Below are 121,896 nucleotides of genomic sequence, written 5' to 3'. Positions count from 1 at the left end.
AGTTGTCAAAGCCAGGCCTTTGTTTTCAGGATCACTTTCACCACCATTATCTCCCATCATAAAGAATATGGCTATATTCACACAGGTTCCTTTATCTTTCTACCTGCTGTAGGAAGCAGGTCTTGAAGAACAAAAGATGTAGTGCAAACGTTGTTGGTGTGAAGCCATCACTTCCCACCGCACATTTACAGGCGTTAAAAGACATTTTTAAGTCGGACTTTAAGTCTCATAGTATTAGTATATCACATTATAGCAGTGAGCTAACCAACAGGATACACTTACTATTTACCAAAGAATATTTACATTTTAGTCGGCAATTTTCCCACGAGTCTTGTTTGCCAGCCCAAGCTCTGTGCATTTGTGCAATTTCAAACGGTGAATGAAGATATTCACTGAGATGTGTCCTGTTGAAATGACGGCACATTTGTTGACATGCCTAACAGACAAGATCCTGATGCAGCAGGATCAGCAGCGAGCGCTTTGTTTGCTCTTGCACTGAACTCTTGATTCAATGTGTCTAATTATGCTGGATAGAGAGGTCTGTGTTAGTTCTCCTGTTCTGTGCAAACACTGCCTGAGCCCAGTTCAAACGCAGCTCAAATGAGCAGTGTACTTTAATGCTCGCAGGAAAGGTTAAGTTTACAGTGCTGTTTATAGTTTTTCATGTTTTTTTTTGGTTTTTTGGGCTAAACGTGTGACAGCAAGATAATTATTATGTGCTAACTTGTTTCTTAAAGAAACATAGTACTAAAATGTTAAAAGGGATTTTATTCAGGTCGCCTATGTTTCAAGCACACCACATATCATTTATGTCACAATGATAGCATGTTTTGTATTTTAATGGCCCATTTAAGGATGAGCATTGCACTTTACCTCTGGCTTTGGTGTGTAGCATGGCTAGCTCTCAGAATTTCGACCATGCATAAACTGTGCTGTGTTTGCAATAAAGTGTAAACATTTTAAATAATTATTAAAAAGTATTGTCCTAACATAACTATATTGTTTTTTATAAATAATAAACTAATACATTTTGCAGAGCAGTGGGAAGATTTGTTGCATGAAGGCTGGCCATAGACTGTATATAAAAGACAGACATAGTCACTGTGGCTCATTGATTTGTGGAGTGCCATTTTTTAAGTTCTTTTGTTTGGTTCTTTGATTTAAACCAGACGTCATAATTTAGAAAGGGAACTGAGCATACCAGATGCTCACATAGCAGTGATCTGTCACTTTCAGCCACGCCCTAAGGCAGGTCACATGTACGTCACAGTTCACACTGATTCACGTCAGGCTTCAGTGCTCTCTCTTCGCAATCATTTTGAGTTGGGCAATGGCTGAATTGTGGCTCTATTTCTTTGTTCTCCATGAATAAAAAACAAAACAAAACATACTTTTATATAGTGCTTACACAGTCATTAGCCACGCAATCAAATCAGTTTATTCAAATGCTCCAGCCAATGAAATCATGAAAAATATTCCTGAGAGAGTGAAATGGTTGCTTCTGCAGGTCAGAATCAAATTTAAGAAGGCTGTTACTTGTTAACATGTTACAAAGTAACAATCTTACTGTAATTACATTGCATGTTTCAGTAACACAGTAGTGTAACGTGTTACTGTAGTAATTCAGTAACTATAATACATTTAATATTATGTCGTTATTTGTTTTGCAAGTGTTCTTTAAACAACTGTGTGCTGGGCAGACAGAAAGAACAAAACCATCCTGCACAATCCTGCTATAGGATTATAGCTATAGGTTTATATTGCTGGTGATAATGTGACAGTGCATTTTAGGTCATTTGATGGATTAACGAGAAAGTAATGCAACAAGTAGTGTAACTAATTATTTTCTCCAATTAGTAATTAAGTAATATATTTCATTACTTTTAAGAAAAGTAACAAGTAATATTTAATACATTACTTTTTCTTGAGTAACAACTCAGACACTGGTTATGTATGAAAAAGCTTTGTAACAGCTAGATTGGCTCATGCTAACTGCTAATTAAAGATATGTTAGCTTGGTTTGTGAGTGATTGATGGTTGGTGCTACAAAGATTCCTCTTGAAGACACGTCGATAAGTAACAGGTGTATATGCTACCCATTGCATACCATGTCTTTTCCTCTATTTTAAATTAGACTAAATTTACCATAAACTATAATTTACAAAATGAAACTTGAGTCGGATTAAACACGATGTTTCACTAAGGATTAAGACCATGCACTGAATAAGAAGGTGTCTACTGAGATCATAAATCAGGTGAGAAAGACTTCTATAAAACCTGACATATTTTTTAAAAACAGAAGAGTCGCCTGCAGGGTTTTGGAAAGACAGCAGGGTGCAACATTGGTTTTACTTGCGTCCATCATTTCCGTCATTTATATACAGGCTGTGTGAAGCGGAACTCACTACTCAGTATGTCCAGGACTAGATAGTGTTTTCACTACTTTACAGGTCTGTCCGAAAGCAAAGTATACAGGACTCAGTACTGTCTGTGATTTATTTTTTGTGTTCAAAGCACTTTGTAACTATGTTTTTAAAGTGCTATACAAATGAAGGTTTGCATTATTAATTATTATTATTTCACAAACTATAAAGCTTCAGTGCCCAGTGCCATCATGCATTATTCTGAACATGAAAAAAACGACCACAAAGTTGATTAAGTTGGAAGAAAAGCACTCAGCATAATATTTGCTTTAATTGCGTGACACAAATTAGATATTTAATGGGGGATATGAAACGGCTCCCTATGCGGTCCTTTACACAGAGCTCCCTATTTTACAGCGAGTGGGGAGTAGTGAGTGGCCGAATGATTTCCAACACAGGGTCTTTGTGCCGCCTCGTGATGTAACATACATAAACATAATGTTTACCCACAATAATTTGCATATTTACCTGTCATGGGATAGGCCACCGCTTTGGCACTACTCTGTGTCACTAAATAACAAATCCACAATTACGACGGGAAACAAACGCAGCAATGACAAACACACATGAGGTGTTGTTATTGGATAAATACGCCAAAAGCAGAGCTACCTGGTGTTTTTACAACTCAGGGTTAGCTAATGAAACGAGGCCCTAATATCACCTGCTCACGTCAGGTGACTCTCCTGTCGTTATTAAACGAAAGTCTCAGGTATTCCCATGTCAGCCGTGTGCAGAATTTAGAACAACGCGTTTCTTCAACCACATTTCGCACGACTAACAAAAAGTAAGGAGAGTCACGGTTGCTATGAATACAAACAAACTTCTCTCTCCAATCTTTCGCTCTCCTCGCCTCTCCCTCCAATCCCCTCCCCTCCTTCCTCCTCCCCCCTCCGCTAATGTTTTGTTGCCGGGGCGACAGAGGCGGTTCCCTTCGCTCCAGTGATTTAAGACGAATACCTCTCACGCGCTTCCCTCAGTTCAGACTGCCGGTCCCTGCATGGCAACAGGAGCGAGGGATTCCCCCCCTGCCCCGTCGCCCCAGTCTATCTTCCCGTTTAGCATCGTTTCAGCTTTAAAAATGCAGCAGCCCGGCAGCTTTTAACCCGTTCGCGGCGGCATGTCCTGGAACCAAAGTGTAATGCGCGACGCGGAGCAGAAACTTTAACAAAACCCGGGGGATATTTAAAGCAGTGCAGCCGCATCCTCAGAAGAATCTTTTCAAAAGGGACTCCGCATATATATACATTTATATATGTGTGTGTATATAAACTCTAAGCGATGAGGTGTGGACCTGACAAACTTTTAATGACAACATCTGACTGACTAACATCTGCTTGTTGGACTACAAACAGCCTGCGCTCGCCCCAGGGATCAGCCCGCGAGGATTTACGTTATTTTTCTGTTTAAATTTCAGGCAGCCTCCAAATGACGTCGAGATGGCATTAGGTGGAACCCTTCTGCCCTCCATATCCACCTTTGCCAGCGGCCCCACTATCAAGAGTAAATCTATAGGAAACGCCAATTTAGTGAGTATCCTGTGGTCACTTCTTATTACGCACGCATGCCAAAAAAATAACACTGTGTGGGGTAAAAATAAATAAATAAATAAAAAAGCATCAAGGAATTGGGTGCAGTGTATTTCTAGGGTGTTTGGTTTTCCAGTGTGTCTCTCCCATGTTGTTACACTACAGCCAGGGCTTGACACCACGCTCCAGTGGGGCGTGCACCAGTTTACACAGGCTGCTTTAGCGTGGAGACAGTGAGACATGCACGGAAAGCGCACATGGGTTACTGTACTGCTCCGTGGAGAGCATCCAGCTTGATTAGCTTTCCAATTAAATGCAGTTCAAATTCAAAATATTGAAAGGAAGACTATTCTGACTCTGATCATTAAAAAGAGGCCCACTCTTTATTCACCACATATACCTGTGCCTCTTCTCGTGCTTTCAGCTACAAATCAGTATTCTTGGGAAGTGCTTACAGCCAAGGACACTTTCTACACCACACTCAGCTCTGTAGCTAAGCTGTCATAATAATCAGTCTCCATACTGCAGATCCAGGTTCCCTTCACTCTAAATTAACCTGTTTTAGGGCTGTTTTCAAGCAGGACAGACAGGATAAAACCCTAGTGTGATTTTCTCGACTCTGTGCCTGTAAAAACAGCAACATGACACAAATGAGCAAATTGTGCCAGCACACTCATAATTGCCTCTCTAACTTTCCCGTAGAGATGGAAGGAGGAGTTGTCCCATCTTAAGAGATCCAGCGTGCCAGACGAAAGCAGCTGCCCCGACCCAGACCATCCTACTGCCACCAGCATGTCCAAGAAAGACACAGAGCTGGACCTGGACTTAGACTATGACTTTATTTTGTCCAACTCTATTCTGCAGCAGCAACAGCAACAACAACAGCAGCAGCAGCAACAACAGCAGGAGGATGCCATGGCATGCACCTCTGCCCAGGGACTGTCTCCTTCCCCTGGGTCTTTCACCTCATCTTACCCTCTACCTTCCCCTCAGGGAACTGCCAGCGAGCTGCTCTACACCATCCCAGACATCAACGATGTTTCGCCCTCTGGAGGCTTTGTGGCCGAGCTCATGAGACCCGAGCTGGATCCGGCTTACCTCCAACCCACGAGCCTCCACGGGAAGTTTGTAGTCAAGACAACAATGGACATGGGAGATTACAACCAAGGCATGAACGTTAGTAAGGCTTGTGTTAACGCTGTGTCAGACCCAACTCCCTCACGTGCCTCGACGACCTTCGCGTGCCACAGGATAAAGCAGGAAAACCCCAGTAATTGCACCATCTCACAACCCATGGACCTACACCTGGCTGGAGTAAACTCCCATGGACGAGGAAGCCAGCAGCAGCAGCGCCCCAGCCACTTGGATCTTGGGTTCCATGGCAGAGGGCGCTCCATGACAAACAGCAGGTTATCCTCATCCTCTTCCCTCTCCCCGGACCACCCCCTGAGCCGGGAACACCAGGTGTTGGGCCATTCCCACTCTCAGATCCCTCTTCCTCCACAGGGATACCACCATAGTTCGCCACCGGGGTACACGTCCTACGCCCAGACATCATCCATGCAGTACCAAGGTTAGAGCGCATTTCAGACTCTTAAAACTTTGTTTTCTTAAAATCTGTTTAAGAACACAACTTATACAGAGTCAATGGTTTTAAATGGGCCATTTGTTCAAAGTGTTGCACATAAAAGGATCTTGTCCTCGTAAAACTCTTTAAAAGTCTAGCCCGCATACAGAATTTGAATTTCTATAGAATCTGTGTTGTTTGTTACTTTAAAACATTAAAACTAACCACTTCTCTGTTGTGGTGGAGTTTTTTTTTTTAATTAATTGTGGCACTGTGCAGTGTTTTGCAGAGAAGTATTAAAGCTTTTAGAATAGCAGCTTTATTTTGCACAAACTTTTTATATGATTTAAGAGGGGCTGATGTTTTCTGAGGCCCTTCAAAGTTCGAGACAGAAGATACATTATTTTTAAACAAATATTGAATTTTTATGCCTCTGTTCTATCGGCTATAAGCCTACCCCACTGTTCAGTGATCTCTGATATAGTTATATGTTTTCTCTGTTCATGTGGAGTATGATTAGGGATCACAATAACAGTTATTGTTACATCTGTTTTTTGACTCCACAGAACCCCTCATGATCTCTACTGGTGACTGCATGCCGGAGGAGCCAAAGCCTAAACGTGGTCGACGGTCCTGGCCGAGGAAGAGAGTGGCGACACACACGTGTGACTTTGTCGGCTGCGGGAAGACATACACAAAGAGCTCGCACCTTAAAGCGCACCACCGCACACACACAGGTATGCAGATGGGTGTTTGACGCTTCTGGCGTCCGCTTACACTAGTGTTAGCTTTTAGCCTTAGCAGCTCTCATTAAGCTTATTCTCTTATTTAAGTGATATTTTCCTTGTTGAACATCACTTGCTCATTATGGACAAACATGTTTGAATAAGGGCTGAAAGGGTGGGGGTTGGGAGGGGGACTTGTTTAGCAGGTGCAGTAAAACAGGTTGATACTGATCCCTTTTCAAATACAAACCCCAGGCTGGGTGGTTTGGCCTTTACACACTAGCTGCAGGACAGGATGGACCTCTTTTTCTCCTGAATGTGGGGAAGGCTGGGCCGTTTTTAACCTCAGGGCCAGTGCTAACCGCTCTGTGTGTATTGTGTTTCCATCAAAGGGGAGAAGCCTTACCACTGCGACTGGGAGGGCTGCGGCTGGAAGTTTGCGCGTTCGGATGAGCTCACCCGCCACTACAGGAAACATACAGGCCACCGGCCGTTCCAGTGCCAGAAATGCGACCGGGCGTTTTCAAGGTCAGATCACCTAGCTCTCCACATGAAGAGACACTTATGAGACTTGGATGGTCAGTGGTTGAAGGCTCCAGTGGGTGGGGAAGGGGACATATATGTACGTTAGCAGAACCCTGAACAAACCTGTGACCTACAGTTTTTTTTTCTTTTAAACCGCGATTTGCCTTCAAACTGGCGTCAAGCAACAAGACAAGCTGTGGTGTTCATGGCAAGAAAAAAGAAACAAAAATGAAAGAGCGCTGGATCTTTAAGAGCCAAGAATTTCTCTCAAGACTGATCCCATGCTCGCACGTTGTGCAGGTGACTCGACAAGACCTCTCAGCCAGGGTTGTAAACTTTTTTTATAAAAGGGACCAAACTGGAATTTGTGTTATTTAACTGACAAAACTTGGAGGACCAGGTGCCAACTGTTTTTTGGGGTTTTTTCGAACTGGAAGTGTATTTTTGTCAGGGAAACCAGGAGCAACAGAAAAAACATCTCCAGAGGCCTTCTACCAGCAACATGTCTTCATAGGCCCTGTTAACGACACACTGTACAATTAAATACATATATATTTATATTCACATTTCACCTGCGATGCCATTGATTTCAGGTACAATGTTAATTTATACAGAATGGTGCTCAGTAACTCTGAAGGGTTTTTTTTTGTTTGTTTTTGTAATAAAAGGTACCAAAGATTATGAAAATATACAAAAAGGGTGAAATGAAAAAGTGCCATATGGTTTTTGTGTTTCTTGGAAACCTCTCTTCCACAATCCGACTTAAATCAGGTAAACACTTCATTTTTTTTTAAAAGGTGATGGCAATCTTCAATGCACTGCAGCTGCAAAGTGCAATAATTTATATGAGACGCTTGTATTTTTGTATTGAATGAATAACTCTGAACAAATATTTGTTTGTTTATAGCCAAAATATGTAATATAATCTTGAACTTTGTACATTTGTAAATAATAATTCTTTGTTATTGTTTTGTATTTTACATTATAATAAAATGTATTTGGTATAAGAAGAAAAATCTTTATGACCTTTATGCCATTTCATTGACAACCTTTGATATCTAAAGACATGAACAGTTGGCAGGATGAAAGACATTAGTCCTATAAAAAAAAAGTTTTACAGTAGGTCGAAGATTACCGCACTAACCTCTGTGGTAATGGTGAGATGACTCCAGGCGACCTAACACAATGTTGCTGTTAAAAAGGTTTTCAAAAGAAAATTCACTCCTACAATGTCGCACTTCCCTGGAGTTCTCTTTCCACCTGTCAGGCGGATGAATTGGGAGGACAACTGAGTTGGTGGCTGACATTCAAGGGTGACACCAAATCTGACACCGATGTGCACAATAGTAGTACAAGCCCTTAGATATGCTGCGGTGAGATAGATGACCTGAGACTTGCAGCACTGAAAAGAGCTCAGTTGAAAGGTGATGTTGTTGAGCCATTAAGGCTCTAGACCTATACTGTGCACGCCTCACAGTGGGACCTCATAGAGAGATTTTGACTATAATAACTGTACATATTTTTATGTATGTTAAATAAGTTTAAAATACAGATGGTGATCATTTTTAGATATTTAAATAGCCCTTCATTTTGACAGGGGAACTTAAAAATGTATTAAATCTACCACTGAATCTAATACTGGGTTTGCAACAGTTGTGCTATTTATCACTAAGTATTTTGATTTGCAACAAGATGACATTATAGCACCTTTGCAAAGAATTTTAATAAATTTATCAAGAAAGAAAATAGTAATTTACATCCTGATAAGAAAGAAAAGGGTAAAACCGTACAAGAACCCATGTATGAGTATTACTTGTGTAAGTATTTAGATGTTGACACATTTGCTGTATAGTTGCATGTGTTAAAGTGCCACTTGGCAGGTGGGTGAAACCTGAGATCAGATGTAGTGGTGAGGCAGCGATTAAAAAAAATAGAGACTCACCTTAAATTAAATCCTGAGTGAATTTGTACTGTGGCCTCCATTGGATTTGTTTTCTTTGAGGACTACGTGATCGCCTGAGTGGTGCTGCTGCTGTGGCTCTAAGGTTTACTGCTCTTTGAGAGTGTACAGCCTTTGAATACTACAACATTTTTATTATATTTTCTTACAATATGAATTTATAAGATAATTCAAAACATCACATACTGATTATAGAAAAACATCCTATATTTAGGACATTATGGCATTCTTTAGAGGCTTAAGTACCACAGCACAGGGATGAGAAGGGGAAAAGAATTATGCATCTAAGCCCATGGGGGTAGCATTGCATTGCTCCATTTGTTGTGAGTGGTAACCCCCAGTCACACATCTTCAGGCTTGAAAGTTGGAAATATATTGTGGTCTATGTTGCCCCCTATAGGTTTATTTGGTTAAAGCACAGCACGAGCCCTTCAGCACTGAGGAATCTCCCTTTTAATTAAGAATTACAGTTCATAAAGCAGACAGCTATAATTGCAGGTGTCATTTGTAGTGCTTATTGCCACAGAAAGAATATGCTAATTTTCAATGTCTTTTATTCAGCATTTTAATGACTAAAGTGTCAGACGGATTGTTTTTGTTTTTTTAGTGTAGTGAATGCATGTCTGAACACAAGTGAATATATACATTTTTTTTAACATGAAAATGTATAAAAGTGAGTATACACAATTATTAACAAACAGCAAAAAAAGCATTGTATTACTTCTCAGCAAAGCTTTGACCCTCCTTATACAGTGCTCTGAAAAAAGCACCCCCTCCCAAATGTGGTATAACTTGTTATTAGGCGTTTTCACACACCAGGCCTGGCAAGTTTGGGTAGCTTTAGTTTTTCAAATTAATAAATGAAAAACTGCATTTTGTATTTATTCAAGTTACCTCTAATATTACATTTGTTTGATTATTTGATAATTTAAAAAAAAAAAAAAAAAAAAAAAAAAAAAAACAGGAAGAAGGCTAATACTTCTCCATAGCACCACACACGTTAAAATGCACACATATACATATATGCACACACACATATATACGCGTGCATGTATGTGCAGTGCAGCTTCACCGGTTTGGTGTACCCTGGTGGGAGAGGCTCCAGATCCCCCTCCCACACAGCCCTAACTCAGATAAGCAGTTAATCGTGGCGTTTTTTCATGCTGATAAACAAAGATGAATTTAAAAAAAAACAAAAAAAAAACAAACAAAACTCCATGCTGCTTGTGTTGAACACTTTAATTTTTCAAATCTCCATTTTAAGTCAACTTCAAAAATCAAATAAGAGTGCATGAATACTGTCAGAACCTTTCAGATGAACCCAGAACTCATCTCACATAACAGAAAAAAACTTAACATAAAACATACTGGTCTTAAGTATAACAAATAATAATAAACAGATTATTTCTGATGCAAAATTATTGTACTTTAATTTTTACTTCATTTTTAACCAATAACAAACAAAATCCTCCCCTTGTACAGCAGCCACCAGCTGATAAAGATCCAGTGTTACAAAGAAAGTAGAATGTGGAAGTGGTGAATAAAATAGCTTTTTTTGGAAACTAAAAGGCTTGTTGTGCACATTTATCAAAAAAAATCTGCAATCAAAACATAGAGAAAGTAGTATGAAAATAATCGAAAAGAAGATGGCTTGTTTAATCCTCATCAAAGTTCTGTTGTAAAAGGAAGTTGGCAGCCAAGTTCTCATTCTTCTCACAAGCAAAGTAGGCTTGTATAACAAGTCCCTCTGGAAATCCTAAGGCTTTTAGCTGGAATCAGAGAGTCATAGCTTAAAGTTAGTCAATCAATACATTAATACGTACTCCCCAGTCAGTAATATCCCTCCATTTGACATTTTGTTGAGAGTAAACGTTGCATAAATGTAACATGTAAGGGAAACTAGTTTACATAGATACTCCAGCACATTTGGTAAAGGAGCCTTGAGCTTTGCAATGATGGAAAATGTGTCATGTGTCAGCCATGTGTTCTTCTCCTCACCCTCTCAATGGCCTCCTTCTCCTGTGGTGTGACCTGGATATAGTTCATTTGATTTCCGCCACCTCCTCCTGCTCCGCTGCTGCCACCTCCTGGCACTGGCTCTGGGACGGGTTCATTCAACATCTGAATGAACTGCTCTTGGTGGCTGCTGATCTCCTAGTGTGGTGGATAAAAAGAAAGACTCCATAGCAAAGGAAACTCTCTACTACAGAAATAAATAATACATTAAAAATAAATACTACAAATGATAATTTTATAATTAGAAAAAAAAAAAAATAGGTGATTAGTAGGGGTGCAACGATACACAAAATTAACGGTTCGGTTCGATACTTTGGTGTCACGGTTCGATATTTTTTCGATACAAAAAAATGTTCATGTCTTTTTAATTTGTCATTTATTAAAATTATAAATATATATTTTAACTCAAAAGTACAGTTTTTAAATTTAATGTTGCTGAAACAACAAAATCATTAAAAAAAAAAAAGAGTTTATTACAGAGAAATGGCTCTTTCCAAAATAAAAGCTATACCTATACGCTTCTTCTGGGGTATATTCTCAGCAGCATATTAAACATATCAGGTCCCCATAAGGAGAATCATGTGCTAACGGCTGTCTAAATGACACGGGTAATGTTTGTAGCATGCGTGCTTGTTGTTTTTGTCTGCTTCCACTTGTCTTTGCACTAGGATGATGTCAGCGTAAATGTGCAGTCATATTCGTTGTGTTCCCACTAGTGCTGTCAGCGTTAATCTCGTTAAAATGACATTAAAGCCATAACGCGGCAAATCTCCGTTAACGAGTTACAGCGGATCGCCCCGAGCGTGGGGCTGGACGGCGTCAACACGTTAACAAGCTAACTGCGCTAACGCACTAGTTCCCACCAATTGAACATTGCGGCACATCCGACATACTCTTTTACTTTTGTCCATGACGCGCTTACCATCAGGGTCATGCTTCACATGAAAACCAAGATAGTTCCAAACGCCAGATCTGAATGAGGGTGGGGGAGGTTCAATTTCGGCTAGCGTCGAGGCAGTTGCCATGTTGCAACGAGCTTAGCTTCGGTCTTGCTAGCTTGCGCTGTGCTCAGTGGATCTGCACTCGACAGTGCAGCCTAGGCGGGGTAGTCGAACGCAGATCCACTGAGCGCTAAACACAGACAGCATCGTCAGAAGAAAAGTTGATAAAAGAAATAAAAATTTTTGTATTGTTCGATACATATGCGTACCGAACCGAAAGCACTGTATCGAACGGTTCAATATCGATACGAGTATTGTTGCACCCCTAGTGATTAGGTATAGTAGTTTCCTACAGTCACAAGACTCGCAAACACCAAGGGTCTAAAGGTTTGTTTGCACAAAGCAGCTGGAATCTCATGAATGTGCTGTGCAGTCACACAACTCAACACAACATGAAGCCATAAAGTTTGACTTCTAAAATAAACAAATAAAAAAAAAATCTGACTTAAAGTCAATTTGCCTGAGCTCCCCTTATAAGTAGTCTCCTCATGGCAGCACTCCACTACTTCCAGTGCTATTGCTACTACAGGCCGTGTCACAGTTTAGGTGGTTTGAGTTTAATGTTCTTCCTCAGACACCCCTTTATGCTACAGCAGAGCTGTATGTTTATAGTTTGATTCTAGGAGACAAATTCATGCCGTACGCTCCTTGTTGCATTCTTAACTCGATGAACTGACTCAGACCTTGGTCGTCCATGGTGAAGTGGTGCAAGTAATCAGAGTCGGAGTCCTAGGATGCGTACTAAAAACAGAAACTGCTCTGGAAACGGTCCAGAGGTGCCTAAGGAGACAACCTGGAAGGGGAGACAATCACTCTACAATTTGCTCTGAATGTAGAGAAATATTGATGTATATTTTTTTCTAATCTTATGGTTAAACTTGCTAATATACCAAGTTGGGAATGAACTGACCTGATATATGGACAGGATATCAGCCTATTCCCCACTCGAAAAGCCAGATTAGATATTCTCACAATAGGTTGAAGCACTTCTTTAATTTCTGTGTTCTTTGCCAATTGTGAGTCAGCAGCAGTGTATTGGTTGTTGGCAGTAGTGCTAACAGCATAACAGAAGCTAACAGCAAAGTGTGAGCAGTTAGAGCAGAGGTATTTCACATCTCCCATAACTGAAAATCTCCAGTCATGGTGCTTTTCAAATTCCCATTATGTAAGCTTGAAGACTCATTTTCTTCAACTTATACGATTTCTGTTTCACTGTAAAGACGTGCACTTGTGATAGTGACTCCCAACTAGCTAAAAGAAAGTAATGCAAATACATACATTTGAACTGAGCAACGCAAAAAAATGTTAAAAATACCACTTCACTAAATTAAAATTATTTTCATTGAATTATTTGTTGTAACGCTTAAATTCAGTAATGCTTCCTCCATTATAAAAGAGTGATTCTCTGAGCCCCTCCTTCAGAGTAAGGGATATGGCTTATCAACTTAACACTGATATCAGATCAGTTCTCAGTACTGGCAGACATCCAAAGGGAAGGTGTATTCTATTCAAACTGGAAAAACAGTTAACCTTGTATTGAGTAAGTAGAAATATAAACTGGTCAAGTGACCTGTTAAGTGAAATGTGACTTTTTAACCCCTTAATCATATTAAATAGGAATTATGTTAAAAGCCTTTACTACATCCATGTTTCCAACAACATTTTTATTTTTTGACACATAAGGCTCTGTCCTGTCACCTGCAGCAGCTCTGGGTTTTCCCTGCCGATCTCTTGCAGCAGGGCGGGAAGAAGGGCTGCGTTCTGCTGGATCAGCTGTCGCATCACCTGGAATTGGGGCTGATTTCTTAGGAAGTTCAGTGGATTGCCTACAAGTATGAATCACACAGCGCAAGCAAAATATTTTTAAGACACAAAGAAGAGGGAAAAAGAGAGCCACAGGAAGAAGAAAAACATTTGTTCATTGAAGTTGCAGAACAATATAAGGCCATTTACCTCCCCCAGCACTTGGTGAAGACCTAGTATTGGCAGGAGCACTAGCATTGCCTGCAGGTACAGCTGGAGTTCCACTCGCTGGAGGCGCCACTGCATCACGACCTGATGCATTACCCTGATTTCTGCTTGGGATACCCTGTGGGGAAATTGATGACATACGCCTGTTTGTTTGCTATGACACAGTTACTGAATATACCATACTCTGTTAAAAAAAAAATTCACTGCTCTTACTGTGAGGAGGTATTCCATAGCTCTGTCAGGGTTGTTAAAGCTTGCTCTCAGAGCGGCTACCACCTGCTCCCTCTCGTAGCCCATGAGCATCATCTCGTTCACCATGGCATCATATGAAGAGCCTGTCACTGTACGGATATAAACACAAAGACGGAACATTTCGTTATTACAAACTGAAAGTCAAGTTTTGCTTTGCGATGTTTGTTACTCCATCAGCCACTTCTAGAGGAATTTAGTAAACTTAGGAACTTCTGCTCAATGGTGCAACATTTTAATGAGCCAATATATGCATATAGATGTCACGTTCAGTTTCAATAGGGGACATAAACTCACAAACAAGATCACCAGCAAACATGAATATATTTTTACCCAAGTTATGCGTGCAAGACAAGTTCAAATAAATCTTTGTACCAAAATTACTTTAGCCGTTATAAAATCTTTCCCCTCAAATACAACAACAAAAAAAATAAAATGGAAATCCCACAACAATAGAACGCAATAGAATACTAACCTTCACAAAAACAAGCTTACCTAGATTTGAAACTGCTTCACTGATTAAGTTTGCTGCATCCCCAGAGCGTCTGTAACAGAAGGAGACCTTGGATTAGGTCTAGAAGTCATTTCTCAACGCCACACACTGAACAGTTAAAGAGAAGCATCAGCCCGTCTTTACCCGACAGAAGTGGAAGATGCTTCAGTTGTTGAAGGCTGGCTCTCCTCTGGTTTGTCGTCTGTAGAAGATTGCTCTGCTGGTTTGTCTGAAGTGGATGATGAATCAGACTGTGCTGCTGGAGCTGTAGTGCTGGGAGCTGGCGCTGCTGTTGAAGGCTGTGAGGCAGTGGGGGCTTTTTTAGGCTGCAAAACAAATTTGTAGTTTTTTTTAAAGTTGTAATCAAAATGGTAGATTTGGGCTGTATTTTACTTAAGGCTGCTCTCTGCTGGATCAGCTGTCGCATCACATGGAATTGCGGCTGATTCCTTAGGAAGCTCAGTGGGCTTCGATGAGTCAGACAGTGTGAGCAACAAAAAGACAGTCTCAGGAAAGATCCAGCCAAAGACAAGGATTTGCTCACTGAACGATTGCTTCGATATAAAAAGTTCTAAGGTTGTAGCCGATGATGTGACTATGTGAATCCTAAGAAGGCCCAAAATTTCACTATTGATGTAGGTATTTGGGACAGCCCTAATTTTTTAATACCTTGAACCTATAGATTCTAGATACATAAGCAACATTTGTGCCACTGCAGTCGCTCCTCCCTCATAATCAGCATTTTCCTCATGGATCTTAAACTTGGAACTACACCATTCTCCAAAGCATAAAACTGTAAAAGCACCTGCTCATCTGTCCACACAAGAGTACCAATCAACCTTCCATGTGAACATTTTTTAAAGCTTTAAAACTGACTTGTCTTTTCCAAACTGCAAAATAATTCCCTGTTTCTGGGATTAAAAAAAAAAAAAAAATCTTATCTCACATTAAAACAAGTGCAAATTTACTCATCGGCTACTTTTAAGGCAATAGTTACAGTCATCATTTGCTCTCACATTATATCTGTCCTTGTTGTGTTGTAGTTGTGCCTTTAGCAAAAAAAACAAAAAACAAAAAAACCCCAACATGTTTTAAATACACCAAGACATTGCCTTCATTTTCTGTGGCTTACAATTCAGCCTCAAATATGAATCAGAGCCCAAGTAACTGTGCTACTTTAAAATTACTCATTAGGAGAAACTGATTTTCATTACCTTTGTTAGTTCTACTTTTGCTCTGACTGTGCAATCTATTTCAGCTGTGGCGGCTGTATTCCGGGACTCCAGTGAAGTTTGTGAAGTCATGTAGATGCGGGGTTCTTATATTTTGGCTAATATTTGGCTTCCTATTATCTGTATTTTTCCTAGACTACTCTGCACTGCTGAGCAAATAAGATTAGAGGCCTACAGACACACAGTGTAAACCGCACATAGTCTTCGAAACGGGGAGCACAGGAGTGGAGAGAAACGAGTACAGTAGCTCACATGAAAGTGCAGGTAAAAGAGCCAATTAACAAATTAAATACATGTGTTTTTCTTCACTTTATTTTTTAATCTATTTTAAGTTTGGTTGGGGAATTTGCAAACTTACTGAAGGCTACAATCAGCCTATTTCTTATAGACACATTTTTAACAGGCAGGGCACTATTGTGTAGCACAATAGAGTTAAAAAACAACAACAAACAAACAAACTAAAAAGCCCCCCCCCAAAAAAAAACAAAAAAAAACAAAGCAATTCTTGTATATTTTGAGGGAAATCCTTGCTTGGAACAACTAGTTTTCCATGCAGTAGGGCTGCTCGATTATGGCAAAAATGATAATCACGATTATTTTCACTGAAATTGAGATCTCGATTATTTGACGATATTTATTTAACAATGTATTGAATATGGCTTTAAAGATTGTCAAACAATAATATAAAATAGTGTGCAAATACTGATAACAGTGCAAATGTTTGCAATATAAAAAAATAAATGAAAAGCGTGAATGGAGGTCTGTGAGGATGAAGCAGGTGTTGTCGAGAGTTTTTCTCTATGCTCCTTCATTGTTTGATCGTATGTCACTTTGTGAGCGGTCTTCAAATGATTGAATAAATTTGTAGTGTTGCTCTGTGGTGCAGCTACGACACTGTAGCAAAGTTTACACACTATGTCTACGTGATCCACGTCTGACTCCACGAACCCATAATGTCTCCACACCACTGAAGTCGTTTTATCTCTCTTTTCAACCAGCGGCATTCTTTCTTCAGCAGCCATTATCCTCTCCTCTCCAAATAACTTCTGCTTAGCTTTCCGAGCTTTCCTCGGGTCCTCTTAATTGTTGTGACACGTGTTCGAAACGCAGAGAGGTGCGCTCGATTTGCCACACGGAACAGCGCGAGAGTAAAGCACGAGGGAGGTGCTAATAATCGGCTCAGTCATTTTTAATGATCGTTGAAAGCCCAGATCGTAATTTAGATTAAAATTCGACTAATTGAGCAGCCCTACCATGCAGTGGAATAAACAGCAGCGCTAAACAGTGACCTTCTCTCCATACTGTACTGATCATGCTGTGAGAACTTGCTCCTGTGCAGAAGAGGATATTTAATAGCAGACAAGTAGTTGGAAATGCCTAATCATAGTCGAGTATGAGCTTGTACTCATAATATACAAGAACATGGTGTTCTACAGAAACGTCACAAGATGTGCTTGACAAAGAAAACCTGCAATTTACTAAAACTAATCCTAATTCCCAAACCTTTGTCACCATGACGACCACAAAGTTCTTCTCGTCGATTTTGTATTCTTTGAGGGGTGAGTCATCGCTGAGGATTTTTCCTGTAACACACACAAAAAAAAATAAGTCAAAACTTACGGGCATTACCTCCCTTAACCTCAACAACAGATACTACAAACTGTATCAATAAACAGATGAATCATCTGAATTTATCACCACAACTTGTTCTTCTTGATATGTTTTGCTACACGGCTTTTGTTTTGTACTTTATGTATGTCTGAGAATTTTTTAGCAGGTCAAGCAAAACCCTGAGGTCTAAATGGCAATATTTTTAATGCAGCTTTTCCCTCTATTGCGCTTTCTGAAATACAGACATTAGCAAAAATTATTTAAACAAATGAAAATTAGCATTTGTGGTGACTTCAATTGCAACAGGTTCCCTGAATATACTTGATTAAGGCCTCAGTCACACAGCCCTAGAGCCTAGACAGCCCAACAAAGGGTTGGCCAGTAACCCTGGAAACCCTTTGAACGCTAGGAAAAAAAAAAATGTATCCATTCACTGGTTGGCGAGCGGTTGTTGGAGGTTGCTGACTGTCACTGGACGAAATCCGTTGCAAAGAGCGTGCTGCACCCTCCTTGTTATTCTTTTGTTTGCTAGCCGACTATTATGGTCGCCAAAAGCTTACATGGAAGATACCAAGTAGTCCCCAAACACTCACTTGTGCAACGCAAGTTAGAAACAGAACATTCGCCTTCAAAGTAAAAGCAGTGCCTTATTGCGACTCCAACTTGTTCCAAAAGACACAACCTTTAGTTTGAAGGTGAATGTTTTGTTTACAGTTCGTACAGCTTCTTTAACACATACCTTGTAGATGAAGTGTATTTGCAGACAAGTTGTTGTCTTCCATATTAACTACAAGCAAACGCAGCAGTCTGCTAAGACATGACTGATGTAAAGACCAGGTTACAGATGTGTTCATTCACACTGGAGATTAGTGCTGGGCGATATGATGATATATATCGTCTGGACGATAGAAAAGTGTCTATCGTGCCATTTGTCTTCTATTGTTTCTAACCCTAATTTTATAAATTATTACATAAAATATATCATTAACCCTTTACAACCGGTCGGAGCAGGCACGCTCTGTTTTGCCTAACTATTTTTTAATCCCTATAGAACTGGAACCAAGTAAGGTAGCGCAATAATTTTTTTTTGCATATGAAACCGGAGTTGTACTTACATCTTATTCCATTAGCTTGCCCTAGGTTACGGTTTCATTCCACATATAGCTTTGCAAAAATTGCATAAAAAGCACTTCCAGCAACAAAAACATAATATTCCAGAAACACGTTTTGCCGATCCGATCAGCTGTTCATAACACTTCCTACGTTGGAATATAAGTCAGCGCGAACTATCGCATGTCCGCCATTACCTGTCCGAAACTCGAAGTGACGTCATTTTCGCGGGAAAATTTAGGTTTTTTTTAGCTTCAAAGCCTATGTTGGTGTTTTTAAAAGTCATGTTTGACTTTATGCTTTTCTGTATCGTTTCTGGGATGCTTAGAAGTCAAATTACACTGTTGGAAATAGTTTATTTTGATGCACATGCTGTGTTTTTGCAAATTTGTATTTATTTATTTTCATTTTTCCTGTAGTATATAAAAATTAGTGTATCTCAAAAATAAAACTATGAAGACACTCAAAATAAATTTCTCGTGGTTGGAAACTATTTTGTGCAACTTTTTTGTATTTACAGTTTTGAGGGATAAGCCTCTTAAATTTCTCTAACTAGAAACATGTAAAAAACAAAACAAAAATGATTTTCAATTTTTTTGTAGTTTATTGCACTTTTTTGCAATTTATGTAGTTACTATGGACTTAATGCATACATATTATTAAAATTTGGGCTATAATGGTTGTATTGATGTATAGCAACTTGAAATGCTCCCACAAATGGCACTACAGCATAGGGCTGTGCGATATGACCAAAATCTCATATCCCGATATTAAGACATCTATCGTCCGATAACGATATAAATCACGAAAATGTAACATTTTCTGTAAATTCTGTGAATGTCGGGCAGCTCGACTTGCATGAAGTGTTTCCAGCTGGGCGTCGCGTACCTGGAGTGGAGTGTTTTAACTGATGCATGAAACGATACATTTTTAGACATAGGTTGTAACAGCCGCCGTTTTCTTTGTGAGTATTTATCACACAGCGTGCTGCGGGGAAAAGCCTGTTCTAACGTTTGAGTCTACGGTTTATTTTTTAGCACCTGACGGCTCTTTTTTGCTTCTCATCCGTAAATACTCTGCATCTTTCACGTGATTCAGTTTATTTTGAAAAGTCTGAACAGGATCTTGAGCTTTATTGTGAAAGGTTTATGTGGAAAATAAACAAGCGGACACGAGGTGGTTTTACCGTCGTTGTTGCTAACGACAACGCATACAAACAAGCGCTTGTCCGTCTGTAGTGTGGTTGTATTAAACATAAGAGAAAGAGAGAACTTTAGGAAATTAATATAGCCACTACAGTGACCATCAAAATAATGAAAAAATATTGCCGTAAACAGTTTATTTTGCGACACCACGAAACAAACGATAGCATAAAATGAAACGATAGACGTTTTTCTATCGTCATCCGATATATATCGTTATATCGAACAGCCCTACTACAGCATGTAAAATGTAAAGATAAGCTCTGGCGGACTTGGTTCTATGGTAGGTCTTAAAGGGTTAAATAGCCTGTGGCAAATATATTAGTGTTGTCTTCTCACTATACATGCTTTTAACTTTATGCAAGAGAAAATAAAGTATAAAAAAATTATATTTTTCACAAAGAAACTCCATCTTGTGGTTTTGTGACATGGTGCTGCTTTACGTGCACCCGGATTTGCGACATGCTTTACGGTAACTCAAAACAAAGACTGCACCCTCTCCACTCGCTGTTTACAGAATGCATACGTTCCAGATGACCACAGGTCAGGTGGTATATCGTGATATATATTGTTATCGTGATATAAAATAATTCATATCGTGATAAATATTTTTTCCATATCGCCCAGCACTACTGGAGATGTGTGAGTTAATCCTAGTATAGTATTTACAACCTCATTTGAAGGTTGTCCAGAGGACATGTTTTCACATGAGTAGTTGCCTGGGGGTCTACGTATAGTGGAACTACAGGCCCTCTACGACTCAATTCAAAATGCCAACATCGATGCTAGGGGCAATTTCCCTCCACGAGTTGTTGCACATGTGACCGTCTTTGCATTATTTCAAAGAGGAATTGTACAGATGTGGGTACCATGGATGGATAAATTGGTTCCTTACCAAAATCGATAAATTTAGTGTTCATTCTGCCCTGGTCCCCTTGTGATGACGTGATCGCCCAACTGTTTTTAATGATTTGCTCATCACCAGAAACAGTCAGGCATGTAGACATCCGCACAGACCCTCAACTCTCACTCACAGTGTGACAATAAAACGTCACGAGTACCTGAGCGAACCCTGAGACTATAATCAAGGCTTTAGTGACTAAAGTTCAAAGGTTTTCAGGGCAACACTGAATACCTTTTTGTGACCAATTCCATATAGCCACTGCCAGTAACGTCCTGCAACCACTTGCCAGCTGGTCGGGGAATGCACATTTTCCCTAGCAACAGGTGATAACCAGTGGGTCGCTGACAGCAGGTTGTTAACTGGTCATTACGTCTGTGTAGAGCTGGGCGATATATCGAGTTTTTAAAAATATCGATTTATTTTTATACCAGATATAAGATGTGACAATATCCTTTATATCGATATAGTCTATGTTACGTTATAATTATAGTTGCGGAGCCGCAAGTTTGTCTCTCCTTCGTCCACTTTTGTCTTTACGCAACGTTACTCGACCTCGCCTCTCCTTCACTGAACACAACTCCCCCTCCTCCCCCATTGCTTCACCTGCAGGCAGCGACAAGATGGACACGGCAAATCTCCGTTAATGAGTTACTGCGCGTCGCCCCGTGCGTGGGGCTGGACGGCGTCAACGTGTTAACGAGCTAGTCACGCTAACGCCATGCACGGCCTGAAATCCTTTCATTTTCTCAAAAGTTGACTGCGCGCCTTTTGTATGAATTCTGGTTGTGCTTGATGACCGCAAACCGATTTTATGTGATACACAGCGCTCAGCAATCTGTCAAAAATGTTTTAGTTCGCCTTTGGTAAGCTACGGAGCTGCACCGCTTGATGGATTGTCGGAGAATTACGGCTACCGAGGAGCCTCGCGGAGTAATACGTACTGTGCTTCAACGTAATATTACCGTAGACAGTGTGTGTATAGGACCATAAATGGCACCTATTCAGAGACATGGTTACGAAGCGGATTTCAAACTCCAGGCTGTCAGTCATGCAGTAGAAGTTGGGAACAGAGCAGCTGTGAAATCTGTCTATGTTATTATGCTCAGCGTCTTTTAGTTTACATTTTGACTGCACAATAGTGAGCTCTTTGTTATGCACAAAACAACATAGTTTTCTTTTATTTATAGAGCATCATTATTTAATAAATGCTCATAATTTATTTTTGAGTAGTTTTTTTCATGTACATCTATGCTGTATGTTAATAAAAGTGTCTGTGTGACATCTGGGACACAGCTTTGACTAAGAACTCTCTTTTTGTTCTTACTTTATGGCTTTAAAAAAATATCGAGATATATATCTTATATCGCCATCCAGCTAAAAAATATCGAGATATGAATTTTGGGTCCTATCGCCCAGCTCTACGTCTGTGTGACTAGAGCCTAAAATACCAATAATGGTTTAAAAGCATAGATGCAAAAACCAACAAAAACTGGGACAACTTCAGTCTCAACAGCGGCTCTGCAATGGTCGTCTTTCATTGAACTGTAAATCTAAAAAAAGCCCTAGCCTACAACCTACCTACAACTCAAAAATAAAAAGAAAACATCAGCTCCTGCATATATAGCAACACTACTGAGACCTTATAACAGCAGTCAACCTCTTTGATAATCTGATCAGGGTCTTTTAACAGTTCCCTGCCCTCATGTTAAATCTCAAGGTGATCATACTTTTGTGGCTGTAGCTCTGGACCAGTGTTGTTTAAACGACTGTTAGTGTTACCTTAATCGTTCACTCATGTTTCATTATGCGTGTATTGGAGTTGTGTGTATGTAGGACTGAATGTAAGCCAATGTTTGCATGTTTGATTATGTACACTCATCTTTAATGTGTGATTTTATCCAAACTTTGAAGCACTTTGTAACTGTGTGCTTAAAAAGGGCTATACGAATAAAATTCTTCTTTTTTTTAAATTAATATTTCCTTGAACAAAGAAAGAAAATTAGTTAAGAAGATACAAGAGCATATAACATACCAGCATAAATCAGTTTCTGTCCGGCAACTGAAAAAATTTCCTTCCCCTTTTCCTGCTCAATCCTCTCTTTCAATGTCCTCACCTGTGAAATAAACATATGCACTTTTACTTCATATTTTCATCCCTTACCAACAAAACCATTAACATTTTTTACTGGCACCATTTTGTCCAGCCCTGCAACGCTAACAGGAGTAAAAGTCCAAAGTGTGACCCAACTGCTAGCACAATTATAAAACTACACGCTGAGCGAACATCAGCGGTGTCATCGGTGATTATGCAAAACCATACATTTAAAAGCAGTGCAACGCTAACTATAATCTGGCGACTAATATGCATACAAGAAGTCGAAAGTAAAAGTTAAAAGTGTCTGCACTAAAGAAAGTTGTAATGAGATGTGCTGTAGCCAGCCGGCCTTCAGCAGCCGACGGATAAAGCTAACGCTAGCTCACAGATTTATATATTTGGCCAAAGACAAAAGAGAGTTTATACAAGCTTAATAACAAGTACAAAATGTTTTAATGACTTTAATAAATAACGCTACTTTCTCTAAATGGCACAAACGTTTTCTTGTTTTACCTTAACCCAAATGTTCCAATTATAATAAGTTTTACAAGCTAACAGAAAAAGACCGAGAAACACTAAAATGGTAAGGTTCAAGCTAACCTGTCAACCCCACCCCGCCCCCCCGTAACACTCACATTTGGAGCCTTAAGTGGGCTACGGCTAAATGCTGACAACAAAAACAATTTCCTGATTGGTTTTTAAAAATAACACGCATCTGGATTAAGCCGAACTTCTAATGCAGGTCAGACGCATCCAAAAAGAATCTTACGTTACTACCCAGGCTTGCCTATAAAACGCCCAAACTGGAAATGTTCAAAACAAATCATGTCGATTTCAGGACATACTCAATTCCCATTCCACTCCCCTGTCACAAAATGCATGATTATTAACTCTCACCGTCTCCTCTTCATCGATGTCGATTTTGAAAGTCTGCTGCTGTAAGGTCTTCAAAGTTATTAGCATTTTGTCGGTGGAGTTTTATTATTCCTGGGTCCGGTTTAAACGCTTTAAATCCAACTTGCACGAGTCTTTACTGTTTTCGTTAAATCATCGTAAACTGTCAGCCGCCATGACGTATCGCTTTTCTTCTTCTATGTTAAATACTTGACGCACAGCGCTCCTAGTGGATTGCTTCGGTACTGCAGTAAACTGAGCATTGGCCACAATGCTCAGGTGTGCTCGTTGGTGAGTTTTCCAACACGTTTGATTCCAGTGAAGTATTACAATACAGAAACACTGCGAGCTGATTAACTGAAGGCACATAAGTATAATTGGCAAAATGGCGCAGAAAAACTTAAGTAAGCCCAGAGTCTTGTGGATTACAATTTCAATAACATGCAAAAACATATTTTATGAGCTGATGTTTCATGACTATTTAAAATACCTGCAAACTCAGTATTAATTGCAGATGAATGTGAATTAACAGAAAACAGGGTAAGGTACAGGGTAAGGTACTGCGCAAAAGTCCAGAGTCACCTGTCATTAGTTTATATTTTGCTTCCAAAGAGCCAGACTTTCTTATACTTTTTCAAAGTGGTCTTGAGCAGGTCTTGGCTTTCTGAAGGTCATTTAAAGTTTTTCTTTGGACAATGGCTGCTTTTTCACTCATGTTTAGTCCTTTTACTTGACCATTTTCAGGGGAATGTTTGCTTGTTTGTTTGTTTCTTGAAGCACTTAACTGACCTATGACTCACTAAACACAATAAAACACCTAACTCGAGCAATGAACCAGTGTCTTTCTACACATAACAGACAACTTGGCAAATTGTATTAAATTGTATCTTTAGGCACTTTATTACTAGCAGCCTGTCACAAAAGCACATCATTTGTTCCCATTTCTTTAGTTGAATCTACAAAAAATGCCAAAGATAACACAGTTTGACAGGCATGAAATAATATTTCTGTACCAATGAGATGAGTCCCAAAGATCTATGAGCTGAAAACTTGGCATATCTCAGCATGCTGTGCACTGTGTCCTTAAAGATTTGGATGAAACTAGACAAGTGGAGGAAAAAAAGATGTGCCAAGCCCAAAAACAAAACAAAACAAAGCAAAACAAAAAAAAAAACCCAACATATCAGCAGATGAACAGTATCTGAAAGTCATGTTCTTAAGAAATAGGAAGTAAAAATCATAGGTCTGACACAGGTCTGATAGCTGTTGATCCATCTACTGTTCACCGAAGCCTCGTCAGGAAAGAGGGAGAAAAGACTGGACCGAACTGAAAATCAGCTGCAACAGAATATAGGAAGAAGATCAGGAGAGAGTATCTACAACCATCTGTCAAAATTGATGAATTGAATGTGAACACAGATAAGCACCACCAGATTTTGATCCACTGTGCAATACCATCTGGAAAGCATTCATTCAGCAGGCTTCATTTTTCAGCATGACCATGATCAAAGAAGAGCTTTGAATGTCCTTCAAGAAGTCGGGAGAGCGATTCCTGAAGGCTATTTCAAGAAAGCTTGCCTAAGTTCTGGCTTTGTTGAAGAAAAAGGCAGTCATACCAAATATTGACTTTCAAAGTCATTAGAATTTTACAAACTCAGTTTTCGTCTCATATACTTTACTTCTGGTTATGTCTGCATGTGTTTCAATAAATTGCTGCAGCTATTTCCCATTTCCTTGTAAAATATGAATATAAATGAGGGATAGTTCAATAGACACACAAACAATTTTCAGTGCGATAACAGCTCTTTTTTCATGGTATGCATTTTGCTTTGTCACCACAGGACAAACACATGAAATTAAAATAGTAACTAACTAAGTACCCAAGTAAGCCATTATAACAAGTCAAAAAGGCCTATATCTTCAATTTAATCCTTCAATGGTCATTGTAGCCTGTTGCACACACTCTTATTCTACAGTACTAACCTCTTCAAATTAGATGCAAATTGTTTTCAAAGCAGGGACAACATCATCTAAGCAGACTCGAAGGCTTGCAGTATGTAACCACTGACATGCAATGCATTACTTGAATGTTTTTGCTGCTTGTTCATTACATTTGTCTCAAGACTGACGTTTTGGGAAAAACTTGCTCTCCTTATTAAACATGAGCTGGCAGTTTATTCTGTTATCAACCTTTCAACAATCCCAGGTCCTTCTGGCATGCATTGAGGAATTTCAATATCACCCATCCAGCACTCAGCATTCAGAGGTTTTATTGGTTTCTATCGTCCAGCTGCCCAGCCCTGACTTTAAACAGGACTGTTGAGTGCAAGAGATAATATGCTGGAGGCCGATGGGGTCTCTTCCCCAGGCCATTTTTCCCTCATTCTTATATCGCTCCCTCTTACTTGCAATGACTGTTTGTATGACTCTGTCTGTCCTTATCTACCACTCCTCTCAACTGCCTTTGTCCTTCTGCCTCTCTTGTATCCTGCCTTCCCCTCCTCTATCTCTCCATTCAATCCTCTCCCTCTCGCTCTATCATCCAGTTATTACGACGGGGGCAGTGCCCTCGCCTGCCTTGGCCCGTGCGCTCATCAGGCATTCCTTATGTTGCTCCACTCAGCAGCAGCCGCAAGAGAAGCAATAGTGTCCTCCTTTCCCCTCTCCCACTGTGGCTGTGACTCTTGCTCCTGTCTCCAGGGGTCGTCAGTCTGCCGTCAGCCCCCCTCTGAAGTGGAGAGCCACAGAGATTACAGTCTGATCCCTGGTGACTTCAAGATATTTTTAAGAGATGATGTTAGACATGTGAAATCAAGACGTTGCAGGCAGGAGAGGAAATGCGGCAAAATAAAGGCTTTCTGGAGGAAGACGGCGATAATGGAGCAGTCAGAGTGGTGCCTCTTGGTGATCCAATGTAATGGTGAGAAAATGAGGAGCTCGTGAAACATGAAAGCGTAGCTAAATGTACCTTCAGTGTCGGTGACTTGTGGCATCCAGAGCTGCAGCATTTCATACATGTGCAATAAACAGACACAAGGACTCACACAAGTACACAACAGACACAACTGGTATTTGCAGGGATCTGTGGTTTTGGTCAGCAGAGCTGTTGCAGGGTGTGGAGTGGTGTAAAAGCGCAGAGAGAGTAAGAGAGAGAGAAGGGTGGAAGGGTGGAACACAGACCGAAGGCCACTGAGATGCCTTCTCAGCCCAAAGCTATTTCCTGCGAACAAGGTGCAGGCACTGTTATTGGCTGGTACTGGGGCTGTGTAGATGTGTTACACTGGAAATCCGAAACATTGCTGAGTACACTGCTCTAAAGTTAAGTGCCAACCATTAAAGTTTTACGAAGCACAGAATATAATTCACCAGATGTGTGAACAAAGAATCCAAACAGCAGTAGACATTTCACTTCCATCTGAGAAAGTGAAATGTCTACTGCTGGTGGTTTCCGGATCTGGGTGGTGGCTGGCACCGTCAGATAAAGCCAACATGCAGTGTAAGCTAAAATGCACACAGTGATGATGCTGACATAGCCACTGCATTTTTTAAATAATCTTCACTATTTCAGTGCAGCATGTAGGTGTGCCAAGTTTTGCTAATTATCCCCAAGCACACAGCCGGGGCTGATGGCAGCGTGCAGCCTATTACAATAAATCCTGTGCAAAAAAAAAAAAAAAAAAAGGAAAAGAATGCTCTGACCAGATCAGCAACACCAAAAGGGAAACCACAGAAGATAAGTGAAGTGGATGATCGCAGAATTCTTTCTTTGGTTAACTAAAAAGACTTCATGAAACCAAGATGGACATGCCCTAGAATTGTTGTGCTGATGACCCCCTACCCAAGGATTTTCTTGCCCTAATTGACTCTTTTAACCTTACACAGTGGGTCAGGGAACCAACTCATCTTAAAGGCCATACTTTGGATTTGGTCCTCTCATATGCGTTGGATATTTCTACTATGGACATTGATAATGCTGGTATTTCTGACCATTTTTTGGTCATGTTTGATGTTGAGCTATGTGCAATTGATTTAAATTCTAAAGGCTGTCATCGCCCTGTACGTATCATTAATTCTGAGACTGTGGCTAACTTCATTACAACCTTTCTAAACTTTGCCTTTTTTGATCCTGATTTCACTGATATTAACTGTTACACACCTCCATTGGTTGGTGATTTTGCCAACGCTATGCTATCCACCTGTTGTTCCATCTTAGATACTGTGGCCCCTATAAAGATGAAACGTCCCAGAACTTCTCATCAACCATGGCTAAATGACACTATACGAACCTTACGTCGTGTCTGCCGTCAATCTGAAAGGAGGTGGAAAAAAGACAGGCTTCAAATATCCTATGACATTCTTTGTAGGAGCTGCTTTCTATACCAGAACTCCGTAAAGGCAGCTAAAGCAGCTTTCCTATCAGACATTATTGAGACTAATAGCCACAACCCCCGAATGTTATTCAAAATTTTTAATTCAGTGATAAATCCCTGTCCGGACTCTTCGAGCTCGGTCTCTCAGGCTCTCTGTGAGCAATTTCTTAATCATTTTAGTGGAAAAGTTTTATTACTGAAGGCTTCACACTCTCACTCTCTTGTGCTGAATCCTGTTCCGGTTTTAGGATGAATGTCCACCTTTTCTCACTTTGAGCTGTTATCACTCCCCACTCTTAAGGGAATAATTGGACAACTGAGAAACTCAAATTCTGTGCATGATATCCTTCCATCCCGAATTATCAAGGAGGGTTTTGAGGAAATTGGGCCTTGCATCTTATTCTTAATGAATTTATCATTGTTTGTGGGCTGTGTCCCGACTGCCTTTAAACATGCAGTAGTGCACCCCGTTCTTAAAAAAAGTAATTTCGATCAGAAGGACCCTGCCAATTATAGGCCAATCTCAAAGCTTCCGTTTTTATCAAAAATTTTAGAGAAAGCCATCTTTCTCCAAATACAGGCCTACTTAGTTGCTAATAATATTACTGACAAATACCAGTCTGGCTTTAAGCCACACCATAGCACTGAACTGGCTCTGCTAAGAGTCTATAATGATCTTCTTGTATTTACTGACTCTGGTCGTCCTGCCGTTTTAGTTTTATTGGATCTGTCTTCAGCCTTTGACATGGTTGATCATGATATACTCTTGAGGAGGCTAGAGCATGTTGTAGGCATCAAGGGTTCTGCCCTAAACTGGTTTAATTCTTACCTCACAGATGTACCTACGCTGTTGTGAGGATACTCTTCCTCTGTTGCCCCTCTCTGCTGTGGTGTGCCCCAGGAGTCTGTATTGGGCCCTTTATTATTCTCTTTGTATATGCTACCCTTGGGCTCCATATTTGAAAAATACAATATTTCCTATCACTTTTACGCTGATGACATTCAAATCTATTGTCAACTGACTGATGATTTGTCAGCATCACTGAACTCCCTGTACGATTGCCTGAGAGAGGTTAAAGATTGGCTGTCAGAAAATTCTCTCGTTTTAAATGAGAAAAAAAACTGAAGTTATGGTTTTCGACAGCCATATTCCTCGAGACCAGCTTGTTGCCCTGCTGGGGCCCCTAGCTAACTCTCTCTCTGATTCTATGCGTAACCTGGGTGTTTATTTGGACAGCTCCTTTAAGCTCGATAAGCAAGTATCATCTGTAGTTAAATCTGTTTTTTTTTTCCAACTGCGCCAGATTTCTAAAGCTAAGCATTATATACCACACAGGGACCTGGAAAAATGTATCCACGCTTTTGTGACCTCCAGGTTAGATTATTGTAATTCTCTCTACTGTGGTCTCCAAGCCTTCTCTCTTCGAAGGCTGCAACTCGTTCAGAATGCTGCGGCTCGCCTTCTTACTGGAACTAGAAAATTTGACCCTATTACTCCGGCTCTTGTTGATCTACACTGGTTACCAATCAAATATCGTATTGAGTTTAAAATCTTGCTACTCACTTTTAAAATCCTGAATAACATTGCGCCCAGCTACCTCACTGACCTCCTCAATTTGTACACTCCTTGTCGTGCATTAAGATCATCAGGTCAATTACTCCTGGCCCAACCTAAGTTTAGACTGAAGACCAGAGGCGATCATGCCTTTGCTTCAGCTGCACCCAACCTTTGGAATAACCTCCCCGCTTCTATTCGAGCCTTGGACTCTATCCAGTCCTTTAAATCAAGATTAAAAGCATATCTATTTGACTTGGCTTTCCTGACCAGTTAATACCCTTTTAAATCTTTTAAATTTTAAACTTTTAAATCTTGTATTAAATTTATTATTTTTTATTCATTTTACTGCTGCTTTTGTCTTAGCAGATTTTGTATTTATCTAACTCTCCTGGTCTGTTAGTGCTAGTGCTAGTGCCCGATTTGTACCCTGTTATTGACTTATGTTGACTCTCCATATTATTGTGAAGCACTTTGGTGTGTCTTCGGGTTTTTAAATGTGCTATATAAATAAAATTGTATTGTATTGTATTGTAGAATGATAGGAAGAAGAAAAGTATGGAGGAAGAGTGAAATGGCTTATGATCCAAAGCATATTACATTATCTGTCAAACATGTTGAAGGCAATGTTGTGGCATGGGCACGCTGGCAGCGAACGAAAGTGGGTCACTCGTGTTTAGTAATGATGTGAAAGCTGATAGAAACAGCAGGATGAACTCTGAAGTGTACAGGGCTATACTCTGCTAGATTCAAGTGAATGCTGCAAAACTGATCAGACAACACTTCACAGTGTAAATGAAGGATGACCCAAGGCAAGCTGCAAAAGCAACCCGAGAGTTTCCCAAGGCAAGGAAATGGGATATTCTTCAATGGCTGAGTCAGTCACCTGATCTCAACCCAACAGAGCAGCTTTTTAGTTTCTGGAGACAAAACCGATTGCAGGATGTCCCACATACAAGCAGCAACTTCAGGGATTTTGGTGTCCATAGGTTCTAGAATTCAGGCAGTCACTGACTGCAAAGGATTCTCAACCAAGTAATAAATATTCAGATTGTTTTTAGAGCTTTTAGTTTTTCCAATTACTTTTGAGCATCTGAAAATGGGGGACTGTATAAATGACAATAACAGTTAATGCAAAACCTTTGTAAAACTTTCCCATGAATTAAAGCTGAAGGTCTGCACTTCAGTCACTTTAACACCTTTAAATCAAAATAGTTGAAGGAGATTGAATTAGGGAAACAACATTTTCTATCTAGTTTCTTTGGATTCACTTAACCCTTATTGTCTATTTGCATACTTAAAACTTTAATAAAGAAAGCACAATTCTCTGATTTAAATGGCTCCAAAAGATATTATCAAACATATTAAGTCAAATGTTCAAAACTAACAAAGTTGTTTTTGGTTCTTCAAGTTCCACAACTCTGTATTTTAACTAAACCTTTGTGCTAAGTAAGGAAACATTGGAAAAAAGAGAAAAAATCCCAACAATTAACTGTTATCTGATAACTTTATTATCAAGTTAAAAAAAGACAATGAATTACAATATTTACAGAATATCCAGAGATAAATGGAATAAAATTGTAAACAATCATTCTAGGCAACATCACAACCCACCATCAGGTAATCAGATTTATATGGGGAAAGGCAAGAAGGAGAGATTCTAGTGTCAAACTATGGAGACAACAGTCTGAAAGGAGAAATGCATTGGAAACAAACTAAACATATATACAAGTATCCAGTGTGTTGTCAGCAGGGGCGTAACTTTGGGTAAACTGGGAACATTACAGTCTAGAGACTGCACACAGTGAGGGATTCATAGTCCTTCTCTATTAAAATGATCACAGAACAACAAACAATTTTGGGTCGACAGCTTCATCACCCACATTGTCCCAGATTATCATCTGGTTTAACCCTGGGATTTCAAGCTGGGTAACAAGCTGCCTTACAAAGCTTATTTCTACAACAACTATTTTCAAAGAGTTTTGCTTTCAAGGAAAAAAAAAGATACAAGCTGGTTCAGTAAAACAGGAAAACAAAGGGCTTTGAGATTCAGCACCAACTCAACTGGTTTAAGGGGAATTAGAGGAACCGATGAGTCCGACTCTCAGAGTGCCACCTACTGTTGAGTGGGTAGACGATGGACAGGTACACTTGCGGAACATGAGCTGATGCCCCTACTTGCCATGGACAGAAGATAACGGTGTGTCAGATTTGGGCTTGGACAAGAATAAGCTAAATCTTAGAGCAGGTCAAGAGGCTCACTAGGAACTGGAATCCAGATGTTGATGATGGTCAAGCCCAGAAATAGACAGAACAGTTTAGTTAAATGCTCCCAAAATAAACTATTCTTTACTTGTCTCTTCTTCAACCATGGTTTTTTTTCTTCCTCAACAATAAAAGCCCTGGCCATTAATCAGTAGAGACCTGCATGAATTTCCTTTCTGTTTAATATTGTACAACCACACTGTGCTTCCTATCTGCTCATTCCCATTACGATACAAAACAGGGATGCATTTCCATTGGAACCAGACATTGCACAACAGCATAATAATGTTGGATTGGGGACTCAAAGCCCCCCGAGGGTTAGCTATGATCTTTAGATTTATTTTTTTCCCTTTTAAAAAAAAAAGTCAACACTTAAAGAAAAAAAGGGTTAAGTTATCCTTTCTGAAACACCACAGTTCAAAACACTTAACGAGTAGTTTTGTTGTCTATACATGGCTGCAAACATGTACTTCGTCCAAGTTCAACCCATAGAACAAGTCTATGGTCCAAACCCAGATTTGCCATTTCCATCAACAGTTCAATGCTTATGAAAGACGATTCCAGCAGCAAACACATCAGGCGTGGTAAATATTTTGGTACCAAGAACACAATTGCTTTATTATGTGTTCCTCTTAATATTGGAGTTATTAGCCATTCTTTTTTTTCCTCTCCAGACTGTTTAATTGTTCTTGCTGGTCTTATTGGAGTTGGATGCGAATTTGACTTCATTGCTATTCACTTCTCATAAGGCTTAAGGGCATTCAAGCAGCAGCTTCCAACAAATACAATCTCTGCCTTTTGTCAATATTAACAATAATATAACAACTTTGTCTAACAAGAAGCACACAAATGCAGACTATGACAGGTGCGTCAAAACAGAAAAAAAAAATCCAGAGGTCTTTAAGATCAGGGAATTTGAGACCTTTAAAAACAGTCGATCTTTAACATTGTCTCATATCTTTCCTATAGATTTTTCCTATACACGTGGAAACAAATGTTTTTAGAGCTTCCTGCTCAGGTTACACTTGTCTTTTCATTGTATTTTTTAAAAACTGGGCCAGAGACTATAGCGAAACAGGGCCATTCCCTTAGCCTCAGCCATGTGTTTCTGAAGAGACATTTCAAAGCCTATGTTTGAATGCTCAACGCAAGCACATACAAATACAGACACTGTAGAGCAACCTTTCCATAATGTAATCAACAGAAGTGACAGTGAAAGGTCCAGACATTTTTCAAAGAAAGAAAGAAGGCTACAAACATACTCAGTTTAGCCTGGGATATCATTTGTGGTGCGAGAACATGAAACAAACACTCAAAAATAATCAAAAGCAGCTTTTCCTTCTATATACACACCATCCTCCTTATCAAACTCTCAATAATGTGAGCATAACTAATTAAATCCCATGTGCTTACAGTGGATCGGGGGGTCAAAAGAAATAAACTACACTATATAGTTGAGTGACTAAAACTATATCCGGCGGATTCGATTAGAATAGTTTTTTTTTTTTGGTAATCTGGTTACGCTAAAAGTCTCAATATCTTTGCACTAGATGATAAATCACATTTTACTTTTCTGGTACTTGCTCTGTGCAATTACAATAAAGATAAATTTAACTCGATCTGATCTGATCTTAATTATTGCCAATAAGGCACACATTGGAATAGATTCATATAGAGCAAATTCTTGCGGAAAAACACACAACTTTAACTTGAATTTTTAGAGGGACGTTTGGTGTATTCCTTATTACTGTTAAAGCAATTAAAGCCATATAGCGGCCGTAAGGGGAGCTGCATTTTAAGGCACTTGTGCACTGGTTTTGAAACACAGCTGTGGTGGGTTGACACTTGGCGTGAACGTAGCGTGGTCCGATCCCCCGTGCACAGTGTAATCCAGTGAACCAGACCACTCCAATACGGTTAGAACCTCCTGATCTCGGCGGAGGCGCGGACTCTTACACCTCCGCAGAGGACGAGGACAGAGCGGGATTTCAGGCACACCTGATTACACATTTTGCATTGAAAAGACAAGTGTAATCTTTGTCTCTCAGAAAAGTTGCCATTGGTCGTAAAACTGGTAGTTGCAATCCAGGCTAATCCTTAACGGACACAGGTAAGGTCATGACACATTAAACAAATCACTAGGTCAATCCATGACAAATTTAAAGTCACTTCCACCTCACAATCAGCCTTTTTTGGTTTAATAACTTTAGTATATTCAGCGAAGCAATGCAAAAACGTGGTAAATGACAAATTGAGTGGTACTTGTACACTGCTTTTCTTTTTTTACCTTCATGCTATGGAAATCAATTTAAGTAATAATGATAACTTTGTTCTTCTATAAAGATCCCCATAACCAGGCTAGAATATGAAATAGAAAGTGGCAACAGGAACCATCATGTACTTGGAGAGGCTTTAACTCAGAAGAATTTCATAGTATGAAGGTAAAATGTTGCATGGTTTCATTTAATATTCTAAAATTATTGGACCAAAAAACAATAAACCAGCTGGCTGTGAAGAGGCGATCTGCTGAGGGCAAAGGAAAACCCAGAGTACACTCAACATAATTTTCTTACGGGAGATTTAAGCCGATCCCATTATTTCTACGATTTTCACAGTGAAATTCTGGACAATAAAAAAAAAAAAAAAAACACACACAAAAAAGAGTAGAAGTAAAACGCAAAGGGTGCCAGAGGCCAAAGATTTATACATAGTATAATACTAAAGGGACCAAAAATTATAGCAATTCCGATCAAACGTTGGGGCAATTTGCAGAGAGAGAGAACAAGATTTGTGATTTTACTCAAATACATAAGGTGCCACTCTTTCTCCAAAAATACTTCCACACACTTAACTAAGATGAAAAAAAACCTCTCAAATTTTGATAAAATATAAGAAAAGCTTGGTCTACAGTGGGTCACGGCTGTAATTGTTTTCATGCCTTGTTTTTTTGTTTTAGGTAAAATTTCAGTACCACTGTGTTGAATGAGCAGGGGAGGAGTGTGAAAGGTGCTTCAAATAATAAAATGCTAAAATTTAGTTTCTCGTTTTGGGCAACATTCTTTATAAATAGTGGAGTTTATCTAGGTGGGAACTTTTACTGTGGATTTGACCAGAATGTCAGCAATAAAGAGTTCTGTTCACTATTGGTTACCAATATATTAAAATCTGTCCTAGGGGACTGCCCATTTAAAGAGCTTAGCCGTTTTATGCAGCACAACCTAATACTTATATATGTAACATCTAAAATCTAATAATGCACCAACTCATAAAAACTCTTTTTTTTTTTTTTTAATGTTTCGACCTTTTGTTTCCTTTGACATCTTATTTTCTGATCCCACTACTCGGCGCTGATCCTACCCAATCTTATCACTTTCTAGCACAGCATCCCAAGAGGCCACAATCGCTTCAGCCGAACTGTTGATCCTTTTTGGTGTCAAGCTTTTCTTTGTCTTCCACATACTGGCTTTGACTTGCCAAAGATAGATCAGTGGGGTTCCCGTCCTCTTTTCTGTTGCTGGACAGGTCCAGTCTTGTGTCTGCAAACACAGAGGAGCCGGTGGAAGATGAAGCTGAGGCCTCTATTGCTGAAGTGGTGCTGGTGTCCAGTCGACTGTTGTTAACCATCCTAAACAATGCACAGAGGAGCAATGCACAGAAAGACATCAATGAGTGTGTGAGTTTGCAAAAAATAAAGCAATTAAACAAAGTGGCATGCACCGACAATGAGACTAGCAGCAAAAGTGGTAACATATCTCAGTTACACTACAGTCATATTATGGAAAACAGTAGTTTGTGACTGTGGCACAACCAAAATTATTGAAATTGTTGTGTTTCCAAGGAACTTTAAAATGACTAATTCAAAAGACAAGGACCACGTTTGTGACCACTTGCAATCAGTTGTTGTCTTTATAACAATTTTAGTGCATCTAGGTGGTGGCAAACATTCAGACTCCAGCCAGAACATCGTAGATTTGACAGATTTGATAATAGAAAATTCAGAAATTCCTCTGCAAATGAGTCTTGATTCCAGTAAGGAAATCTTAGGAAGTTGATTTTGTTCATCTGGAGCCAGAGATTGGTTTTTGATCGGTTATTATGCAAATTGTCATGACCATTGAACAATGACCATGTGTCTGATTCACAGAGAGTTGGGGAAGGATCATGAAACTGATCTTGTGGCTCAGTGTTTAGCAGTGGTGCTAGTTTCAGTCGTTATGCAAAAGCACTGTTTGTAAGGTTGGAGAAACTTGCAGTCAACTGAGACTGAAGATGTCACTTGGATAAGTAATGAAAATTTTCTCCCACTGAAAACACTCCATATGAACTCCATATGAAATGACTTCTTGCATTTAGTTACATTCAGACTTTAGCCAGATCCTCAGATTTAATTCAGAAATTGCTTCACAAATAGTGACATAGTTGCTGCAAGAAAGCAATTTAACTGCAAAATAGGTACTAAGCAACTTTTGTCATACAGTATATGAATATTGGCAAACAGTTCATAATCCCATATTCCAAAAAAAGTACTGTACATGAGTTGGATTGTGTGCAGACGAACTCAGATTGATTGCAATTTGTAGGCAATATTTCTGCATTTATAAGTTAGATGGCAATTATTTGCAAACAAGACAGTTTGCCTCCCATCCCATCAGTGCAACTGCCTTGAAATCGAAAGTCAGTCTCCACAAACGCATGCAACTGCTCTCCAAGAACAAAAACAATTCAATGCAATTGCTGGGCAGCAACAGATGTAAGATGAAGACCTCCAGCAGAACATAGGGAGGGGCAGCCATTTGCTCCGGCAGGTTTGGGTTGACCTTAAGTAACATTAACGCTTGAATGCAAACACCTTTGAAAAGGATGCACCTGGTGCTTTACCAAAGTCATGTTTCTCCACAGCTGCACACCAAAGAGAAAATCTGGAAAAACCTCATTTTCATCAATTCATGTCAACCATGTCAACAAACATCTGATTTGTCAACTTTTTCCTTAGGTTTTTTATCAGCACAACCTTTCATCAGAATTTTTTTTGTACCTAAATGACAGCAGAGAAATGGCTAAAAAGGGCCACAGAGGGCATTTAAGAGTAGGCTGGAAGAGCTGACTGGGTAGGGAAAGTATGCAGGCTCACACACAAAGAGACAGTTACGAAGAAGAGAGAGAGGAGAAAAAAAAAATAGACTTACATGCCATGTCGAAGGACATGTCGTTCCCATTCGAGGCTGTTTGTGAAGCAGCGGCCGCAGAACTCGCAGGGAATACGCTTCTCTGCACTGCTTGGCCCAGAGCTGTTGCTGCTGCTGTTGCTAATGGGAGATGCAAGGACTTCTGGGAAATAGAGTTTCAGAATAGTTGTTTCAGCAAATTCACACATGTTGAAAAACAAGCCTCCACCTCCGCACAACTACAAGATCAGATTGGATTATTTTCCATATTTGATGTACTTTTTGCAGACATACCAATATAGTTAGGTGCAGTGAAAGAGAAGCTAAAATTATAGAAAATCAGCTCAGAATGACAATCTGGTTTCTGAAAGCTGGACTACAAATAAAGAACATAAACATGAATAATTAACAAAGAGATAAATGTTATGGAATTGAGATAAATCTTACTTCCAGAATATTGTTGCATGTCCTACTTATGGGCATATTTACTGAGATCAAAGAGAGACACAGGGGATAATGTATAGCAGAAACATAGGTCAGCTTTACTTCACATAATCCTTTGCACTGTGGTCCCCAGTAATCTTTGTCAAAGAGTCTATTCTGCTTTTATAGTGCAGTTTAAAAAAAAAGAAGTAATAATATAGTTTTGGATTTGAGTCGTAGTCGTAAAGTAACAGTTTTTTGGATATGATGTTACCTTGAGGGGCAGGCTTCCCTTCCCCCACTTCCTGGACTTCCTCTTCGTCCTCCTCGTCCTCCACTTCTTCTACTTCTTCCACCTCATCGTCTTCGTCTTTGACGTTTTCCTCCATCTCTTCATCGTCCATCTCTGTCTGGCCCCCCACCATGTTCTCAATGATTTCCATTCCCACATCATTATCGTCATCCTCCTCCTCCGCTTCCTCCTCTTCCTCCTCCAGAGCCACTTTTCCATCTGACACCATCTCCATAGTTTCTCTCTCCTCCTCCTCCTCCTCCTCCTCAGCACTGCTGCCTTGATCCTTTATCATGTCCAGCTGGTCCAGGTTGACCCGGCCCATCAGTTCAAAGTTGCGGATTACCTAATCGGAGACAGGAGATGTGTGTTTTCAGGTTAGTATGGTGTTCGTCAACCAGGGTTTATTTCAAGGAGCTCCTCGCTTGCTCCTCGAAATCAGAGTTGAAACTTTCCAGGCTTTAACAACATCAGAATGTGCATGTTTGGCCTTTTTTGTTTGAGTTTAAGCAGGAAAATAAAAACACAATGAAAACCTGTTAGAAATTCCAGATCTGGGTTGAGACCACAAAGCTAACTGTTTTTGCTTGGATTTGGTTTTTGATGTAACTTTTCCTCCAGCAGCTATGTTTCTCTGACCTATATTCATTCACTGTAACACAAGTCCACATCCTGCCTGTATGGGATACAACAGTCATGGTGAAAGCGGTATATTTTTAGCACAAGCACAGAAATTCCTGGTATCAGTCAAAGTGAGTTTTGGTGGTTATTTATAGACCAAAGTGCTCAAACAACTGAAATGTCTGGTTTTTGTAAGGCCTTAGCAGGTGAACGCCTGTCTTTTTTTAAACAGTCGCAGCTTTTGCTGAACGCTCTACTTCTCAGTCAAAGTTCCGTCTGATTTGCAAGAATTATGCAAGGAGATATTTGTATCCCTAGTTGATGAACTCAGATAATCTAAAATAGAACATTTAACAAAGGAAGGAAACTTGTTCCAATATCTCATGCATCTTGTCACCTATTATCTCACTCTTTCTGAGTAATTTCCTCCTCCCATACTCCCTGAAGACACGGAACTGCAACCCTCCAAACCTCAGCTCACATCATCCTTTAGCATGAATAAGCTTTAGCCTGCTGCCTCACCCAGGAAGAAACCTGATCTGTCATGCTTCCTGACTGCCATGAAAGTTTTTCAGAACTACCATTAATCTGAAACAGGAAAAAACAAAACAAAGATGATCTGAAATAGCTCTGAATTCATATAAATTCATATAAAAACTAAAAACTGACTTTTTATATATAGGTTAAATACACAACAACCAGTGAAGAAACAGGAAAAAAAAGGCTGTACTGACCTCTTCCATTGTAAAAAAGTATTTATAGACGTCTCATAAAAAGAGGACTGCACGGCTGAATCAAACAGATATGATTGTGAAAATGTGTGAAAATTATGGCTCTGAAGCAAGCAAATCTTTTTCCAACTAAAAGCTGGGTTTGACTTTATCCCAACAAGCATTGGGTGAAATCTCAGGTAAAGGTTGAAAAAGAACTTAAGAGGGTGCCCTTTTTAAGTTCTTTCCACCTACCATCGCACATCATCTCATCCTCTTATCCCTATTAAGAGAGAGTAATAGATAAACTCTTTTTCCTCTCCTGGATTGATTTGTAAGAATATACTGAAACTGTAACAATATGACACCGACTCATCTCACCCCAATGTATCAATGCACTGATCTCCCCCTTCTTTATCTATCAAGGTGTAACAAAACTAAAGGGAGACTTTGAACTGGAGCCTATTGATAATATGAGAGCATCTGCATATTTTTATTCTAATTGCAGACACTCCAACCCTCTAGTTTATGACTGACTAAGGTTTCATGTAAAAATAAATGAATAAAATCGCAGGCGTAACAAATGTCAGCAGAATCACTGATGCAGTTTTTTCTATCTTAAAATGAGCAGATTTTAATGTCAAACCCAGAGCAGCCTCTTTACAAATTTTACCCCATGCTGAGCTACTATTTGGAAAAACGTGGCTCTTTTTTTTGGTCATTTGATTAGTTATGTAAAAAAATGCTTAGCAGTGAGTTGCCTGCTCTTAATAAGGTTAACTTACAACACCCAAGTAAACAGTAAAGACTTTCCCATTTATTCCTGGTGCAACTTTTCAAATACCACAAATATATGCTAATGGGGACTGATTACTGTTGTTTCAATTTTAATGTGACTTATCATTACATAGTCAGAGGGGAAAAAAAAAAAAAGAGGTATACATCTAGTCTGACTGCCGCGCTCACTGACAGCCTTGAGGTTGTTACTTCTTACCTCGACAAGGAGGTTATATTTTGTTATTCGTTTGCATGCCTTCCTGACATTCTGCCTGTAAACATGATACAGTAGCTCCAACAGTTTTGAATGAATTCTGGTAAAACTGAATGTTAAATATCCATTAAAATCTGGGTTACGTACACCAAGGTCAACCTCATTATTTATTGGTTGAAAACTCAGAAAAAGCTTTACGACTCAAAAACTCTGATTCTTACAAATGTGCTGAGCTTTGTCAACATATAGAAAGTACTGTATAAAGATTTAAAACATTGTGTTACATTTGACCTCTGACCTCTCCTTCACGGTCAAAGGCTTGATCTGAAGGTCAACTTGCTAACAACGTGTCAACAATGCTATATAGAGCTATTTAAACCTGTGTGCAAATATTGGCATAAAGGTGAAGATCTATGGGGATTCTAAATATGACGTAACCCTGGACCTCTGACCTCTTCTCGAGGTCAAATAAGGTCAAACTTTCATAAAATGCGTTTTTTGTATTGGCAATGATACTGGCATTTCATTTTACATTTCCGCCTTTCTTTCAATGTGACCCTAAAATATGGTACATCTTTAAATACCAGTTTAGAAAGAGAAAGATCTGCCTAGTTGGTTAGAAATATACTGTAGCATAATATTATATAATAAGCTCAATTTATTCATGCCCAGTTATTTACAAATCAATACTTATTACCATTACCTACTCCTACACGTGTGTGTGTAATCGAAGCAAACGTCTGTCAAGCTACCCTTTTCTGATTTTTACTGCACTACAAATGTCTTAACGTACATCACAACAGAAAGAGTATATAAAAAATACAACAGTACTACCTTAAAAGTAAATACTGCCTTGAGCAAGCTGCCTTGGTGGTAGTTTGTGCTCTCGAGAGTGCTTCTTGTTACTTAAAAGGAATGTTTTACAAATTACTTGTGCTTTGAAAAAAGAAAAAAAGACAAAGCAATGCATTATTTTGCTTATTTCCTCCCTTTAGGAGGTACAGTACTTTTGTGCAACACTGCCTGGGGTCCAGAACAGTGCCAACTGTACAGTGTTCCCCTGATCTGTTGCTTTATTGTACTGTAAGTATCATTTCCACTGGACTTTGGTGACTTGCCAAACCTGTTTTTTAAATGCTTAATGTGTTTTTTAAATGCTTAAATTTTTAAAAACTTAATGCTAATATTTTAAAAAATGAATGTGTGTTTGTGTGTAATGTTTTTAAAATACTAGATTTTCTGTCTTTACACATTGAATAGTCTTACTCACTCCCAGAATTTAAGCAATGAACATCTCACGTTACACCAAGTGAGAAGACCAATAATTAAATACTGTCCAAAAATGTTTATTAAGACACTCTTACAGTGAAAAGCAAGACTCTCTCGTCTGCCAAACGACACCACGATTCAGAACTACTAGTCTGAATTTACTTGAACACCACACCATTATACGTGAACTCCAACCGACCTTGTGCTCAAGGCGTAGATGGTCCTCTAGCTGGATCCGTCTATTGGTGTCATAATAGCAGAGCTGGCACTGGTAGGGCTTGATCTCAGCGTGCTTTTGCAGGTGCAGCTGCAGGGCCTGGTCACTGGAGCATGTGAAGGTGCATTTGTGACAACGGAAAACCAGGCCCTGAAGGTGACGCGACAGCTTGGAGCGGCTGACCTCCAATGGAGCCACGCGCTCCTCTGGTGGAGTGAGAGGAGAGAGTGAAGGGGAGAAAGTAAGGCGATTTTGCCATTTTCTTTAGTTTCCCTACAGACACAGAAAGTGATGCTTTAACTATTGAAAAACAACAAAAAGCTCCACACAACATGTAAAGACTGTTGGTATTGCTTGTGTTACCGTTACTTTTACTGGTGTGTTTTTATTCCTCGTGATAAAAATACATGAAAAACATTCTTGTCAGGAGAAATTTAAACATTTAACATATCCATCACTCAGAAACATCGAGCACAGCAGACCAGGCAAGGCGAGAAGCCGAGCTCAGCTGCGGTTCCGGCAGATCAGCTGATCACAGTGCTAGCCCACATCAGCTGACGGCTCAGATGAGAAACCTCTATGTATCAGATTGGCAAATCTCACATGGGGCGTGTTTATTTAAGCCGCTTTAGCCTGCCTACAATTCACTGTGGCTGCAACCCACCTCCACACCAGCTCCTTTCATGTTGGGTCTCTCATCAGTGTCATATCTACTGACGCTGACGCCTGCTCTCCCCTGCACGGGGGATCTGTGCTGTCCTACTCCACAGCCGAGGCATACCGCCAAGTATAAATTACAGCAGATGGAAATAACAATCTTCCTTTGACTGTAGTAGTCCTGACTCAAATATCATTTAACCGTCTCCTTCATGTTGAACACTGCAAATGCCAGCACAGGCAGTATGACGCCGACTTTGAATCTAATGGCGTTTGCTGTAAAAGGAATGTTTTGACATTTTAGAAAATGCACTGTTTTTCGGTCTTGCTGGCAGTTATATAAGATGATTGATATCACTGATGGCTCATGTCTGTTTACTACACAAAAAGAACAAGAGTTAAAGAACAACTCAAGAGCTGGCAAACATTCGCCAAACTGGCCGCAGCGCTGACACCAAAGGTCTTCAGATCTCACCACAACATACGCCCTTCCTTTTGTAGCTGGTTTCACTCCTAAATTGTAAGTGCTAGAAAAAAAAAAAAAACAATATTCACGCGGACCGACCCTTTGACCCTGAGATCCCACAGCATGACCCATCGATAACGTTGACTTGTAAAAAAAACCAGAAAAGCATACTATGTGGCCGGTTCCATTTTGAAGGCAGCGTACCTCTGTGCAGAACAATGTGGTCGATCATGTTGCTCTTGCGTTTGGTGTGGTAGAGGCAGAGAGGGCAGCGCAGGTCTTTAGCGAGGTCCTCTGGCATGTTGTTGTAGTGACCCGCCTCTACGTGCATGGTGAAGGTATTCCTGAGGCAGATTAAAAGACAGAAAGCCTCATCACCCTGTAAGTGTTTCATGTTTGATCCAAGAGTTTTTGTGAGTTTTAAAGATGTAAGTGAGATTTTTCTCTTACTGAAAAAGCTGAGTACATTGTAGAATATGTTTTTAAGCAATAAACTGCACAAAAATGCCAACTGTGGCAAAAATGATGGAAATTAAAACTCATATATGCAAATATTTAATTTCCTTTTTTTTTTTTAAAAATTCCAGAAACTTCAGTAAACACTCCAGTTTCAAAAAAATGTAAATCTTCTGGCCATTATTTCACGGTCCAGACTTTATGAGGTTAAATGAGTGCCTGCAAATGTGCAATGTGTGGACATCTTTCTACATTTTTCTGTAAATTTTGTTTTTCACTTACTTGTAGCAGGTGAAAAAGGAACAATCTTTGCATTTGAAGAGCTTCTTGCCACCGTGACGGTCCCTGTAGTGACGCCGTAGACTCTGCATGTATCCGGAGCTGAACTCACAGAACTCGCACGTGAGGATATTCTCGGGGCGATTGTCAGCCAGCGTTGAGCCACCAGGTGTCGAGCTGGAAGACATTTGACTGCGGGAGGCCAGCTGGTAATGACTGAGCTGCTGACGAACATCCACTGGCTCCAGGTATGACGGATCTGAGAGAGAGGCGGAGGCATTTAGACAACCTCGGGGTTTAATAAAAGGTGACACAGTGTATGCGGACATGGGGAAAATGTAATGTCTGGCAAGTAAGATCAGTTTTTACATTGATGCTTTATCTTTAGATGTTCTATGTTTTACCATAGGACAGGATTTGTATACAAGGTGGCAGGACTTGATTATTTTCTTCCCTCACCAAGTAACCACTCCAACCACAACTCATCGTCATCATCATCAGTTACCGACTGACTCCAGCGCACGGTGAAGTTGTCGAGCTGATGAATTTTTTTTGCACAGCAGGGTGGAGTTTAACCTACTTTATCCACTTGGATCAATTGATCTCCCCGTTTTGTTCAGTTTATGTAAGAGGTCTGATTACATTTCATTAGCATGTAATTTTTTTAAAGGAGTAAACATTTCACCAGGGAATTTATTATGAGCGCCATAACTAACACTGGGAAAAGCTTCGATTTGCTCTCAACAGACCCTCAGTTATTTGCAGCACAGATTCCACAAATGCTGGAAACTTTCCTTTGAGGTTCTCCTCCACGCCGACATGATTGTGTCGCATAATTTCCACAGATTTGTCAGCTGCATGCTATGAACCACACTTTACGCCACATCCCAAAGGTGTTAGACTCGGATCTGGTGACTGGGAGGGTGTCACTGAGGAGCACGGTTGTGTCATTTTAATGAAACCAGTCTGCAATATTTTTTACTTACTATGCTTAAATGTAGCTATTAGAGGGTTAACTGTATCATAAAGGGATGTGTGAGGTCAGCAACAGTCCTAAGATAGGCTGTAGCATTCAAACAATATCCGACTGCCATCGAGGTGCTCAGTAGTGAACTCTAGAGACTGTGTGAAAATCTCATGAGATCAGCAGCTTCGAAAACACTCAAACCACCAAATCAGCCCGTCTGGAACCGACAATTATGCCACTGAGGAACACTAACACAAGCTCCTAACATGTATCAGCAAGATTGTGCTATTACAATCCTGGCAAATAAGTGGCTGTTTAGATACACATACGAAAAGGCACGTGGTGCTAATAAAGTCTTCAGTAAGTCGATAGAAAGAATACATAACGTTAAATAAAAGGGCCATATATGATTCATGCCTCTGTAAAGAAGAGGTGTTCAGATGTGCTTACACCAAATGTCCCTCACACCCCCGCCGAAGTGTAACTGTGACTGTTGTCATTTTGTACCCTGCCTCTTTCCCTCCTCATTCCCTTTCTCGAGAGTCTATAATATCATCGAGCCGGCTCATATTCTCGTCCTAGTTTGAGCCTCCAACACATCAATAAATAAAGTACAGTGACACTAACAGAGTATCTCTCTGTGCGAAAAATACCTCATTCAGCACTAAGAGTAGGCGAAAGCAAGCAGGGAATGGGGAAAAAAACCCAACAACTTTTCTTTGAAACTTTGCTGTTACAAAATTCTTGAGCTCCATTTTTTGACTTGGACATAGGTGCTCTATTAAATTAAACAGCGCCACGCTTGATTAATTCCCGTAATATCTTCTCCGCGATGTGGAGGAGGTATGGAGATGAGACAGAAGATGAAGAGCAGATTTTGTAGTTAGGTGGGGATGTGGCTTCTTAAATTGTTCATTAAGGGCTAAAACTATTTATTGTACTGCATTAGAGATGGAATACCTGTGTGGGAAAGTTAAAGGAAAGGAGGAGAACGCCTTACGACAGCGGCTGCCTACACTAACTGCCAAGCTGTCGCCCTCAAATTGGAAAAGCTAACACGGAAGTCATAAAGGAGTTACCTGCAAGCTAACACACATTGTAAGTACAGCTGAAACCTTTAGAAACTCACTCGCTTTGCAGGTATTTGGTCATAAACTAAAGCACTGGAAAAAAAATTAACCTAATCCTTTGCTTTATAGAGTTCCTAAAGCTATTAATTATTCATCCTGCAGGGATGATGAGCGTGTATAGCAGTCTAGTAGTCATCGAGATATGGTGTGGATCAAACTAATACGCCTGCACTGCCATTTTGCTAAAAGCGATGATGAGGCTGGATTTCAAAGACCTTTCGGTTTTATTTTCTTAATTCTGCCAGGTACAACTGTTAGGAGGAATTTTCCAAGAAATTCAAGTAAACATTGCTGCTAATAACGGGCAATCAAATGGAAATCTTTTTCAAGACACCGTGCCAACAAGACAAACTCCCTCTGTTTGAATTTCAGACATTCAGCTGAAGGTAGCTAGTTTGGCTCAGTAAAGAGACATTCAATATGTCAGCCCCGCTCTTTCTCAATGCTTCATTTGTCTTGGTGGGGCACAGCTGACAGTGGTGGATGGTGCATTGAGGAATGCTGCCCCGCTTCAGCTCCAGGGAAGATTCCACAGCTCCAGCAGCAAGGTGACAGCTGCTGCCAAGAACAGTCTGCAAGCTAAAGCAGCCGCTGCAAAGCAACTATAACACCTCAAACATGGCATTACATCAAGGGGTTTACTTCTACACCAGCCTAGAGTCACGGCGCGTCCCCGTCTGAACATATTCTGTGGAAAAACAGTGTCTTACGTAGTCAAATCTAAACAGCCACAGTACTACATTAAAGCATTTCTCCAACATGAACGCATGACTCACGAATACCAGACTCACTTCTACAGATGGCTATGCTTGTTAGGCATCCCCGCTTAATTTTATTAACGCTCTCCACCCTCAAAGTGACGGCACTTTCCTGCCTGCATATCCAAGCGTACATTGAGAATGTCTCATGTTTCGGGGAGGGGAAGATCCTGACATTCAAGTGACTGAAATGTGTGTTTCGACAGAAGTGATTGGTCATGAGAGGTTGTTTCCCAGTGATACCCCATATAGACACCTGAGATTACCCTGGCAACCAATTATACAGTTAAATGCATACACCCTCAGTGACAGCTACTTCATGCTGGCTCCTATTTCATTATAATAAACATTACACATGAGCTCCTGCAGTTTTCTATATAGCTTATATGCAGTAAATTTCATCAGATGTAAGATTCAAAGCTGGAAAATGCTATAGTCGACTGTGGTGAGCCAGGAGCCTGCTGCTTATCAGCACCTATAAAGCTCACTAGATAAAATATTATAATTTGTTCCTTTCACCCAGATACAAAGCGAAGAAAACAATACTTAATGAAGATTACGCATGATCTCATACCATCAGGTGCTATGGGAGTCTGTTCTGGATTACTGGCCGGTCGGGGGGGCCTGAGGGTGGCATGCGCAGCCTGGTTGGCTGCTCGGAGTTTGGGAAGGGTCAAGACTTCACCGTGGTCTCTCAGAGAGTGCTCCTTCAGCTGGCTGATGGTCATAGAAGTGAAGGGGCAGGACAAGCACTTGTATGTGTGCTGCTCACCTGGAAGAATATTGAGGATCATGAGGCGTTGGACTCGATTTTTACATCAACACAGAAGTATTATACATACCAGGCTTGCAAAGACCTGCACATGGTTCTAGATAGCTAATTAGGGAGCATTTGTTAAGGAAAGCAGTGATGATAAACACATCCCGACCACAAACAAAGCCCTTTGAGGAAATCTGGAGCAAATGTAATACCCTATTGGCAACAGGGCTCCCCCTGAGTTACAGCGTGTATTAAAGCTCCTTAAACTTCAAGCAGAAATGCTGAAGCTGGTCCCATATTTTAGACTTAGAAGAAATTTGATTTGATTGAAAGTTTGAATTTGCACCTGAAGGAAGAGCTCATAAAAAAAGTAATCCTTGGTTCATTAAAAAGCTTTCAGTGCAGGTTAGCGAGCCAGACAAAAAGAAGAGTACTACATAAAATACAAAAGGTTACAATGAGGTTATCACAGCTTATCTCTCATTTACAAATTGAAGCCCAATACAGTGACCCATTTTATTACTTTATGCTCTATTATAGCATATAACTGCACACTGGTGCAAGCTTTACTTTATAATTTTTGGTTTTGATGTTCTGAATGTTCCCATGGGGATTTCCAGCCTTGTACTTCCTGCTTCTGTTAAATGTATTTGCTTAACATCTTAAAAGGAAGCAGCATCCTGATCCAAATCTAACTCTTAGATTGGCTTGCCACACACAGCACTGAACTATTTCTAGTAAGAATATCTTCAATATAAATTCCTGGCAGTGGTAACAGCTTCAATACAAAAGCACTGTGAAAGGAAAGATTCAATGCTGATTGTTTTCACAATTCCAATTATTGAATGTAACTAAACACTAGTTTGCCTCAAAGATCTAGAGCGGGGAAGTCAAACTTACATTGTGGGCCACATACATCCAACTTTGACCTTAACCAGTGAAACTGCTCTTTCTGTCAGTGTAAAGAGGCTTAACTACACTTGCAGCCATAACAAATTAAAGGAATCTTTATTTCTTACAGTTTAAGCCCAAATTGTAAACTATGGACCCACTGTACAATTTCTGACCTTTACAGATTGACTTCTTACAAACTGAAAAAATGTTGAAAGTTAAATCAGTATACATTTTTTGATTATTTTGGTGTGAATGGACGTGGTGGAGGTCTTTATTATTAGGAAAACCTATAAAAGTCATGAAAATACATTTCACATTTCCCAGAGCCTTACAGTGGGCCGGATTGGAGTCTTTGCTGGATTGATTCTGGCCCCCAAGCCTTATATTTGACATCCCGGATCTAGCGCGTCTTACCGATCTTTCTTCATAGTATTATTCAAATCCTCCTTAGGACTAGCTTATCTGCCTCACCAGTTCCAAGGTTGCTTCATTTTGCTTGTGTTTTGATAGCTCAGGTGGAGATTTTCCGCATTTGCATTAACATGAATTCAAATCGCTGTCTGCTGTCTGGCTCCTTCGACAACAGAAACAATCTCATTATGCCACAACGGCCAGTAAACCTTCACTTTTGTAGCATGCTAGGTTCCCAAATAAAGAAAATGTTAATAATAGAATTAAATTAATACATAATATTAAAAATACAAACGCTCACTTGGGCTTTAAGTGTTAAAATAGGAATTCAAACTAAATCCCTGGATTTAGTGAATGGTTAAAATGCTTCTAAGGCTAACCCACTAGTTGAGCTGTGCTCGATAATCACACAGAACATCTTTTTGCAGAAGATAAACAGGAAGTTGGTAGGTATATGGGTCTAGGAATAGCTTGTTAGTCAGAGATACAGCTGTATGTGACGATGTTCTGTGTCTGCTTGTGTTTTTTTATTTACCTGTGTGTGCCTTATGCAGGTGGCTCTTCAAGCGGCTCACGTAGGCAGATTTAAAGGGGCAGAGCTTACACCTGAAGGGCTTGTGGTGCCCGTGGTGAGACTGCACATGTCGGTCCAGACTGGCAATGAAACAAAATAAAAAAGAAGTTAAAAACAACAACAACAACAACGGCAAAACACAGAAGGGAGGATATGAGATAAGAGGATAAAATGAGAAAAATGGATGAAATGAGGACAAAAGAGAGACAGTGACAAGACGGGAGTACGAGAAAGAAAGAGAGAGCGCTCTGCTCTACAGCATCCACTTTGATGATTTCAACAGCGGGGTTTTTTTTCCCCTTCTTCTTTTCAGCGGCGTCTAAAGCGCTCGATTCTGTTTACCTCGCAAACAACAGCCGCACATTTCCAATGACTACAGAACAAGGAGCCGTGGGGTGAACTCATCTACCCACAATCCCCTGGTGGGAATGAGTGTGTGAGTGCCTGTGGGGACGGTAGCTGTGTTTTTAATGCCAGCCTCCTAGGTGGCATGGGAATGCGGCTTCTTTCTGGGTCAGGGCACATACAGTACAGAGGGATTACACCTGGGAGCTCAGAGGAGATGAGGACTCTCTCTTTCCCCTCTCGCTCTGTGTCTCTGTGATGGATAAAACAAATCACGCTACCAAAATAAAAAAAAATATCTGCCTCGCTTGTAATGCTTGTCTTTCTCTCCTAGGAGGCAGGAAATCTTGGAGAAGATTGAAGATTCAAAGGGATTGTGATAGGGTAAACAGAATAAGGTGTAAAACTGTGCTCTGTACAAAATGACTTTAACATCTAGTTGATCTAAAGAGCAGCTGGTGTAAAGGCTGGTGAGGCGTTTAGCTTAAATATACCGCTTACTGGGGCTGCAAAGGGTTCAAACCACTCATCCGTTTTTAACTGTAATTTTTAATAGATTAATGTCTGACTCACTGCCTCCTGCCAAGTGACTGCTAACGCAAACTAAACATTTCCAAGTAATGCTGCTTCACAGTCGGAGCATTCAAATACCACAGGGTGCACAATGTGTATCGCTGAGGTTAACACTGATCGCACTTCCTCAAGGCTGCATCTGCTAATCCAGCCACTTAGCCAAACAGCACTAGCAATAGCCAAATAACAGGAAGAAGCTTCTCAGCAAGAAGTGCTGCATGTAAGAGCTCCCCATAAAGCAGGACTGACATCTTAAAGAAGATGGTCTTTGCATTCATCCTGCTTGCATGGCGATCGCTATGAAACTTCCCCGGCTTAAGGGCTAACATTAAGACAATTTTTCTAACGACAAGTGGCCATTATCTGTCTAAATATGTGACAATTTGCTTTTCCAGAACCTAATTCTGAACATTGGACGAATACAACACAGCCTTCATTTTGGTGGCATGCAAGAGACTGTATTTCTTCTTTTACAGAGGGATTGTGGCATGTTTTTAAAATCGCTTCACAAATGTGAAAAACTGATCAAAAGCCAGAAAATTTAAATTTTACACATATTTTGAGATTTAAAATGTTTGATAGTCACAAACCCCTCTACGAAAAAAAAGAAAACACTAAAATTGGAAAGTTTGGTGTATCTAAGTCATACTGAAGTACTGATTCCTGGAGGGGGAAAAAAAGCCTTTAAATACATGTATTGTAAGATACATATATTAGGCTTTATGGACACATATGCAATTTTAAGTATTTTACTGTATATAGAAGCCTTTTGTACACAGTAGTGTATTTTGACTCATTATTTTTATTTATCTAATATCACTCTAATTCACTTTTTCTTCCTGTCCCTTGTGTTGCTGTAACAAGTAAATTTCCCCTCTTAAATAAAGTCTATGTCTTAAAAAATCTACACCTATGTGTATATAAATGTGCATTTGGATTATTTTCTTTGCACTATTCTAAAAGGAGACGGAAGCAAAACGGCCACTAAATCTTAAAACTTCATCTTAATGAAAAGCAAAAAATCAAAAGAACTGGACAGTGAGGAAAGATAAAATGTTCAAAGGAGAGTCAACAGATAACACAGTAATATGGTGAATATGTGCTTGCCTCGGCCAAAGTGTCTCAATTTACTGTGCTCTACTCTTTAAAAACAGTACCACAGTACACATGAGGGACAGCACTGTGGAAGCGGTGTTAAAGGTGTCAGTCATAAACCCCGACCCTCCCCACTTACTTGTGTCTGAAGGGCGAGACAAACTGGCAGTACTGGCAGCTGTATTTGTCTTCTTTGCTGAACAGTGCCATGGCTGAGTGGCTCCTCTCGTGGGACCTCAGGCCCTGCATGGACATGAAGACTCGGTCGCACTGGGCACACGGGTGACCCCCTGCTGCCAGCCGCTGCTTCAGCTGGCCCTCTGACACTGCGGCCCTGGCTGCGGCCACCAAGGCCGCCGCCCTTCCTTCACCAGCGTCCGTCTCAGGATCCAGGTTCTCCACGGTAACAGCGACATCATCAGAATCTTTGGGCGTGGCTCCGGGTCTCTCCAGGCCGTCGACTTCGGCGCCTTCATCCCCCTCCATGTTGCCATTAGTTAGGCTCTCTGAAGGCAGGATCAGGGGGACCTCGCTGACTTCCTGCTGCAAAGAAAAAAGAGGAAAGGTCTCAGATGTTCAGCAACCTCTCAGATCATGCTGATTTTTATCTGCCAACACCTTTTTTCATGTGGTTGCAGAATGCTGAAATGAAGAGATCACTTTAATATAAATATCGCTTCAAGTCTAGCACCTACAGTTATTTTTTACTACATTAGCTGCATACAGGCGACAGTTAAGAAGCTGCCTAACACTTCTGCTTCCATCCATGCAGTCATTGTCAGTTAGGCCTCAGTTACAGTTTCTCACACTCTGCCTTTGACCCCCCCTGTTTTTCTTTCCATCTCTCTGTGTTATCTGAAGATCAGCACTTTGGTTAACTTTAACTCTGACCTAAAACTCTTCAGTGTGTTGGTTGAGAGGAACCACACTTGGCTTATATTTAGCAGAATATGACAGAAAAATTCCAGCCTATCCCCTCGTCTCATGTGTCAAGTGTGATAATTGTAACCAACCATAAGCATTTATTCGGGGTGACTAATCGAGACGATTTTTTCTAAAAACAGAAGATCTTGCAACCGTGCAGTTCTACCAACAATTACTGAAAGGAACTGGAAAAACATCTCCATCTCTTCCCCCCCCCTCCCTTCATCTGCCAGAGTGCAGGCTGCTTGCAGCAGTCATCGCGAGCAGAGAGACGATCACCATGACTTTTTTATTGCCTCAAGGAAACTCATTCTTTCTGTGGAAGGACCTGACCCTGCACTTTGTGAATCCATAAATAAGATGTGGCATCCACAGCCCCAGCCTTACCATCCAGTCCCTGAATGCACCGTCAGTCTGCTCTTCACGCTCCCCTCTGAGAAACCAGCGCTGTTCTTGAATTTAATTCCCATCTTTGAACACTATGACCTCGTTACCAAAGTGAATACAGTGCTTTTTCACATGATCACTCTCGTTGGTGGAAAACATGGCGTCTTAGACACATAAAGAGAGACTGAGTGTCTGATGGAAGATCCAGGCCTCCATTTGGGTGAGGCATTGGGTCCTTAGGCCTGTTCCCCTCACTGGCAGCCTCACTGGAATACTAATGTTCGAATGGTTACCCGCCACTGCCCTAAAAGTTATGGCTCACCACTCCAACCCCCCTGCTCCTCTACAGCAATGGGACAGCACTGCTTGTTTTCTCTCGGGGTAGCTGACAGACTGTCTACCCAGAAGCCTCTGTCAGTAATAAACAAAATGGGAAACAGAACCCCAGTCCAGTAAAACAGATCACTGCAGTGCTAGGAGGATGAGAGATGGAAAATAATCCAGAAGCACAGGGGACAGGAAAAAAAATGTGCCTTTGAAATATAGTTAGGAGGGTATTACACTGATATCACATTAGCACAGTGGAATAAATAACATGTACTATATATGTGGTCACGATTTATAAAAGGAAAGGTTTAAAAGAGTCATAACACCACAATAAATATGATGCTACAGATATTTGATGTTTGGCTCATCATCTCTAACCCCTAAAGCACACTAATGCCCCGCTGCATAAACTAAGCCTAAGGCCAATATGAGAACAATAAGAAGGATGCAAGATAAATGTATATTCTTAATAGTAAAATAACTCGTTTAAGACATTTGACAAACGACTTACTTCTATTGTTGCCACACATTTTTAATAATGACTTATTTTATATAGGATATGGATAGTGAATATACACTATATTATTTATTTGACACAAGAAATATAACTATATATTATAAGCACTTTAAGAAGCTTTAAAAGCAGCTTCTCTTACCTTGACATGCCCCTCTTTGACCTCACCATACTGGACATGCTTCCTAAGGTGGTTGCAGATGGCTCGGAGGGTTGGGTGTATCTCTACACAGAAGTTACACCTGAATCCGATGGGAGTTTTATTTACAGGACTCTCCTGTGCACAGAAAAGGAAAGATTTTCTTTTTTAAATGTCCTATTTTAAAATATATGACAAAAAACACACACCATTAAAGCACCATAGCTACCTAATTTAACATGAGTGAATGGTGTGCACAAGCCAACATATCTGCCACAGTCAGAAGACGGCATTATTTTAGTCTTGGTTTACAGTTTTCACAAGAAAAACTACAGAATATTACCGTTCTATAATTTAACATGAAGTTAATATGAAACTAATTCGCAGATCATGAAACCACCCCATCATGCTCAGTTAGCGGTTTGCAAATTGGCTCAATGAGCAAAAGATCTCTGGTTCAATCCTGGAGGGAGACACAAAATAGCATCTTCTAAAGGTAGCTTCTTCTACCATTACTTTTACCGTTTACTGCCAATGAAGTGCAGGGGCAAAGCCACCCTTTAGCTTTAGCACAATGCCACAAATGGTTGTTTTAAAAAAAAAAAAAGAAGGAAGCTTCCATCTTACAGGAAGATGAAGAACACATGTAGAGCATTGGTATGTGACTCTCAGGTAAATCACAGTATGCCATCACACACATTAATGGTAGGTAGAGAATTCTATTATGCCTTAATTCTTTCTTTAATGAGATTTCGGGACGACTATGTTTGCTCACCTTCTCCTGTTTGCTCTCAGGCAGCTCTGTGGCTTTCTGCTTGCTGAGGAGCTGCCTCCTTCTCTCGTGCCTCATCGCCTTTTTCTGAAACTCCTCATTGTGCTTCAGGAGATGTTTAGCAAGAGCGGGGAGATCTAGGAACTTCAGCTCACAGTGAGAACACAGATATAAATCGGGATCCTCGTCCCAGAGACCAGGAGATACCACAAAGTCCCGCTTCAAGTCGTTGCAGTGGTGGTTGTTGTAGTGCATAGAGAGCAGCTCGCCGGTGCTAAAAGACAACCTGAAGCACTTCAGACACTTGAATGGCAGCCAGTCCACATCTCCATCCTGCTCAGGTTCGAGCGGGACCTCTATCACTTCCTTATCGTCCTCTGCTGATGCACTCGCGGCAGTCTTTTCGGGTTCTTTGGCATAAATGACAGTGAAGTAGCGGCCGAGTTTGCTCGAATGCTGCTTCTTGGGGAAGACACCCGGGTGGCGTTTAATGTAGTGTGAGACAATGCTCTTCCTGCTGAAGGCCTGGAAGGGGCAAAGAGAGCACCTCCGTCTCTCCACAGCTAATCGCAAATCTTCGCTCATTTCTGAATTGTCCCCTTCTGTCGGCGGGGGTGCCATCACTTTGTTCACCTTTTCGTTCATAGTCTTCGAAGCAGCCAGACAGTGGGTGTAATAGGCATCGATATCATGCCGCTTCTGGTAGTGTGCTGCCAGGCCTTTGCGTATGGGGTTTGTGTATGAGCACAGAGCACATTTGAAGACGTTATTTTTACCCTCTGGCTGAGCACGGACGTTGTTGTGCTTGATACGGTAGTGGCGAGCGATGCCCTTCCTGGTCGAGCAGAAGTATTTGCAGAGCTGACACTTGAACACAGCGTGTTTTTCCGTCTTATTGATGGGTAACTGAGAGAGGGCAAGGTCCAACTCACTGACCTCCTGGACTTTTGCTGCACTTGATATATGACTAGCGCTGCACTCACCTGCTGGCTCGGTTTCTTTGCCAGAAGAAAAATTAGTCAGAGAAGGAGAGAACATGTCGGAAGCAGACTGATTGTGATATTTCTCATAATGGATTTTGAGTTTCTCCAGAGTCCCATGCGTGTACGGGCACATTTTGCATCTGTACGCGCCGTAGCCCTGCCTTTGAGTTTTGAACTTGTCGTCCCCTTCGTGCAACTCTGTGATTTGCTCTATGTCGTCTGCAAAGTCTTCCGCTGTGACCTTGACCAACGGGTGTCTCTTCTGATAGTGGGTGAGGACTCCGTGGATCCGGGAGTTCACATACGGACAGTGGCGACATTTATACACAGAACTGGGGTTGAGGTCTGCCTCCTGTGCAAAATCTGCAGCTTTCACTTTCATGCCTGGGTGCTTCTTTCCATAGTGGGTGAGGAGGCCGTGGAGACTGTTGTACTCTGACAGACATACAGTACACTGATAAGGATTGTTAGAGATGGAAAGGCGTGGGTGGTGAGGCTGGGGATTGCTTTCTTGAGGTGGGGTGGCAATAACCAACGGGCCGTCATCTTCAACAGTCTGGCAATTCAGAGGCGTCTGCTCTTTGGAAACCTGCTGCTGGGCTTTTTCAGTTGAGCCGTTTCCTTTGATTATATCCAAAAGCACGGATTCATCCCCTTTGATAGCCCAGGGGTGGACTGCCTGATAGTGATTGGTGATGTCCCATATTGTGCAAGCCTCAAAGGCACAGTCCCTACACTTGTAATGTTTCGTCTCTGCATTGCCCCCCTGTTGGGTTGTTTCAGGCCCAGCCCACAGCTTGCTGGCCATGTATGTGTAATCAACATTATGCTCAGGGTGGCGTCTTTGGTAATGGAGCAACAGACCCTGGGGTTCAGCATGGGAGTAAATACACCACTCACAGTGGTAGCCAGCCTCCAAGATACCATCTTGATACGCCCAGTGTAAAATTGTCATGGCTGTGGCTTTCACAGCGGGGTGCTCTTTCTTTAGGTGCTTCTTCAGAGCATAGACGTAGGGAGACGTGTAGGAACAGTGCCTGCACTTCAGGGAACGCAGAGGAGTAGTGTTTTCAGGGTCTGGAGGAGCTGGGACAGCAGCAGACGAGGCGCCGCTGGACTGAACCATCTGCGCTCGCTCACGTTGACTCCGAACGACTGCAGTGTGGCGGCGCACAAGGTCAGCGTTGGCCTTGGTCTCCCTGTGCTTTTTCTGATAGTGAATAAGCACGCCTTTTACAGTGCGGTTGCCGTAATCACAGTGCTGGCAAAAGAACAGCTCATCCTCGCCTTTGTCACCACTTCCTGGTTTGGGGCTCGAGTTATTAGATCCGTCGTGACCGTTATTTTGAAACTGCTTCATGAACTGCTTGGGTGCTGCAATCTGCAGCTCATCCATGAGCTTCATCAATCCAGGGGTAGGAGCGCCATGTTTGATGTATTTCGCTGTCACTTTCACCTCCGGGTGTCTTTTCTGATAATGGACCAAAACACCAACAACAGATCTGTTGCTGTACACGCAGTGCTTGCAGTAGTACATTTCTTCATCTGATCCATAAACTGCTGCACTTGATTGTTTTGGAGTCGAAGACATGCTGGTGTTAAACGAAGAGTTGGCTACAGGCTGTGACTGATCCACTGAGATGACCTTCATGGTTTTCTGTATACGGAAATAAGACGCCTTTTGCTCTGGGTGTTTTTTCTGGTAGTGGACAAGAACAGAGTGCATATTGGGGCTTGCAAAGGAGCACACGTCACAATCGTAGACGACAACATTGCTGCCTTCTTTGAGAGGTTCTGGGTCAGCGCTAGCTTCAGGGGATTTGGAAACCGCTTTCTGCACCGGGCTTGAGGTGGACCTGGGCATCGAAGTGGGAGAGTTGAAATTTTTCGGTCCTGAATTGAGTATTTCCCTCAGAGTCTGTGATTCGCTGCTTTTGTGGGACTGCTCTACAATGTAGCTGGAAAAGATCATGGCGTTGTTGATTTTCACGGTGGGGTGCATTCTTTGGTAATGGGGCATTAGGCTCCTCACGTTAGGGCTTGTGTACGAACAAAACCGGCACATGTATAAGAGATGCGGCTGGTTGAAGTTGAGCACATTGCTTGCTTCAGGGTGGTGGTCCATGTAGTGTTGGTGCAGATCGTTGTAATTTGTGTATTCGATGTAGCACTCTAAGCAGCGGAAGACTGCACTCTGGTCTTCGGGGTCCAGGATGTACTTAAAGCTGAACTTGATGTAAGGGTGCATCCTCTGGTAATGGGTGCTGACACTACGAGCCGACTTATTGTGGTAATCACAGTGTTTGCAGTAGAAGCGTGTAATTCCAGGATCCTCTGAATATTCCATGTTCTCTTGGACAGCACTGTCACTGGCATCAGCGGAGATATTTTCACTATCGTCCGAGAGAGTCAGCGATATGGGGATGTTTCTAGGCTTGGACCTAGGGTTGCTTTTTCTTTTCCCTATTCTGCTGCCCTCATTAGAGCTGGCAGAGTCTCTTGCATAAAGCTGCTGTGTGTTGTAAGCAAAGACAGGGTTGTTGTTTTCATTGTTTCTCCCCTCATCAGCGCTGGCATGATTTTCTCCCGCGTCTTCATCATCCATGTCATCCAGATTAATGACGGTGTCCTGCTGGCTTTGGCTTATCTTGCTTTGAAGGTTACTGGCAATTTCATCAATTCTGGTTCTCTTTTTGACTGAGGACAAATCCAAAGGCAAGTCATTAATGGACTTCCTGGCTCTTTTCCCTGTTACTAAGGGCTTTTTGGTGGCAAGCCCTAAAATGGGGGTCTGGGTTTTTTGTAGGAAGATTGGAGAAGCATCCACTTCAGAGTCTGGCTGGTCAGACAGCTGGGCTTCAAAGACAGTGGAATCGAGGTCATCACAGTAGGAATGCTTATGCTGCTGGTGGACCCTCAGACCTTTCAGAGTGGTGGTGGAGAAGCTGCAGAGGGTGCAGCGGTGAGGGTTCTGCTGGTCGTTTGGTGTGCTGGTTGTCTTTTTCCCATTGACTTTAGAACTCACGTTACCCTCATTAACTGGCTCTGCTGCGCTGTCATTCTGAGGTTCTGGGCTATCACCTGTCAGGTCCAAGGTTTCTAAATCTGAAAAATTGTGGCTCTGTTTGTGCGTGCCTAGTTTCAGAGGGCTGGTGCAAATAAATGGGCACTCATCGCATTTGTACACCGTGGCTTTGCCAGAGAGGTGAATATTTTCAATGTGGCGGGAGATGCTCCGCCTGTGCATGGTGAGGAAGGAGCAGAAGGGGCACTGAAATCGGTTCATGTACTTTCTGAAGGGAATTCCTTTAGTTTCCAATAATTTATTATCCTCATCTGTTAATAGCTGCTTTGCATCTGCGGACAGGGTTCCAGTGTAGCTGGGATCGTCCATATCACCCAGCTCTTCGTCATCGTCCTCTAAGCTGCTCCTCGAGTCTTCCTCATTGAGTAGGTTGGTGTCCATATCTATCGCACTGTTGGGAACATCGGATGATGCAAACCTCTTGGATAGAATAGAAGAACCTGTGCTGTTGGGTGTAACTGCACTTATCTGTGCATATTGAAAGGATGAGATCTCTGCGATGGACTTCTCCAAGGTGTTTTCTGGTGTTTTTGCTACAGACTCCTCCTTTCCGCTAACATTAGCGTGGGAAGAGGAGGGAGAATCTGGTTTGGGGGAGCTTGCACTTGCCTGCTCTTCCACCTCCGTAGTGCAGGAAACTATCTTGACCTTGTCACTGTGCTCCTTCACCACATGATTGGTCCAGCTGTCCTTCTGGTTGGTCTGATAGTCACACCACTCGCAGGCAAACGTTCCCTTCATGAGCCCACTAGCCGAGTCCGACTTCTCACCGCTTTCATTGCACTCCGGGGGATCTCCAGCACTATCCGAAGGAACTTTGTTGTGATACATTAGTTGGTGTTTCATTATCCGTGCTTTCCGTGGGGACTTATATGTGCAATACTGACAGGAATACACTTTAGAATGGTCACTGTGCATTATGACAGTGTAGCTGGGCTGCTTTGCAGTCTTTGAGGAGACACTTGCATCCGAATCGGGCTCTATGACATTATGCACCTTTTTGGTGTGGTTTCTTAAGAACGACTTTGATCTGAAGTAACGGACACAGAACTTGCACTGATAAAACTGCAGATGAGTTTCAGCTGTTGGCTTTTGCGATGTTTGGTTGGGACTGTCAGTAGAGTTGGGGCCTAAAAAGAAAGAAAAAGAAAGAAAGAGAAGAGAAAGATTATTAGACACATGCTGGAAGATAGTAAATTATTTTGCTGTAATTTCTTTCCCTTTCTGTCGTTTCTGCTGATAAAGTCCATCCACAATGCTTTACATTACCCAACTTTGTAAGATGTATGATCACCTTACTCTGTAGACTTTTTTATAACAGACACAGACATGATCCTAATCCTCAACAAAACAACAGCAACATCTGAATGAATGTGGTAGGCATACTCATTCCAGATTTAGGAGGCGTATAATCCTTGTCATCTTTATCATCATAGTCCTCTTCTTCCTCCTCGTCTTCATCTTCATCTTTCAGGGAATCAGACTCATCTGCATCTGCAGGCTGCAGGAAAACAGTGTGCACTTCCTGTATGTGAGTCTTCAAGTCGTCGTATGACTCGGCACGAAAGTCACAGCCGTCACATTGCAACACCTCCATTATTAAAACTGGGGAAAACTCCCTGGAAAATCAGGGAAACCTGCAAAACACAAAGAGAGAAAATCATGAGGACACAGAACCTTTTTCAAGAAAAGCCAAAGTAATATAAAACAATTGAGCTGACACTTTCACACGTGAGGTCAGGGCCCGAATTTTGTCAGACTCAGAGAAAGTATATACAGAGATAGTCCAGTCCTAGACTTCAGGGCTGTCATCACCCTGTTCAGTGTATTAAACATGCTGTTCCATAAAAATGAGCTCAGTGATGATCTGACATGATTATCAGTGATGATTACTGCTCTGTGAGCAAAGAATAATCAGGTGCAGGATTGTACACACACCTTCACCAAATAACAACACTATGAAAGAAAAAAAAAAGAGAACAGATGCTTATGTGTATCAGCTCAAAAGATATGCTCCAAATGCAAACCCTAATTTCATAGCTTATAGAACCTCCTAACTTTACATTTTCAGCTGTTGTACTGTGAGGAGAAATTTATTGCATAAAGTGCCGCCCTTTGAATACACCTTTCAGGACGGCTTTGAATAGACACAATTAAAGCACCAAAATCAAATGTGCCACCGAATTATTATTTTTAAAAAACAAAATTAAAAAATTGATAGAAAACAAGTAGAGATAACAAAAAACAAACTGCAAAAAAACAAAACAAAACAAAACAGAACAAAAAGCCCAAAACAAAACCCCCCAAAGAAACAAAGAAATAAAAAAGAATTCATCTGTTCTCCTTTTGATAAAAAACCCGCACGGATCAAGCGCCATAAATTCACATACAAATATTATCTATCTCTAAAATGACAGGAGTTGACACGAAGCCAACAAAACATGACACAGAGACAAATCAGCAGTTGCCGATTTTATTCTGAATACTAAGAAGGTTCCTTTTTTTTTTTTTTTTTTGCATAGCATCATTCCAAGAACAATGGAGGGACTGAGGAGGGATTATGGGCTGATTTGTCCCATTTTTATTACCTTGGGATAAGCAACAGCTGGAGAGCAGCTCCACAGCTCAGTATTTAGAGCAGACTATTCCATCAGATTGTATCAACTGCTCTGAAATAAGATTGAATGAATCAACTAAGAAATGATGGCTTTATGTCTTTGGGCTTCTCTGTAGTTCGGACATAGCCAGTCAAATGAGAGCTGACAGCGTGGCCGTTATTTCAAATCTCTGTCATTGTGGCTCTCTGATCACCAGCAGTGATTTTTTTTCCCCTCAAAACTACATAAAACATGTAGCCGGCATTGGTTATTGAAAAGATGGTTAGAAGGGCAAAGTTTACAGCCTTGACTCTAAAATTAAAATACATTCAATCTGATTTTCTTCTTCCAAAAGCGGCAAATTGAATGACAGCAAAGTTTTTCTTTAACATGTTACATTTTTTAGGATGAACTTCATAGTGGGTTCATCTTTTCAGTAAATGTAACTCTAATATGTGAGCTATAGGGTGTTATGGTCCACATAGCCCCAGAAAATCTGAGATTCTTTTTTAACATACAAGTATGGTTCATTCCATAAATGCCTGTCCGAGTACTGTGGGCAGATAAGGTTAAAACTGAGGTTTACTACCAGAATAAGTATGCTTGATGTTTAAAAAGGCAGCAATTGATTTAACAGAAAAAGGGCTGTGTGTCAACACACGTAGAAGGGAAAAACGGAAGAATTCGTCCATGAACTACTTCTGCTTTCATAAAACCCAAGCTGAAGCTTTTGTCCTTTAACATGATTGCAAAATCTGTGGAGCAGATCTTAACATGAAACATCTCAGAACCTGAAATAAAAGAGAAAGGATTTCTAAAATCAAAAGACAGAAAGCTTGTGACAAAACTGAGAAAAAATAAGCAGAGACCTAACTTTTACGCAGCTATTTTATTTCATTAATAAGTAAAAGTGCATTCACCTGTAAAGAAATGCTTGTTTTTTAAATGCCTCTTTGGAGTCATCCACAGCGCCTGATTAGAACCCACTGAGATAAACCTGCAGGTGCATCAAAACGGTCTGTTTGACTCAATGAGCAAATAAAAGCAAACCATGCCACAAATCGACGGTTAAGAGATTACATTACTTTGGTACTAAATCAGCACCTCTGTGGCCCGATTTCAACAGGAACTGTATAATTTGAATTTACCTAAGCTGACATCTTTGGCAAGTTTCCCAACCAAACTGCTTGTGTCCAAGGACAGGGCACAAAAAACACACAACTATCAAATGTCTAACAAGTAAGGATGAGTAAGGCTGTGGTGTGGGAGTCTTTAGGTTTGTTCAACACAACCGGCATGCAGCCGTTTCACAGAACAAGACACACCCTGCTGTGCAAACAGCAGCTCCTCATGCTGTTTCTGTATTTCAGGATGATTACACCTTCAAACCAGAAAGAGTTTCATGAAAACTACCTGGAACATTTCAGGATGGATTAAAGCACCTCTGAAAGCACAGGTGGCCCTTCCTCACTGCCTGCTTGATGAAGTGCGATGAGTTTCCTTTGTTTTTCTACAGCACTGCATGGCAATGTCCGCAGGAGGGATAAAAAAAAAACAACAAAAAAAAGAGTAAAACAACAATGAAAAAAAAGCAAAAACAAAAAAACCACACACACTTTGTGTACACAAGTGGTATGTACACAAATGAACACCAAACACACAGCACTTTACGTACAATGCATGCCACTACTCCTCGAATCTGTTAAAAGTGGAAGAGGTAAGAAGCCCCAGACTGTAACAACAGTGCTCTTTTGCACAATTTAGCTTTTTTTTCCCTGTGTCTTTATTGTACAACTCTGCAGTTTAATAATGAGGAATGACAAGTGACATTCCCCACACTACTCCCTGGCTCGATTCACGAATGGACGTCCGGGTTACAATGGACTGTAAGTCCGTGTCTGACATCCCAGGAAGATGACTTTGGTATGCATTAAACACATTTTCAAGCTGAAAATCAAGCCTCTTTTCCAAGACCCACTTCTTTGCAATGACTATTCATTTGTTTTCTATTAGGCGACGGCCAAAATGTTTTGAATATATTCAAAGAAGATTAATGATTCACACTTCCAGTGTGACCCTTGTTGATCCCTTGTTGTTTTAATAAAAAAAATAAAAGAAAAAAGTCTACACTGCACTGTTCTTGGATGGCTGGAATATGACTAAATCCTATCTTACTGCTGTACTTTTTGTCATTGAAAGAATTAAAAATATATGACTGGCACAAAATAAATAGTATCCCATAAACCCAAAGCCTTGAATCTAAAAAAATTTTTAAAGCAAAAAAACAATATAAAAACAAATAGACAAATAATCTGCTTAGGCCTGTTCATTTGAATGCTGCAGTGCATTAAATGTCTACAACACGACTAAATTAGACCAAGAACATCACAGTTGAAATTTGTGGGCGTGGGTCTGGAAAAGATGACTAAACACCGAAATCAGGTCATGTCAACTAGCGATGTACTTTGGGGGAAAAAAAACAAGACAAGAAAAGCGCTGTTAACCAAGTATTTAGAACCATGTGAAGCATTAGCTTTTAGCATGTTAGCCAAAAGCTAAACCATGGTTTGGTTTCCTCCTATCAAAGTTAACATTTAAAAAATAAAGCACAGTCGAATCATGCCTTCATGGCCAGTTCATCTGAAAGTAGATATCGGCAGCCAGAGACGAGACATCTGCAGCAACACTTGTACAGCAAATGTACAACAAGCATTTTATCACTAAAAGCTCCACAATGTGAAACCAAAGAAAATCAAAAAACAGACCTGTCTTTCAGGTCTTAAATGTCATGGCAAAGCAGAAAAGCCTTAAACCTGCTTTTGTAATGGCCACTAGGGGGCGATACACATGGTTACAAAAAGACATCCAGTTCTATGTCTGACTGTAAACCTGCTCCTACAGACTTTATAGATTCAGTCTCTCATTTCAAGTCATATTGATTTTTTTTTTTTCTTACAAAAAGTTCATATTATATTAAGATTTATCAAAGCCTTCATTGCACAGGCATCATTGCATGCAACTACCTGACAACTACCAGTTGCAAGAAAAAGTAGCACTCACCCAGGCCTACAGACTGGTCAGTGACCCCCTGGTAACCTGTGGTTACTAGGGACCAGTGGGCACAATTAGTGGTCAGTGGTTGCTGGCAGTGGTAATATTAAGTTGGTTCACAAAGAGGTATACGAAGCCACACCACAAACCTCTACACAATTGCTTTGGTAGCAGGTTGCACCAGTTGCCTCTGTGGAAGATGCGGATTTTCTCGCCAGCAGTTGTAAAGGTCGCGCCAAGCGGAAATGTGAAGTGCACAACGCAAATCAGAAATGGAAGCTGTACGCCATCAAAGTAAAAGTTGCGCCTTTTGAAATGTTTTAGCAGTAAGGTACAGCTTTTACCTTGAAGGCAAATTTTCTGTGAAACTTATAAGCAAGTGTTTGCAGACACGTCTGCATCTTCCATACAAACTACGAGCAATCACAGCACTGGTTACCATCACTGTGGTTATAAGACGTTAGCCAACAAGCGAGCAGTTTTACATTCAGGCCTGCCCGCTACATCCATCTTGTATACAGTGTGTGTCTGGAACTGAGAGAGAAATAAAAAGCTATACACAATCACCCTTTATCAACGTGTGTTAAGTGGAGAATTACACTTATTTTAGGAAAGTTCCCAAAAACCATTTGTTGCTATTGGTTTTTTCACCCCCCATTCAATTTGTTCAATTCTGAATCAACAACAATTGAAAAAAAAAAACTAATTCAAAGTATTTTAAGTGAAGAAAAAAATACTTTGTGTAACTGAACTACTAGAAGAAAAAATTAATTATACTTATTCTACTTATATTTATTATGTCAGGTTCAACTTGGATAGCTATCTGTGAAATGTAGTTTCAGTAACACTATCATTTTCAGTCCCCCCACTCTCACTCCCACTGCAATTCAAATGAGATCCAGCCAGAGACAGTTGGGAATCCTACCGTGCTTCCCACACCCAACTGACCAGCCAGTGGAGCGCTCCACAAGAGCCAGCCAAACTGCCAGTATGTCCCTGAGCAACCAGGGGAGCCATTGTTGTTCGGGGTCAGGTTACAACTTCACCACGTGGCCCCACCCTGCTCTCTTGGCAGTTCACTGCTGTTTTGAACAAAGTTGTCTCCTAATGAAGGGTTCCTTGACATGGATATCAAGAGAATCCCGTTGGAGAAGGAGGGGAGAGAGATGGCCAGGGAGGAGAGGGGGAGAGAAATAAAAACAACCCTTGTACACAACCAGCATTTGCCTCAGAGTTCGCTGTGTCTTTTCAGGCAGTCAGTCCCTGCACCACACCAAGTTAATGGGTGAGATTGTGTAACTGCTTTCATCTAGTCAGCTGGGGCTCTAACAGACAGCGACTGAGCTGCTCAGATCCTCCTCTGAGCCGAGCTTCAAGGGCAGCCATTTTAGGAGCTGACTATGTGCGCTTAGGTGTTCAGCCAGCACACAACATGGACCCACAGATCTGATCCTCTTCCTCAAAGGCAGGCAGCCTGTCGCTGGAGAGCTGCTGACAGAAATCTATCTGCCAGATGTACAGTACTGTACCCGAGCTCTCTGCCCACACAGCTCAGCAGAAAACATCTCACGCTCTTGCCAGCCTGACTTTGCGCAGTCTTTTCATTTCTCGGCGACATTATCTCTCACATCAAGAGATTCTCGGAGAAATGCTGGATGTCCCTCTAAAGGGAAGAAAGAGTAGGTCAGAGCAAGCGGCATCCACCGGCAGTTTGCGGAGCGAAATACAGCAAAAGCATTTTGCGGAAGCCGCCAGCAACGTTCCACAAGGGGGTCTAAAAATGTGAGGCGTGTCTGAACTTCTTTATCTCAGAGCGCTCTGCAACCCTGAGCCCTGAGGAGACAGGGGCACACAGAAGCAAAAAGGGAAGAGCAGATCTGAGAGGGAAAGGACGGGAAGGGAAGGGAAGGGTGGGAGGCGGTGAAAGTGCATGACGGAGCCACCTGGAAGACCTTCGGTGCAAGCAAAAGAGGACAAAGCCATCAGACTGGGCTCCCCAGATTCCAAAGTCTACTGACATTTGTTAATCACCAACCGGTCTCACTGCATTGGCAAGCTCTGCCAGCAGTCACACCCTCTACTCAAACTGGCTGACAGCAGCTGCTCTGTCTGAAAGAGGGCCTTTGAATAAGCCAGCATTAAGCTGATTAGGAGTACAGAGGTTTTTGTCCTTAACTGTTGGTTAGCGCAACCATCTCCTGCTGTCTGGGAGAGAAAAGTCCACAGATGTGTTAAATTATTATATGGCATGCATCCTGGCGACAGATAAGTCATCTGGCAAACAAGGCAGGATGTGCATCTCGTCAACCTGCACAGCCTCAATAATTAATGACCCAGTGAATGAAAATGACAGCCTGATTTTTTTAAAGGGGGAAAAAATGATAGTGGCAATAACAGCAGGTAGCCAGAATCATGGAAATGTATTTATTCCTGTTTTCTGTAGAGTTTAGATGACCACAACAGAGAAGAAATCACTATGTTTAGTTTCTAGAAAGTTTTAAAGCAGAGAGACAGAAATGTGTAGGTAGGTAACCACACAATACTCCAAATCCTGATCTCTTTAGCCCACAGTGCTTCACCAGGGTTTACCCAGAAGAAAAAGGAAAAGCCAGGGAAAGATCTCATTGTGTCTTGCAGAGGAGAAAACGTTGCGTCACGATACCAGTGAGAATTTGGCCTCTTGCACAAACAAGAGAAAGAGAGATCTGGAGATCAAGATGTCTACTCCCATCCTCTGATGTCAGCGGACCCGGAGAACTCAAGACACCGGATCAGAGTGTGTGCTTTAAGAGTTTCTCAAACACAAATAGCACGCAACATCTAACGCAGCTATGAGTAACTCATAAAATAAACAAGTTACTCCCTGTCACAGGTTTGAGCGAAAACAAAGCAAGACGCTGAAATATAAACAATAAAATAAACATGGATTCAACTGTCGAACTTCTCTATACAGATGTTTGTTGTGCTACATGGGGCAAAGATTACAGAGATTATCGAGGCGTATTATGTCATGTAAATCTAATTTACCATTAAAATAAAGTCGGATTTTTCAAAGCATTAGAGCGAATGTAAACTGAGTTTTTCCTGGTATTTATTATGAGAAACAGTAAATGTAAAGTTAGATTTTCCCATTTGCACTCCAGTTGTGGAGGTAATGGACCATGATGCTGCTTACAAACCACCAGAAAAATCAAGAAGAAGAGCAAAATGTTAGCAAAGGTAATATTCACCAGAGCACACTCAGCAAATGAGTGAAAAACAATGAACTTATCAAACTCAAGCAAGTTAATAGTAGTTAAGTAATGGCCAAACACAGCAGCAGCAGCAGGAGGAGACCATTCACAGCCATGTCTTAGTTTTCAGGATTACAATAGTTGCTTTGAATGTTTGGAACTAGCTTAAGCACCTGCCATAAATCTTCTTCACAGCAGTGATACTTCAGTTCGTCTCATTATTGCCACCTTAGTGACTCTGTCACAACACCCAGCCAGTTTTAACAGCCTTTAGTAACTTTTTCTAAAAAAAAAAAAAAGCACCTAGTGTCAAATGTAATGTTTCCATCGTGTAATGGTTAGCACATTTGCCTCCTTGCCAGGAACCACACGCAGCCTAAGGGTTCACAAGGTACACCTAGCCACAAGTCTAGTCCAGATAAATGGGACGGTAGAGGAAAAGGAAAAAAAATTCAATAAAATCTGTGTCTTTCCATCCCTGCTTCACGAGCAGTGGTCTTTCTACCCTGCAAGAAGTCACCTATGAGAAGTAGATCTTTTTCTTACTCATTCAGCGAACTTCAGCACCCAACATCAGGACAACATCATCACCAGTGGAGCTTTAAATATTCACAGTTCGCCACCACTTTAGCAAGCAGTAGTATATAGAAAATAATGGAAGATGGTGTACAAAATGTACCTGCAGTTGCAAGATTATATGCAGTGAGCAGAAAACCATGCTGAGCTGTCACTGCTTAACAGCAACTTGCCAAGACTGTAAACCGTCTAAGTTTACACCTAAAACATCACAAACCTGGCATCAACTTGGACATATCGGACGTACATCAGACTTCAGTGACTCTCACTGGAAGAAGATTAGTGCACCCAACTGAAAATTTTATTTTATGTTGTTTTTTTTTTTTACAAGGAGTCAAATTTTGCAGCTCTTTGCTATGATTGTTTTATCATAAAGCCACAGAGCCACAAGAGAAAAGACATCTGCTGCACACCACTACAAAACAAGCAGGTTCATAACCAGCAGCGTCTGCATGCTGGCACGCTGGCTCTGTGAAAATAACTCATATTTATATCCAATGATAGGTTTTCACAAGGATGACAAAAACAGTGCCTTTACAAAAAAAAAAAGAAAAAAAAAATCAGTAATCTCCTCTTCAACATTTTCCTCTCAGTAGTCTATATGCACCTGTCTTTTGAACATTATTCATGAAATATGGCAGGTTGCAGCAGAGTGCTGCTGCAATAGAAAGATTTAATCAAGAGTATTAAACAATACGATATTCAGCCAAAAAGAATGAATCTGACAATGAGAACTTAAATTCCAACGTTTATCTCAAAAGTTGGCCGACAATCTTAATACACTCTTGCTTTTTTTTTTTCCAACACCTATCTCAGTTTGGGGCAACCAGAGGTGTTCAGGATGACCACTGGTCAAAATTGGTGGAATTATGAACTGAGGAAAATACTGACAGATTTTGATTCACCATGCAATACAATCTGGAAAGCATCTGATTGGCAACGGCTTCATTTTTCAGCACGACAATGACTCCAAACACACTGCCAATGCAGTAAAAGCATACCTGGTTAGAAAAACAACACAGTGGAACACCATCAGTCATGGATTGGTAAACCTCAACATTATAGAGGCAGCTTGCGATCGTCTTGACAGAAGACGGAACAAAAGGTAGCAAACATTCAAAGAAGAGCTTTGAATGTCCTTCAAGAAGTCTAGAGAACCATTCCTGAAAACACTTAAATGATGAGAAAGCTTGCCTAAGAGAGTTCAGGCTGTGTTAGAAGAATAACTTTGGTCATACCAAACTTTGACTTTTAAGTTTGTTAGAATTACACAACTTGTTTTTTGTTTTTTTCGAAATACTTACTTCGGAAATTTTCATTTATATGTGCACATTTCAATAAGTCACTGGCAGAAGATAAAGAAATGAGGGGAGGCTCGAGGGTTCTGCACAGTACTATATAAATCACTGTAAATAGAAACTGAGTTGAATTGAAACAAAGTGAAGCTGCAAGCACATCATGCACACCGACATACAGCTGAAACAAACCTTTTTATTAATTTATCTGTTTACTGATTGTTTGAACTGTGAAATCCAAGGAGAGCGTGACCATCAAAATCTCTCTATGAATTTTAACCCACTTTTCCCTGCATATCATGTCAGGTTCTGTGATATTTTTATGCCTTCTTGCACACACAGCATGTTTAAGATGTCTACCCAGAGACTTTGAATGTTCTTCAAGTCAGGGGACTATGAGGGCCACTCCAAAGCTTCAGCCTGAGTTTCTTTAAGTAGGTCATACTAGATTTTAAAGGTATGCTTTGGAAACTCGTCTTGATGTGGGAACCTGTCTCTTTTCAGTTTCACATTTATTTATTTTTTGAATGACTGCATGACTGACGAATCCAGACTGTTCTATATTTAAGTGCAATCCAATCGTCCTCATATCTGTGCAGTGTTGTCTGTTGCAATGGGTTACACACAATGCTAAAGCAGAATATTTCTTCTCCCAAGCTAAACAATTGGCAAGCTATACGCAATATAACCTCCATGCGTCCACCGTTTTCCAAAATAACGTGCTTTTGCAGATGTTTTGCATGCTTCCTATGTTGATTTTTGTGAGGTTTCCTGATGACTCTTCCATGTAGACCCTGTTTTCGCAAGCAGCTCTATACAGAGGAATGGAGCGCCAGAACTCATATGTGGTAAGGTTTAGCTGACACATTCAATACAAATTTTGCTTTTTGCAGTTTTCCAAGTCCCGACTTCCTCTGTTAAGAGAAACTGTGGAACAGTGAAAATTGAAAGCTAGAAATGCCATGACATTTTTTTATAGCCTTCCACTACTCACCGGGCTTCATTTTCAGATCCTCAATTAGACTTACAGGTTATTCAGTGGTACCAAAATTTTAATTTATTATTAGCTGACAATTTCAAATGACGATTCTTGAGCCATCTTACAAGTCTTAACAAGTCAATGACGGTCTATTTAATCCCTAAAGCCTTTGGTAGTTGTGTTTGGGTTTTTTCCACATGAAGAAAGTTTAGAAATTTAGTCAAATTTAGTCAACCACAACTGCAGCACCGTGAAGCCAAATGAACAAATGGATCAGACACTTGGGAGAATTACAGAATTGTCTCCCAAGTGTAATTTGGCATGTAATATATAAGCAAATTTTAGCTGCAGCTGTAACTTTTCAACTTGGTTTTAACTCAGGCAATATTTTTTAAATGATACCACCATTGTGTCCTCAGGCTTTCAAGCTTGTCTGATGAATTTAACTGTTAATCCTATCACATCTAAAAGATGTTGCTGACAGGCACCGTTTAAATAACAATAATGGGCTACAAATAACAGGATTTGATATTTAACAGAATTCTAAGTAGTGGATGAATATGGGTCAGTTCATCATTTATTATCGAATTATGCCTTAAGCATTTTTTTCACTTGATCCTTTGCATGCCTTCCCACTCATCTTTAATGGAACATATTTTAAGTTTAGTAAACATTGAACTACAACATGTGTTTCTGAATGGGGCACTTCTGCTTACATGTCTAAATCTACACTGATAAAATATAAAAATCAAGCATGTATGTATACAGACTGCTTCTACAAACAAACAATGGGTCGCTCTCAGGAGTGAATTCCAGCTTGGCACCGTGATAGGATGCCACCTGTGTAACAAGCCCAGTCGTGAAAGTGAAAGCGACTGGGAAATGACAGGAAGTCAGACATGAAGTGATAGGCCGTGTGAAAGCACAGAGAGGGATCAACGGATGTTGAGTGCGCAGAGGTTGCTGACTTCCTGCAGAGTCGGTTGCCACAGACCTCCAAACTTCATGTGACCTTGAGATCAGCTCCATGTGTAGAGAGCTTCATGGAATGAATTTCCATGGCGGAGCAGCTGCATCCAAGCCTTACGTCACCAAGTACAATGCAAAGCGTTGGATGCAGTGGTGTAAAGCAGCGGTCCCCAACCTTTTCTGCGCCACGGACCGGTTTATGCCCGACAATATTTTCACGGACCGGCAATAAGGTGTCGCGGATAAATACAACAAAATAAAACTAGTGCCGGTACCGAAAAAAAGAAGATTTATTCATAACACACGTGAAAAGACCCAGGAAAACTGAGTTAACGATAAAAACAATAACAAAATAACGCTGAAAACCGATAAAAACCCTGAAAACCATACATTTCACACCTGAGCCTCAACTCTCGCGGCCCGGTACCAAACGACTCACGGACCGGTACCGGTCCGAGGCCCGGGGGTTGGGGACCGCTGGTGTAAAGCACACTGCCACTGGACTCTAGAGCAGCGGAGATGTGCTCTCTGGAGTGACGAATCACTCTTCTCCATCTGGCAACCAAATGGAAGAGTCTGGGTTTGGCAGTTGCCATGAGAACACGACTTGTCTGACTGCACTTTGCCAAGTGTAGAGTTTGGTGGAGGGGAGCAGGGGCGTTAACGGTGTGGGGTTGTTTTTCAGAAGTTGGGCTCGGCCCTTTAGTTCCAGTGAAAGGAACTCTTCATGCTTCAGCATACCAAGACATTTTAGACAATGTCATCCCTCCAACATTCTAGGAAGAGTTTGGGAAGAGCCCCCTTCCTGTTCCAAAATGACTGCACACCAGTGCACAAAGCAGCGTCCATAAAATCATGGATGAGTTTGGTGTAGAAGAACTTGACTGGCCTGCACAGAGTCCTGATCTCAACCCAATGGAACACCTCTAGGATGACTCAAGTTCATACAGGAATGAGGGCATTATGAATGAATGTATGGTTCATGATTTTACTTGGAAAAAGAAAAAGGATTTTGTCTCCATTTTCAATCTCAGTGCATACACGTTAAACAATTTAGAAGACCTCTTTCCTGCCTAGCAGTTCCTTAACATTGCAAGTCACTCTTTATAGGTGAAGGCTCAAATTATCTTCTTGAAATCAACGGATGCAAGTATGGGCCAAGTCAAGCAGCAGCAGGAAATATTTATTTTGGCACCAAACTGTTAAACTTTTTCTTTACCTGATACTGTGAGACTTTGAAACCAGCAAACTAACAATGTAAGGCCTCAGATTCATTTTTGTGTGTGGTCATATTACACCTGTTCACGCACTGTAATCATTAGACGGAGTATTAGATCCCGTTGGTCTTTTATTGTTAAATTATTTACCAGCTGTTTTGACACAAACAGGAAAACCAGCTCGGCTGATGTAAAGGAGTAGTGACTTAATGAAGCTTGGCAGTTTGATGATGATGAACCATATTTAAATGGACAAACTTGATTTGGTGCCTAATGTGGTGGAGAAAAGTTAAATTTAAAAAAAAAAAAAAAAATCTGAAGCTCTTATTTAAATTAGACTGAAACTTCCTGAAAGAAAATATTTGATGCTTAATTAAAATAATTCAAGCAAAAATGCCAGTGTATATACTGTGACAATTTGCTGACTTGCTCCATCATATTTGGGATTATATTGCCTGAAAACAATGCAACCAATCTACAAAATGTCACAGTTTGCTTTTAAGAAACTGAAAAAGGTCCTCCTCACTTTTTTCTAATAACCTTGTAGACTAGAGATTGTCTAAAATTGAAACAAATAATGGTTATTATCGTTCAGCAATGTGCAAGGTACAGGATATATTAATATGTTAAGAGCTCATATTACCTGGCATATGTATGTTGAAAAGAGCAAAACTTAAATGGACAGCTTTAATGACCCGAACATCCGAGAACATTTTTTATCTCTACAGACTTGTCAGGAGCACCTTTAAACAAACAGGCTCGTTGCTTACCAATCGGACATGATACATACAGATGGACAATGGGATAAATCATGAATCAGTACCATGGTGTTGGGAGACTTGTTACAGCAAGTCTGATTTGCTTCAGCTGCTCCTTACAACTTAAAGGATTTAAAGGATCTCCTGCTAATTTCTCACTGTCAGACACAACAGGGCACCTTCAATGCCTTATAGAGTCCATGTTTTGGTGGGTTTGATTATATTGTGGCAGCACTTAATAGACCAACATCATACTAGGCAGAGGTGATTAGAATGGGAAGCACTTTACAGACAGCATTTGAGCTTTTTAAATCATGACAGTTCCACTTAAACATGCATGCTTTTGAATGTAAAGGCAAAATAACACAGAGCCAACTACAATTCAGTTTTTGGAAAAACACAAAGCTCCCACTAGCACTGAGACTGCTCTGAGTTGCATATAGAGCCACCACAGACACTGACTAGATGGTCAGGACAACTGACTCACTCCTTCCACATCTGTGGGAAATCTTAACATACTATTTTTGTATTTTTGTTAGGGCTTTAGCAAATCCCATTAAAACGTATCCGTTAAAAAGGTCTGTTCTGTGATGACTACCTTTTCCGCCTTAACACAGCTCCCTACTCAACTATTAACAACCACTGCTGCTTTTACCATGTGTGCCCTCATGGCGTCAGAGTGAAAAATGGTCCTTGAGCTACCTATTGTAGCAAGAGCCAACACAAGAGCTACACATCATTTTTGAAGCCCTCACTGATATTTATAAATTGCTCTTGCTTTTAGCAGCAGCATGTAGCAGTTTTCAATGAAAAACAAAAACAGCGTTGTGTAACATTTATCAGTGAAGAGACCAAAAACAGAGCTAAAAGAGAGCGATCATTGGACTTCAGAATTTCCAGGTGGCTCAAAGTAAATTGATTTGCTGTGTAACGGATGAAGTTAGAAAAAAATAACTCTTTAAGATAAGATACTTTATTGTGGAGCCCAATCAATATGGAGCTGACATATCGTATCATATTAGTTTTTAGATGATATATTGATCTTGGCTTTTATAACGGGAGATAAATGAACATTTTAGAAGTACATAAAAGACGAGAGAAACACCCTTCAACCATGCTATAAGTGTTGATATTACATACTTTGTCCCCAAGAAGGCACTCTGCAATTTCCCTGTTAGCAAAGTGTTTGGAACACCACAAACATCAACCAGCTGATCCAGTCCTGCAGCGTGTAAATAAGTTCTCTAATACTTGTGACAATAAAACAAGATTTTTTTAAAAATTTTATTCTCATTAATTTAGCAAGCACTCATAAATAACTACACATAACAAATGTTAGGGAAATCTGTTTATGTTTCGGCTAGCATACTGGATTTTCTTAATACTCAAATATTGTTATCAGTTTTAAAAATCCTACATTTTGGGGGGTTTAGTTTATTTTTTCCAAATTTTGGAAATTAATGCATTACCGTAGTGAAAACTGATTTGCTAAACTTTCATCAACTTAAAAGGTGATATGTCAGTGATCTGTTTACAGCGTGTCATCATAGCAGGTAAAAATGTTATTTTAAAGGAAGGTTAACAGTGTTAACAGTGTGATAAAGCCGCACATTTATCAGTTAATTTAATTTGTTAGGGTCAGCAAACACAGGATGCTACAGGCCCTGAGACAGCAGCCAAAGGGCAGCCAGGAAGCATAATTAACATTTGTACTGTCAGCTTACATGCACCCATATGCGTCTAAATTTACTGCACTGCACTACACACACACACAACAATCAGAAAGATTACACAGCATCACATCCTAAAATACAATGTACAGAGTTCCAGCAGCAACTTGTCTCAGACTTTTCGTGGTGTAACTTCACCTGAAGGTCTCAGCAAACAATAAAACCATGGGGTGTGAATATGTCACAGCGCGTTATTCCCCTGAAAAGGATCAAGAATTACTTTGTATGAGCGTTGAAAGTTGCCTTGGTAAATTTTGGAAGGATGCCCTCAAATGCAACCTAGAAATGTAAGAGTCGGGTTTGAAGAACAAAAAAAATTTGCATGCAGCTTAGAGTTTTGTTGCCGCACAGTTGAAGTTTTATCTGTTGGCAGTGTAGCAGATAACAACACTGGCTCAAAACAGAAAGGCTGGTCCAACCTGACTGACCTTCACAGTCCAATCACAGAAGACTTAACATACTGAAAGACAGAAAAACACTGTATAGTAGTTTCTTTTTGCATAGTAAAAGTCTAATGTAGAGATCCTGCATGTAGGGGCTGTGCATTGCTAATGTGGGATTGATTATCAATTGCTTGCACCTAAAGTTGTGATGTGCCTGTTGGTTCAACACTTAATCTAATGTATTTCAACAACCACATGATTGTTTCTATTAAATCTGTTGCCAACATTGATGGTGCACATTGGAGGACTCTTGGCAACTTATCATGCAGAGCGATTGCATTTGTTTTTAGTCAAATGTCTCACCTACTGGTTTGGTATTTGATGCAATTTCTATTTCTCACTTCAGTAATCACTTCAAACCTGGCACGATTGTTAACATGAAACAGGCCTTATTTTAGCACGGGGCACTGTCATTGAAAGCAACAACTTTATTTCTATTATTAGTATTTAGCTAAACGTAACTGTGTTAAAGTGCAGCCTCAGAGCTACCTCTTTTCCACCAATGCAGTCAGTGTTCAAACAATGTGATTTCCACTAAAAAACAAACTGGTGCACAAAATCTGTCACCAGTATGGCACCACAAAAAAGTGTTTGGTCCAAAGGTGGAATAATTGCATCATTAGCTATGGAAAGGTTTTTTCCTACATTCAGTACCAGCTAAATGACTGGATATACCCAATAAGTGGGTGTGTTCAAATGCTTTACAGGTACCAACAAGCATGTAACTGGTTTTAAAAACTGATAAAATGAAGGTTGGTTCTGAAAGACACCAAACTTGCACAGCTACACCAATTCAATGTTGGAAGAGATGTGATAGATGAAGTAATGAAGTAACATATTTGTTACAAAAATGCACTAATAAGTAACATAAAAGTGATTCCAAATAATATTACCACCAAATCATTATGGTGGGTGACCACTGTTTGCCTTTGAAACAGCACCAGTGCTTAAGCATACTTTCTTTGGTTTGTAGATTGCTCTGAGCAACTTGGAGAACTTCAGCAGTCCTCCTGTGAATTTAGACTGCTTCAACTGCTTCTGCCTCTTTACGTAATCCCAGGCTTACTCAACGTTGTTGAGGTCTGGACTCTGGAGTGAGGTGGGGGTGGGGTGGAATGAGGTAAGCGTGCACTACCATCTGTTGCAGAACTCCTTGTTCTTCTTGTTGCAGAAGATAGCTCGTTTTGTCTCTGGCTGTATATTTGGGGAGCTTCAGGATATATTTGGGACTTGCTCAGATGTTTTGTGAAGGTATTAATGATGGATGCGAACTGAAAAAAAAAAAACAAGCCAGCTGAAGTACTTCCACAGTCTAGAGTTCTTGAATAGAAATACCAAATCAGAAAGTAGCAACCCCATATATTATACTCAAATTGGTGTTCCTTCTACTTTGGCAGTGTTGATAATTAAAACAAAGAAATTGATAGGTTTAATTTAGCAACCTGAATCTGACAGATATTTATCTTGCTACTATATTACTGATGAGCATATCTGTCTCGTTACAACAGCTTGTGTGATAAGAGCAGTTAGTTGGACACTGACCTCATTCTTCTGTGCCTGTGATCAGAGCACAGAGCTTCCTTAAATGACGTGATCACATGATCCTGCTCATTTGAGGAAGTCTGAATGTGCCGAGATGAAACATCGATCCCACCTGGCCGATCAATGAACCAGGCCTTTTCAGGGAAGATGTGAGGAATCAATAATGTTCAGTATGAACATTTTGTCATAACATTCATCAGACATCTGCTGGAATTGAATGAAAGGGATGGGGAATGGCATGAAAGGCAACAGAAAAAGGGCTGAAAATACATCAGCAATGCCACCACGCAATGCTCTCCCTGTCGAGCATTAGCATATATTTGAACTTAAATATTCTCTTTTCACATTTCTGTTCAGTTTTTAGTTTTCGAGAGGACAGTGTGTTTTAAATAACAGTGCAGTTTGACCAGCATTATTACTCAGTTTAGGAAAAACCAAAAAAAGAAAAAAAAAACACCAGAATAGTCATGTTTCTATCATGTTTCAAATGAATCAGCCAACTCTGGAGAGTCTAAAAGTCACAAACATCTTCCAGAACACCAGAAATCCTCCACATTGTCATAAGATATAATCAGCTATCTGACTAATAACTAAAGGAGAAGTCACAAAGTCAATGTGTTTTCAGACCACACCCATCTTTAAACACGGCCATAATACTGACCTCAGCTACCCACCTGTACACGGTGCCATCATGCTGACAAAATCTGTCGTCAGGCACACAGACCTATAAACACACGCCAAAGTACCTAGGAGTGGCTTTTCTACTAGTTCTGGCTCTTTTGGGCTACATTTTGCAACAGAGTCCTAAAAACCAAAGCCTGAAAACAATACCATAGTCACCAATGTGGCTGATAAAAATGCTGGGCGTAAAATCTGAGAAGAGATCTGTTTCAGGAGGCATATGGCATTCAAAAAAAGTAGGTCAACCATAACCAGCTAAACAGCATCTCTCTGACCAAAGACATTCTTCAGCCTTACTTGGTTTGATTTGACCGGCAGCTGATAATGACTAATGTCAAGTAATGTCCACCAACATAAGACTGAGATTCTCCTGCCTTCCTAAAGTCAGTTTTTTCCAAAGATCCCGGGAATATTTTCAGTCAGAGTCATGATAAATATTTCTATTTACATTTTCTCTCAAAACCTTCTGAATTTATTATCTCTTCCATCTACACAACAGCTGTATAAAGGTTTTGACCTGCACTCTGAAACGTACCACTCCTCCATATTTGGCAAGTAAGATCAAAACATTCAACCTTGATTTCATCGGACCACAAGTTCCATTTCCTGTCATGGGAATTAACCACATGCTTGCAACATTAAAATGTGCCTTTTGGAGAAGAGAAATCTTCATGCCGCTGCCCCGCAGAGAGTTCAGAAGTGTGCAGAACACATGAATCTCTTGCTAACTGCATGTTGTGGACAGACTCTGCTATATAGTCCTTCAGATATTTTTAGCTTGCTGCTGGCCTCTTGGTAGTTTTTCCTTTTGAGCTTCCTCTTTATAAGAGTGTCCATCACAGGAAGATGACCTGATCTACATGTGGTCCTCATGGTTCTATAATTCCTTCCATAACATCTATCTACGCTGTGTTTGAGAGAAACCTTTCAAGAGCCGTGAATCTAATTTTATACCCTTTTTTCCCATCTGAAACTTTACTTTTTTAGCATGCAGGCTCTTTATGATTATTAATTGCACTATTTTGACGTTGGAAAATCAGCTTTTGCTTTTTTCTAATCAGAATGAACATAAGCAACACTGGACCATACATAAGCACAGGTCTCAAAAACTGAGCAGTGGACACTTACAAAGCAGAAGTAGCCCATTTTTGCATAGACAAACAGCAGTCATTTGTGTCTAACCTTTAACTGCAATCGAGCAGAATGAATGAAAAGCAGTGAAGATTTTTGTGAACATCCAGCTCAGTAATCCTGGTTTGTCTCAGAGAGACTGCTAAATGCAGGTGCAGAGCCTTTCAGACGCTGCAATCCAGCAAGCTTTGCTGATCTGCCGCAGCCTGACCTTCACGAGTGTCACATTCAAAGGGCGTAAAAGAGAAACAACTCATCGCAGCAGGATCAGGCAACCCTTAAGGATTCTGGGTAACTGAGAAGATCATGTAGGCTAACTGCCAGTCCGTTAAGATGACTAAAGGGAAACCAAATGAAGCACAAAGATATGTTTTTATAGTGTCAGTTGATAAAGGTTCACAAAATCATTACTGCTCTTCAAACTGATTTAAATGGCAACATCATGCTTGGGATCGCAGGCGTGGAGCAACTCACAATGCAATGCTATTGCAATACACTGCATGCAGTTACAATAATATCACAATACAGCACGATATCTGTGTAACTAGAGAAGAGCAAACAACGTTAAAAAACTGCAAAAGCCCGATTTGTGATGTTATTCAGTGGCTTCTTCACATTTTTCCTCTGTGAGTTTTACTTCTAAACTGCAACTTTTTTACAAGCAGCACCACAGGAGTTACAATACACCAACTCTTTGCCAACAAGTTTTTTTAATACAATTATTAATACTGGCCTACACATTTATATTGAAATCGTGTTGAAAGAGGAAACTCAAGAATACATTGCTGTGACAATATCTGGTCCCAACTCGCCACACGGTCAAGACATTCAACAACCGCCCCCCCCCCCGGCCCAGAGATTTTGATCTCTGGACCTCAAAGTATTTGAGTGACTGAAGCCTTCAAGCAAATCCTCACATCAAAAAGAGGAAAGTTGGAATTCTTTTAACACAGCACCTAGTTGGAATGCTATGATGAGCCCAGAAAAATGTGACAACTTTCTCTTTCAAAAAAACTAGAAGGAAAAAAAAAAAAAAAAAGACATGCACATCTATAGCAAAAAGCTTGACCAAGAACAAGTAAACATAAACTGAACCACAAAAACGTTTCAAATGCAGACCTCAATAATAAGAATAAAAAAATATATCAAGCTTTTTCTTCTTCCTGTTTTTTACTTTCCAGTTTATGTCACAGTCATGTATGGTACAAGGTCAGACAGCGCCTGGATCAGCCTGTCTCTCTGACACGTTACCTGACATCACCCATCACCAGTCACTTGGCCTTTTCTATTTAACATCAGTGTACTTGCTGACCTCTATATAGACTTACTTTGCAAAGCAAGACATTCCCTTTGTCAATCAAAAGACATCCAACTTGCCAAATCCATGTCTCTCTAAAGCAGCATTGGAACAAAAAAAAGGAAAAAAAGAAGAAGAAGCTGGCCATCATGGTACAAGTAACCTTGCTCCAAGGGTAGCCTTTGTGCTTAGCAAAGGGCTCAGATTGTTCCTTCTGAAAAGGAGGACGACTGCGGAGCACTCAGTAGTAACATTTGGCCCTTTTTTTGCACAGATGATAATGACCAAGCAGATTAGGAAGGGACAAGCATTAATGGTTATCTGCTGTGTGGCTGCCGTCTTCAGGTTGTCATGGTGAAAACTCACCAATAAGAAAAAAAAATACAAGTCCACTTAATATGCAGCGCTGACACTCTTTTAAATCTTGTGAATTTGCGTTTTAATCACGAGCCTGAGAGATATTTATGTGACCTTCAAGACTGAGAGCAGCAAAACAAGGGTCTGGTAAATCCCTCAGCTTGAGCCTGCTGGGTGTGAAGGTTAGATACCGAGATACCGAACACTCTCACACAGCCACTTTCTTCATTCCTACAAACAAAGCCAAAACATAAATCCCAACTGATTCCTTCCTAACCTGTTACAGGTCTGTTTAAAGCTAAAAAGCACCAAAATATATATATTTTTAAATAGCTATTAATAGAAATCAGAACCCAGGAGATCAAGTAGGACAGCAGATTAGAAGATAAGAAACAGAAGCAAGCAGACACAAACATGGCTCGAGTCCTCTGCCTTCTTTTAGTATAGTCACCTCACTTGGCTGCTCTCTCGTCTCTCTCTCTCGAGGCTGACAGAATTATCTTCTGCATCAGAGCTGAGGCTGGGCCAACGCTCAGCACAGAGGACTCCATTTCACACAGCCAGCCCCACAGTGGCCAAGGAGACACGCAGCCAATCACGCTGGAGAATCAGTGGTATGGCCATCCACCATTTTGTGCTCCTCAAGGTCTTTGACTGTCCTGCTCAGCTGAGTGGAGCTGCCTCTGCTCGCTCTGCTATCTTGTTACACAGATGGAAGTGTTTAACTTTAAGAGCGCAGACCTGAGCAAGCTGCTTCCCCTCCTGTCGGTTCCTCTGCACACTGTCATGGCAGTCAGCGAGAAAAGCAGAAGTGAAAAGTGTGGTTTTGTGAACTGCAAAGATGGCCTCCTGCGAACGTGCCTTTTGCTGTTCTTCGGAGGGTGAAGACAAGATCCCAGATCTGACTGTCGTGCATCTAAAACGTGTCTCCTTCGACCGCCCGGTCGAGTAAACTTTAGAGGCGACGTCGCGTCCTGAACCTTCTGCGAGCGACATCATACTTATATAGGTGACCTAACGTGCTCTAATCAAGATTTCCATGAAAGAGGTTAGAGCTTCTTTTCTACACTGAAAAGCATAAGAGAGGAAAACTTGGGGCAACCCTCAGCAACACGATTAAATATTCCATCCAAAAATGATTAAGTGCACAATTTAATTAATAGCCTCGGGCGCGATTATTTTTACAATTTTATATGGGAATAGGTAGATATTTTTGGTTTTCTCAAGAGGTTTCTTCCCTTGAGCTTAAAAGAGAAAGAAAATCCTGACAAAAGATGTGGTGTACACAAGTAGGCTAGAGCAAAAAAAAAAAAAAGTTGTTCTGCACACAACACATAAGTCAGACACATGAGCCTGAAGATATGCTTGAGTCAGATCTCTCCAAAGTGAAACATAAGGGTTCATGGGCTAAACAAACAAGAGTGGGGCAAGTGAAGGACAGATCTTGGAGAGAAACCAGGAAGTGTTTTTCCACAAGGACAATTAGGTCCAGGAAACCTTGCATTCCGTGCAGCCTTGAAGCCCATCTCTCCTAGGAAACCATTTCCTGACGTAAATCAATCCGCTGCTGTCTCAGATAAATTCGGCATCATCTCACAAAGACTGTCCATAAATGACCCCGAAGTTTTGCTCTTGAGGTACCAAACTTTACAATCGAGGCAAATGTTTAGTATAACTGAAATGCCTCCTTACTGTCAGGAAGATTACCCTCAGCTGGAGGCTGGAGGAATTTTACTCCTGTTTTTCCATTTTACACATCAAAATGCCTTTTGGGTGTATTCTATTCCTTCAATTCACAAAAAAAGTAAGGAAAGGGGGAAAAAAGGATTACATGAAAAGACTGCAAGATGCACTGAAGGGTTTCTTGTAAGTAGTGCTCAGTGGACAACTGCCAGAAAAGCTTGCAATGCTGACTTCCTTGTAAGCCTGACATGGCAGTTACTACAGTTACAAGGACTGGGTGAGGTTACAAGCTAGCCAGGATGGAGTGTTTCACAGTCACCATGAGAGGACACAGGAAGAAGCTGGAAAAAAAAGGGGGGGGGCGGTCAAAAAATTCAGAAGTCAGCTACAGGAAAGACTGCAAACAAACTTGGTGAAGGTTCAAAGTTTTTTAAGAAGAAAAGAAGGTAGGTTCCTCTCCAGACCTGCTAAACCAACCTCTTAAGTCAACTCAACAAGTTTGAGAAGGGAAAGATGAGACCCATCAATATTAACTTACCACTGAGACCTCCTTTCCAAGCTCTTAAATATTTAATCGTCCTTGGACAGTTCTGTTGCTTCGGAGGCTGAGCCACTGTGGATCCCATCTACAAGACCACTCCTGTTTCTGCTCAATGAAGGCCTTGTCCGGTGGCACCACACTGCCCAAGGAACGGGCGTCTCCAAAGAATTTTTTTCTCCTTCTTTTTTTTTTTTTTTCTTCCTCCCCACCACAGGCAGCTCGAGACTGACAGAGTTGGTTCACTGTGTCTTAGCAGAGAATAGCACAAATCCTGAATTTAGGCTGGAAACCTGAGGACGCCGTGTAGACTGCTTAATTTATCCCACCAGACGAGCTGTCTCTTCAGCCCGGCTACTTTAGACCTTGAATTTCAACAAAATGAGTCCCTTGCACGCCTAAAATATGCACGCTGAAAAGATCAGCAGATCTAGATAAAGGTAGGGCACAACTGCAAGCTTCACTGAGCTACACAAGCATTTTTTTTCTCTTCCTCGGGACACAGTTGAACTGTTGATGTTCTGATGGAAAGCAGAGAGGAGGAACCAGTTTTGCAGCAGTATAACGTCGCAACTGACAACAGAAACTGGAATGACACCTCTAAGAAGCTACTTCCTTGTTCCACTTAAACCCTGACATGATATTGCCTTTTAGTTCTTCAAATATAACCCGCTACAGTTAAACAGCATTAAATTATTCACATGGGCAGAGCAGGTTTGGGCATACGGTAACAGAATGCATGTGTGTGGTGGCTACTTATGAAGGCAGGAAGGTCAGGAGAAAATAGTGAGGGTTTTTTTCCCCCCCTTGCTGCTGTGCTGTGATGACTGTAGTGTTTTGGATCTACACTTGCAGCCTGGCCCTGCTGCTACACTTGCATCTTGTGAGCCATGCATCACGTCAAGAAAGCACTCACTGGAGCATTTCAATTTGCTTTTGTGCGTCTCCCTAGCCTTCTTCAGTGCCCCAGGTAGAGAAGAATGGAGACGTGCATCACCCAGTGTGAGTGAGTGAGTGAGAGATGGAGGGAGGGGAGGGAAGGACAGAGAGAGCAGCTGTATGCATGTATGTGTATGTGTGTTTGTGTGTAGAGGGGGGTGATGAGCTTCATGACCACTTCCTCCGAGCATTCAAACCATCACAGAAGTCTCTCTTGTTTGATCCTCTGTCCTCTCTGTCAAGCTTTTCTAACATAATCCTGAAATACCTTGCAAACAAATCCAGTTATGTAATTCCTCCCCCCGCCACCTTAAAGCCGAGCTATGGTAACACTATTAAAATTTTCTTTCTATGCCGCACTAAAATTCAAACAGTTTGATATGAGTGTGCGCTATATGCAAATATTCAGTCAGACAGAAAGTGGACCATCAAAAAAAAAAAAAAAAATTAAAAAAACAAAACACTACTGTCTGCTGTACCACATCAGAAGTGAGAGGGGGACCCGATCAGAGATGCTCTTGATCTGCTTTTCAGACCATTTATTACTAAACAAACAACAGCACTGCCCAACTGCCAGTCTCCACTTCAAACTTAATGCAAATTAAGGCAGCATTCGCTGGAATTACTACAGTACCTGGAGGTGTAATCTCTTTAGAACAAACAGTAATCGAGCAGTGGAGGTCACAGTGTCACGGCCTTTGGTCGGGACTTTCAGAATAAAACAGGAAGAGTGAGATAACAGGAAGAAGGGAATGCGCATTGGGACATTCAGTGATAGCCTTTCAGTCCGACACGATGGTGCACATCTGCTCGTGTCATCACATGATTTCAGTTAAATCTTAGAAGATCATTCAGAAACATGCAGCCCAAAGACCCACCACATGTGCTCCCACACAGCCCTGCCCCAAGGTTTTCTGTACGTCACTGGTGATGATTACACCAACAGAGAAATGCGTTTGAAGACACGCAGCGAGCAGAAGAGTGAAACACTAAACAGAGCAGCCGAAAAGTCCAGGATCAAATTTGAGTACAGCATTCTGGCTCTGTGAAATTCTTAGTTTAGTCTCAGAAATACAAGCAGGAAAGGGGCACAAGATGTTTCCTCTTATTTACAGTCTAAATTCCAAGCCTATTTTGTTTACCAGCACACTAGTTTCCACTTACAAAATACATATTTCCCAAGGAAAGATTGATTTTCTTATCAGCCCAACAGATTATGGGCCCCCAGGCTACGTAAAAATACAGGAGCCACTTTAAGGACCCTGCGTTGTTCAGTTTTTAAGTCATGTTTGTGGCACATATATATGTTACTGCCACACATGAGTGTCATTTGCCAAATTATAACAAAGACATTCCTACAGGGAACTTCAGGGGCCCTCACAGAGTCCTGGGGGCTTTGGTATATGACTATAGGTCACCCGCCAGCGCAGTACGAATAGGCCATGAATGTGCTGGAGACTTGTGAAAGTTATTACAGGAACTGCAAGTGCAAGGAGAAGCACACGCAGAGTGGGAACAAAACACTGCGATCACGGGGGCTTGTTTCTGCAGAACATCCAACATCCACCTGACTGCATCCATTGCATTGCAGCGAGGCAAATGTGTTGCCGCAGCAGATTCCTGCCCGTCTCTGTCCTCTATTGGCTCCTCCTCGAGAACCTGTTTGCCCTGCCACGCCGGGGAGAAGGAGCCTCGCCACCATTTTGATTGCTCCTCTCAGCCACGGCATTGTCGCAGCACAGTGTGTCAAGCTCACAGTCTCCTTGTCAGCAAGATTTCACACAGTGGCCAGGGGAACTGCAGAGCGTAGCACAACCTCACACACTCCCTCTCCCTCTGTCACACATACACACACACAGAACGTCTACCCACACACAGACAAACACGCTACAGCTTTCAAGCCCCCCACCCCCACCCCCCACACTCTCCTGACAGGCTGGTCAACAGACACCTTTTGGATATAATGTGTGAAAAGTCACCCAAGGCTTGCAGAGCGAACGCGGAGCGCATTGCAACCGAGAGGCTGTTAATAAATGATCAACAACCTCAATTGCAAGTCTAAAATAAGTTTTCCAAAAGGACCCCAAATCTCAAATAAGTCCCAAATAAGTCTGTAGAGCCTTGCAATAACGTGCACACAGTGGAGTCTCCTGGTTCCTTTGCAAATTATGGGGAAGCCAGAAGGGAGCAAAATTTAAAGCACATACATGACAGTATCTGAGCCCTCATCTGACCAGAGCACGAAGTTAAAAAAAAAGAAAGAAAGAAAAAAAAAAAAGAGAGAATCATCTTGAGAACTTCCTTTAAGAAACTGTTTGCGACAGTCATTACTTCACCCTCACACACTCAACCAGAAGAGAGAGAAGAGAGCGAGAGAGCATGTGTGTGTGTGTGTGTGTGTGTGTTGACACCACTTTTTGTTGAACATTAACTACTTGCATGGTCAAAACACTGCATTATTGAGCCTTTGGATTCCTGTCTCATCCATGTGTCCCCCCAGCCAATCACAAGCGCACACTTTCCAGAAGCCTCAGCAGTACATCTCTAGCAAAATTAAAGAAATATTTGAAAAGCAAGTTTCTCGAATCAAGATGAATCAAACAAGCAAGCCAGGGGTTAAAAATAAAGAAGTTAACCTCGAAAGCCCCCCCCCCCCCACACACAAACACACACTGGAGGATCTAACCTCACTTTTTAGAGTTCTTCTGCTTCCTCTTAGACTAAAACTTCCGAGCTGAAAACGAAGCAGAAGAGGAGGAAGAAGAGGATGTGGCCGAGCTTTTCTTTTTTTTACCCCCCTTCTCTCTCTTTCTTTCTTTTTCTAAACACAACCTTTGTTCTGGCGTGAGGGGGGTAGGGGGGGGGGAGAGATCCTGCCTATCTGACTCCAGGGCTCTCCTTGGATACTCATCTGCCTTCCTCCATTTTATGGTGAAGCCCTCACTAGTGTGACATACCTGACTTGAGACCAGTGACAGCAAATAGACATCCAAAACAGTGCAAGGGCACATGCGGGTTAACAGTGTAGCAAGAAGCACCCAAGAAGAAAAGCAAAAGAAGGACCAAAAAACCCCGTTTGAATTAAAAAAAAAAAAAACATCTAAAAAGAAAGAGCAGAAGAAGAAGCCACACTGCGCTTTTAAATTGATTTCACGACCAGCAAGACGTGTAGTAGCTCCAGCTCTGTGGACTCAAAAATCGCCACCACGTTAAGGTTTCCTTTTTAAAAATTGAGAGAAGCAAGGGGAGGTGGAGAGCGCGTATAGCCTCCTCACAGTGGACATGGCTTTTCATGGTGTGTGTGTGTGTGTGCGTGTGTGTGTGTGAGACTGGACCAGCGGCTATGCCAGCTCCACTGTGTCGCTAATGGAGGCTGGTTGGTAAAGGAGAGCAATCCGTGCAATGGCTTCTCCATGAAGCTAACGCGCAACAACACGCACGGCCGAAGAGAGAGAGGGGGGGACGCACAGCCGGGGCCAATAATTCCCCTGACCAGACATGTCAGAATAACAAAACACTGGCGCTCCGGTGCTGCCGAAACACGCAGGCGAGCCTCTTTACACCGCCGCGTCCATTTCCTTGTGTCACTTTGACAACAAACCGAAAGGCGACATAGCGAGGAAGCGCTAGGCTGGTTAGGATATTAACTGGGAAGCGAGAAGACCCACTTGACTTTGGCTGCACGGGTGCCAGCAAGAGCGACCACCCGATTAAAAAAGAGAGAGAGAGAGGAGAAAATCTCGCCCCGACTTCCTTCTCAGTGGTAGCATGGACCTCGACTACAAAAAAAGGGGAAGAAACGAGGGGAGATCAGCTCTTTCCAGGTCATTCACGAGGCGCTCTCCAAATTATATCCCATGATCTACCATACCGACGTTCTCGCAGACCTTGAAAGCTCAGCCGAAATGTTGACGAAACTGGAAATATAGAGCAAGAGCACACACAAAAAACTCACTGGTACAATCTTCTCCTCAAGCGATCCTCCCAAAAGTTGTCCTCCGTATTTCATGCGTGCGCTCGGTCGGTCTAGTGGATGATCGCCATCTTTCCTGCTTCTCCTTTGCTGCAGCTGCAGATGACCTGAGATCCGTCTGTCTCTGAATAATGAGCAACCACACAGACAAGGAAGACAATCTGCAAAGCAGGCTACACAAAGAAGTTTGGGAGACTAGCAAGCACCAGAGGGTGCACAAGAGTTTACGATGAGACGAGGGAGCATCAGCAGGATGGACAACGTCTGTGCCTGAGAAGCTCATCCTTCATCTAGACTGAAGTCAGATAGTCTGCAAAGCCTTATCAAGCGGCGCAGACCACCACCAGATACATGCGGCCACCGTCAATTTTATATAGACTTGCATACCATGTCTGCAACGTCATGAGGTTATCTGCAGTTCACTTTGGTGGTGATGCTGCTTCCCAAGTCAACCAAACACACAGATAGACACATAGATACACAGATTCAGTATACACACCCCAATATTAAAAGATAAATATAATTTTAACTATATATGTTTACACATCCCAATATATATAAAATATAGAATATAAAAACAATCTCCCAGTCACTGACAAACAAAAGGTTTATTGTTTTCATCTAAATAATAAAAAATCAAGATTCAAAGTATTCTATTTAAGTTAAATTAAATTAAATGGTTAATTATATATGATTCTATATATGTATATTATATTTAATATTTTTTAATATATATTTTGTGCTTACTTGATTGATAGAAAAAAAAATAGGTGAATGGCTGATGAGATGCAGCTTTCTGTCACTTCCCTGTTACTGTAGACATGCGGCATGCAGCCTGCTGCTGCTGTGTCCACCAGCCGCTAACAAAGGAGGGAGCCCAAGACAAAAGGTGCAGGGTCCTGCTCAGATGTATGTCAGTGTAAACGGTGGGTGGGTGAGTGGGGGTTTGAGCGGCAGGAAGGGCACGCATGGGTGGGTGGGTAGTGAGAAGAAGAGTCTACCTTGAGTGGTTGAGTAACTACAATGTGAGCGGGGAAATGTGTCTCCCTCGATGGCTTTTGTTGGGAAGAAATGTATATTTTTACCTGTTATATATGGGCTTTTCTTTTAAATCGATGTTGTTTACATTATATCTCTGCACAATATTTCTTATATGGCAACAGCTTATTGTCACACACACTGCGTGTCTGAATATTTAAAAGCTTTGTATGATGTCAGGCACATTGATTTTTCTCATAAATGCAGTTACAGCTGCAGAATTGGGCTGAAGTTGCAAGTATTTGTTTTAAAGCAAGCGTCTTTTGTCAGTGGTAGTTTTTACTTATCAGTTAACCTAAAATGAAATGAAATCATTAAAAAAAGTTTATTAAAAATGGAGATCTGTGTTTGGTTCGACAGCAGTTAGGTGGCTCTGTGGATCTCGGAGACCTTGTCGCGGTTCTTCAGTGGATTTAGGCTGTCTCGTTTGCTTCTGTTTTTTCATGTAATCCCAGTCTGATTCCATGTTGTTGATATCAGGGCCCTGGGGGGGGGGATTGGGGCAGGGTAGGGGGTAACACCATCTGTTTCAGGACTCATTGTTCTTCTTGTTGTTGAAGATCTTTGGTGCAAGCACTGTGTGTAAGCCATGCATTACACAAACCACCCAATAAAACTCAATTTCCTTTCATTGCATCTACTTGACGACACTTGTGTAAATAATGGTAAAACATGCTTATTAACACTGTATAGTATATGTAATAGTTGCACAGTGTTCATCTAAAGGCCGATGTGATTACTCTTTAATACTCATGCAGAGTAATTACTACTGCATGATGTGCACAAGGAGATTGGTTGTTTGTTGTTTTGTCTTTTGCAGACAGAAGACAGAAAACCCCATCTGCCCTGATTGTTCAAACAAAGATCTGAGATGCTCCGTGTGCTTTAAGGTTTTATTCATTAAGCAAAAAGAGGAAAAAAAAGTAGTTTGGATCCCAGAAACTTTTCCTTTCCTGTGACATTCAAACCCACGAAAAACCTCAGCCACAAATCTTGCGAGCAGGCTCACTGGTGATTGTTGCCTGATTTACAGGCAGAGACACAGAGAGGAATTAAATTTGTGTAAGATACAGACGTAGTTAATCATGTTTGACAAGTGTTGATGTTGCCTCTTGCGAGGTTCGGTTATGAATTATGGATTGTGGAATCCATATTTTTTTTCTTGAATTTAATAGAAAGCTTGGGTTAGGAAATTATATTCAGTCACTCTTTCTATCACCATCGCCGCTGCTCGTGTCAGCAGAGCTAATGCTCGAGTAGATTCTCCACAACGCTGCTAAGGAGTGTGATACAAGTGGTGTCTAAAATGTGACACCTTGTGAGCTGAGTCATGTGCAAATATGAAATGTATACAGTGCTGTTAAGCATAAGGTGACAGATGGAAACAGGACTCGGCCTTTGTTAATGCACTTCCATTGTGCCAGTTCTTCTGTCGCCGTGACGTACATAGCCCCATGTATTTCCCAAACACTGTGGCAAATGATCACTTGGCCCAAAAGTGACTTCCCCCTCCTTCAGGGTTATTGCTCATAACCTGTGTTATATATTTTCTTTTTAAGTCGGAGCATCTCAAAGAAAAAGAAACACGCACACAAACAGAAAAAGCCTAAGCTATTCATGCCAAGCATTTTTGATGTCTCAACAGATCTTTGAAGGAATGTCTCTGGAGTAAAAGACTTGTGAAATATACACACCTGCGCAGACGTGCACACACTCTGTTGACAGTGAGTCCTTTGGGTGCCAGGTAGCAGCCGGGGTTTATCACGCTGCTTGGACATATGGCTGCTGCGGCAAATCTGATTAATATGGGATGGCCAGGAGACCAGCGTGCAGCGTGGGACAGACTGCGCCAGGACATCCCCACTGGTCCGGCCTCCCCCTCACACCGTGCCAGGCCTCCACCCGGCGTAGCTAAAAACAGACCCGTTGTCAGGGATTCAGATGGTCTGAGCAGTGGGAGAGCGGGAGCAGAGGAGGTGTTGTACAGATTTAGAAGGTGACCGATGACTTTTTGGATACGTTTACATCAGCGTGCCACCATTTCAGTGTAAATATTTATTGATAATTAAATACGAGGGTCTTCAGTTAATTCAGTCAATTATTTCTTAACAGTTTTGCAAATAAAAAGAATCAGTTTAACAGATATTTTGTTATGTATATGTTTTTAAATGCTTTTAGGAACTCAGAAACACTTAAATTGAGTCCTACAGTATTTGGGTCAGCAAAAATTGCTCGATAGGTGACCATACATAGACAGAGGTGATACAGGCAGATAAAATGATTGCTGCTGTTATGGGACTTTTCATGGACAACTACCTTCAGCTACAGGTCTAAACATGCTGCCTGTGTCCTCTTAAATTCTCAGTTTTTTTCCCTTTCACAGCGCAAAAGCACGCGTGCATTTACAACGAGCACAACAAAGTGCACAAGAACTGTTTGTGCCGGTTCTGTCGTGACGTAATTTTTTTGTAATCAAGCAATCAGGCAATGAAATAATTATTTCAGTAGTCGGACAGATTTTGACATATCTGCTCCGTTTAAATGTATGGGATTATGATGAAAGAAAAAGAAATTTGGACCGTTTCTTTCTATATGTATCCGTGCCAATTTCCCAGAATAACTTCTTTTAAACTGCCATTGCATATTTGATAGATCTCTTAAATTACAAAACACACCATTACAATGTGTATAAAGTGGAAATAAACCCACTGACTGCTGCCTGCAAGGACAGAGATGTTACATTCAGCAAATTACCACGGCTTAGGCCTAAATGGATAAATGATCCTGAATTATTAATGCTTGAACTACTATTTTTTATAGTTAAACCCTTTAACTGTCTTTATATGTCTTTTAAGGATTACCAGAAACTGTTGCGCTCCTCGAATTTTTTGTGAATGTTTAACTTTCTTCCAGAAGTCTGAACATCTTTCTGGCGGTGTTTATTTTAAATGGATAGTATTATATTTTGTATATAATCTTTATGTAGGAGTAATGAATAATAGGTATTGATTTTTCAAATAACTGACCATGAACAACTTGGACTTATTACATAACATTATACTACGGTATATTTTTTACTATCTAGGCAGCTCAGTCTCTTTCTGTTGATGTGACACATGAAAGTAAGATAGACGTGAAATGTAAAAGTGAGGTCAGAGGTCAAATGTGACACAATACTTGGATGCAAAGTATAATGTAATTTCTAGAATCCCCATATAAGAATATCATTTTCCAAATTTTGCCAATACAAACAGAAAGTAGAATTTTAAGCATAGTTTTAAAAATGAAAGAGACTTTTTTTTATGAAAGTTTGACCCTATTTGACCTTGAAGAGGTCAGAGGTCCAAAGTAATGCCATATTTAGAATCCCCATATATCATTCCCTATTTTATTTGTCTATATGTTGTTAATACAAGTAATGGCAGTAAGAAACAGTTTTAAATATCGCTGTATAGCCTTATTATCACTTTAGAGCAATCTATTGAGAGGTCAGAGGTCAAATGTGCCATGATGTTTTTAATCTTTATGTGAAACTTTTTATATGTTGACAATACACGCGTGTAGAAATTGTAATTTCTATGTTATAAGGCTTTTTTTTTCACATTTTTAACCAATAACTTATCAGGTTGACCTTGAAGACCTTGGTGGATGTAAGCCAAGTTTTAACGGATTATTAACACGACCAAACTCTACACCCCTACAAAGTTTTATCCGAATTCTGCAAAACCTTTTGCCTTATCGTATTTTCAGACAGAATGATACTCATGAAAGCACGCACGTAAACACTATCAAAAACATATCATCCGTGGCAGCAGTAATCAGGAAGGGGGCAAATACTTTTTCACAGCACTGTCTCTTGGTTAGTATTTGCATTAGTGTCCCCAGTTTTCCCCTCCTTGTCTTTGTGGTTCTTTGTCTCATTCTTGTGTTAGCATTTATGCTCATGGTATACGGAGGAGTTCATGGTCAGTTGCTTAACTGCGAGGTGATCCCTCTACCACCATGGCCGTGAATTTTGGCCAAACATCTCCACGTCGGTCTGTCCAAAGGACATTTTTCCAGAAGTTTTGTGGTTTAATTACTTCCACCACCGTCTCATTCCCCATCTGTGTGTCATGGGGCTCGTCCTGTCTTCTCCTTTGTTTTTGAGTATCAATTATACTCCCCAGCTGTGACCCATGCCTCCGCTCCTCGTTTCTGTGAGAATTTGGTTTTTGCATTTAATATCTGGTGTATCTTGATCAGCCTCAATAAATGACTGACTTTTTGTTAAGTTTGCATCCCGTATTTGGATCAAAAATCTGGATCTCATGTCTTTGTGACAAAGAGCATATTAACTTTTGTGCTTCCAAGTAATTTCTGACAGCACACAAAATAATGGACTGATGCAAACATTTCATTAAAGATATGAAAGGCATGACATGCTAAAGGTAAGAGGAACTAGACAAATAATATGCAATTTGTTTACTTCAGTTAGCATTTAATACATATAAAGCAATTTATTTTGGTACACATCTAAGTAGATTGAAGTTTTTTCATGTTGACCTACATACATTGTTTGAAGAAGACATTTATTTGTCATCTGAACATGACAGAACCACCTTGGCCTAAGCTCCAAGATGGCGCCGCGTATGGATGCCCTGGTGCTTCAGTGCGTTACTTCTGTTTTGTTTTTGTGCATAACTTGTGTGTCTGGGCACTCCTCTGGATATTCTTACACCAGAGAAGAGCTTCTTAACTACAGGAATACAACACCTGTGGATTTACTTCCAATATTTGTCGCATCTGTGGCAGATTTACTGCAGACTTTGACCAGGAAAGTGAGACGCCGAAGGAGAGGAAAGCGAGCCGGCGCACTCGTGCGTCTGAGGAGACGCGGACTGCGAACTGCTCTTCCTGGGATCTTCCTTTCCAACGTACGCTCACTCAGGAATAAGATGGACGAGCTGGCCCTGATGAGAAGCATGAACAGAGACTTTGCCTCCTCCTGTGTCTTATGTTTTACGGAGTCGTGGCTCTGTGAGGACATCCCGCCCTAATGTGGACTTCTACATTAATAGTGGCTGGTGCACAGATGTAACAGTGATTGCTCAGCACTGCTCTTCCTCTCTGGAATACCATTTTATTCACTGCAAACCATTTTATTCTCCGCGGGAGTTTGCTTCATTCATCTTGGCCGCTGTTTACATCCCGCCAGATGCGGATGTGCAGGCAGCTCAGTGCGCACTCGCGGAGCAGATACTGCACATGGAGCGGACATTCCCGGACTCTCTCATTATTGCTCTTGGGGACTTTAACAAAGCCAATCTGAGCCAAGAGCTTCCCAAATACAAGCAGTATATTAAATGCCCGACCATAGAGGAGAGGACATTGAACCATTGTTACAGCACGATCAGCGGGGCCTATCGTGCGGAGCCCCGCGCTTCACTTGGACTTTCTGACCACGTCATGGTCCACCTGATCCCCGCGTACAGACAGAGGCTGAAGCTCCAAACCTGTCGTGAGGACTAAAAAACTGTGGAGCAACGAGGCTGTGGAGGAGCTTCGCACGTGTTTGGAGTCTACAGACTGGGACACAATGAAGGCTGCTTCTAACAGCTTGGACGAGTTTACGGACATTGTCACCTCTCCAGTGCCTTTAACACTATTCTTCCCACGGTTCTGAAGGACAAGCTGGAGAACTCTGGAGTGGACCATCACCTCACTACCTGGATTTTGGACTACCTCACCGACCGACCACAGTATGTGAGGACTCAGGGCTGTCCTCACATAGGGTCGTCTGCAGTACGGGGGCCCCACAGGGAACGGTTCTGGCTCCGTTCCTCTTCACCATCTACACTGCAGACTTCTCCCACAACTCCACCCAGTGCTTCCTGCAGAAGTTCTCTGATGACTCTGCAATAGTCGGCCTCATCACTGATGGGGACGACAAGGAGTACAGAGGACTGACTCAAGACTTTGTGGACTGGTGCCAGCTGAACTACCTCCAGATCAATGCCAGTAAAACCAAGGAGCTGGTGGTAGACAGGCACAAGCATCCTCCACTGCAACCACTGAACATCCAAGGTATGGACATCGAGGCTGTGGACAGCTACAGGTACCTTGGTGTTCATCTGAACAACAAACTGGACTGGACTCATAACTCAGACGCCCTCTACAGGAAAGGGCAGAGCAGGCTGTACCTGCTGCAGAGACTCAGGTCGTTTGGGTGGAGGGCCCTCTCCTGAAGACCTTCTATGACTCTGTGGTGGCCTCAGCCATCTTTTTATGGTGTGGTCTGCTGGGGGCAGCATCTCTGCTGGGGACAGGAAGAGACTGAACAGGCTGATCCGCAGGGCCAGCTCTGTTCTAGGATGCCCTCTGGACCCAGTGGAGGTGGTGAGTGACAGGAGAATGGTGGCTAAGCTGTCATCCCTGATGGACAACATCTCCCACCCCATGCATGAGACTGTGACGGCACTGAGCAGCTCCTTCAGCGGGAGACTGCGGCACCCACGGTGTGGGACGGAGAGATTTCGCAGGTCTTTCCTCCCCACTGCTGTCAGACTCTACAATAAAGACTTTTGCAGCTGATCAAACACACAAACCCACACATGTGCAATAAGACTGCTATACGTGCAATTCTTCTTCTGACGAAGTTGTGTTTTTGTATTTTCCTACTCAGTTGTATATAGTATTTGTATTTCTATTTTATTCTATTGTATATATTATTCTATTCTATTTTATTCTATTGTATATAGTATTTTATTTTATTTTATTGTATTTTATTGCATTCCAGTGTTTTCTAATTTCTGCTACATAACTTTGCACTTTGCTGTAACAAAACAAATTTCCCACCTGTGGGACTAATAAAGGCCATCTTATCTTATCTTATCTTATCTTATCTTATCTTATCTTATCTTATCTTATCTTATCTTATCTTATCTTATATCCACTTCTGTGAGGACAGCATTGTGCCATCACGCACCAGGGTGAGTTATAACAATGACAAACCCTGGTTTACTCCTAAACTCAAAAAGCTGTGGCTGGAAAAGAGAAAGGCGTTCAGAAGCGGCGACAGGGACTGCCACAGAGAGGCCAAGTACAGGTTCACTAAAGAAGTGGACATTGCTAAACATCAGCACTCTGAGAAGATGCAGCAGCAGATCTCAGAGAATGACTCGGCCTCTGTGTGGAAAAGTTTTTAGGAATATCACCAACTACAAGCCTAAAACCCCCCACTCCACTGATGACTTGCTCTTAGCCAACACCCTTAACGACTTTTACTGCTGTTTTGACGAGCCATCAAGCAGCCTTCACACCTTCAACGGCCCCAACAATAGAGACACTTTGGACACTCATTCCCCCACCTCTCCCCCCTGCATAGAGCCATCACCACCATCAAAAACTTCACCTACAACACCTCCCTCCACACCCCACACCAAGGAGGATTTCACACCACATTCTCCCACCACAACTCTTCATATTCATGAAGCAGATGTGAGGAAGCAGTTTAAGAGTCTGAATGGTCGAAAAGCTCCTGGCCCAGACGGTGTGTCTCCTGCCACCCTCAGACACTGTGCAAATGAGCTGGCCCCAGTGTTTTCTGGCATTTTCAACTCCTCACTGCAGGCATGTCATGTGCCTGCCTGCTTCAAGTCCTCTACCATAATCCCTGTCCCCAAGAAACCAAGGATCACTGCAATAAATGCCTACAGACCTGTGGCTCTGACATCTGTGGTCATGAAGTCATTTGAGCGCCTAGTTCTCTCCTACCTCAAGACCCTCACGGCCCCCCTCCTGGACCCCCTGCAGTTTGCATACAGAGCCAACAGGTCTGTAGACGACGCTATCAACATGGCTCTACACTTCATCCTGCAGCATCTGGACTCCCCAGGAACCAACGCCAGGATCCTGTTTGTGGACTTCAGCTCTGCCTTCAACACCATCTGACTTCCTGACGGACAGGAAGCAGCATGTGAGGCTGAGAAAGAATGTCTCGGACTCCCGGACCATCAGCACCGGCTCCCCTCAGGGCTGTGTTCTTTCTCCTCTGCTCTTCTCCCTGTACACCAACTGCTGCACCTCCACCCACCAGTCTGTCAAGCTAATCAAGTTTGCAGATGACACCACCATTATTGGACTCATCTTGGACGGGGATGAGTCTGCCTACAGGAGGGAGGTTGAACGTCGGGTGTCCTGGTGCAGCCACAACAACCTGGTGCTGAATGCCCAGAAGACAGTGGAGATTATTGTGGACTTCAGGAAGCACACAGCCCCACTCCCCCCCATCATCCTGACTGACACCCTCATCACCTCTGTGGACTCATTCCGCTTCCTGGGTACCACCATCACCCAGGACCTGAAGTGGGAGCCCACCATCACCTCCGTCATTAAGAAAGCCCAGCAGAGGATGTACTTCCTGAGGCAGCTGAAGAAATTCAACCTGCCAACACGGACGATGATGCAATTCTACACCGCAATCATCGAGTCCATCCTCACCTCCTCCATCACCGTGTGGTACGCTGGAGCCACTATCAGGGACAAACAGAGACTGCAGCGTGTTGTGCGCTCTGCTGAGAAGGTGACTGGCTGCAGACTCCCATCTCTGCAGGACCTGTACACCTCCAGGACACTGGGGCGTGCAGCTCGGATCACAGCTGACCCTTCTCACCCTGGACACAGTCTGTTTGACCTGCTCCCCTCAGGCAGGAGGCTCCGGTCCATTCGCACCAGAACCTCTCGCCACAAGAACAGTTTCTTCCCCTCTGCTGTTGGACTCATGAACAATAACCATATGACTGTTCCCACCACTAACACATGACCCTACACTGTGTTCACTGCATCATTCCATGTTTGGCACTGATCACCACCTGCACTCATGTATATATCTATCTACTTAGCACTTTAAATTCTTATTTTTATGTCTATTTAAGCGTTATATGACAGTATGTTTGCACTAAGTACCGCAGCAATTTCCTAATGTTGTAAACCTGCTCAACATTTGGCAATAAAACCCTTTCTGATTCTGATTGGCATTAGACTGTCAGAGAACTGCTGCCCAGTGATTTTCATAACCTTTCCACAACTCATTTGGCTATGATCTTCTAATCTGTTGATGTTATCAGTGAATATATTACCTTTCCAAGGGCTGAAGGATTGCTCTGCCATTCTTGCTTAAGCTTCACATCCCTCATGGTTGACTGACTGACCCGCTGATGGCACTGGAGTAAGAACAATCTGTGTATTAGGACTGGATGCAGTACACATGGGTAGATCCTGTGCGATTTCTCAAATGATTAGCAAGTAGGCAAGTCATCGAAAAACATCCCAAATACTTGCTCAGAAATGGTATTTCAAAAACACGATTCAGTCTCTATCAACCAGCTGACTCAGCTGGTCAGCTAATAGTAGCACTTGCCAATTTTAATCTAATGTCTTTTCTTTTTTGTGTTCACTTTTGCACAAATGAAAATGTTTTGTTTGATATCGTTTAAAACCTGATTAGATGGGTTGCTATATATTTTTGAACAATAGAAATATCATTATGGGTGTGTGTGTGTGTGAGTGGGTGATGGTGGTTAATTTCTCTTTGTGAGGAATTTTATTGCTTTCAAGATCTCATTCTCTGACCTCACTGAAGTGATTGTATCTGATAATGCCATTAACCACTGCCCTGCAATTCTCCAGAGAACAATCAGGCCACTGAGAATAGAAAATACTTTTATTTCTGAAAGAGGGGTGGATTTTTCTCAGTCCTGATTTATCAAAGGAGAAAACTGACTACACTATATTTGCCTCTAAGTAACTAAATCATGCATTGATCTGTCCACACCTGCTAAGCCTTTCATTAGTATGCCAATGGCTGATGGAAAGAACGAGAGTAAAATTAATTGGTAATAATAAAAGACTCACTGATGTCTCATAAGCCCTTTTGTCATAAGCCATTTGTTGTTGTAAACAGCAATAGAGCAGGGCATAAAACTATTCCTTTGATATTTAGCCATTATACAACACTGTGAAATCGTCTTTAGCCACCCCTTATCTCTTTAGATTTTGATGGGAAGTGGGTTATCTACTGAAACATACAAACATGAATGGAAATAGACTATATAGGACGACTGCAGTGTTCTAAAAAGTACAGTTCTACAATTCTAAAAAGCCTGAAAGTCAATTTGTCACTTTTACTGTTCAATGCAGCCCAAACTCTAAGAGCCATGCTTTCTTTTCATTGTTTAAGTAGTCTTCAGGAATCATTCTCCCGGGTTCTTGTAGGACATTTAAAGCTCATCTTTGGATGTTTGCTGCTTTTTTTTCTTTTCTTTTCCACAGTGATCCCACTCTTGCATCAACAGTGCTAAGGTCTGGGCTGTGGGAAGGCCAATCCATGACTGCTCATGTTCCACTGTTTTTCTATCCAGGTGTGCTTTTAGTCTACTGGCAGCGTGTTTGGGATCACTGTCACAATGAAAAAATGAAACTGAAGAGTATTGCATATTGGATAAAAATCAGAATCTGCTTTTCTGCATTTACAAGCACAGCCACAACACCACTGGCCGAAATGCAGCCCCAAAGCTGGGGGACCTTACAGATGGTCATAAACACTATTGTACCTCACTGTACTCCCGACCTTCTACTATGCACTGGCAACATGGATCAACAGAAGGGCCAGATGTATCTCTTAGGCTCTGTGTCAGGTCTCTGTAGGATTTTTTTCCTATGTCTTAAGGACATGACTTTCACATACTGTTTGACATGCCATGCAGATATATGCAAAGTTTGCTAAGCAAAGTAATATTCTGAACATAGTAATGTAGCAAATATTATACCTGCTAAACATCGGTACGTTCATCACATGTTGCTATGCTGATGTTTAAGCTAGCATTTTTACTCAAAGCGTTCTTCAGTCTGTTACGTAGTCTGACTCTTTGTAGCTTCATTTAAATCATTTTGAGGTACATCTTAAGCGCGAGAGGTTTTACACAAATCCTTTCCATTGTTGTTAGTATTATATTATTATGTTGTCCTTGTCTCATAGGCCATCTCAATTTCACATACAACTATTGGCAGAAATATTGACAGTAGATAGATGATGCAAATGCAGAAAGTAAAGACATTCTGTGCAGCCAATACAAAATCTGCACATACTACTTCACCCAAATCTGCTTGCATCTTCTTTCTCTGTCGCTCCCTCGTGCTTTTATCTATGTTTCTGTCTGCTGGCACAGTCCAAGGTGCCCAGTCTTTATCCCCATCTATGCAACAATAAATCTGCTCTGCCACAGGAACTTTAAAGTCCCCAGGTGAGAGCTGTGCAAGGAAGGCCCTCCTATCAGAGAACAGCCAAGCATATAGTGGACAGTGTCATCTCTGGGATTAAAAACTGCTGCATCCACTGTTCCCCTGGCCCATTGACTGATGGATAAAGCCTTGGACTTCACCTTATTGAAAGAAGGAGAGAGCGCCCGGGGAGCCATGAAATCCATAGACCCTTCTTTAAATGGGTTTGTAAGAGGCTTCCGCCTAGCAAACCACGGCTGAAAGAGCCCATTAAATAAAGCCCAGCTCCTCGGCAAGGAGCTGGGGCAGATTCATCAGAGAGAAGAAGGCAAAGATAATGATTGCTCATGGCCAGATGTGAGACGGTGGCTCCACTCACACGCCACGTGGGACAAAGTCAATAACAGCAACAGACACACAAACAGTCTTTTCGAACTCATCTCTAGTTGAGAATTGTGTTTGCAGGAGCAGCTACATGCAGACAGACATATGGACACACAATATACCCACAGATCTGAGATATGCAGAGGAAAATGGGGTTGGACATTATTTTTCTTAAGCAGTCTGAAAGTCTTTTATTAACCACCTTCAGCAGATTTAATCAATGACCTTAGGTTAGTAACATGGAAATGAGTCTGCAAAGCACAAACCATAACATAAGTCAATTTCATATGTCCAACTGTTGAGTCAAAGTGGGGAACTTTTTTCCTCTCTCTTTGGTTTGGTGAGACCTTCACGATGAGAGGAGATGGAACGCAGCCGGGGCAGATTTGAATATCAATGTGGTCAGATAGGATGGAAAGGTGCTGGAAGGAGGGAGGAAACAGCCAAAGAGGGCCTCTGGCAGGACAGTGGGAGAGATGGCGAGAGAGAGATTTGTCATTTGCTCTCCGTTCCACCTGCTCCCTTGTCATGCATCCTGCCGGGGGGGGAAATACGCCCTGATGTCTGAGGGAGACATGAGGGGAAAAGGGTGAGTGAGGTGGGGGGATGGGATGGAGAAGAAAAGAAGCAAATAGATGAGGAGAAAAGATGGACAGGGCTGAGAAGGAGACAAAGGAGGGTGAAATAGAAGAAGAAATAGACAGAGCTGTTGAAAAAAGGAAGAAAATCCATGCATACCTAAGCGTATCTAAGGTGCCAAGTCCTGAAATGTAGGAGCTAACTATAAGGGCTGGCAGGTATGCAAATAGGAGGATGTACCAGTGCGCCACCAGATTACTTTTCCTGCATTTGCTATTCATATATTTGCAAGGTGACTCACTTCAGACAAAGCAGGTGATCAAGAGCTCTTTCCTTTTCCCTCCAGCTCTCCTCTTTCTCTCTTCCTCCACATCTGAATAGCAAGGAGAAGAGGAGAGCAGGCAAGTAGTGATCCACACCCTCAGCAGGAGTCATAAGCCTTGCAAAACCCGCAGCCAACAATTGCATGCCCTCAGATTTGATATGTATTCCGTCAGCAAACCCCATTTAATCCATTTTCCTGTCAGCCCTCCTTAAAAGCATCTCAGCTACTACAAGGAGAGTTCAGAGTGTAGGAGAGAGACAAACAAGGCACCAACATCCACGGCTAACAATCAAACCCCAATCACTGAGAAATGTTTTATGTTTTCAACTTCACACTCGTCACTTTTGCTTTTGATGAATGATTCTTTTCATATTTTTATCTTTATCTTTTGGAGAGTCAAGAGTGTACATAAAGGGATGGCCTTCCTTAGAGCACCAAAGCATCCAACATATCTATTTTCTAATAAAAGAGGGTTCAAATTGACTGAAATTCTTTTGGCACACAGAAGTAAGCTCAGTCTGAACTGTTTTCTGTTGTTCATTTAGCGAACATGTAGTGCCTCTGCATAAAAATATATCAATATATTAACAATACAATATTCATAGTGTAAATTACATATTCACTACCATCAGTGGGAGCTTTCATCATCCTCTCATCTTAGCTCCTTTTCTTCCTTTAGCCTCTCATTTTCTTTCTCTTTGGTGTTACTAGGTGGTTCCCTTACATGTGCTTCTCCCTTGTCCATTACTGCGCTCGCCGCTTGGCCACTGCTTATTTATCTTGCCAGATACAAAAATCTCATGGGATCCAAGCTACGCTACTTTCAACAATTTGTGGTCTGCAAGGGTTATGCTGGGTTATATAAGTATGAGTCAGATGCGTGTCACGCAAGGTGTTGCACACCACTAAAGAAGGTTCACTGGCTGTGTTTGACTCACAGACTGGCTGGTCTACTGAATTTCATTTTTTAAGTTAAACGTGACTATGAGATATTAATAAAAGCATTTCCATGTAAAGAGGACCTCAAAGAAATTCAGTTTCGAACCAAGGAAGAGCTCCTACTCAAATGCTGCTGCCACAGACATTTATATTTCACTGCAGCACACTTGCAAGACGAGATACGTAATAGTTTTCCACCTTTTTGAAGCTGCAAGCGGTGAAGTTGGCTGCGTAACTGGGTGTGAAATAAGACATGAAGTCTCTTTGTATGGATTATCAGATGCCAAAACACCGCATAGCACTTTATAAGCCTCAACATTTTTATCTTTAGTCTCTAAATAATTCAAAAAAACAATGTCGCATTATGGTGAGTAGCCTATATATTAAAGTATTTGACCATGGACAATGTTGCACCTTGGCAGATGGCATAGAAGTCGAGCAAATATTTGTGAAGTTTGGTGGAGTTCATTTCGTTTTAAACTTACTATATTAACTGACATTCTCTATTCCAGTGAATCAGAAGACTTTGTTTGAATGGCTTCTTGGTAATTTGTTAGCAGGAGTAATCCAAAGGATTTACATTTAAAAAAATTATGAGATTTTGCTGCTTAAGCTGTCAGACAGATGGCTTCATATCTGACAAGAATACGCTGGTATACATGGGAGTTTGTGGACAACTCAACGATTGCAACGTGCCTGGGTCCTGTAGTTGTCATGAACCTTTAACATTTAACATGCTAACTGAGGCCTGCAGAGTCTAAGATGCAGCTCTCGAGAATGTTTCCCTGAGCTTTGCATGATTTGACCTTGGGGTGAATTTTTAGTGATGTCCACTCCTGGGAAAACCGAAACTGTCTTGAATGTTTTCCACTTGTGAATAATCTTTCTCGCTGTAGAATGATGGACTTTAAATTGCTTGGAAATGGCTTTTTATAACCCTTTACAGACTGATGGGGAGCAACAACTGTTTCTCTAAGACATAATTGCTGCTGTATTTCCTGCTTGCCTTTGTGTTAACACATGCCTGAATACTCCAGAACAGCAAACTCCTTCTGCTTTTATAGAGGTTCTCACACTTGGTGGTGATCATTTAATCCAGTGCTTTTGATTAGCAGCAGCTGACTGCTTCCTAGCCTCTTGATTCTCTAAGACTGCACATATAAGACTGCATTTTTCCTTAATCTTTACAAAGTAACAATAACAATAACAATAATAAATGATAACATGATTTAATAGGTCATGTGTACTGTTCATCTGAGGCTCCATTTACCTATATTTAAGACCTAGTAAAGATTACAAAAAAAATGATTTCATGAAAGGTAAAGACTTAGAACTAAAAACTGTGTACTTGTACCTGAAATGGCTTTTTCTCATGGGACTTTTGGCCACATTGCAGTAATGACCCCACACACATTATATGGCACTCAGTTGTAATGGAAAACAACCAGAATTAAAATGAGTAGAGCTGAGTCGTGTCAAACCGAGCTAAGTAGGTACTAGTGAAAAGGAGGCTTTTGTTTTTCACATTTATTTGTTCCATCCTGCTTACCATCTATTTTCTAATTGGTTCTAAACACAAAGTGAAATGTTTTTTAAGCTTTTGCAGCTGATTGTATCAAAAAAGGTTAAACCAGTACATTATCATTTACTATGTGTCACATATTGCCTTTTTGTCAAAGCTACCAGCATCTCAGAGACACCCAATGATAAGTATCTGCAGAAATTTCTGCCAACCAATAAATTTGTACACGACAGCAGGACTTAAATGTGGAACATTTAAGTCATTATTACCTCTGAATAATTAAGGTTGATGACTGTAAAAAAACAACAACATTACAGTGGAAAATAAAAACTGGAAAATAAAAACTTCGATCTTCTGGTGGCACTCTGAAGAATCAGAGGATTATTGAAGTCATTTAGATTCATGCATAGCAGTACCAGATGTTTCAATATGCTAACACTGTCATCCATGGAGACACAATTGTAGTGTGACTAAACAGCGCAAATGTTGCTATAAGGACGTGTGCAAAGAAGATGCATCCCTACAGCCTGAACAGAGAAACACATGAATCAAGCATACTGAGCAGACTGACTGAATAACTGTGTCTATACCCCACCTCAAGCCTCTGAGGGCCTCTGCCTGTTAAGATTCAAGACTTCGTTCCAACAATTCTATATTATTACATTCTTGTAAGCTGTCAGTAAACAGAGAGGAAAGCGCGGGGAGAATAACGTTGTACATTAAAGCCATGAATTTGTAAGTGCCATCATATGAGGGGATACAGCACATAAAGAGCAAATCTGTGATGCACTCACGGTGCTTACAAGACACCACTGTCTCTCCAAGGTCACATCTTTCCACCAAGGATGTCATCCAATCAAGAGAAATAAATGGAAATCTCGCACCATCCTGAGGGGGAAAAAACCACAACAAACACTGGGCTTAGGAGGAGCTAAATGCTGCATATGTGAATTGGTTGAAAAAGCAAAAATCAACATACATACATACATTTTATATAAATAAACACTTTTACATATTTTTCAATCATTACTATTTTTGTGTTTTAATTTCAGGACAGAAAACTGCCAGTGATGTTTGAAAATGTCCATGTCACTTTGAGACAGGAGACCCCACATTTGTGAATTTCATATTGGGGTGAATTTTTCCTTCAGGCCAGATCTTGTGAATCAGATCCATGGCTCCAGGCTACATGGTGACCTGTATTTCTTGTGTGACCAGTTCCCTCCACTGACTTGTTGCTGTTATTGTTTAACCAATTGTGGGAAATGCACCATTTTCTGATCCTTAATAGAGTCACAACAAGTCTTTATCTAAAAAAAAATGCTAGATTTGTTATAGCTGTTTCACTGTAGCCATGTGGTCATCACTCAAACAGGGTTAGAGCAATAATATAATAGCAGAAGGAAAAATTTAATGTTTTAGATTTGCTATTTGAAAAGTGTTTTGCTATAAATTTTATAAAAATACATAACACAAATTTTTGGAAGCCATGTAATTTAAACAATTTGCAATTCACAACAATTAACTTGATCCCGTAGTGCACTGTCTAATAAATGATTTTCCCCCAAAATACAAAATAATGGATATTTAAACATTCATGAAATATTTGACAAAAATCAAAAGGCTCTTCATGATGCAAAAACAAGCCGAGACTCGTGGTCATAATCCGTAAAAGAATACTATCCACTGATGTCGTCCTTTGCCTTGATTCCTTTAACCTGATCCTAGAAAGGTCTGATGTCAATAAAAGTATATGGAAGCGGCTATGAAATATTAAAGCCTGGTTGTAACTCCAGGAAGCACAGAAGAAGTTGTCGGCATTTAATTTCACTTCTTTGTTGAGATTTCTTCCTGAGACAGTTGGCGGCGTCAGCAGAATCTCGTCTGGCACGAAATTCATGGGACAAGTGTCCATGTCAGCACTTTCTCTCCCCTCAGCCGGTGTGTAAAAGGACATCACACTTGTCAGCCGCAGTAAGCCCAAATTATAAGGACAAATAAAATGGTGTGTCTGTGGCCAGGCTTTTTCAAAGGGGATGGGTGAATGATATGATAACTTCTATAGCGTTCTCGCATGGGCTGACAGCTCCCCTGCATGTATGTATATATAAATATAAACATATAGCAAATGTATGCAAATAGATGCATATATGCATGCATGTGTGTCAAAGCTGGAGAGCAAAGGTATGTATGTGGGTATGCTGGTGTGCATACTTGCTTGTCTGCACCGGTTCATGCTAGCAATGTCCAGGCATGCTAGCGCCATCTCTGCATATGAAAAAAAGACAAACCCATTTTATACCATAAAGGGGATTTGCAATCATTCATTTTGAATTAATGATGTCAACATGAATATGAATAACCTGTATCAACTGAAAGCCATGCTTTGGACCGTTTTTTCTATTTTTTCTCTGTATGATGTCACGAGAATCGTGAAGTGTAATAATGTCATTTCAGGCAAAGAAAGAAACTTTTCAGAGCTGATGAACTGAGGGTCTGCCTCAAGGTCCAGAATAAGGCAAATAAGGATTTCTTTGAAATGAGACTCATGCATAGCTACTCTAGTAGACTCCAAGAGCTGGTAACGAGCACAGTAGGTCCCCTATAAAGGTGAACTTAGATTCTTCTTCTTCTTTACGGTAGCTGACCTGAGTATTCAGGTCAAAACACCAAGAATTTACATGCAGTATATATTGACCTCTTATCATGAATTTTAATTTCTACTGAACTTTAGTATAGAGAGACTGTGCCAGCATACTCTTACTCAATACTAGCTTGCTGGTTTACAAGCAAATAGGAGGTGAGTCAGGAATTAGCAGCTGCTAGGTGTGGATTAAGGTTTCCGCTCATTAGACGGAGGAAGCAGAGCTATAATCCAGATCCTTCACAGGCTGTTGACACATTTGCAGGCCTCCATACACTACACATTTAGGAGCAAACACACTGCTATGTCCATTCAGAAGTTTACAATCATCAATTTTACATGACCAAGTGGCAGGGGCCTCTCTTTCAGGTTTAACACATAGAGTTGCTGATGTAACTGGGTGAAAATGACAGAGGAGCTGCTGCAGGTAAGTGTAGGATGAGATTTTATCAGAGAAAACTGTGAGAAATGGCTGCAATGTTGCAGTACCTGAATCTGGATTATGACTGCAGTCTTTGCCTGTGGCTTCTCAATCAGTTAGATGGAGCTGAAGAAGCTGTCTTCAGAAGTCTAATCCTCTCCCATTTCTATCAAAATCCTCACAGGGCATCATTATGGAGGTATTGATTTGATGACTGGCTGTGCTGAATGTCACAGCAAAGATAGCGATAATTTTCTTAGCATTTGAAGGCACCGAAAATGAACATACTTTTTTTTCAGATTTGTAAAAAAAGAAAAATCATCCAGGAGGCAGACAACATATTATAATTATGGGAACTGACATTACAGAGAACGTGACCTTTGTTTAGAGTGGACATTATAAAGGAATAAGCTGGTGTACAAATCCATTAACAGACAACACAGAGTTATAATGGTTTTATGTTTTCTAATTACTCCTTCATTTATTTTGACTCCTGGGTTTTAATTTGGGTTAGTTTACAGTTTGCTCATTTCAGTTTAGTTTATATTGTTTTTAAAAAATGTTTGAATTTTTGTTTTTGCTTTTATTAGTTTCTGTGTTAGTTTTGGTCTTTTTGAGTATTATTGTATGAAGGCCATACACCATATATATGGTGTATGGCCATATATATGGTGAGTTCTTTATTTTCTTTATTTTCTTTATTTTTTATTTTTTGAGGGTACAAAAATTCATGATATTTCCTCCATATTTTGTCTGTTTATGTGTTTCAAACATACACAAAAATAGTTTCAGTTAGCTAATTTTTATTTTTATGCTAATCAACTAAAATTAGTTAGTCCTCGCTCCCTCCTCTAACTCGCAGAGGTTGCAAATGACGGATTTTTCTCTTAGCCTGGTTCTGCTGGAGGTTTCTTCCTAATAAAAGGGAGTGTTTCCTTCATACTGTTGCCTGCTCATATGGAGTTGTCTGATTGTTGAGGTTTTCTCTTGTAGGAACTTCACAATATATAAAGCAATTGAGGTGCATTGAATCTGCATTGAATCATATCTGTTATTAATCTCTTTCTCTCTTCCTCAGCATGTCTTTATCCTGTCTTCCTTCTCTCACCCCAACCGGTCGCAGCAGATGGCCCCGCCCCTCCCTGAGCCTGGTTCTGCCGGAGGTTTCTTCCTGTTAAAAGGGAGTTTTTCCTTCCCACTGTCGCCAAAGTGCTTGCTCATAGGGGGTCATATGATTGTTGGGTTTTTCTCTGTATCTATTATTGTACGATCTACTGTGGAATATAAAGCACCTTGAGGCAACTGATGTTGTGATTTGGGGCTATATAAATAAAATTAAATTGAATTGAAAATTGAATTGCTGTTGTGACTGGACAGTATATAAATAATAATAATAATACATTCTGACAGATTTCTTAAAACCTTCTTACTTACTTCTTGAATTACTCACTTATTGAGTTTCTGAATTCAGTAATATTCTATTAAAACTTAACTTCACATATGGAGATACTTTATAATAGTACTGTCAGAATTAAGACTGGAAGGGAAGAATAACAAAATAATTCACTCACCAGCCTCTTTAGTGGGTTCTAGACCACCTGATGTGATCTTTTTCTACTCTAACCCATCAGCTTCAAGGTTTGGCATGTTGTGCATTCAGGGATGTTCTTCTTTATACCGTGGATGTAACAAGTGGTTATTTGAGTTACTGTTGTCTTCCTATCAGCTTGAAGCAGTCTGACCTTTCTCCTCTGATCTCTGACATCAACAAGGCATTTTTGCCCAGAGAACTGCCGCTCAGTGGATATTTTCTATTATTTATTTATTTTTTATCTGTTGCTCTGTTGCATGACTACTTGTTTTTCTACTGGTGAATCTAAACATCTAAACCACCTTTTTTGAACACAACTTTTTCGTTTTGCTTTTATTTTGCTGTTGTTTTTTACGCTGATATAACAGCAATGAGTCATTTTTACAGAACATCAGGCTCTTTAGTTTTAATTTAATGCACCATAACTCCAAAAACTATGCACTATGTAGTCAGAGGATTATATTTAGAGTGAAAAACAAATCTAAACTCAGTAGCACATTGTGACAAAGTAAAAACATGTTTTCAGATTTTTTGTTTTTCACATTTCTTTAAAAGTAAAACTTGAATTTATTTATTTACAAATCCTTCAGACACTCAATTCATTACCTTGTAGAAGCTTCTTGAGGCACACATTATGGCAGAGGTGAGCAATCAGTTATCCCAAGAGTCCACATGAAAGCCTAGGACTGTTGTGGAGGGCTAAACAAATAAGTTGAACTCAGTTCTGCACCGTATTAATTTTATTTCTTTATAAATGGGTGCTAGTAGCAGATGTTGCAGTTATGCAATGAAAATGTGACCATCTGTATCTGTATTTGTTAAACTTCATCACTGAGAATGTTTATTCACATATGAAGAACAAAGAGAAGCAACATCTTCTGAGTGATCCTGGAGTGATCCTGGCCAGAAGTGTTCTGCAACAAGTGAATCAGACTGCAGGTCAGTGAGTTCAAGCTCAACATCACTGGATGCATTATCCACACTGCAAGTGAAAGGATATTGAATCATGTGCATTTCACTCTCAACTGTTTTGAAGTCTTCAAATTGCTTTGCAAACTCATCGTGCAAGGCCGTAATGGCTCCTGCCATCAGTGTTGGCATGTGATTGAGAATGTTGTTCTATGAGCTGAACTGAATTGAAAGAAGCTGCAGGTTTCTCATTAAAGCTTTTACTATTTTGCAAATAGGCCGTTGCCTTGCAATTTGCTATTTACTCAATTCATTAGTACAGTCACATCAATAGCAAATACAAGATCTGCCTTTTATTCTGCACCATGAGCCCTCTGAAATGTCCTTTAAAACTCTTGAATTTTTGCAGGTCCTGTAGTCCTTGTAGCACTTTGCCCAGGCTAAGCTACCTGACAGCTATGTGGTAGCCTATGTCATCATTTTCTGTTTCATGCGCCTCCAAAAGTCCAAAAAACTGACTCTGATTCATACGTGTTTTAGTTATTGTAGAACATCAATAACACAGCTAATGTTAGCACTGACTTTCACAAGCCCTCCTGATGTATAATGTAATTCAAAAATATCAATATCAGTTCTGGATTTATTTCAGTGGTTTTATTTATATTTATACGTTATATCCACAAATCAAAAAATTTTCCCTGCCGGTTTTTCCTATTTTGGCTTCAGTCTATTCAAACATGAATCCCTTTCACTGAGTGCATTGCTGCCAGCTCCTCTGTAATTGAAAACTCTTTCCTTATCTACATACAAAGATTGCTAACTAGGCTATGTCATAGACATCACAGCTCTTGTCCAGAACAAGGACTCTTGTCCAAGAAAAAAAGGCTGAATTATCTTCTTGTAAATTCTTCTTGTCGGGGACAACAAAAAGCCAGATGTGATCCTGGGGGCACAAAATGCCCGAGTCAGTGTCAGCAAGACAAATCAGTAGATGATGATGTCATGACCTAACCAGCCAGTTACTTATTTGGTAGGGAAAGTGGTTGTGGTTCCAGATTTTAACCATTTAGAATTTTTTGAGGCTACTCTTCTCCTGGGAACACTCAAAGCTTTAGAAACTGTTACAATTTTGCCTGGTGTCCACAATCTTATGATGTAGGACTACAAAGTGGACTTGAGACTTGGTTTTTGTCTTGACATGCACCGCTAAATGTGGCTTCTTATACGCAAAGGTTTGTGTCTTTCAAAACATTTTATTCAGTTTACCACAGTTAAAGTTCAGGCAGTTAGTCATGTCCTAAGATAAATACAGCAACAGGATGGACCTGACCAAAATGTTAAGTGGCACAGCCTCGGGCACATTTTATAAATTCAGTTTTAAGTAATTTGCAAAGATTTCTAAAAACATGTTTTCACTGACTAATGATTTCACTGAGATTATTGAGTGTATATTAATGGGGATGCCAAAACACACTATTCCTTTTGCGTAATTAATGAATAAAAGTCTTAATTTAAAATAATATTGCAACAAACAACATTCTACACATGAACCAGTTGTTAACAGGCAACACTTTATGAAAAATGATCAGCACTCAGTGAATTCCACGTGTTTAACTTTTAGTTGGTTGAAAAGGGAAAAGAGTAAAGAAAAGGGGAACATGGTGAACTGCCGCAGTAAACAGTGAACAGTCTGTTCTTTCAAACCGTCATGCACTGTGCAAAAATCTTCCTCATTTCTTTATATCTTGCTTCAAGGAATCAGACTTTCTTGTGTTTTTAGTTTTTTTCTACAGTGGATGAACAGTATCACAAAGTCATGTCAAGAAACAGGAAAAAAATCAAGCGAAGACCTGACACAGGACCTGAGAGATGCAACTGGCTTTTCAGTAGATCTTCAAAGTTCATCAGAAAGTATTTCAGTGGAAGAGTGGTTGTCAAGTAGCCATTCTTAAGGAAAGGAAAAGGCTGAGGAATGCCAGATCAGTGCCAATAGGTCTTATGAAGTGATGAATATATTTTTAAAATATTGGTTCAATTCATCCATACAAAGGAGGTCAGGAGAGACGTACAACAGTGAGTGTTTCAGGCATCTGTAACCAACCATTTTGTTAAAATAGGCGCAGTAAAACATGCTTTAAATGCCCAAGTGTTAATATTCTACTGACAGTGCGCCTTTTTCCACGGCTACTTTATTTATTGGGAATGTTGAAAGGATGCCATTAGGTATTTCAAGCACACAGAAATGTGCTTTTTGCTGAGTAGATTGACATTTGGGTGTCCATAATAATGCAACAGTGATGAAAACAACACCTTAATGATCCAGTGAGTTTTTGAACTAATGAGTGTAAATCAACAATGACAGCTCCGAGTAGCTGTTGGGAACAGTGTGGCTTTTGAGCTGTGAGATAATATATCTGCTTTAAATAAGTAATCTTAGCCGTGTAGGTGGGCTCACACTCCTCAGTGGGAAGTCTTCTGTATGTGTTTGCATTTGTTAACATTCATTTTGTAGTGATGGAAACATTTTTTTTCCAGATGGAGACTGCCGTGCCACAGAAGAACTTTTACCAGTTACCCAAGATGCTTTTGATCTGGGCAGAGTGAAAGGGACATTCATTTCAAATGATTTGCTTGTTTCAGTGAATGCTTTTTGCATGTATTTCTGTGCATACTTTTCTTCCCTCCACATGTAATCGCACGAGACGGTAACCTAGCTTAGGAAAAAAAGCAGCACCTTTGTGAAATACAAAAAAGAAAAAGAAAGGGAAAAAAAATCTGATCTGCCTCTGAAGAAACACCACCTTATCTCAGAAACACTGGAGGCAGCTTGTCAAGCTTCTGATGTTTTATATTCAGGGGTAATATCTGGATTCAGATGAACAGAGGAACCCAGGTGTATCTGGCCACTGTCTGTGCAGGATTCAATCAAAGCCAAGTCAGATTTGTTCCGTTTTTCCTTTTCCTTTGCTCCCTTGCTATTTCTCTTAATTTCACTTCAATTCACTGTGCTCTATTGGCATGAATGATAGATGAGCAGTGCTGCTGCAGCATCTAACAATAAACAGTTTTTGACCATTTGTATGATTGTGTGTGTTGATATATGTGTATCTCTGCGTGTGCTATACATATATATATATATTGATTTTCTTTTTGTTTTCCACCAGGCAGATGTCTTTGTTGTAGCTTCATTTCCATATTTACCTTTTGTCTGCCTTCTCCTGTGAGACATGAAATCGCATCTAAAACAAATCATCACGATTTAAACCAGCTTTGCTGTGTAGTTCTTCTGCAGCATGGTTTTGCTTTGCTTTTCATCAGTTTAAAGAAATTTGTATTTCTTCAGTGGCATTCCTCTTTTTCTGAAAAACATGTTCCCATATGAAATAATTAGGAAGAATAATTTCTGCAGAGATACATGTGTGTAATAAAATAATTTACACTTTCACTTGTGTCTCATGGCCATGTTTCTAGCTTTCAAAGTTAAATAACTAATTAAAATGAATAATTAATAATTGTTTATAACGGGTAGCTGTAGCTTAGAGGAAGAGCAGGTCCTCTACTGTTTGGAGGGTTGGACGTTCAGTCCCTGGCTGCTCCAGGTTCATGGGAATCTTGCAATGGTGAACCTTTTTCCGAAGATCCTCTCATAATCCTAACTCCAGTTCAATTTATCTCAACTTGGAGTTACCTCACAATAGCTCAATGCTCACCAGCGTGCTTGTTGGCTGATGACCCAATAACAGCAAGAGTCTGTTGCACTCTGATGAAGATGAAGAAAAGATGGACTTCTTGTTAAAAAAAATAGCATAACTCATGCCCATCTGCATAGGTTCACATTTTTTAATCATACAACATAATGCTATCATTTAGAGCAAAATTTTGCAAACCTAATTTTACGAACCACTGATTTAAGTTTAAGTTTCAAGCTGATTAAGGCACAATTTTTTTTAACTTATCTAGGAGCCAGACATTCCTGTAATCTGTGGGGTTTTTTTTAACTAGCCTTGAGAAATCTGAAGGTCTTTCAAAGTTTTTCATTTTCAATTCAGGACATTTTCAGAGGATTTTTTTTGTTTGTTATTAAGCCATGAACACTAACCTATGAATCATTTAAGCATAAAGAAGACACCTAACTCAAGGGATGAAGCACTTTTGCATCTACACATAACAGAACCTTTAGCAAGGAATTTAAACAGTATTTTTAGCAGCCCATTTTAAAAATGCAGTTTTTCCCATTTCTTTTAAAAGTTTCCAAAAATAACACAGTTTGAAAGTTATGGGGTCTTTTTCAAGGGGTGAAAAGGGGCCACGAAGCTCTTTGAGTCCCAAAGAGCTATTAGTCAAAACACTTGGGTTTTGGAATATCTTGGAATAGTGTGCAGTGTGTTGTCAAAAAATATGAAGAAACTGGACAAGTTTACTCAGATTTAAGAAAAAATCCAGCAGCTGACTCTTGACATAGAACCTGAGAGGTATGCCAGATTACACAAGAATAGATACAATGATACGCAAATACGTCCAATGCAGTCAAAGCACATCTGGATAGAAAAACAAATAATGAAATCACTATCGGCCATGGATTGGCCTCCCCAGAGCCTGGACCTCAACACTATTGTAGCAGTGTGGCATTATCTTGAAAGAGAGCGCAACAAAAGGCAGCCACCATCCAAAGAAAAGCTTTGAATGTCCTCCAAGAAACCTGGAGAACTGTTCCTGAAGACTACTTAAGGAAATTACAAAACAGCTTGCCTAAGAGAGTTCAGGCTAGGCTGAAGAATAAAGGTGGTCATACCAAATATTGACTTTGTTACTTCAATACATGCTTGTACATGTTGCAATAAATTCCCACACCTATTCCCAGTTTTCCCAGGAAAATATGAGGAATTGAGGGCTTTGCAAAGCAGAATTTCTCAAGCAGGCCTTTTTTATTCAAATAGAGCTTCTTGCGCTGCTTCTTTTGTACTTTTACTCGGAAACATTTTCCCATTGCTGTCTAGAGGTAGTCAGTGACTGTATTATTTTTTTTAGTGATTTGGGTTAACCACTCCTTAAAATACCAAACATTGCTGGCCTAAATGAGAGGAAGTTCTTCATCCAGCCATGCTTTGTGGTGCACATTTGCTTCTCTGTGTGCCTGTGATCACACTTTGTTGGGAGGGGATTGGATTTTCTCTCTCCATTTGGGCCACCAGTGATTAGATGAGTCTATGTCTGAGAGTTTAATCCTTGTTGGAAGGAGCACCAAGTTGCATGTGGCTTGCTCGCGCGCTCACACATTCACACACACACACACACACACACACACACACACACACACACACACACACACACACACACACACACACACACACACACTCACAGTTTGAGATCCAGATGTATCTTTTTTTTTTTAAGTTCTGCATCTGCAGGGAGGCATGTGGCCTTCATGGCACAGGCCCAAGCAGCTTATTGATGGGCAGATTTAGTCCCCATTCATTTCACTCAGACATTTCTTTTGTCAGGCCCCCTCACCCTCTCTTTTTCACTCACACAGCACACACGCACACACACAAACACACACATCATGTGTCAGATGAAGCCAGCAGGGGTTGGAAGCTTTGTGCAACAGGCCAGAGAGAAATGATAATGTCTTTTAAAGCACGCTGCAACATAATCCTGCCTTTACTTTTCTCATGTCTTCTTCTGCAGCTTCCGATTCTTCTCTTCCTCTCACATATTTTCAAAGTAACAGCCGATGGACTAAATTGACAAAGTGTGCAGCACATCAAGGAATTTGTGATTTGTGAATCTACCCCAGACAGAAGGACAGAGTGGTTTTAGCATAATAATGCAGCTCTCTACTGTACATTAATATTCATATTCGCAGACTCGGTTGCTGCTCTGACAACGTGCACCTGCCAGACATCTGTGTTGGAGAAACAGCCAGAGACTGTTGTTGCATGTTTGCACAGTCATTCACAAATAATCTGGCTCATCTTATGCTTTTACCTGTGACAAGAGCGCACTATAGAGCTGCTGCTGCTACTTCAGCTCTACTGAAGGGGTTAAAAATAAAAGAGGTATAATCAGGTAAATACACTTCACAGTGGGGCTGTGTTTCTTGTTTCCTTCCATTGATTTACCGCTCCTCTTTCAGTCCTTATAACTTTAGCTCCTTCTGTTGCCTAGGTAGTTTTAGTTTGTTACTGATTTATCTAAAACAGATCTGAAGCACTTAAAATGCAGCGAGGTAAGAAATGCTTATTGGTGTCTAAATTTGCTCATAAACACAAACTGTCAGAAACATTTACCAAAAATATAACCTAATGATTTAAGAGAAAATAAAGTGCTGGATAGAGTGCTTTAGTTGATTTTCTTTCTTTCTTTTCTTATTAAGTTAGTGTATTTAAAAGGGACAATGCACAATACAAACAAATCAGGTGAAAAAGAAAGCACACCCTCTTTCAAGTATCAGGAAAAACACAAATCTGATCTCAGTAGGTCTTAAAATTACTTAAACACATTGTTATTACTTATGGAAGGCAACATGCAGAAGCTGTGTGTGTGAAACTAAGCACACCACATAATTCAGTAGCTTGCAGAACCACCTTTAGCAGATATAACTTAAGTAATCGTGTTCTGTGTGACTTTATCAGTCTGTCATATCACTGTAGAGGAATTTTGGCTCACTCTTTGGAATGTTGCTTCATTTCATTGAAGCTTGCATCGATTCGTTTATTCACAGCTCTCTTAAGGTTCCCCCGCTGCATTTCACTCCTCTGGGTCTGGACTTTGACTGGGCCATTCCACTATTTCAACCACTCTGTTGTAGATTCGCTGCTGTGCTTGGGGTCATTGTGCTGTTGCATGACCTAATTTGGACCAAGCTTCAGCTGTTGGACAGATGGCCTCACATTTGACTCCAGAATATTTTGGTATACAGAGCAGTTCATGGTCAACTCAATGACTGCAACGTGCACAAGTCCCAAGGCTGCCCTCCACTACTGTTCTTCAGAACATCTGCTTTTATATATGTGCTCACACTTTCTGATAATCAGTTAATCAATTGCTTTTGATTATCTGCTACCTGTCCTTTTGATTCCTGTGGAAGCATTAAGGGTGTACTTAATTTTTTACACATTGCTTTTTCCATCTGAGCTTAGATGTTGCCAAATAAGTGCAATGTGTCACGTGTTACTGTTGAGGTTGTAATTTAAATGTATTTTAATTTACATGATCGTTTTAATGTCCTGATATTTAAAACCTCATGATAAACAGAATTTTCTTTTATTCATGTACCTGATTTGGCTAAAAGCTCATTTTCATCTTTCGATTTAAAAATCCAAAACCAAACCAACATAAACAGAACTATTTCAGATTTTCAAATAAAGCAGTTCAACTATTTTGCAAAACTGACAGAGGTCAGGTTTTATTCTCTGTGGTTGCTTACACGGGCTGCACAGCGACACAGTGTTTGTCTGAGCTCAGGCTGTGATACAGTATGAATGAGTGTGTGAAACTACCGCTGAGGGCAGGTACAGTTTTGCTGCATTTGTACTCATTTGACTTCTCAGAAATCTGCTGATAAACTTACCTGACAGACCTCATGATGGATCTTTGCACTTCTAAAAGAAATTACAGCCACATTCAGACTCAGCACAAACTTAAACTGAACCACTAACAACTACAGAAACTGGTGCAAAGCAGGCATTTAATGCTATATTTTATTGACCCATGCTCAGCGACCCGCTAGAACAAATGTGGCAGGCAAAACAGGGCTCAAGATATTCTGATAACATACTCAGTTTCTTTGCTTGTTAACATCCGACCTTTGTTTGCCTTTTTTATTGGTTAGAAAGGAGTTCATTTAACTGCATGAACAGTTTGCTGTGCTCCTGCATTGTATTGCATTATATGATAGTGCATTTGTTAAATGCATTTTATGACATCTTTGTTAACCATCTCAGTTGTCTGAGTTCTGATATTTAAAAAAAAAAATCACTGCACAGCCAACGTCCTTACAGAATTGGCTGTTTCACAGCCGGGGTTTTACATGTGGAGGTTTCCTTGTGCAGCTGTCTTCTAGTGCGACTCATGCATCCTCTGGCTCCACCATCCTACTCATAGCATCCTAAAACACACACACACACACTCACTCTTGAACACACACAGCATCTTACTCATTTTATCCCAAATACAAGGCCTGCTCAGGTCACATCTCATCACACACTCCACAGAAAAAAGAAAAAGCAACAGTACAGGGTTACTGAAGTTCTTCACTGCTTATTTACATTTTCTTTGAGTCTCTCTTTCTCCTGGAGATATTTTCTCCATATTTAATGAAAAGGTCTGTAGCGCTGTGAGACTGCAGTGAAAAAACAGCCAGCTAGGAACTCCTTTTTATCAAAAAAAAATAATAACGACATCTCATGCAATTAAATTTGGTCTTTGATCCATTTATTCTGAATTTCTGTCGCTCTCTAAAACATTTTATTTAACCAGCTAATCTGTACATATTGTACATAGACAATGCTTCCTCTTCAGAAGTCTAGAAGTAGACATGTCACTCTCATTTTTTTTCATTAAACGCGATCATCCCGAAAGAAGTTGAGATTCATCCAAGAAATTGTCTCGTATCCTTTAGGGGGAGCGGGGAAACAAGGGGTTTGGTGTTTGCCGTTTAACTGGGAAACAAAAGCAAAGGTGATTGTTGTAGCATTAGAACCAGGAAAGGGAAGAAATGACAGTAGGGATTCAGGATATCATCAGAGGCCAAGTGGAACAAAAGGTGGTTTTAGAGGGTTTGCAGACGAAGAAAGGCTGTGTTTATATTACCGTGTAGACTTCTTTTTTGTCCCCAAACAATCACATTCTGCCCGTGTTTTAATCTACACTCCACAGATGATGACAGATCTTTGCTATTTTTGCAGCCCGTCTAAGATGACACTTTTTATTGCGACAGAGACAATGAAAAATAGTTGGCTCCTCGCGCGGATGTCTAGCTCGCTCTCAGAGGTGAGCATCACACACAATTAGTATGCAACCAAGACACCTCAATGTGGCCGCAATTTGAATGGAGAAAATGAAAGTTGTGGAAAATATGATGTGTTTTCAGAGTCCCGGGAGAAAAGAGCTAATATGCATGTCAGTCAAGCCCGCTGGCAGCAGATAAAGCCGAGCAGCCATTTTATGCCTGAGAGTGAGTAAAATATTGGTGTGAACTAACTGACCAGATGCTGTTTTCAGAGTCAGTGACCTTCAAACAGAGATTTATGCAGAGCAGGGGAGTGCGAGAGAAGGAAACTGTGATTCTCATTTGTCCTGGATGTCATTCACATTGGGAATGGAGTGACACTTCAATTAACTCCCCGTCCTCAACAAAGTTTACCTTGGTCTTCAGAAAGGCGCAGCCTTTCAGCTCATCCTGCAGGATTAGCCAATCATATTTCCAATCTCAGACCTGTCACCGTGGTGTCGCTACGCGGCAGCTGGTAGTCATAATGACAATCTATTCTTCAAAAAGTGAAGAGCTGTTTTCCCCTCAGATTTCCAAAATTTGACATGGTAGTTTTTACTCTTTCACAGCTACTGCTTATATTTATTCACATGGAGTCTTTTTTGTGTGTGTCTTTGTCTTTCCTCCATAAAGATGACATTTAACAACCTCCCCTGAACCCTTGATGATGAGTATCTATATCACTAAAGATGTGGTTTGATGACCATTAGGATAGTTTCCAGCTTTTTCCCAAGGGTAGCTGCACAGGCAGAGATCACTAACTTCTGATGCACACCCATTCATTTTGTTCTTCAAGCCAGGCTGAAATATGACAGAAACCACTTAATTCAGAAAAAAAGCTTAGACCGAAGGGTTACGCTGAGTGGGCTTTAAAGAGATAAAGAGCTAACCTACACTGATTTAATGCATATCAGTTATCTGGTGCATATCTGTTAATCTGTTTCAACATTCTTCCAGTTTCTTAGGTAGAAATACATTTTTTCTTTTTAAGTTTGATGACATTTGCATTTTGTGAATTTTTTTTTCCACATGAAAATGTTGACCTGGTGACTCAGAAGCTGAAATATTCCAGATGTGAGATGATAAACCAAAACTTGTGTCCCTGAGACTCCTCCACAGCCCAGAGAAGGATTTCTTTACTTACATGAATCTCAGTCCAACCTCTTTCACTCTCACAGGAATTGAAAAAAATGAAGGAAGCTCATTTGAGGAAATTCACTGGGGAATCTTGGGATTTCAGCGAAGGAGCAAATATGGACCAGTGGAAACTCGCATTGTTCCAGATGTTGCTGCAAGACTGATTTGGCCCGCATCTTCTCGCTCTGCTTCTTGGATAGAGCAACAAGACATCTGAGGAATTCGAGCAGATATTTAGCATCGCTGCATGTAGGCGCAGTTTGGCTCCGAGCTGTCCCATGATGGACGCTACGATTGTTGACAAAGACTGTCGCTGCCTCTGCTGCAGCTGAATCCACAATGATGCAGTGTGCTCTCTGCTGCTTGAAAAATACTATTTGTCTGGATCAGAAAAGCAATGTTTCCACAACACAAATCAGAAAATATTGCCAGAAAAAGATGCTTACTTTTGGCTCCTTGTTTTCTTTACTAATCTTATTGTGGCTTTCTTAATCACTGGCACACATCATCCTTATAAAGACAAGAGTACATCCTCGATAGCAGCGTACAGTCACTGTAAGAGCAAGAAATGGTGATACATCTCATTTCTAAAGGCTTCTCTAGCAGCGTCCCCCTTGTCTCTGCTGTAGGTCAGTCTATAGTGAAGAGCAACGGTGTATTTTTGCAGAAATTGTTGTGGACAGCATACTCATCCACAGAGGAGCAAGCTGAGGCCCTAATGCAACACAAGCTGCATTATAAGAAGAGCAGGATCCACAGTTTTTTTTTTTTAATGTTTTAAATTTGTGTCATTCAAAATCAGATAAACTGAAAAGTTGAGGTTTATGGTTGAAAGGTTTACTCAGGCTTTTTCTTGAAGTAATTATATATCCAAACACACTGTATTGCCAGAAGTATTTGCTCATCTACCTTCACAGGCATGTGGAGTTGAGTGACATCCCATTCTTCTAGGGATTAGTATGACATCAGCCCATCCTCTGCACCTATAACAGCTTCAACTCTTCTGTGAAGGCTTTCGACAAGGTTTAAGAGTGTGTTTATGGGAATTGCTGACCATTCTTCTAGACGCGCAAGGTTAGACCCCAATTTTGGACGAGAAGTCCTGGCTCACAGTCTCAGCTCTAATTCATCCCAAAGGTGTTCTATATGGTTGAGGTCAGGACTCTGTGCAGCCCAGTCAAGCTCTTCCCCAACAAAGTCTTCATCCATCTCTTCATGGAGCTTGCTTTGTGCACTGGTGCGCAGTCATGTTGGAACAGAAAAGATAAAAAGTGACCTTGGTAAATATTTCATCCTTCCACAAAGTTGGAAGCATGAAAGCAGCTGCTCGGCCACTGCATGAAGTTCACTACACACTGTTCTTGAGCTAATCTGAAGCCCAGATGAAGTTTGGAGGTCTGTAGAGATTGTTCCACTTTGTTATAATACCATAAACAGTGATATTATAACACCTGTGGCCATAGAAGTGATTGGAACACCTAAATTCAATGACCGGGCAAGATTTTTTTTTTAACCCTGGGGACATAATGTTCCACTGAAATGAGTGGAATTACTGAACGTGAGCTAGCAAGATTTTGTTCTATTTTTTCATGGCAGTAATAGCAAATGGGCAAAAGATGTAATATTTCAGATGCAAGATCCGAGTCATTCGAGCAGAGAATCACACACTCTCTGATTTACTGGCCGGCTGTCATAAACAGGACAATCATAACGCCACACTTGAAGTCTTATTTACTTCCTCTTCTCACATCTCCTCCCTTCTCGTTGTCTCTCCTCTTTTCTGTTCACTGGTATCGCTATCAAACACTAACAAGCAGCCCCAGTTAAACCCGCACATAACATGACGTTTACACAAGAGCACTGATCAGTTTAAGATCCTAAAACAAACTTCTTCCTCACCTTATTTATCTAATATTTATTACTGCACAGCAAAGAACTCTCCTACGTTAGACTTGCGTCACATGAGAGGCTAGATGATCAAAAACCACTGAGTCACACAGATCCAATATAGTTCTCTTTTTTTTCTCCTCCATCTGATTCAAGGTGTCATCCTGTGCGTGCAACACAGTCTCATTCCAGGTGATGCAAACACAACAAATATTATTCCCTCTGTAGCCTTCCCATGGTAGGACATGACTCCTCCATCATTACACACCTTCAAATGTGCATCTGTGGTCATGAATATAAATTCGGAGCTCCATAAAGAAATGAGTCTCAACAACAGCATCTAATAAGATTATTCATACTGTATATCAACCAAGACATGCATGAATAAATATAATTGAAAGACATGGAGCAAAGGTAAAAGAGAGGAAATGACAGACAGGAGAAGTATTGTAAAGAGATGGCGAGATGGAGGCAGCGCGGGCTGTGAGCTGAATACTCAGCTCAAGATGAAAATAAAACAGTTGCTTCTTGTTGCAGTAGATGAGTCTGAACCTCGTGTCTAAGATTTTTTAGTTTTTTCAGCACCCTCTTATTTATTCAAATGCTTTTTAATCACCATCACAGAAATACAGTAATGATAAGAAGAAATGAGGTTTGTCAAAATGTGGGTCTTAAAACCTCAGATGAACGACAAATCATTGGGTTTAGCGAACAACAATGAAGTCAAAATGCAGAAGGAGTGAACCTCGTGATACAACAGCTTTTAAAACCACCTTTTCTGTATGATTTTATCATTTTCTCCCAGTGTTGTGGAGCAATTTTGGCTCACTTTTCTTAAAAAAACATTACTTCAGCTTATTGAGCTTTGCCGACATTTATTCATGCACAGCTGTCTTAAGGTTACGATCTGGATTTTGACTGGGCTACTATAACCCCTCAGTTCTTTGAGTTGAGTGAGATATTCTGTTGTAGATATGCTGGTTTGGCCAAGTCTTAGCTGTCCGACAGATGGCCTCACATTTCACTCTAGAATACTTAATAATAAAGATTTGTGTTTGACTCAATCACTGCAAGTTGCCCAGCTCCTCTGGCTGCAAAACAAGTCCATATATCACCCCTCCACCACCATGAGGTGTTTGTGCTAATGTGCTGTGTTGGGTTCATACCAAACACGCTGCTGTGCATTATAGCCAAACATCTCTACTTTGGTCTTGTCTCTCCAAAAGACATTGTTCCAGAAGTGTTGTGGTTTCTTCAGACGCAACTTCGCAAACCTAAGTCATGCTGCCATGTTCTTTTTAGAGAGAAGAAGCTTTCTTCTGACAACTCTACCAAACAATGCTTTTCACTCTTCGTCTAATTGTACTGTCATCAAGTTTCTCTGACTGTTGTACAGTCT

The 121,896-nt window shown here is 40.9% G+C and overlaps 3 protein-coding genes across 5 annotated transcripts; 1 reads left to right on the top strand and 2 right to left on the bottom strand.

The window, feature by feature from the left end:
* Positions 1-3,383: 3,383 nt before the first annotated feature.
* Positions 3,384-7,776, top strand: klf4 (Kruppel-like factor 4). Its single transcript, XM_031754629.2, has 5 exons — positions 3,384-3,706; positions 3,838-3,949; positions 4,652-5,522; positions 6,083-6,253; positions 6,634-7,776. Exons 1-5 carry the CDS (start codon positions 3,702-3,704, stop codon positions 6,807-6,809), a joined length of 1,335 nt encoding a protein of 444 aa, XP_031610489.1. The 5' UTR covers positions 3,384-3,701; the 3' UTR covers positions 6,810-7,776.
* Positions 7,777-9,944: 2,168 nt separating this feature from the next.
* On the bottom strand, positions 9,945-23,716 carry rad23b (RAD23 homolog B, nucleotide excision repair protein). Its single transcript, XM_031754542.2, has 10 exons — positions 23,508-23,716; positions 22,548-22,629; positions 17,192-17,271; positions 14,601-14,782; positions 14,459-14,508; positions 13,928-14,055; positions 13,697-13,832; positions 13,442-13,569; positions 10,725-10,880; positions 9,945-10,495 (listed from the first exon to the last, which is right to left on the bottom strand). Exons 1-10 carry the CDS (start codon positions 23,571-23,573, stop codon positions 10,382-10,384), a joined length of 1,122 nt encoding a protein of 373 aa, XP_031610402.1. The 5' UTR covers positions 23,574-23,716; the 3' UTR covers positions 9,945-10,381.
* A 7,201-nt stretch (positions 23,717-30,917) lies between these two features.
* znf462 (zinc finger protein 462) lies at positions 30,918-86,981 on the bottom strand. Of its 3 annotated transcripts, none has more exons than XM_031754661.2 (13): positions 86,850-86,981; positions 59,265-59,515; positions 53,814-59,008; positions 53,042-53,176; positions 50,887-51,290; positions 48,696-48,814; positions 46,670-46,867; positions 43,244-43,499; positions 42,710-42,849; positions 41,365-41,588; positions 37,557-37,920; positions 36,881-37,022; positions 30,918-35,319 (listed from the first exon to the last, which is right to left on the bottom strand). In XM_031754661.2, the coding sequence occupies exons 2-13, from the start codon at positions 59,473-59,475 to the stop codon at positions 35,100-35,102; spliced, it is 7,608 nt and encodes a 2,535-aa protein (XP_031610521.1). In that variant the 5' UTR covers positions 59,476-59,515; positions 86,850-86,981; the 3' UTR covers positions 30,918-35,099. The 3 variants fall into 3 exon arrangements, with proteins under 3 accessions (XP_031610521.1, XP_039470534.1, XP_039470533.1); XM_039614600.1 differs by having other exon boundaries at positions 50,887-51,287; XM_039614599.1 differs by lacking the exon at positions 86,850-86,981 and adding an exon at positions 80,186-80,441.
* Positions 86,982-121,896: the final 34,915 nt, after the last annotated feature.

The sequence above is a fragment of the Oreochromis aureus genome, linkage group 7 (genome assembly GCF_013358895.1).
Source record: "Oreochromis aureus strain Israel breed Guangdong linkage group 7, ZZ_aureus, whole genome shotgun sequence".
NCBI lineage: Eukaryota > Metazoa > Chordata > Actinopteri > Cichliformes > Cichlidae > Oreochromis > Oreochromis aureus.
The sequence above is the reverse complement of the archived record's forward strand: the minus strand, read 5'-3'. Positions and strand labels throughout refer to the sequence as shown.

Coding starts and splice junctions, on each gene's coding strand:
- rad23b (XM_031754542.2), bottom strand. CDS start 23,573: ATGCTAATAACTTTGAAGACCTTACAGCAGCAGACTTTCAAAATCGAC. Junction 14,509..14,600: donor GCATCTTCCACTTCTGTCGG/GTAAAGACGGGC, acceptor CTTCTGTTACAG/ACGCTCTGGGGATGCAGCAA. Junction 13,570..13,696: donor TTCACCAAGTGCTGGGGGAG/GTAAATGGCCTT, acceptor TCATACTTGTAG/GCAATCCACTGAACTTCCTA.
- klf4 (XM_031754629.2), top strand. Junction 3,950..4,651: donor CTATAGGAAACGCCAATTTA/GTGAGTATCCTG, acceptor ACTTTCCCGTAG/AGATGGAAGGAGGAGTTGTC. Junction 6,254..6,633: donor GCACCACCGCACACACACAG/GTATGCAGATGG, acceptor TTTCCATCAAAG/GGGAGAAGCCTTACCACTGC.
- znf462 (XM_031754661.2), bottom strand. CDS start 59,475: ATGGAGGTGTTGCAATGTGACGGCTGTGACTTTCGTGCCGAGTCATAC. Junction 42,850..43,243: donor TCCTTTTTCACCTGCTACAA/GTAAGTGAAAAA, acceptor AATCTGCCTCAG/GAATACCTTCACCATGCACG. Junction 37,921..41,364: donor ATCTACGCCTTGAGCACAAG/GTCGGTTGGAGT, acceptor GTCTCCGATTAG/GTAATCCGCAACTTTGAACT.